This window comes from Trachypithecus francoisi, unplaced genomic scaffold (genome assembly GCF_009764315.1).
Source record: "Trachypithecus francoisi isolate TF-2019V2 unplaced genomic scaffold, Tfra_2.0 Lachesis_group1, whole genome shotgun sequence".
Lineage (NCBI taxonomy): Eukaryota > Metazoa > Chordata > Mammalia > Primates > Cercopithecidae > Trachypithecus > Trachypithecus francoisi.
In genome coordinates, this window is record NW_022681454.1 from 12,545,317 (window position 1) to 12,689,495 (window position 144,179).

The following is a 144,179-nucleotide window of genomic DNA, read 5'->3' on the forward strand; positions in this document are numbered from 1 at the left end:
AAAGAATCTACTATTTCATTAATTCAAAGGCATGCTTTTCTCCCCCTGTATTTTAACAGCTCTGAAGTTAGAATGTGTCTTGAAATTGCTATTGAATGAGTTACAATTATGATATACTTGTCATTGCCATGCCTGATGTTGTTCCTAACTATTCATATATCACTTCAACTGAATTATGTATATCATTGGTTCTAGAGCCTTTGATTTCAAACACCATTTAAAGTTTTTTTAAAAGGTTGGAGTATGACTTGGCATCAAAACAGAGTTACTGTATATTCAGAAGGGCACAGGAACCAAGGACTGAGAAATACATTTTATATCAATGAGGCAAATATTCAGTGTTGGAAAAGAGAAATAACTATGATTCTGTGTTTTCTCAGAAAGCAACAACCAAGTGCTTTCTGTGACTTAAGAAAGGAAGATATCTACAAGTAGGTGATGTTGTTATATTTTGTTCCTGACACATGTGCAAAGAATTGCCTAATACATGACAAATCATACAGCTAAAGGTGGAGAAATCACCAAATTCCTTGTAATTGAGGAGAGACATTTTAAAGCAACAAGCTAATATAACTGATTCATGCATGCCATTAAGAATATCATTAATTTTTGTGTTATGGTGTTTCTCTTTCCTAATAGTATATGAAGTAATGGTGCATGGACATTTTATAGTCAATAGCATTTTAGAATTAATGATTTGTAGTATATGAGTTTTGAGTATAGGTAAATAGAAAAAGGCCTGGAAGAATTACACATCCGACTGTTAATAGTGATATCTGACTTTGGGATTACCAGTGATTTTTTTCCTCTTTATTGTTTATTTTTAATTTTCTACAATAGAAACATTGCTCATATAATAAAGAAAAATTAAGATTTTATAACATTTGTTTTGTTTTGTTTTTTTGAGATGGAGTCTCCCTCTGTCTCCCAGGCTGGAGTACAGTGGAGCAATCTCAGCTCACTGCAACCTCTGCCTCCTGGATTCAAGGAATCCTCCCATCTTAGCCTCCCACGTAGCTGGGATTACAGGCATGCACAACCACGCCCGGCTAATTTTTGTATTTTCAGTAGAAATGGGATTTTTTCATGTTGACCAGGCTGGTCTCGAACTCCTGACCTCAAGTGATCCGCTCGCCTTGGCCTCCCAAAGTACTGGGATTGCAGGTGTGAGCCACCATGCCCGCTGCGATTTTTCTTTTCTTTCTTTTTTTTTTTTTTAAATCAAACATATTCCAAGAGAATGTCAAGGGAAAGCTCTTTCCACTTAGATCTGTTGTGGGCACTAGCTAGGTGAATGAACGTGGAGGAAATCCTTGAACAAGACCTTGGTTCTAATACTAGTTATGCTTCATATGTGTTCTTAAGCAAGTTATGTAATGGCCCTGTGCTTCAATTCTCCCAACTATGAAATTGGGTGTATGATACTCTTTCACAGGGCTATTCTGAAACTCTTAAGGTTTTCAAAGTTTTGTGCTACATCAATTTCCATGGGCGTTAAATTAAGTTTCTGTGTGTGTGGTTTAGGGAAAGAAAGCAGGTACTCTAAAGGTTTAATAATAACCTTGGAAAATTCTAGGTTCAACAAATTAACCTGATTCCTCTCATAATTTCTTAGAATTTTTATTTGTTAATGTGCACAATGAACTTCCAAGAAGGGCTATTGTGTAAGGAAACATCTCTTGGAACTACTGTTTTGTGTAATGCCAAGATATATTGATAGCATTATCTGTATCTTCCTCCAGGAAGTTTCTGAAAGGTTGACTTAGTGGTAAAAATGGCATCCATTATTGTCTCCAGTCGTCCCTGCTCTTCACCTTCCAAAATACTCTCTTTAGGTTCCAACCTTGCTTGAAACTCCATTTTAGACTTTTAAAAATAAACTCCTCCCTTCATCTGCCAGGAATTAGTCCTCTGTCCTGCTTCTCTAAGGAAGGTAGTCTTCTCCCACTTGCTGTTCTGTGACAGTGGCAGTGCAGCCCAGCTGTTTGCTTCATGTGGTTGTGCCCTTGAGACTTGAGCCAACATTTGAGTCCCTAGTGTTGAGCAGAGTAGTAGCTCAGCAAATGTGTCCTTTCCCAGCACAGCAGTTTCAGTGGGAAAAGTGCTGGTTCTAGAACTATTTTCTTCCCCTGAGAACAGTATCTGTCAGTGTATTCTGAAAAGCATCTTGTTCTTGATTTAATCATACAAAGATGGTTACACAGTAATCTTAGTAAATATAAGGTGCTCTTGTACAAATGATGAACAAGACATCCCCCCCCCAAAAAATAATAATAATAATAAATAGAAAAGCAACCTTTTCTAGCATTTCTTCTAGTTAGAACTATCTCCTTCTGACCTCAAATCAGTTAGGTTTTAATCACTGGCAGAGATGTTTGGGGAAAGGCTCTGATATATTCTGGTCCTAAGAGCAGTGAGCCTGCTGTTGAGGTGGAAAGATCAATGCCTCCCTCCCATGGGCTTTCATATAAATAACTCTGGCCTGGGGGTTAGAAGACAAAGTGTTCAGTCTGTGTTGCCACCAGCTCGTCATGAAATCTCATTGGGAAGAGGAGTGTTACCTGATGAACATTCCTAATTGGCGTGGTTATGGTAAACCTGTTAGTAGACTCTAGTATGTAAGTCAAGTCTAGGTGGTAAGGGTCAAGTGGTACCATCCTGAGGAAAGAGGCCTCAAGTAGGCAGGGAAGGATTGTGGTTGTGGATGACCAACTTCAACTGAAGAGGAACTGGCCATCATTTTGAGTCACATCGTCCTCAGTCACAGGGCACTCTGCTGGCTTCACTAAGTCTTGTGTGATCCTCCTAGCCTTGTCTCAGCTCCGGGATGGGAAAGCAGGTGGGCTCTTGTTCGGGTTGCTCATGGAGAAGCAGTGAGGCAGTGGCAGTGGTAAGCAAGCCAAGGCCTGGGAAATGTCACATTTGGAGATGGTCTGCAAGTGCTTCTCAGTGAGTTAGTGGAAGCTACTAGATTTTAGGCTGGATATTTTTTTTGGAGTCAGGGACTGTCCTGTAAATTGCAGTATGTTTTGCATTCCTGACCTCCTTCCTTCTGCTCAATACTAGTAGTAGCAAATCACTGTAATGACTAAGAATTGCTTCCACCTATTTCCAAAGTCTTGTATTAGAACCATTGGAAGGTATGTGGTTTAGCTGACTTCTCCATCATAAAATTTTTCACGTATTTCCACTATTTAGTTCCAGTTTTATCGAGAGGCCGCATTTCTGCACACTCCAACTACCCGGTCCCTATAGGGTCATGCCAACAGCAGCCATTACTAAACTGAATAACATCAGTGTCACAGTTAAGACTGCATTTTCAGAATGTACTGCTGGTGAACCAGTCTAAAACTGACTGGTGCAAAGGCTATGACCAAAAGAATCAGGAACCTTGGAAACTAGTTCAGCTTCTACCCTTTTACTTTTTACATTTTTTACTTGTATTTTGTATTTTAGATTTGGTTTTCTGTTCCTGCGTGCATTTACTTAGAATAATGGCCTGCAGCTGCATCAGCGTTGCTGTAAAGGACATGATTTCGTTCCTTTTTATGGCTACAGAGAATTCCATGGTGTGTATGCTCCACATTTCCTTTATCCAATCCACTGTTGATGGGCACCTAGGTTGATTCCTTGTCTTTGTTATTGTGAGTAGTGCTGTGATAAACATCTAAGTGCAGATGTCTTTTTGGAAGAACAATTTACTTTCCTTTGGGCATATACCTGGTAATGGGATTGCTGGGTCAAATGGTAATTCATTTTAATTTTTTCAGAAATCTCCAAACTGCTTTCCACAAGAACTGAACTAATTTACAGTCCTACCAACAATGTATAAGAGTATAAGAGTTCCCTTTTCTCGCCAACACCTGTTATTTTTTGACTTTTCAATAAAAGCCTTTCTAACTCGTACCTCACTGTGGCTTTGATTTGCATTTCTTACTTTTAAGACAAATCACTTTAGATTTTTGAGCGTTGGTTAAAAGTCATCCACATACATAAAAATGAGAAACTCTCATGTTCCTCGTCTCTAAGGGCCTTTCTGGATCTAAAGTTCAGTTCTTCCAAGTTCAGTTCTACAGAGTTCAGTTCTACCGAGTTCAGTTCTACTGAGAAACGCCATCACTGACTCAAATTTGAATGTGAACATGGAACGATATAGGTAAGACCAGTTATTTAGAGAGAAGAAATCGTTTTCATGCAGACCAATTTTAAAACACACAAATAAAATTCTTACCACTCAAATTTTGGTAAACATTTTATAATTTATATATAAAATCTCAGTAAGAAACCATGTAAAATGACAGAAATATCCACCTGACATTAAGAGTCAAAAAAAAAAAAAAAAAAACCCATACACACTGAATGTAAATTTTAATTATAAAACAAGAATATGAACAAAACATTTAAAAATAATCTCAATTATTTGGCAACTCATCACATCATTGCAAGAGACAAATTTGATCGTAAGAAGTTTAATCTTATGAAAAACTGAAGTTGGACAGTTTGCTCATATGAGAGTTAAAACATGTTTAAAAAAACACCTGGCAATAAAGCCAGTTTCTATACTGAAACAATTGTGTATAAAACAACATAAAATCCTGAAACTGGATAGACAGGAGGGACCTAATCTTGAATGCATTTCTCTTCACTGAAAAAGACAATATGGAAAGAGTATTGGTAGAAGCTTCAGCACAGCACAGAGAAGGGGAATGAAACCAGCAGAGGGGTTTCTGCTGCAGGTGACTGATGCAACTTTACCTGAACCAGAACCTGTTTTATGTCAATGGGGCTGGTAGTACAGTCACAGATGCAAGTATAATCTAAAAACGTTACATTCTTAAAGAACAGCCACAACTGTGAACAGAAAAGCAATGGAGAAACTTTCTTTAGCTACACTACTTTACTTGGATACATGCGAGTTTCTGCCAGATCATATTAAGATAGTTACAGGGCAGGCAGAGTCCTAAAAAATTTTCTACTAATGACTGCATAGCATTTAAAACCCTTTTTTATTTAAAAAAAAATAATAATAAAGTAAAATAAACAGATATATAGTAAAGTTCACAGATAAGTTTTCTCTGTAAAATAAATAGTGTTCATTGATTAGCATCATACATAGAGTAAAATACAACCTATTTTTACATGTTTATATACTATACACAGATTACCAGTAGGCAGCCCGGTGTCTGATGGGCTGGAGGGGTTTGCATTCATGATGTGTCCCATTGGGAAATCCCAATTTTGAATGTTAAAATATACAACTACTTTGTTTTGAGTTCAGATACAAAGTAAACTTATTGTCCTTTATCTGAAATAAATGTACATAATATCTTCTATGAACAATAGTTTATAAAGCTGTTTAAAACATAACAAGAAAAAGCTTGCACCTAGGGACTTACAGCACATGCATATCTTTTTCCTGGTTAAAGAGAAGCCTATGGCCACCGAGGCATGTCTCTTTCCTCTCCACTGTGTTCCTCCATAAGCCTAGGGCAGCAGTGGTCAGGATTATCGCTTCGCTTTTTTCACAGGGGCTTCCTCCACCCTTTGCTGGCCTCTTGTTCGGGCCCCAGGAGGGCTGACTTCTCTCTTGCGCTTGATAGAAGGGGAGAGTTGTGTCTTTGATCTGCATTAAGCAAAGTCAAGGCAATGGTGAGGTTTAAAAGCAGTTGCTTCAAGTAACTTGGGAGTTCCTTAAAAAAATGGAAGAGTTTTGAACTTGAAAGCTAAGAAGAGAAAAACCCAGTAAAATTTATACACGAAAAGGAGCTATTTCGCGAAGAGCTCCAGCTAACTGGTTATTTGCTGTCAACCTCACACACAAACACAGGACACTGGAAGAGAAGTGTGAAGCCTGTGCTCTGGTTCCAGCTCTGCCACACTCTAGGTGCTGATGGTGCTCAAGTCCACTTCCTCCTATGGGCCCTAGTTCTTTCATCTATAAAACAAAGACATCAACAGCAGGTCCCACCAATATACAAACTGTTCTAAGTTCAAACAATTAGCAAGAACACAGCAGGATTTCAACCTAGGTTGGACCAAGTGCAAAATCATACTTCGTAGCACAGGATTACAGAAAATAGCTGTGTTAGAAAAGGCACAGGAATTTCAGAAGAACATTCTAACCAATCTCCCTGTAACCAGCATACCCTGTTGATACAGTCTGTGATTAAAATTATTTGTTGGAAACTCCAATTAATCATGTTACTGTCCGGGAGATGTATGAAGTAGTTCCTCTTGGGTCTCTGATGCTTTCAGGAGAAAATCATCCAGAGCATAGAACACAGAGCCTTTTATAATTCTGCCTTCTACTTGTGCACCATCTGGGACTGTAGTCCTGCACCTTCCACATCACAGAGCAAGATGCCCTATCTTTGGAATCCCCCACAGAGAAATGCGACTTTATTGATATGAAGACTTTAGGTCTTTACCACAGCATTTACCACTGTAATTTATCTGCTGTGTTTCTACAAGTTACAATCAATATTTTGTAACTACAAGTTACAATCAATATTTTAAAACAATATATTAATAGGACACAACAGAAAATACCACTTGTATCACATCTACTAAATTTGACTCATGAAAATTTTGTTTCAGTTACAGTAGCAGGAATGTGAGCACCAGCTGTATTGCAAAACATTCTGATAGTGGGTTGTTGTCAAAAAAGTTTGAAAGTCTTATACACATATATCTCTCCCATTAGACACAATGATTCTCTAGGGCAGCTGCTGAGATTTATTCATTTTTCTAACGCCAGTGCCTAGAGAAATGCCCAAAACATGGCAAGCAGGCAGTAAATGTCCTGTCCATGAATCAAAGGCTTGGAAAACCAAAATTGCAGGAGACGGAGAAACGGGACTCTACTGATATGAAGACACGTCTTTCATTTATTGTTTGACAGCAAAAGTAAATAAACTCAAATTGAGTCAAAAATTGTTGCAGATGATGTGGTTTTGGCATGTGTTGACAATGACTGAAAATGTGTTTGTTGATAATCCATTTCACACCATTTCCATGGAAAGCCACCAGCCACTCAATGAACACCTCTTCAGTAAAGGTGCCGTGTGCAGCATTGTGCTGGGGGCCAAATGGCAGCTAACAGAAGCTCTGAGTCAGGCTGCTTCTCCCCAGCCATGTGAGCTTCGTAGCTTATCCAGGCCCTTCCAGTTCTCCCAGAATGTGGTCTGTGACCAGGGGCACTGGTCACTGAGGAGCTTGTTGGAAATGCCAACTCACAGGCCCCACCCTAGACTTACAGACCCTGGATCTGCATTTTACAAAGAGCCTCAAGTGATTCGACTGCATGTTCAATTTTGAGTAGTATGCATGCAAACCTTCCTGAGATTCTGTCCCTCACACATAAAATAAAAGTAACTGTTACAATTCACTCAATGAGAGTTACATGACAGCATGTATGTGAAAGTGCCTAGCACTATAGTTCGCTTTCGTTTCTAGAACGTGGGGAAAACAGCACATACATGCAAGTATGCTGTGAAGATGAAAATGTGGTAAGAGGTCAAAACGGTTTTTGTGTACAGTGAAGAGTCTTTTACTTTGGAATATGATAATGTATAGAAAATATGACAAGTTCCGGCCGGGCGCGGTGGCTCAAGCCTGTAATCCCAGCACTTTGGGAGGCTGAGACGGGCGGATCACGAGGTCAGGAGATCGAGACCATCCTGGCTAACACGGTGAAACCCCATCTCTACTAAAAATACAAAAACTAGCCGGGCGAGGTGGCGGGCGCCTGTAGTCCCAGCTACTCCGGAGGCTGAGGCAGGAGAATGGCGTAAACCCGGGAGGCGGAGCTTGCAGTGAGCTGAGATCCGGCCACTGCACTCCAGCCTGGGTGACAGAGCAAGACTCCGTCTCAAAAAAAAAAAAAAAAAAAAAAAAGAAAATATGACAAGTTCCTATCTCAAGAAAGAAAGCTAGAGCTCAGAGGGGTAAATAAAAGGAATATACCAAACCAATGCTATGTGGCATCTCAAGTGCCCAGTACTGACCAGAAGCGCAGCAAGAAGAGATGAAAATGGGCTAAAGCAGGATGGAAAGGATCTGACTTATTGGGGGTGCTGGTGCACTCCTCACTAGTTCAAGCAAAGGCAAGAAAGGAAGGCTCAGGACCACCTCTGGGAAGCAGTAAGACTAGTAAGGCTGCAGTGAAAGGTGTAAGCTGGCAGGGGCTGTGCCTAAAAGAGGAAGCTTTATCACCTCATCACCTCTCCAATGTTCTAGCTAACACAGAAATGATTCTGGGCTGTTATATGCTTTACCACACTGCCTTGCTTTTGGTCTTAGCGGATGGGAGAAGGCAGATAAGGCTCATAGGTGTCAAGGACAAGCCTGTGTGGCAGTCCACTGCGGCAAGGCCAGACTGGTGAGGCCACAGAGACACCTTCTGCAGCCCTTCCTATTCTTCTTGGAAACCAATGATCCCCAAAAACAGTTATTTGGTGAGACAAAATCTTAAAGGAAATTAGGAAGAAAGCATTATTGCACCAAAAATAGTCTTAGGGGGTTAAAAATTACTTGAAGTGTAAGCAGGGACTTACCTTCCTAATGGGGGAGAGTTACTAACTTTTTCGCTGGTAGGTAACTTCTCTTTTGCTAATTTGTGGCGATTTCTAGGAGAAACTGTGTCTGGGCTGCCAAGTTTGGATGTTGCACGTGCAGATGGCTTGCTATGTTGCTTTCTGAAACAGATTATAGAAACACTGGGCAATGGTAGCACTGAATACTCCAGTCTCTGGAACTATTTAGGAAGTATGAAGCTCCTTGTGGGCAAGTCAGAACAATAGGAACTAAAATCAGAAAAATGGTTGGTTTTCCTGACCACTGCTGGTAAGTCGATCTTAATGTCATCTACAACTACCTCTGCTTGTGTGACACTATCTTTGCTCTTACTGTGCGTGGTATTTTATTGTGATTTAGAAAAAAGATGTACTGTGAAAAATAGAAAATATATTGGCTGACAAAATAAAGATTACAAAAGAGCTCATCAGGATAGAATAAAGGGCCAAGATTAATGACAGTACAATTCACAAAGCTAAGTGTTAAGGCCTAAGTAGTCAACTGCATAAGAATTTGATAAGAAATTCTGATTAACCAGTAAAAACTCTGAAAAAGGAACTTGTTTAGCTGGTGTGTTTTTCAATTTGAGGCTCAGTAATGAGGATGCACACTGAAGAAAAATATCCAGAAAATAAGGTATAACAGTCCTCTTCTGGATTCATTAGACCACACTTGGTATACAGAGTTTGCTTCTTTCTCTTTCCTTCCTTTCCCTTCATTCATTTCCTTCCTTTTTCTTTCCCTCTCTCTTTCTTTCTTTTGAGAAAGAGCCTCGCTCTGTCACCCAGGCTGGAGTGCAGTGCTACAATCTCTTCTCACTGCAACATCCACCTCCCAGGTTCAAGCAATTCTCCTGCCTTAGCTTCCCAAGTAGCTGGGATTACAGGAGTCTGCCACGACGCTCGGCTATTTTTTGTATTTTTAGTAGAGATGAGGTTTCACCATGTTGGCCAGGCTGGTCTTGAACTCCTGTCCTCAAGTGATCCACCAGCCTTGGACTCCCAAACTGCTGGGATTACAGGTGTGAGCCACAGTGCGTGGCCTCTTTTATTTTTTATTACTTTTTTTTTTAAGAGACAGCATCTTGTTATGTTGCTTAGGCTGGTCTCGAACTCCCAGCCTCAAGCAGTCTTCCTGCCTCAGCCTCCTGAGTAACTGGGATTACCGGCATGAGCCACTGCGCCCAGCTGCACATTTGCTTCTAAAAGAGGATAAAAGTAACTGAGGAGCACAAACAGGGATGATGAAAGGGCTCAAGAAACAAGCAGAGAAGACCTGGAAGCTGCCCTCAAATATGTAAGGGAAAATTAGACAGAAGGTACTGAAAGTAGAACTAGAATCAAGAGTAGAAGCCATAGGGAGGCCGGCTTCTACTGAAGACAAGTCAGAGAACGCTGAGGAGGATGTGGCCACTGAGGTCCATGCATAAGCAGGAAGACCCTTTCAGAGGAGATGCAGGTGCAGTGACTCAGGCATGACTGGCTAGTGGTACTACATGACCACCAAAAGCCCACTCAACCCAGACAATTTGTGAAATAATGAAAACATCAGAGCCCTGGGACTGATCAACCAATGCCAAGGAATCTAAACTAGAGAGAAAAGAACTCATTTGTAAATCAAAAGTTTATATTATAAAGTGCATGAAGAAGAACTTTAATAATCCAGGTGATTACAGAACCAGATACATCAAATAAGATTTTTAAAGAATTTATAAAAGGCAAATCGGAGAGCAATTTCTAGACACTCACTGGACGGCTAGAAGGCCTATGGAACGTTCTCTGAGTTGAGCCCTACTTTCCACAACTGTTTTAGAGGGAAGCAGTAATTCTGGTGGGATGGATGCTATACCCAAATGCATGGGTTTTGGGCTCCAGCACCCTCACCCTCTCCTAGCAGCGGCAATTTGGATTCTGTGACTTCTTTTCTATTTATCTGAGCTGCTCCACCTAAAAAAACAAATATGAGACCACCTTATAACTTTTGCCATGTGAGCTTCTAGAGTCCTCTGGCTCTAAAATCTGATTCTTTGAGAAATCAAACCATGGCACAAATGGCTAATAATGTGTTAAGTTTGGAGGAATTAGAAACAAGCTGATTTTAAGTTTTTTTTTCTGAGATGGAGTCTCACTCTGTCACCCAGGCTGGAGTGCAATGGCGTGATCTCGGCTTACTGCAACCTCCGTCTCCCGAGTTCAACCGATTCTCCTGCCTCAGCCTCCCAAGTAGCTGGAATTACAGGCACATGCCACCACGCCTGGCTAATTTTTTGTATTTTTAGTAGAGACAGGGTTTCACCATATTGACCAGGCTGGTCTCGAACTCCTGACCTCATGATCCGCCGGCCTCAGCCTCCCAAAGTGCTGGGATTACAGGTGTGAGCCACTGTACCCAGCCCCGATTTTAAGTCTTTATGTAAACACAAGATACTATCATATTATGGTGTTAGTGTTATTTTTGAAATAAATCTTCCTGAACTTTTTGATCTTGAATAATGAAATTAAATAAGATGATACCAAGATTAACACCTTATAAATCACATTAATTAAAAATTTAAAAAATATACATTTTTTCAGAGACAGAGTCTCACTGTCACCCAGGCTACAGTGCAGTGGTGTGATCACAGCTCACTGCAGCCTCAACCTCCTGAGCTCAAGTGATCCTCCCATTTCAGCCTCCCAAGCAGCTGGGACTACAGGCGCATGCCACCACACCCAGCTAATTTTCAAGATTTTTTTGTAGAGATGGGGTCTCCCTGTGTTGCCCAGGCTGGTCTCAAACTCCTGGACTCAAGTGATTCTCCCATCTTCGTCTCCCAAAGTGTTGGGATTACAAGCATGAGCTACCATGCTCAGCCTGGAAAATATCCATGTTTGGGAAAGTTATTAACGGTTAGGATGAGACTACACAGTTACGTACCATTTCTCAAATGTGCCATAGGAAAAGGAATACTGGATGATATGAACAGGTATAATGATATAGGTCAACAACAGAAAAGGGGTATCAGCAAATAATGCTTGTTTAAACAAAGTTCAACCAGCTTCTTTCCTTTAGGAGTTTGCCAACTCCCCCCACCCCCTTTTTTTTTTTTTTTTTTGAGATGGAGTCTCGCTCTATCACCAGGCTGGAGTGCAGTGGAGCCATCTCGGCTCACGGCAACCTCCGCCTCCCAGGTTTAAGCGATTCTCCTGCCTCAGCCTCCCGAGTAGCTAGGACTACAGGCGCGAGCCACCATGCCCGGCTAATTTTTTGCTTTTTAGTACAGACAGGGTTTCACTGTGTTGGCCAGGATGGTCTCGATCTCCAGAGCTCATGATTCACCCACCTTGGCCTCCCAAAGTGCTGGGACTACAGGCGTGAGCCACCGCGCCGGGCCCTGGAGTTTGCCAAACCCTCAATGTTTTAATGAACATGTAACTGAGAAGGAGAGAGAATTCACTGACATTCCCAAACTCATCTGACCATGGTACTCTTTTTCTTAAGAGGTTTCTGGCTACGATAGGGCTTGAGAGAACACATTTTGAGAAATACATGAAATTATGTACCTCAAAATTGGTCAAATTTGGGCACTTTCCTATGATCAACCTATTGCATAGCACTGGTGAGATGCATGTGATGACGGTGGTGCATGGGCCTGGTTCCTCCTGCTTTCTGGGTTGAAATAAGTATGCTGAGAGCAGGGATGATGTTTTATGTATGTCCATATTCATGAATGGTGCACAATACAATGTCTGAAGGATGGCAGATGCTCAAAAAATATTTGTAAATAATTGAATGGGTTCCACCAAATAGATGTTTAAAACCTGGTAAAGACTCTGAAGTAATCCCCCAAAATGGTTTAGGACAGAAAATGTGTTCTCCAAGAACTATGTGCCCACTGCTAACAATAAAAATGAAAGGGAAACACTTCCACTGAAGTATGAATGATTCAGTTCAAACAGAATCCCAGGAAACCCAGAGCAGTTTTCAGATGGAGAAGCTGGTGAAGGTCTCTGGCAGCTCTGTGCTGCCCCCATTACCTCTGAGCCTCTGATCTGGTGGTGGATCTTGTGGTGGCTCCTGAAGGCTCGTCCTCTTCCTCTTCTTCCTCTTCCTCATCAGACTCCTGCTCTTTCTTGTCCTCTGCTGGTTCAGAAACTGATTTCTGGCGTTTTCTTTCTGGCTCTGAGGATTCTGTTCAAATAGAAGGGTAACACCTGGATTATACAATTCCCAAAGATCCAAGGGAGAGAGTCATGGAGTTTAGAACTTAGGATATTAGGGACTTGGAGGCAGAGAAGTGGTTTTCCACTTCCTTTTTGTTTCAGCACTTGCGATTCACAACTGTTTAACTTAATCTCAAACACATTTTGGATAGTTTACATATGCAGTTCACAGCCAGCGTTCATAAAAAATTCACATGTATTCAGAAAAGCATCTGGGATGTACCATTTCTGACATGGGATTAGACCTATTTCACACATATTTATGTAATATTAATATTAGCCGTATCACTGGATTTTTCCTCAAAGAAACACTCTTAAAAAAGGTGATTTTGAAACAATAAGACTTATTAAGAATTTGCTAGAAACATACCTGCATCATCTGACACAGTGAGAGAACGTTTGGGTTTTCTTCCTCTTCGACGCACACTTGCTACTGTTTTTTCTTCACCATCATCCTAGAAGCAATAACATTAAAGTTCAAAGGGTGGTCAGTTGAGCATTTAAGTTGATTTGTAAACATATCTTGATAAGAAATTTAACACTTACATTGCTTATACTTCTTTCTTGTAGGTTAGCTGTTTCTTTATTGGATTCATCTTTAAGAAAAGGAAATCTCTGCATTAATATTATATTACTGTAAATTTAAATTTCAAGTCAGTCTGGCTTATCTGTCAGTGTATCAGTATTAATTAATACACTTTTATACACTTCATTATTATTTTGTTATCAGTCAAGCAAAGATAGAATCAGAATATCTAGCAGAGACCACATTGGATTGTGAGTTACAAAACTTAAGTTTTCATTTCAGATTTTATTTTATTTTATTTGCTGACCCTCAGTTTTTTCAGCTGCAAAATAGGAAGTTGGATTAGACTACTTTTTTTTTCTAAGACAGAGTTTCACTCAGTCACTCAGGCTGGAGTGCAGTGGCGTGATCTTGGCTCACTGCAGCCTCCGCCTCCTGGGTTCAAGCAATTCTCTTGCCTCAGCCTCCCGAGTAGCTGGGATTACAGGTGCCAACCACCACGCCCAGCTAGTTTTTTGTATTTTTAGTAGAGACAGGGTTTCACCATGTTGGCCAGGCTAGTCTTGAACTCCTGACCTCGGGTGATCCACTCGCCTCGGCCTCCCAAAATGCTGGGATTACAGGCCTCTGAGCCACCACGCCTGGCTAGGTTAGACTACTTTTATGATCCCTTTCAGTGTTCTGACCCCAAAGAAAGAATTAAAAAGGGGCATATAAGGAGCCCACAATATGTACCAGTAACTGCAAGCTGGAATGATATACAGGCAGAGCATCCCTAATCTGACGATCCAAAATTTAAAATGTTTTAGAGTCCAAAACTTTTTGAGCACCAACATGACCCTCAAAGGAAATGCCACTGGAGCATATTGAATTCTGATTAGGAATGCTCAACTGGGAAATGCAAATATTCCAAAATCTGAATAAATTCAAAATCTGAAACACTTCTGATGTCCTAGGCATTTCGAATAAGGATATATAACTGGTACTTTTATTTTTATGAGACAGGGTCTTGCTCTGTTGTCCAGGCTAGAGTGCAGTGGTGCAATCATAGTTTACTGCAGCCTCCAACTCCTGGGCTCCAGTGATTCTCCTGTGGAGGCCTCGGAAAGTGCTGAGATTACACGTGTCAGCCACCACACCTGTCTAATACGGACTTTTCAATTTCAATGTAGCTCTGCAAGTATTATGATCCTAGCTTATAGTCTGAACAAACCAGGCTTGAGTAACTTGATTTATGTAATTTGTTCAGAGTCACATAAGTAACAAGTAGAGTGACAGGTAGAATTCTTTTGACTCCAAATACATCATGGTAGTTAAAAAAGTACATCTTATGACCTGTTTGTAGGGTGCATACATACATTCTTTATGCATTTGCTTTCTGCAGATGTTACAATATTCTGAGACTGTTTCACAGTAAGAAAAGTAAAGATTAGTTCAATGCACTAGTTGAAGCTGAGATTATGGGGATGTTCATCAGGCACTCAAAAACTCAAAGGTACTTCTTTTTGGTGACTATAGTAGTCGTTGTTTTTTGCAGGTTTAAAATACCAATGAAAATGAAAAAGTTAACCCAAAAGAAAGGTCAACAAAGAGGACTGTCTTAAAATGGTCATCATTTTACCCACATTCAGAAAACATTCTGAATCACACAGCTTTAATTAGCGTCCTTAAAGGGCACTGAAGTTACAAAGATTTCTTCTTGTATGGATTCAGAATACTACAAAATCATTAATACAAACTGGTGAAGAACAAACGTGCAGAATCTCCTCCCTCTTTTAAAAAATGAACAAACCTTAATTTACCAAGACACAAGAAAAAATGAAGTACGGTCACACATAAATGTGGAAAAAATTTTATATTACCTATTTGCTTTATTTGCTGATCAGAATATATACTTTATCGATCTGACCATGCTATTTTTTTTTTTTTGAGGCAGAGTCTCGCTCTGTCGCCCGGACTGGAGTGCAGTGGTCGGATCTCAGCTCACTGCAAGCTCCGCCTCCCGGGTTCACGCCATTCTCCTGCCTCAGCCTCCCGAGTAGCTGGGACTACAGGCGCCCACCACCTCGCCCGGCTAGTTTTTTTGTATTTTTAGTAGAGACGGGGTTTCACTGTGTTAGCCAGGATGGTCTCGATCTCCTGACCTCGTGATCCACCCGTCTCGGCCTCCCAAAATGCTGGGATCACAGGCTTGAGCCACCGCGCCCGGCCCTGACCATGCTATTTATTTGATACAAAATAGCTGTCACATTAACCTTTGTTGTTGATATCAGCACTTCAAAGCTCACTAATGGCTCCTCTTGCTTTTATGTAAAAAATTTTAGACCACAAAATGGATACACACATATTGCCAAAAATATCTGGAAAATGCATGCAATAGTGACAAATAATATGGAATGCTCCCATTATTCCACCCTCCAGAGCTAATCATTATCAACATTTTGGAATATATTTTTCTCCTTGGAATGAGGAGAAAAAGAGTCAAAACAATTTCAATTCTTGAGTCCTGGACTCTGTAAGTCAATAGATAGTCTCTTCCAGATACAAGGACAACTATTTTTACCAAGAGGGCCACCCACTTCAATGAGAAGCAGAATGGAAGTCCCAAACGTTCTCCAAGAGCCAGCCTCTCCTGCCCCTCCCTCAGATCACACACAGAGGAATGCTATAGGTACATACCTGTTGGCATTACTTTCAGTTTGCTGCTAGGTGGAGATTGTTCTACCTATGTTTAAATAAACAACAACAAAAAAATTAAAATCAGCAGTTTATAATCATCACATAGAAATGCAATCAATGATATAAAAGTGGTATAGGATCTTTATTTACATAGGCATATTTGAGACCTATTTTCTATAATTAAGTATACCTACCAAACATGGATGCCTGAGCTTCTAAATACAGACTTTCCAATAAGTAACTTCCCTTTTGCGATGCTAGAGGATGAGAAGTGAGGCAATGCAGCATGGCCACTGTGGTTAATGTTCCCCAAGACAAACCATTTTACATGTTGGTAAATGCATTCACATGTGCTTCTCTCGTTTTGTCTTATAATAATTCTATGAAATAAGTACTGCAGGCATCATACCACTTTACATTCAAGGAAACTGAGTCACCAGAGGGTCCCATGACTGACCCTAAGTCACAGGTCTCGGGGTAAGTGGCAAAGCTGAGGCTTGAATCCCATGTTCTTTTGTTAGGTCAGTGAATACACATCTGTTCTCCTTATAATGCTCTTCTTATAATAATCCATTGAAATGCATGCGATGGAATCCTGATACAATGATTTTGGTGGGTATATACATCAGGGTCAAAGATAAAGAACGTTCAAACATAAAATATCACTGAGGATTTTCCTGCACTGAACTCTGTGTATATTTTAGGTCAAAAAGAATTCCACAGAAAGTAGTAAGATGGCAAGACAACTCACAAGTCTCTATAAAGAAGCCACTATCTCAAAATCATATAAAATAGCTAATTTGTATATTTTAACCATGGGTAGCCACAGGAAGATAAATCCCTAGATAAGTTTTAAATAATCAAACTCATGAGTTAGAATGGAATAAGAATGAAGAACAACTAATATAACTCTGTTTACACAAAGATACTAGTAATCAAAATATTTGAATGGTTACTCAGTATTTTATTTAAGAAACTCTTTCAAAGCTTTTCAAGTACTTAAAAAAATAAAGTTCAAAATACTAGATAGTGCATTATACCCTTTTCAGGTTAAGAGCAAGTATTTGAAATTGTCGTGTTTTGCAATTACTTACAGTGGCAATTCCAGTATCTGTTTTGGAGTCGTCTTCTAAAAAAAAAAAAATTCTCTTAGAAAATCGGTTCGAAAATTTCTTGTGTGTGAACTGAAAACACACCAAGTACCTACTCATTTTTAACGTTGTTTCTACAGGGTATTTGCGAGGTCTTCCTCTTTTCCTTTTAATAATTATTGGCTGATCTTCCTAAGGGGGAAATAAAAAACAACAGCAATTAAAAAAAATTTAATCCTTTATTATACAAAGTTTTCTCAAAAATCAGACTTAGAGTTCCTGTCTAAGAGAGCTCAAATCCTAGCTTTGTCACTTTAAAAATATGTGATGTAGGACTTAGTGTTTTATTTACTTATCTCACTGTAGTTTCTTCAACCTGATAAATATCACTAACTGTCATAAATTAAAGGAGCCGTGAGGATTTTGAGACAATGAAGTAATCAAAGTGTTACCTTTTACTTCTGTAATAAATATGTATGTCCATTTAAATTGGGATTTAGCCCAAGTTAGTTATGACCAAATGGTAACCCTTATAAAAAATAAAGGGGTCCACTGAATATATCATACATACAGAAGTGAGAACAACAACGAAAGATTTAAAATGGGCAAACCTGGCGATGGTTATCTAGATCTGGCTAGTGCACAGGCTGTGTCTCTTGATTTATGGTGCTCAGTCTCAAGCCACTGCAATTCTCTGCTCCACGGGCTCCCTGAAAATCTATGGGTTAGAGTGGGCAGGGCTGGGATGCTGTCTGTGCCTGCAGCCTCCAGGAATCCATGACCTTGCCTCATGAACTAGGTCCCCTCCAGTATTCCCTGCATGCCTTCTGCACACCCTGCTGCTGTTCCCATTTCATCCTAGCTGGACTCCATGGCTCAGACAGCCTCCAATGTCAGGCCAGGAACCTGACATTGACACTGATGTAGAGCACTGAGCTGATCCTATCTGGCTATGACATAAGTGGGTCTCATATAAATGTTTTGAAGAAACAAAGATGAAGACAACAAAATTAATCAAAATGACACTGATAAAATGCACTGTACGAAACGGTGCCCCATTGCACTAAAAACACCCCAAGCTCCTTCAAAGTACTTAAGAAAAACTCAAGGTAACAGTTTTTAATGAATTTAATTTGGTGTTAGTGCTTAAATACTTGTGAACAAATAAATATGAAAAGCACATCTCACCTCCTGAGATTTTATGGTGTCATCATCGTTCTGCTCTGGCTTTTCACCAGTAGTTTCACTGCTGCTATATTCATCTGTAGAAAAGGAAGAGCTTTGTCCACTGCTAGTGACCACAGTCAGCCTTCCCCATCTTTACCCAGGTGACCTACATAGCTGCAGCCACACATGAACACACACTCCATTTTCATGTTTCTACCATCAAAATTAGTAAGCCTGAGTTAGGGTGACTAGGAAACAGCACATTTTGGGTATAGCAGGATCCAAATTAAAAATGATTCCTAATCTTAAGCATGAGGCTCTTTATTATACAGGGAAAGTAAATGAGCAGAATAGATGTTTCGGTTGTTGAGAGATACGATGGCTGCTTTGAAGGCTCAGTCAATTTACCTAAGCAGATGTTTTACTCACCTTTTTCTTCCATGACCCTTGAGGCAGTGCTATTTGTCTCAGAACTGGTTTTAGATAATTCTTCCAAATCTCCGGAGTTCTCTTCCTATAGAGAAGTTGAAAAAGACCAGAAGCTTCTTCAAACTGAAGCCTTCATCCATTCATCCTCCCCACCCAAGTATGCCTTTCTATTTCAAAAAAACTCCCTATCTCTTTTTTAGGATAGTTTTTTGGAAAATGTTTTTGAAATGTAACTATTATTGCTGCTAGTGAGACTATAAAAAAAATAAACATTCTGAGAACAGAAAAGCATGAGATAAGGTTCAAGTATAAAATATCAAGGCCATTTTCTTTCCTGCAAAATAGAAATTGCTCTTCTCCTCCCTCCGCTTGGATTTTGTCTTTTTAAGACAAACTCCAAAGGAAAAATGGACAGATATTGGCAACAGATATTTATCTTTGTGGGGTGATGGAGTGGGGGGATGTGGGGAAGCAATAATTTGGGAGGTGCCAAAGGGAATTTAGGGGTATCCAGATGGGCTGACTTGGAGCAGTGATCTTTCAGCAATTAAATTATCCCCCCATAGTGGCAAGAAAGTTCTCAGCATGAAATGCCAAATCATTTATACTATAATACTTACACAGTATATAAACAAAAATATATAAAGTAGAATAAGATCAAGATGAAATAGGAAACTAAGCATTAATTTTACTTTAATGCCCCATTATAAACAACTGTAAATCCTCATTTCCATTAATTTTAGTTTTACTTATTTTTGAATGGAAACATATTCTCGTGGCTCAAAATTTAAAGGGATCTATAATGAAATGCCCTCACCCCCGACTTCCCTACTTGGAAGACTTCAATGTCATTGGGTTTTGATATAGCCTTTCAGGGACTGGAAGGGGATGGATATAAAAGCAAATCCACATTTCACACAGTCTTCTGAAACACTGTAATTTCTGACCCACTTCATGTCAGATATGATTAGATCTTCATTCTTTTTTACCTAACAATGAAGATGGCACAGAGCTTCTGTTACTTCCTAGTAAAAGAAGTGTCAGTTCAGCCATTTCGCTTGTTATTTGTTTGTATCTGCATTACAAATACTATCTTTACCTTGTGGGGTTTTTTGTTGTGGTTATTTTTGCAGAAATCTCAAACCAGTGTAAGTTTTGGGAGGGTCAGTTCAATTAAAACAAGGTAAACAAGGTAAACAAACTCTGCAAATTCATTTAGTTGAGCATTTGTAAGCTATTGTCATAAAATGCTGAAAGTGAACAAATAAGTGAAGGTCTCAATGTCAAGTCCTCTGTGTTGTGGGACTCCCAGCTTCCCTTAAGGTACTCTGACCGTACTACATAACTAGGTCCAAGACGTGCGATTACAATACAAGACTAACAGGTGATGTCAGAGGAGAGCTCACTTTCAGTGATGGCATCAGGGCCAATCTATACAGTAAATGTTAGTAGAGATTAATTTTTAAGATTTTTAGATAAAAGGCATATATAAATCGTGGTTCTACCATTTCTTCTCACTTCCTGAGGGCTTGTGGTACCTTCGGAGAGTGCTAATTTAGAGGATGGAAGGTCCACTCATTTGGGAAAGCTGAGGAGAAACCTATTTGCTCTGACCTTATGAACACATCAACATTGAGGCTTCACTGAGACCCTCATGCTGCACTGCCATTTTCAGTGCAGGACCTCTTCAAGTGCTGTGTGTGTGTGTGTGTGTGTGTGTGTGTGTGTGTGTGCGCGCGCGCGCGCGTGTGTGTGAGAGACAGAGAATGTGTGTGTGAGAGGGAGCGAGGCAGCACGTGTGTGAGGTGAGAGGGAGAGAGGGAGAGAGGGAGGGAGGGAGGGAGGGAGGGAGGGAGGGAGAGAGAGAGAGAGAGAGTGAGTGTTGGAGCGGGTTTAGGAGCAGGTAGAAGTTTTTGAGGTCTTCTCCCTCATTTCAGCCAGAACATCTACACTTATATCTGTTTCATATAGCGGGGGCTGAAGATGTTCTGCAAAAATCTTCAAACCATTGGATGAACTGCATTTCTGTTTCTGAACTGGCTCTTTCAGAGCCAACACTTGGTCCTGTAAGCACTTCATCAGATCCTGATGACATGCATGCAACTCACTTTCCTGCTTTTATTTTTCCAGTGCCTGGAATTTTTTCACTTACTCAATTTTGGTCTTCTTTTGGTCTTACTATACACATTTCAGAATAATGACTTTATTGCTTTTATAAAATGGTACATATTTACTACACAGAAAACTTTAACAGAAATGATGAAATCACTCCCAATTTATTGTCCAAAAATTACTAATATTAAGATGACATCAAATAAATGCTATTGCAGACAACTTTCCATGTAAGAAAGGATTCTTTTGTAGTAACTGAAAATACCGTGTCTATAAAACTGCTTAATGAAAATAGTTACATTAGATTTTATTTAAATTTAACATTAAAAATCATGAAATTTAAGAGAAAATAAAACAATACCCCTTCAATCTACTTTTTTTCAAATTTAGAAGTATCGTCTCAGGATTTTTGATTTTGGACAGGCATAGCTTAAGAGCCTGTTTCTTCCTTTGGTCACAACCAACTAAAATTCATGACAATATGCCACTTTCCCTCTTAGGTTATTAAATCTTTTCCTACTTTTTATTTAGTTCTTTGGTTACTGGGGGAAAAAAGAGACCAAAGTCTGGTTTTAGAGAACTGGAAGTCAGTTCTCTAAATTCGGGAAAGAGAGAGGAAAAGATGGAACTAGTTTAGACAGACAATGAGAAATTTTAGAGTACTGAGTCTCAGAAATGGAAGAACACCCAAGAGGTATCTAGTAGGGAATGAAAAAATCTGGGCCTACAACAAAAGAGACAGCAGAGCACAAATAAAAATTTGTGAGGAGGTTCTGTGAGTCATAAGATGAAAATAAGACCACAGGAAAAAAGGCAATGGGTGAGTCCAATCCTTAAGAGTACCCAGATTTTAAAGGTAGGAGGTGATATGGTTTGGCTGCGACCCCACTCAAATCTCATTTTGAATTACAGGTCCCATCATCCCCACTTGTAGTGGGAAGGATGTGGTGGGAGGTAATTGAATCAGGGGGGCAGGTTTGTCCTGTGCTGTTCTCCTGACAGTGAATAACTCTCACGAGATCTGATGCTTTTATAAAGAGGAGTTCCCCTGCACATGCCCTCTTGCCTGTCGTTATGTTAAGACGTGACTTTGCTCCTCCTTTGCCTTCCACCATGATTGTGAGGCCTCCCCAGCCATGTGGAACTGTGAGTCAATTAAACCTCTCTCCTTTATAAATTACCCACTTAGGTATGTCTGTATTAGCAGCATGAGAACAGACTAATACAGGAGGTAAGCTAGAGAGTAAAGTACTAATATTTAATATATGTGACTGTATTTCAATATTTTGATGCAAGTATATCTGTGATAAAGCACATTCTACTTTGGAAGAAAACATTTAGACACCTTAAGAAATCAGTACTACTGAACAAAAACCTAAGCAATGTTATATTTAAATTGTAATAATTAAGACAATCTTGCAGTTTAAGAATTATAAAGTGCAACATTTGATTTTGGGGAGGAGACTAAAAATATACACCTTTTATAATAAAGTGATTATTATTAGAGACATATAAAGGGGGATACTAAAATGAAAAAAATATTATAATAAGTATTCACAATGCTGTAATTAGGCCTCCCTACCCCCACCCAAAACTTTAATATGTGGAAAAAATACCTTTGTGTCACGTGGCTCAGTTTCAGAACACTGCCTTTGTGCTGTTTCTATTCTGGAATCCAGGACATCTGGATTATCATCTGTAAATCAGTTTAGACAGAATCACAAATGAACAAAAGCTAAATGAAAAATGAAATACATAGTTCTATTTTAAGACTGTTTGAGCCTTCTTTCTTAGGCCTGTGATACAGAGAAGCCAAAAGTTACTCTATATTTATAATATGTGATATGAGCACTGAACACTTGCCTTTTGCTCTGGCAAAGTAAAAATAAAACAAAATACAAAAATCCCCATATGTTCACATGACACCAATGAAGTAGTGGGTTCTGTGGGAAGGGCTTAGTGTATAGTTTCCAGAGATACTTTAACTTTCTAAATGAGTTACTACCTAAGAGGTATAGTATAGTAATTGAGACCATGGGCTTTCAAATCAGATTTATGTGGTGAAGATAAAGTCGTAATTTTTCAGAATCTTAATCTCTTTATTTATAAGATGATACCACCACCTAACTTATAGGTTTATTGTAAAGATTAAATGGGAATGTATATAATGTACCATAGATAGTACCTGAATACATCAGGAACTCATTAAATTGCTACCAAATAATATAAAATATAAATATTTCATTCTTTCCTCTTCATTCTTTCTCATGTAGTCATTCAATAAGTATTGAACTTCTCCTTTATGTCAAGTATTAAAGGTCAGTGCACTGTTCAACATGATAGTCACTAACCACATGTGGCTACTGAAATATAAAATAATTAAAAAACAATTAAAAATTCAGTCTTTTGTTTCCACTGACCACTCTCAAGTGCTCAACAGTGACATGTGGCTAGTAGCTTCTGTATTAGACAAAATGAATGTACAACACTTCTATTATTGCTGTTCTACTAGAGGGCACCATTACAGACCATGAGAAAATCAACAGTATGAAGCACAGAAGGGGTGTTAGAGGCACTTTGGAACTAAAGTGCTTCACTAGCTCTGTAGGGCATCTGCTTATGATACAAAATACAGACTGCACTGGCACCTGGCTGGGCCCCGGGGTGTGGTTCCAGAGAGAGTCTATCTTTGTCTGAGATCCAGGGGTTGGGTCTTCTGCAGGAAACAATCTAGTTTCTAGACTGAGGTCCAGAAAGGACCCTGGAGGTATCAAGCCAGTCTAGAAACAAATTAGTCTCAAGACTTGTGAAGTAGACAGTTACTATCCTCAAAAATTCTCTATGTTTTTGGCTCACTCTTTTGGATATAAAAATAATACGATTTTCAAAGATGTCTAAAACAGAAACATATATAAATACCCAGTTCATCTTCTGAAGAGAGATAATGCTTTCTTTTTCTTTTAGGCATATGCCTTTCTTCCTCTTCAACCTGGAATTAAGAATGACTAGATCAAAGGCCATAGAATCTTGATTCAAATAAACTGAAATGGGGGCACACTGTATTAGTTTCTAACCTTTGGAATAAGTTGACATACACATTTTAAAAAAATCTAGAACACTTGGCCAGGCGTGGTGGTTCACGCCTGTAATCCCAGCACTTTGGGAGGCTGAGGCAGGTGGATCACGAGGTCAGGAGATGAAGACCATCCTGGCTAACATGGTGAAAACCCATCTCTACTAAAAAGAGAGAAAAAAATTAGCCGGGCATGGTGGTGGGTGCCTGTAGTCCCAGCTACTTGGAGGCTGAGGCAGGAGAATGGTGTGAACCAGGAGACGGAGCTTGCAGTGAGCAGCGTTCATGCCACTGCACTACAGCCTGGGCGACAGAGCAAGACTCCATCTCAAAAAAAAAAAAAAAAAAAAAAATCTAGAACACTTGATATTTAGATTTGGATTAGACTAATTTTGTAAGCTTTAGTCTTTTTTTGGGTTTGAATGTAAATTCATACAAAACATGCTATTTCTAGCTACATACTGTATTTCAATAACTCTAAAACACATGTTTAAAAAATTATTTATCATTTCACCATCTCTGAAGTCAAGCTATGTATATCTTACAACTGATGGCATGTCATAATTAGTAGTATTTTTCTGCTTAGTGGCTGATTAAACATGAACTTCTTATGGTTGATGAAGGTGCATGAAAAACCATTCTGACTGTACAACATGGGCACTTCCAGACAGCCCTGAGAACTGCTATTTGCTTAAACATTGAAAGGGCATATACAGGTAAAAGTGACATGTGGAACTCTTAGTATACCATTAATATTTAATTTATACAAAGAAGTAAAGCCTTTCTAAAGCCCTTCTTTGTGCACAGTGAAAATATTATGTATAAAATATCAAACACTTGAGTTTATTAAAACGCACCTCTTTAGGATCTGCTTCAACACTGTGACTGCTTATGGCTTCTGCATTGTCTTTTCTATCACTGGATATCTCTGAGTAATAAATACAAAAAAGAAAAAAAATCTTAAATATTTTTATATTCCAATACTTATTGTAGGTATGTGTTAGGGGGCTGGGAGAAAACTGAGTGAGTAACTTTACTGAGTATCAGCTATATACAAGGCATTGTGGTAGATAGTTCACAAATGATTTTTGATGGGATCCTCCACACAACTCCGTCAGTTAAGTTCTCTTTCTTCCTCCACTTGTAGATGTGAGGGAACGGGGTTCAAGGAGGTCAGTAACATGTCTGGGGTAACGACGCTGGACTTTACACAGAAGACTTCAAGGCCCTTCCCCCCAGTTTGTGTAGCAACACAGTATTAAGAAGCATCAATGAAAACAATGAATCACTGCACCATAATCATCAGGCTAACAAACATTCTCCAGTCAAACAATACCAAATACGGAGATGGTATGGAGTGACAACTGGTACACTACTTGGGGTCAATTTAGTACATGCAGTAAAGTTGAAGAGGTGCCTATAACTGAGCAATTCCATACCCAGAAATACAAGTACACTACATATACACTGGGAAAGGTAGGAGAACATACACAGTAGCACTCTTTGTAATTGGGAAAAGCTTCAAAACACCTACATGTGCAAAATAATGTACAAATGAGGCAAAAAATACTAACTGTGGTATATTCAAGAGCAATGAAAATAATTAGAGTTAATACAAATCAACAGAACAAAATCTCAGAAAACTGCTAAATGAGCAAATAAGGTGGGGAGGGTTTATGTAATGTGAGACCACATTTTTTTTTTTTTTTTTTTTTTTTTGAGGCGGAGTCTCGCTCTGTCGCCCGGACTGGAGTGCAGTGGCCAGATCTCAGCTCACTGCAAGCTCCGCCTCCCGGTTTACGCCATTCTCCTGCCTCAGCCTCCCGAGTAGCTGGGACTACAGGCGCCCGCCGCCTCGCCCGGCTAGTTTTTGTATTTTTAGTAGAGACGGGGTTTCACCGTGTTCGCCAGGATGGTCTCGATCTCCTGACCTCGTGATCCGCCCGTCTCAGCCTCCCAAAGTGCTGGGATTACAGGCTTGAGCCACCGCGCCCGGCGAGACCACATATTTATCTGAAGAAGGCAACATATGTTACATATTGTTTATGGACCTATATATAACTAATGCATAATAGTGGTTCCTTTTGGAGTGAGATTAAAGGGAAAGAGATTGGGATTGGGAAGGGGTAAATGGGGATTCCACCATAACTAAAATTTTTTAAAAGGTATGTGAAGCAAATATACTGAATTGTAAGATAGGGCAAAACGAGGTTGGGGGCACATGGGTGTTTATTACCGCTTTACTTTTGTTTGAAATATGGTATATGTTATAAAAATAACTGTATAAGTAAATAAGCCTCTTTTCCCACTCTTACAATAGAAAATTAACAAAATTAGTAAGCATCAAGAAAATTCTATGTTCTGTTTGAGAAGGAAATTATCTGTCCAGAGTTGGCAGCCTGCACAGGTTGTTTTGATTTGGATTAGACTAATTTTGTAAGCTTTAGTCTTTTTTTGGGTTTGAATGTAAATTCATACAAAACATGCTATTTCTCACCCCCTCACCCCTGGGAGAAGACCCTCAAAAATGTGACATCCTTGATATGCCACCATCCTAAACTGTCTGTCAGAAGTTAACACATTTCACAGTTGGGTACTTGCAATCCACAGGAGACTATGTGTTTTGTATTCATGTTGGATTGAGTCAACTGTGAGATTAATGGCAAAGTTCTAGTAGCTATTTAAAGTGAGACATCACTTTTAGGCTGTATGGCTTGGAATATAAGTCACCTGGCCTAAGACTCGTTTTCCTCAACTATAGGAGTGATGCTGTTAACTATCACTTTACTGAATTACTATGAATTCAATGAGAGAAAAATATGTAAAATAATTAACACAAGGCCTGGTATACAGACCACACTCAATAAATGGCAACTATAATTAATATTAAAACTATGGCTATGAAATTCATTAACTTACCTCCTTTGTTATAAGATTTGCTATGAATTTCTTCATTTGTTCTGAAGTCTGAATTTTCAACCTAAATATATAATATAAAAGATATTTATGGATAGTCTTACAAAAAATGTAAAGGCTAAAAGACAGAGAGAGGAGAGAAGGTAATTTACATAACCTGGCTATCTGTACAAATGCCAAAAGGAATTGGGGTACATATTCTTTTTAATTTCACCCAGAAGCTCAGAAGCACGCAGCATCTTCTTTTTGAAAAGGTTTCAGTTTAACAAATTATTGTGCTTATTCTTTCTGTCCTTAAAGCAGCCAATGGCAAAAGAGTAAGAATAAATAAGAGAAATATCCTATAATATCCTAAGTCCTGGCCACAGGCTTTTGTACATATTTGGAAAGGACATTTATGCTCGACTGGGGAAAAGACAGCTGTTGGTGGACTCTGGGGACTGAGGTAGGATGGAGAACATGCCACCTGGCTTGGTAAGCTTCAACCCCATTTAAAGTCTTTTTAACTTTTAAAATTTATTTTATTAAAAAAAAATTATTTTTAGAGACAGGGTCTTGCTATGTTGCCCAGGTTGGACCCAAACTCCTGGGCTCAAGTGATCCTCCCACCTCAACTTCCTCAGTAGCTGGGACTATAGGCCATGCCACTGTGCCCAGTCAAAATATTTTTAACTCTTGGATGGCAAACTTGAACCACACCAAGTGGTGCTTTTCTCTTTCTTCTTATTCAGTATATGGTGTATGAGTTTCTAGCTACAAAATAGGGTGGTTGATGAGGAAGTACTCTGATTCCACGGTTCACTGATAGTACCCCAATTCCTCTAGGGGCATTGGAAAGAATGCAGTTGTCTGCACATTTGGAAACATTTTACAAAATGTTCACTCCTGGTACAACACGAGGTTCCTTATAAATACATTAAGACAGAAAGCCCAAAAGAAGACTCTTTCAAGAATGAAAGGGATTATGAGAGCCACATCTGGGAAAAAAAATACAGACACATAGCAGTTACAGGTTAGTATGTTGAGAAAAGTTGTCTAAAAACATAAAGTGAAATTTAATTCTCAAACTAAAATCTATTTTGTCTATAGCACCAGGATGATTTAAGACATCAAAATCCAATTTTCAATCCTGTTATAATAATAAACAATAGAAAGTTCAGAGTTCTTCGTCAGTGGGTATAGGTGAACATGGAAAAGAGCTAGTGAAAGATGCTGTCAGGATGCTGAACTCAAATGAAGAGTACATTACCAAATGCCTCCTGGCTCCTACAGAAATATACACGTAACCCCTCCAGATGGCTCCTCCTCAATAGCTCTCCAAAAAATAAAAAAAAAAATCCAATAACCACAAAAATCAAAATCATTACAGTGACTTACATTTAGTGATTCATTCACCAACAAAGGCTCCTTCTGGAGTTCAGCTGTTCAAAAACAAAAATGAGATGTAAAGAAATTGAGTATTGTTTCTGAAATGTAGAGAAATAAATTTGAAGATTTTCAGGATAGGGAACCTATCCTATGTCACCAAGTGGCTTAGTTGCCTTCATAAATTATAACATTCTGACTACTTATTTCCCACAATCAATCCATGTTGTACTACCAGAAACTACTACCAGAAAAAGACAACAGAAATTAATGTTGACTGCATTTTTATAATAATGGCAGTGGTATATTAAATCACTGTGGTGATTTAACTATGTTGGTGATCTGAAGCTTAGAAAAAAAGTAAAAGACCTTAATGTAGCTGTTAAGCTGCAGTATAACACTGGTTCATTTAAAATAATAGCGTCAAATGAAAAGTTAGATCCTATCCCCTCAAACAGCAATGGTCTGTTTATATTCTTTGGAAACATGAAGTACAAAGTCTACTGTTTCTACTCAACAATGACAGAACACACATTTTTCTTTTAAACAACTTCCTTTTACGTAAGTAGATCTCTTACTGAACTGTACCTAAACACAGTAAAGCTATCTGAAATATAGCTGTGGGAACAATGGACTTCAGAATCCAAAAATGTTAGCTTCTTGACAATTAACAAATGAGACGTTAATTATTTGTAGTATAAACACCCATGCACATTTTAACTAATGTATCTGTCCAAGTTTTGAATAGGTTAGTCATCTTGAGGGTTTTAACATGCCAGCATAAATGACTTACCAAGTCTTGGTGTGGTCTTCCAGGACTGGCTGACACTTCTTACAAGGCTTCGAGACCCTTTCAGATGGTTTTGTGTAAGAAAGTCCTCAACTGCTCCCACTCCCCAAACCTCCCCAGATAAGTCATGGGTGAGATTTATATGCACTATTCACTTAATCTGAATCACTCCACATCTACTGCCCTTCTCTTTGCCTTGTACACCTAATGCATACCTACTGATTACTCAATATTTAGCCCTAAATGAGTAACAAGTACTTATAAAAATTCAAAATGTATACGGGTTGAGCATCCCAAATTCAAAAATGAGAACTCTGAAATGCTCCAAGAATCTGAAATTCTTTGAGTGCCAACATGACTCTCAAAGGAAAGGCTCAATGGAACTTTCAGACTTTGAATTTTTAGATATGGGATGCTCAATGAGGTGTAATGCATATTCCTAAACCCTAAGAAATCTGAAATTCTAAATACTTCTGATCTCAAACCTTTTGGATTAGGGATACTCAACCTGCATATTTTTTGACCCTCCCTCCCTCAATCCAATCTTATGAAAATACCTGGTAAAACACATGTAGTGATATGCATTATGGAAGTTTGTTGCAGCCCTGTAACAGTAGAAACCCTGAGACTACTAAAAGATCTAAAACTGGTATTAGGGACGATTATTTAGCTATTAAAACAAAGAAGTGGATCTGTATATGCTGATAAAGTAATGATGGGTGCCTGCAATATATGGTCGAGTGAAAAAAAATTCTAGAACAATACAAATATAATTTTATTGTACTGAAGGTGGTTACTCATAGGGAGTGGGAAACTTTTCATGCATTTCTGTATATCTTACTTTCTATAATAAAAGGAGAAGGGTGAAGGAAGAGACTGGTTGAGCCAACACAAGTCTTCCCTGAGGTCTTACCTCAGGGAAGCTGACTCCCACAGTCAAGTAAGTATCTTTATTATATACCTTATTTGCAGGTTGATTTCAGTGAATGACTTATTTCCATCTGTCATTTCCATGTTGATTTCCCTAGTACTCACAGGTAGCAGACTTGATGTTTGTCAGGGAAATAATTTAAAGAGCCAATCCAACTACAGTAGACATTACAGTTGCCCTCCTGGCACCTTTCCCAAGAGCCCAGACTGTGGTCTGGAATACCAAGTGGATCCAGGAACAGAGCACCTGACTTAAGTCAACTAGTAAGCTACATTCCTCTGGTCACAGTAATTAGTTTACAACCAAAATCACCCTGACTGTTTATTCCACCTGACTTGCATGGATATTTTAACATTGTGGAAAAAAATGGAGGACCAGCTTAAATTTGGTCACATACTCTATAGTTTCTAGTACTTAAAAAAAATATTGTGGGAATCAGAAGAAAACACACAATCATGTTTGCAATACGAATTAGAAATAATTCCTCACTATCACAGTTCTTCTCATTTCCATTTCCTTAAGCCAGTATGGTCCAGCCTCTCTGGGGAATTCCTGAGGCTTTCCATCAAGGAATCCACAAGGGCCAAACTAACATTATTTGTCTTACAGACTCATGAGTGCTCAATGGAATTTTCCACAGGCCAAGATGTACCCATAATTATTTGCAAAGGCTACTAAAACCCAACCATCGGCCGGGTGCAGTGGCTCACGCCTGTAATCCCAGCACTTTGGGAGGCCAAGGCGGGCGGATCACAAGGTCAGGAGATCGAGACCCATCCTGGCCAATATGGTGAAACCCCGTCTCTGCTAAAAGTACAAAAATTAGCTGGGCATGGTGGTGTGTGCCTGTAATCCCAGCTACTCAGGAGGCTGAGGCAGGAGAACAGCTTGAACCAGAGAGTCGGAGGTTGCAGTGAGCCAAGAATGCGCCACTGTACTCCAACCTGGCAACAGAGTGAGACTCCGTCTCAAACAAAACAAAACTAAACTAAACTAAAACAAAACAAAACAAAAACAAAAACCCAACCATCTATCTGTAATGCTGGATTTTCTTCATTTACTTTAACCAAAACAATAAATAGCAACAGGACTGAATGTGAAAACAGATATGAGAAACAGCTGTTTTTTATTAAGCCAGACTTAAAGGGATTTGCAAAAATGCAAAACAAGGTCACTTTTATCACTTAATTGTGTTGTTTTGGAAAATCTAGCTATTTTTCATGAAAAAAGAGTTAACTTATAGTGAGTTAATTATATTGAATTAATAGTGACTTAATATTTACTCTTCTCAATTTTAATTTCTTATTTGGCAAATGTCAATAGGTATAAGCCATATAACAAAATCTCTTTGGGGTCGTCGGTAATTTTTCAGTAATTTTTGGTCCTTGAGACCAAAACGTTTAAGAGCTCCTGCCTTTATCCTTTCTGATACTGAGGCTCTCCCTTAAAATCTGTAGTCCACAATGAAGAATGTTGCAGAGAGAGACTGAGAAGAGGTTATATAAGCTGAGAGTAGTTTCTGTGCAGCCACTGGGGCAAAAGCCTGAGCAAGAGACAAGAGCAAATGGTGTAAAGTGGGTACTTAGGCTCAGACTAGCCTTTTGGAAGTGAGCTGCAATAGTGTCTGGAGACAGGCAGGGGTATGGAGAAACACTGCTGGGATAGAGCAAGCGTTTGCTCCAAAACAACTTTCGTTTTGCATTATTATTTGGAGGTAATCAGATTTAAACAATTACCCTACGTAATGCTGATTGACATTTCATGAGGAAAAGTGTATGTTAAAAATAAGATAGTAAAGAATTCTCCCTAATCTATTTTAAAAAGTGAGAGGCAAATTAATATAGACTGTATGTTATTATGCATCAACTATTGATTTTTAGAAAGGTAAAACCACATGCAAGGCAAAAACAAAAACAATGTCAACAACCACTCTAAGGAGCTCACCTATTCCACTTGGCTTTCCCCCACACAGACTTTCTGGTGGTGCCAGAATTTCACGATTTTTCTCTTCCTCTGAAGGCACATAAGCCTAAAAAATCCAAAGCACCGTAAATATAAGTTAACCGGGGTTTTTACAAGAAGACTAACCTCAAGTGAATTAAACAAAAAACCCTAGCATCCTGAAACAATATAAAAGCCTACTTTTAAGAGTACACAAAACTTAAAAATAAATACATCAAACTTTAAAAACCAAGCAAGTAAAAAATCAATTTAATTTCGTATTTCATCCATCAATGGGTCTTCTATTGCTTTAAAGGTAAAACCCCCAACTCAGCACACCACACAAGACTCTTCCTGATGGGCTCCCACTGCCTTCCAGGCTTAAGTCTCACCACAGCTCACCGTGAACCACTGCAGTGCCTGAGACACACCACGTGCCCTCCTGTCTCTCTCTAGAACACAACATTCTCTTTGCTTAGAAGGCTCTTTCTCTTCTGGGAAATTTCCATTCTACTTTCAAAATTCTATTTCAGTGTCCTCCTTTCAAGCCCTCCTGTCTACCTTCCCATTGCTCCTGTTGGGCAAGTTGTGTTTCCTCTGTGGTGTTCATAACCCCCATGTTCACTGCCGTCTTGTCACATATACTTGGTTGGTGCCTTGAGATCAGGCTAGAAAGAGGATATGGAGACTAAATTGTGTAAGCACCAAAGCCATGCTTAAAAAAAAAAAAAAGATTTTATTGGCCAGGCGCGGTGGCTCAAGCCTGTAATCCCAGCACTTTGGGAGGCCGAGACGGGCGGATCATGAGGTCAGGAGATCGAGACCCTCCTGGCTAATACAGTGAAACCCCGTCTCTACTAAAAATACAAAAACTAGCCGGGCGAGGTGGCGGGCGCCTGTAGTCCCAGCTACTCGGGAGGCTGAGGCAGGAGAATGGCGTAAACCCGGGAGGCGGAGCTTGCAGTGAGCTGAGATCCGGCCACTGCACTCCAGCCTGGGCGACAGAGCGAGACTCCGCCTCAAAAAAAAAAAAAAAAAAAAAAAAAAAGATTTTATTCTAAGCATGATGGGAAGCCACTAGAAATTTTAAGCAGAGCTATGACAGGGCCTAGGTTATGTTTCTAAAGACTACCTGCAGGGCTGTGTGAATCACACTGGAGGAGGGCTGGAGCGAAATAAGCCTAATGGAGAGGCTACTGAAGTAGTGGCTTAGCCTAAGGTGGTGACTGTAGAAACAGAAATAGATGGACTCATGTTATATTTTGGAAATGGAACCTGTAAGAAATGGCGATAAATAAAACGTGGGATGACGGAGAAACTGATGGTGACTCTTATGTTTCTGGCTTGAGTAAATGGAACTGATGATGGCACTATTTACTAAGATTACTGAGGTTCTTAGCTTTCTCCCCCACAGAATATGACAATAACAACACTAAGTGTCATAAGTACAATGAGAACAGGAGCTACATATCACGTAAGTATAAATATGTGTATATGTGACGAAACAGTATTTAATCACTTACAGTTCAGCACAGCTGAATTATAAGCCATACCTCCATTTTCAAGTTGGCTTTCAGTTCCAATCCTCCCAAAACATTCAATGGAGACTCTTCATTGCCTAATAAAATTCAAGCCATTTAGTACAATTTAAGAATTTGCTTGCAAAATACATCCGGGGTCAAAAGTAATGGAATGTGGTTATCTGACATGCCGTGCCACCTTCCTTTTCTGATTTATTTTGCTGTCAGTAGAAAATGACCAAAAGGAATATGTTGTATAAAAAGAATCTGGATGAAAGGCAGGGATTACTTGCTCATTTTGGGTGAGTGAAATTCTTGTTTGCAGAGTAAGATAACTGCCCAGAAAGAATGACAAAAGTATTATCTGTGGAGACATCTTCATTTCCAAGTAATTTTCTGCAGTGATCTCCATCAAGTTTGTCCTTAAAAATATTCTGAGTCACTAAGGTCTATTCTCAGTAAAGGTGATTTATTAACAGATTCACTTTACTTGCTTCACATTGAACACAGAAATATTGAACACAAAGTTAAACTGTGAGGTAGACAAAAAGAAAATAAAATTTTGTCAGGTGGAGAGATTCAATTCTACTGTGGTCTTGCCTCTTTCCTATATCCTTCTGCAGATTGTGTAGAAGCTTCTGTAGAAACCCTTCTATTTTCACTTCTTCAGGAAAAAAAGAGGGATGAGTAATTGTAGCAATGATTGAGTCATAAAAACTTCTGAAGCATTCAATTTACTCTAGGCTAAATTCAACAGAAACTTGTAAAGTTACTTGTTTCAACCCTTGGAGCATTTCTTAAACTCTCCTAAGTCTCTATAATGAACAAGACTAAATCTATTGGCCTCAGTTTCCTGAGACTGGGTTAGCTGATGGCTAAGGTCTGTTTCAGTTAAAAGTCCAGGATGCTACAATTTATACAGCCAGAGTGGAAAAGAATTCCTCTGCCCCTTCAAGTCCAGCGCATAAGGACCCTTTGGTTCTTACAGCATCCTGCGCTTAATACCATTCTATGCAATTGTCACGCTTTCAAGTGTCACTGTCCACTTAAAGTATCTGAAGTTGGATGGTATAAGGCATGACTGATATAGTATCCTTGAAAGTTATTAACTATTTCTAAAAGACCAGCACTGTCCAAAATCTATCAGCAGGGAAAAATGTTTCCTTTCACTTTCAAATATATTCTAAACTAGAAACTCATTTCACCTGAAAAATAAGCTGTTAAAAAGAATAATGTGCTCCCTTGATTCAAAGGAACCAGCAGACTGAACAAATACATACTGCAAACCTATAATCAGATGAGGGTTGGAATCATGTTTGCCTTTGTATTGTGATCCCATCTAATTATCCCCATTTTATACAAGAAATGGAGGCTCGGAAGCTTTTTATCTTCTAAAAGTCACCCGAGGACCATGAACACTATTTAAATTTTCTGACTGTATTTCCTCATTTGTAAAATGAGGGTGGTAAAAAATGTATATATTGCTTTCATTGGGTTGTGGTAGGGTACTCTTCCTTTTGATTGACAAGAAACCTGTAGGTCAAAGAGGTTTAGTAAGTTGCAGCAGTCATGTAAATAACATGTGGACTTCCCATGCCTCAGCCTCCTGCTTTTTCTCTCCCCACACATGAGAAATGGGCCAGAGGTTTTAAACTTTTAAACAGAAGTACCTTTTAGAGAAGTTTGACCTTCAAGTTTGATGAGTTATTTTGCAACATTATGATATGAGAAAAAAATTTATAGATATTTCATCTTTCTGGAACCAAAACCATCTTTTGGAAGACTGTCCTAAATGCACTCTGTTGTACAATCATCCTTGTAAAATGTTAAAATTTGCAATTAGGTACAGATTCTCACCTATGTCACACACATTTTCTTCAGAAGACACAGTAACCATTACGTCTCCTTCCTCAGGGAATGATTTCCTTGTGCTGTTACCATCTCCTGTTTTCTCAGCAGATGCTTGATCAGTCCATTTGCCACTATAATCACTCTTTACAGTCAAGTCCTGCTCACATTTAGGAGCTAACAGAGCTACACTGTAGGTAGCTGGAAGGATCATTGTGTGGGAAGGAGCAAATTTTGATTCTTGGCCAGTAATACATTTGGTGGTACCAGTTTTCAAGTTGTCTTCAGGCCCCTGCTGCTCAGGAGGAAGAAAGGAATGCTCAGCCACTGTGCCTTGAACAGGTGGCATGTCATCAGCTTTTATAGCACCGGTATTTACTGCTGCCAAATAGCGAACACTGACAGAGGGATCCTTAACTGTCTGCCCAGACATCTGTTCTGGTCCTCTCAAGTGGGCAGGTGAGTTAGCATTCCCCTCTAAGCCCCTTCCTGCTGAATAACTTGCTGTGCTACTGCCCCCTGCTGTCCCTGTCTCTGGGCTCTTATCTTCTTTCTGAAGGGAGTTCAACAATACCTTCTTCTCTTCTGCATTTATGCGGTGTAAAGTGCTCTCTTGCTGTCCTCTTCCTACAAATGGTCCTACTTCGGGGCACTCCTCGCCATACTTCTCTTCCTTTTCTGCACAAACAGCACTTGGATGGCCTTGCCCTGCAGAGGGTTTGTGGACTGATGGCCCGTTGTGCCCCTCCTCACTGCTCACGGTCAACACGGGACCCAGTTCTTTGCCTCCCCTGACTGGCCCAGGACACCGACAGTTATTCTCAGCAATTAGGCTGGACATGGGGACCTTGTGCTTGCTCACTTCTGTGGCTGACAGGTCACCATTCCCTTCTGGGTTGTCTGCAGTCAGCTGGTTCTCTTCATGTCTGTCAATGCTGGCAGAAATTGGCACACATTCTGCTGTGCTGGTGGAGATGATGGCAGCATCGCTCAAGTCTTCCACTCTTGTGATGGTCAGCCGATCTTCATCCTGGAGGACAGCACCAATCATGACTGCTTCACACCCTTCAGAGGTGCTTGTGGAAATCATGGCAGTGTCACTCATCTCCTCTGCTGGTGTGACTGAGGCGTGGCCTTCCTCCTGAGGGACAGCACTGGACACTGGGCCCTCACAGTCTTCCACCGAGCTCGTGGAGATGATGGCACTCCCGTCTTTTTCTTCCATGACTGTACCAGCTCGCTCATTTTCACTTTCAACAACTACACCGGAAACAGAAGCCTCACACTCTTCTGCTATGCTAGTGGAAATGAGAGCACATTCATCCTTCTCCTCCTTGCTGGTTGAGGCAAGAGGACTTTCAGCTTCTGGGGAAGCACTGGGCATAGGCCCCTCAAAGTCAGCGGTGCTTATCAAGACTGGACCTGTAGCCCTTTCTTCCACTGCTGCTGCAACTGGCTGGAGACTTTCAGCACACTTGATGGTTGTTGCACTGGAGATAGGCACTTCAAATTCTTCCCCTATGCTTGTGGAAATCATGGCACACTCATCTTTCTCTTCATTTCTACTGACAGTGAGTTGGCTGTTATCTCCTGAGACTGCACTGGGCATGGGGGCCTCAAATTCTTCTGTGTTTACTCTGGTACCTTCCATGTTTTCTTCAGTTCTCAGAGCATTTGAGTGACCTCCTTCCACATCTGTAATTGCGCTTACCTGAGGGGTGTAATCATTTGTGGTACTGGTGGAAATCATCAAGGCTTTGCTTTGATCTTTACCCCCAGCTAAGCTATTTTGGTTGGTAATATCATCACTGGCTGTAGTTGCCATGAGGCCATCACACTCTTCATTTTCTACAGAGGTGATGATGTCCTCATCTTCTTTTTCACTTGGTGATGTGTGGGCAACTTCACATTCTGGGACTTCACCAGATACAAGAATATCGTAACTACCCCCTACCAGGCCAGTGGAAATAGTGGTATCTTCAACTTTTTCGAGCTGACAGTCACTTTGATCAGATGCAGCACTAGTCATAGGACCCTCACAACCTCCTGGAACTGGTGTCACTTCATCCTTTCCTGAGACTGCACTGGTCACACTGCTTTCTACAATCCCTTTTGCACTGGAGCAGATATCTGTGTCTTTACTTTCTTTCTCTGTGCCACTCATGCTGTCAACATTATTTTCATTTGCATTCATGATGGCAGCTCCAGCCTCAGCTTCCACATGCTCTACCACAGTACCAATCTGACTGTCCCCTTCTGCACTTTCACAAATCAATACCCCTTCACTTTCTTCTCCTAACCCTGTACAAGTTGAAGCATGCCCAATTTCATTTCCTCTTCCAGTACTAGTCACAACACCCTCCCCTTCCTCGTCTTCCTCTTTTGCGCCTGTGCTAGTCACAATGCCTTCATCATCACAAGGACCAGCAGCAACTAACGGTACATTAGTGCCTTCTTTGGCTACTGTGCTGTCCATCGCACTCTCTCCATTTTCTTCCGATTCAGAACTTATAGCAAAACCTTCACTGCTATCTTCTGAACCTGTGCAACTTGCTGGCCCCTCTCCATCTTCTGTTATTCCTGTGCTGGTGACTGCACTCTCACCTTCTGTACCATCATTCACAGAACCATCTCCTTCTTGACTGGCACTTGTTCCTGGTGGTGCATCATTATCTCCCAGGGCAACACCTGCACCTGTAACCATGCGTTCCTCCCGGGGCCCTGCTCTGGTTACTGAGCAGATCACAAAGTTACCACTTCTGCCTTCTGCTCCTGTACATGTCACAGTGCCCTCTGTTTCTTTTTTGGGACCCATTCTCATATTTCCCTGGGAGCCATCCACCTCTTCACTGCTTATAGATCCTGCTCTTATTTCTGTCCCAGCACTTGTAACTGCTCCATCACTTTCAACTTCACTAATAAAAGTAATAGTTCCTTCAACTATTTCTGAGTCTCTACTTGAAGAACCATCACATTTTTCTTCAGAGCCTGCACTGGTTACAGCATCATCCTTTTCCTCTGTCACAACGCTATTTACATTGGCTTCAATTTTAACTGCATGTACAGCCAGCAGGTCTGCTGCTCTGTCCTCAGATTCAGCCACAGCACATTCCCCACTTTCCCCTTCCTTAGTGCTTGTGAGGAAGGTTTCACTTTCAGCAAATCCTTCTGTGACAACAGCCCCGCCTTCTTCAGCTGCAGCAAAAACAGTGCATTCACTGGCTTCTGCACCAACATGAAGAGGATTATTTCTGGAATGTGTTCCTATTATGAGGCCTTCATCTGCCTCAATGCTGGTGCAGGGTAAAGCCACCTCACTCTCTCTTGTTTCTGAAGAAGTAGTTGTGGCAGGCCCAGCCTTCACTGGACTTAAGGTGACATCTTTGTCCTTCCCTTCAGTACTAGTGGCAACAGAAGTCTTTTCTGCTCTCCCAGGCCCAGTTGCCACATCCTCAGTTTGTCCATTTCTTTGGTGCAAAACAGAGGGTGCAGAGCCACTTCCAGCACTGGTGTCTACCTCACTGTTTTCATTCCTTCTGTCAACATCAATTGATATGTCTTTCACTTTACCTGGGCCTCTTTTATGCTTAAGTTTGATAGGTTCAGCATATTTTTCTGTACTCATGCCTACAACGTGATCAACAGCAATGCCATCCTTCTTGCCATTTTCTACTGTTGCTTTAACTGTCTGCTTTAAATTGGGCTCTGCATTTAAGTCACTTTCTTTCTTGGCTATGTCCACTAAACCACCTTCTTTGGTAACATTCTCATTTTCCACAATCATGCCCGTTAACTTGCTTGCAAGAGGCATGATTACCTTTCCTTGTTTACCATCCAATAAAGTAGCCTGGTGACCTTCTGGAATGTGTCTTTTGCTAGTGACGCTTGCTTTTGCTGGTGTATCTACTGTGAAACCTTCACCACCTTCTTTGCTGTCACTTGTCTTAAGGACTTCTGATTCCCTAACAGTCAGACTTTGATTAGAGAGAGCAGAGTGATCTACAGGGGAGGTGCTAGCTGTGCCACCTTCCAAAACAGTTCTTTTGTCAAACACAGGAATTATATCTGGATCATAAGAGTCCCTCAGAGGCACAACAGTCACTAAACTTAAGGATGGAGAGGAGTCTAAATTTGTGGAATGTTCAAGAGCAGCATCTCCTTGAGCAACATGTTCTTCAGCAGCTGTGTTTTTCAAATTCTTCTGTACCCTATCATTTTCTGATGGGGCACTCAGTAACATTCTATGAACAGTTTCAGAATCTATATTCACTTCATTAGTTCCTCTATGAATGGGTTCTTTCTCCCCAGGATTGAGTTTGGACACAGCACTTTGGATATGCATTTTCTTGGTCAGGGTGCTTCTATGGTCGGCATGCTTTTCAGAATTACTATTAACTCCTGTTCCACGGCCTGGCTTATAAGCTGGAGCTGTTGTTTTTGAATCTGCTGTGCAAGTTCTCAATTCGTCCTTTAGAACTGTGGCAGAAGTTTTTTGTTTCATATTTTCAGAGTCAATGTCTTGCTGAGAATTATTATTGCGGCTGTCTTGGGTTTTAGATACTTCAAACACATTTTCAACACCTGGCTCAGAATCAATTTCCATTGGCTCTTGTTCAGGGATCAATGTCGTATCACCACTCTTTTTTGGTCTCTGAAGGGAAGAACCGCTGGGAGTGCTCAAAGTGTTTGCTGCTAGCTTTTCTTCTCCTTTAGTCATTTCTTGTGACAAGCTTCCTCTCCGATTTTCACAAAATCTTCTGCTTAATTTCTTTTCCATGAGTGAACTATTACCTCTGGCCTTTTCATGATTACTGTCAATTTCTTTACCATCCTTGTCATCTGCCTTATTTTCTTCCTTCTTTTTTATGTCTTTACTACTATGTTTCAAGCTTCTGCTTTTGTGGCCATCTGACAACTTTCTCTCAAGCCTAGTGGAAGTGGAGTCTTTATCACTCTTATATTTCTCCTTTGCTATGGGTAACTTGGTTCTGTGACTAGAATCCTTCTGTGTAGTATGTGCCGAAGAAGAAGCAGCCTCTAATACAGGTTCAACACCAGTTTCTTCAAAAGGTTTGTCTTCAACTTTAGACTTTCGCTGTTTTTCTGAGTCATTTTCTTCTGTGTTCTTCTCCTTGTCTGGTTTTGGAGTGGCTGCCTGTTTAGTGACACCTTCTTGTAATTCTGTTTCTCCAACTTTTAACTGTTTGCCTTGACTTTTTGATTTAGACTTCAACACAAGTTTCTCTTCTAACAAGCTCTTTGTTCGTCGTTTCTCCTTGTGCACAAACTCTTCTGGTTTCAAATTACTATCCATGTTAGTGGAGTCCATATCACATTTATCTTCCGAATAACTTTCACTTCTTCTCTGTAATGTGATACCATGTTGCTTGGAACCCAGAGAATCTTTCTGAATTTTAGAATCACTTGACCTTCTTGATTTGTGCTCTGCCTTAGTTTTTTCAGCTGACAAGCGTCTCTCTTTTTTGTTGTTTTCTTTACGAACATTCTCATCTGTTTTTATAATATATTCAGAAACTGGCTTTCCATCTTTGCCTAATACTGATAATTTCCTTTCATTCCTATGTTTACTTTTTCGTTCGGCTTTATCATCTGAAGAAAGCTTTGTTTGTTGACTTTGCTTTTGAATATTTTCCTCTACCTTTAAACCTTTCTCAGAAGAGTGAAGCTCAGTCTCATCACCTGTTTTATGCATACAATCACCTTTATATTTATGTTTCACAGGCAATTTGTCTTCTGATGGAGTTTTCTCTCTTTCAGTCTTCTCCTTGGAGGATTTCACCTCTTTCTTAAGTAGGCTTTTCAAATGTGGTGTTTCAGAATCATCTTTCTTTAGATGTTTTTCATTTTTAAGTGTGCTTTTCTGTTTCTGGGGCTCTTCGGTGCAAACTTCTGCACGTTCTACTTGCCTTTTTGCATCTCTTGTGTCAGTCTCTTCCTGTGCCCCCTCCATGATAACAGGGGTAGATGTCCGTCTTTTATGTTCTCTTTCTACTTTGGATTCATTTTTGTTTTCATCAACTACATGCAAAGACTCTGAAAGTCTCCGGACAGGTTTACTTGGTTCACTTTTTGCATGAACATGCTTCAGCTCTTTTGAAGAAGACATTTTTTCCTTTTCACAATGCTGAAAGAAAACAAAGATTAAAATATGAGAAATACCAAAATCAATCTTTAGATTCAAATGTAACATTTGGGTGCACTAATATGTTGAGTGCTGTCACATATGTAACATCTCACTTAATTCTTGCAAGCAGCCTGTGTAGGTGTCAAAAACTCACCTGATTTTTAAAAATAGATATTATTAACTTGATTTTAAAAAGCTAAATTCCTCAAAGAACTAACAGGAGTTTACAACAACCACATTTCACAATAAAAAAACTAATTCTAAACAATATGAACACAATTTTATGAGATTACTTCTCATAGAGATTTATCACAAAATAAAGTTAAATACTTAAAAATATGCCATTAAACCATCAGGAAATTGAAGCTCAGCATGATTCTATAACTTGACACTCAGGCCTCAAGTAGGTGTGTTAGAAATGAGCTTAGATTATTTCATTCCATGTCTAGTACTCCTTCCAGTATATCACAGGCACTGATTTGTCTATGAATTCTTCAATTCTGAATCACTAGAGCTCACTAATGCCCAGTACTCAATAATAAATACAAGCTAAATAAATGACAGTCCAATGTCCTTTACAGTCAAAAACATAATACATGAAGGCAATTTAAAATTGAAATACACTGAAAGATAGATTTCCTATATTTTGATTTAGAAACCTGAATTATGCATGGAAACCTCATGAATTTAGGCTACTTGTACAACATTCTATACATGAAGCTTCAATGTACACAATAACTCATAGTAACCATATCATATATAACATATGCATATGTTTATGTATTCAAAAAAGATACTGAGACAAGAGCATCTAAACCTTCCTCCTGGCCCTGTGGGTTGGCCCTAAGTAGGTGATTAATATTAATGAGGGGATGTTGACTACATCTACTTCAATAAAGACCCACTGACTACTAGCTATAATTATTCTTATGCAAATAATGGGCCAAAGTTCTCAGACAGACCTTTGTGCCTCTAGGTCAGTGTAACACTGCATCTCCTTAAATGTCAACACAAAGATTAATGTATTTCTACTAATAATAGAGTCCAGGTCATAACAAGACCTTATTAAATAGCTTAAAATTAAATTCCTCAAAGAACTAACAGGAGTTTGCATCAACCTAACTTCACAACAAAAAACTAATTCTAAACAATGTGAATACAATCTTATGAGATAATTTTTTATAGAGAATTATCACAAAGTTAAATCTTTAAAAATATGTCATTAAACCATCACTATATATTTCTAAATACACCTTTAATTTCTGAGTAAATAAATTTATGTTTGCTGATGATAAACAAATAATCACTAAACTATTACTTTTTCCCTCTGGAAATAGTAAGATATTTTAGCTACAGAACTATAGATAATGTGGCTTTGTAAATAAGAATTTTAAACCAGTGCAAGCAAAAGTTTGTCCCACGAAAATAATCCTGAAAGGGGGAAGAAAACATTGTACGTTGGTTTTACTGTTTAAAATGATCAAATCTTGGAAACAACCTAAGCGCTAAAATATAAGGACATACTTAAATAAATTATGGTATCTACATTAAATGTAACACTACACAATCATTAAATAATTAGGAAGCCTAGAAGGTGACATGAAATGAGTAAAATGTTAAAAACAGTTTGCCAGATTACTTGTACTCTAAAAAATTATGTGGACCTGTGGATAAGGAATGAAAGGGAATAAAAAGGATAATTTGTTATAGTGGGGGGATTTTAGATTTTAATTTTAGCCTCCCTTTTTCTTTTTTTTGTCATTACTGGCATTTTTGTTATTGCAATTATAAGAAATGGGAAAAGAGAAGAAAAGTAGCTATTACCTAGATAAAAGACAAATATATAAATCAACTCAACAAAATGGGCAATTTGGGACATAACAAAATGGGGTTTCAAAAATGCTGAATGTAAGTGACATTTTATTTAACTTGAAAAAAGTCAAATGACATGCTAAGTTTTATTCCAAAGGAATAAACAGCCTATATCTAACAAAACAGCATTTGAAATGAGGTTTTATTAAGACATACTTCACTTGTTTTAAAGGTTTCTTTGGAATCTTCTTCAGATTGCTGTTTCTTTTTGGAGTTCTCTTCAACATTCCTAAGGGTGAAAGAGTCAAATATAAAGCATGAATCAAATGTGAAAATTTCTCAGGAAGGTTGAAAACAATAAAAAGCTTTCCTTTACTATAAGTTTTATTTATCTTATTTTATTATTATTTTTTGAGGTGGAGTCTTGCTCTTGTTGCCCAGGCTGGAGTGCAATCGCGCAATCTTGGCTCACTGCAATCTCCACTCCTGAGTTCAAGTAATTCTCCTGCCTCAGCCTTCCAAGTAGCTGGGATTACAGGCATGCGCCACAATGCCTGGCTAATTTTGTATTTTTAGTACAGACAGGGTTTCACCATGTTGGTCAGGCTGGTCTCAAACTCCTGACCTCATGTGATCCACCCGCCCCTGCCTCCCAAAGTGCTGAGATTAAAGGCGTGAGCCACAGCGCCTGGCCGTTTACTACAATTTATACACTTAATCGATAAATGGAGACTTGTTACATTTCAATTTAAATCCTATCAATTATTCGTCAACAAAGGAGAGCACAATCCCAAATATGGCATGAACTGGTTTTGGTGCTAAGGGAAAGTACAGCCGAAACAAAAATTCCTAATTTGTTGCTTAAAGATGAATATTTTATCAGCTATAATTACACTTCAAAATTACTATCTTTTGAGTAAAGAGGGAAGTCTTATTTATTCAGATCAATAAGGATAAGATGTAATAACAGTAAGAAATTTGAGAGCTTACTACTCTTACCAAGTTCTGCAAATTATCAAATCAGTTATCTTGAAGTCTGTGATAAATTTACATAAACGCAACTTGATGGAATAAACAAATTGCAGCCCATGGCTCACATGACTTCATAGCTACCCTCAAGAGTCTCTTTAGCTTTCTAATTCTTAAAAAGTTAACCAAGATAATGCAGTGTTAACAAGGAATCTGGCTCAGATTCTGGGTTGGGGGAGAATCATGGAATACTGGTAAAACTAAAAGCGTGGAAAGACTGGAAATAATAATTGTAAACAAGTGGTTACTGAACGCCAACAGGAGGAATACTTCCAGATAACTTCTAGAGGATCCATAAACTCTGAAACTCTAGGGATAATTGTTAGCTTATGCACGTACATTTTTCAGGGGAGAGGGTCTAAAGCTCTCATCAAATTATCAAAAAGATCTGGGACACGCGAAAAGATTAAGATACACTACTTAGAAATGTTATAGATATTAACATTTTGATACTAAATACGAAATCCTAAGGTCCTTCATAAATATGCAGCAACATACACATCCTAAGTACAACTCTTTAGTGTCACTTCAATGCCTCTCTTCTGAAAGCACCCGGGAGTGTTACAAGGGAAACATGCCCAGATAAAATATGTACCTTGAATCTTTTTTTCTCTTTTTGCTTAAGGCTACCTTTTTTTCTAAAACTTTCCGTTCTTTAAGGACTTCTTTAATTCTGGGGGCTTTAGGTTCCAAACTCTTTGTTGATGATTCCTCTAAGTCCACACTACTCCTGCCTAGAAAAGAAGCAATCAATAAAATGTATTTCAGAAAAGTTTTAGAAACAGTGTAATATTAATTTTTCATTAAGATTTTTCTAATCATTGTTAAAGCCAAAATGGCTTTAATATTCTTAAGCTGTGCTAGAACAGACATAATATTTTGGATGAAGAAGTCTTATCTTTCCTATTTCAAATGATCACATAAGTGTGTGTATGTGTGAATTCACATATTACATAGGATTAGTGACCAGGGGGAATACAATTTTGTTCAATGCAATATTACAGGTAAATGTTTGACATTTTAGTTAACATAAGCATAGATTAATTTCATTAATCATCAGCAAGGGTTGATAACTCATTGTTAACAATCTACTTTCCAGTGATAATCAAATCATTACAGAAAAATAAACTGCTAACAAACGAGTTGCATAAGCTGGTATCTGATAAAATGTTTAATTAAGATTTAGCAATATAATAAAAAAGAAAAATGAATAAACACATGAGATTAAAACGTAAGGAAACCTTCCACATTTGAGAATAGTTCCTTTTATTTTATATCCATGTCTCATAAGTAACATAAGAGTACCTGGAAAATAATGAAATATATAAGATAGTTTAAAATATTAAAAGTTAACATGTATACCTTGACTCTTGGTTTTTGAAGACTTTGTCTTTTCTGCTTTCTGTTTTCGTTTTTCTTCAAGTTTCTCTCTATTAATTTGCCTTCTTAAAAGCCTCTCTTCTTTTTCTTTGGCCTAAAACCACAAAATATCCTAACAGATTATTAGGCAAAGGCAGAAACACACTGAAAAACTGTATTTTTAAAAAGTTTTAGTTTACCCTTCAGATGTTCAAATTAATGGGCTCTGAAAAAATGCACATACACTACATATATATACACACATTTATCTGTATGTGTATACATACATATGTATGTGTATGTTTCAATCTGGAAGTTACCAGAATAAAATAAACAGTTATGAAAATTTGCCATTACTCTTTCAGAATGCCATTAGTTTAAAGAATGGGAAAGGTATTATTTTGGGAAAAAGTGATTAAATAAGCTGGTTGTTTCAATTAAAAAGAGAGCTGTGAAAATATCTATGAACATTAAGTATATATAGGTAGCTGTTTATAACTTTCCAACTATTCTTATAGAAAACAGTTGAAATAAAAATTCAAGTGATAGGCTAGTTCTACAACATATATGACTTGATGGTTATATGCTTGGGACCCAAGGGACTTGGGACTTGCAGCTATTGTCTTTTACAGCAGAAAGAATTCACAATCATTGTGCTACTCTTACTACTCTTTTCTGGCCCGGAGTGCCAAAAATCCTAAGCAGGTGCATAACTTCTAACCAAGAAACCTTTTCAAGAGATAAGCCTGAAGTGAAAGCTAATCACCACTAGCATTTTGGGGCAGTTTCTTCAAATCATTTTCCTATGTAACAATATTTCCTGATTCTGAACTTTTCATATTTTACAACTTTTCATACTTTAATGTTTCTAAAATGGTAAGCTATCTTAAAACTAACATACACATGTAACAATAAGTTAGTAATTTTCTTTAAAAAGCAGTTATTAATTCAGTGGTACATTTTATAATTAGAAATATTTTCGAATCCAAGAAATAGGTGAACAGCATTTCCATCTCAATAGTATGTTAATAGCTGCATATCATATCCTTGCAGGACTGGATCTACACTTGGTTTAAACATTTCCATACTGTAAAGCATTTAGGTTGTTCCAGTTTTACTACTATAGGTTGAGCAACCATCATCTGAAAATCTGAACTCTTTAGCACTGACATGCTGTCACAAGTGGAAAATTCCACACCTGACTTCATGTGAAGGTGGCAATCAAACTGTAGTCAAAACTTTGTTTCATGCACCAAATTATGAAAAACATTGTACAGAATAATCGGCAGGCTATGTGCATAGGTATATAAGACACACAAATGAATTTTATGTTTAGACTTGGGTTCCATCCCTAAGATTTCTCACTATGTATATGCAAATATTCCAAATTGTGAAAAATTCCAAAATTTGCAACACCTCTGGTCCACCCATTTCGGATAAGGGATATTCACTTGTATTAGTAATGATGACACAAACATCTCTGTCACATGTTTACATCTACTCTACCTAGTTAAATGACAAGGTTCCTACAGGCAAATCCTGTATGTCTCTGCTTCACATGCACACCAGTACCTTGCAGATAGACTATTTAAGTTTGTTAACCTGATGTAGTAGGTTAAAATAACAGAACAAAGTGGACTTACAATAGACTGTCGTCGTTGTTCTACAGTAAGCTCATCATCAGAATCACTATAGTACTTTGAGTAAAGATATGGTTTGTGGACATACGCATGCCGTACACTTTTTGTTTTTCCTTCACTAGAATCAGTAGTTTGAGTTTTTGTTTTATTCTGTTTGTTCTTCTCTTCATCTGTAAGAAAGTTAATAGAAAGAGGAGTATGTCTGTGAATTAGCATAAAATCAACATTATGCTGTACAAGCAGCAAAGGCAAGATCAATTGGAGGTCCAAAAGGGGAAATATTAGGATGTGAAAATTTCAGAAATTGACTTTTAAAGGCTATAATTCTTATTTTTATTTCTTATCGGCTTCTCACACATAAATAAGACAAAGAAAAATTAGACATTATAGTTATTTATGCTGTTAAAAGGAAAATTTCAGACAAATTAAATTTAACAGAGTTTTTTGGAGCAAAGAATGATTCATGAATCAGGCATCAGAACGAGGAGAGGTTCTGAGAGCTCTGCTTCGGCAACACAAGCAGTGGGCTTTTATAGGCTGAACACAAAAGCAGACGAAATACATGACTGGATTGGCTACAGCTAGGTGTGTGCCTTATCTGAATGTGATCTGGTGGAAAGTCCCTAGTTAGAAGTTAACTGGAGGTTTCTGATGAGCTAAGTTTAAACTCTGTTTTACTATTTAGACTGAGCTTCAGTTTGCCTTTGTAGGAACCCAAGGCATTGGAGCTATCTCAGCCTAACAGCCTCCATCTGTGCCTCAGTGTTCTCCAGACAAACAATTCTTATTTTTCACTGGACTTGATATTTATGCTTTACCATTGTTAAGTTCAATAAATCCACTGGAAGCTGTACTTTAAAGTAAACTTGAGATTTTAATGACCACCTCTGAATTTCTCATTTAGGGAAGAGGCAAGAATCAATAACTGGATTGAATCAATAACTGGATCAATAACTGGAAGGTAATCTGTTTTGCTTTGACACAGCAAGAAGAAAAAAAAGTAAACAAGGTTTTCATTTCCTACCATATACTCTTAAAATAGCCATCTTCTTACTTTTTAAATTCCATACATATAAAATCTAGTCTTACCAGGAAAAAACTTAAGAAGACTCAAAAACGCATCAAGAATTAATTTTAGTTAGGGTAGAGAAAGTGGAGTGTTCACAGGATAAGGAGCACTCTTCCTATACAGGTAACACAGAGCTGATCTCATGAGGACAGATATGACAATTAGGAAGTGCTGCTGCTGCTTTTTTTAGTTTGTGAAATTGAAGAAAAAAAAAAGGGAGGGACTGAGACATTCATCTATGGTGTTACAAGCTTATACTTTTTCTCCTCTATGATTTTCTCTCTAGGTAGCCTATCTGAAAGCTAGCAACAAATTTTAAGATGCTCTCTACAGGCAATTGCAAATAAAACTCAGTATTTTTATTATTCCTAAACTAATAGTCCTAAACAGAATTTAATCATGTGGTAAGAGCAGCATAAGATATTGGTAAGAAGCAGAGACTCAGGTTTGAAATCTGCACTGGTGCTCACTAGCTACATGACTGGACAAGACATGGTCTCTCTGACTTTGTCTCCTTGCCTATACCTACTTCCTGGCGTTGTTCTGAGGACTACAGGAGTTATTACACGAACGTCCTTAGCACAGCGCCTGGAAGACAGGAAGTGCTCAGGAGGGGTTTTCTGAAAAACAAACTGTATTATAAAGAATTCAGCCTTGCCCAGAGAGGTCTGGCCTTTACCATTAGCTTCTGGGAGGTAATCTCTAAGCCTCTGGAATGCTATGCCTGACTGGAGTATTTCAGAGTGCGAAGGCTCCTGAGTCAAGCTAAACAGTCTAACAATGTGATTTAGGGTTGGAGTGGTGGGTCATGGAGTATGAGTTTGACCTCTAGAGGGGTTAGAGACTGAGATCAGCCATGTGGGCAGCCAACTCTGACTACATGCTAGAGCCTTGGTAAGAACTTTGGATCCCAAGGCTCTGGTGAACTTCCCTGGTTGGCAATATTCTGCATATGTCGTCAGACATCAATGCAGAGGAAGTAATCCAAGGGGGAACAATTGGAAGTTTGAAACTTTCCTGGACTCTACCCTGTGTGCCTCTTCCCTTGGCGGATTTTAATCTGAGTACCTTAACTGTAAACAACCATAGCTGTGAGTATACCACCTTTCAGTAAGTTCTATGAGCCCTTTTAGCAAATTATCAAATCTAAAGGTGGTCTTGGGGAACCCTGAACTTGCAACTGGTGCCATTAATTGAGGGCAGTGTTGTGGACTATGCTGCCCCCAAATGTGAAACACACAAATAAAAAGCATCTTCATATATTTATCTCCTCTACATTTTAAATTAATAATCATACTAGGGGATAGAGTTAAAGAATGAAGAACCAAAGGTTGTTGAGATTTAGTAACTTACCAAGCTTGCCCAGACAGACAACTTTGGAGCTGGGTCTCAGAAACAAATCTTTCAACTACAAAATCCCATGCTCTTGCTATTATACCATACTGTTTTTCAGGATATAGCCATCAGAATATACAAATAATGCTTGACAGGATGCTTCAGAGGCATTATTATGTAAAATGCTTTACCATCTGACGTAATCTCTCCTTCTTCCATGCTATCAGACATTACAACTTCCTCTTCAGTATCTTCTTCAAAAGATGAAAGGTCACTGGTATGAACAGAGCTAACTGTGATGTCTGTAAGTCCATCCACATCAGAATCTATCAAAGATAAATCTTCAAGAGGAAAATAAAACAGAAAAAAAATCATCTCGTTACAAGAACATATTCAGAGCTCAATTACTAAATTACATTTAAAATTTTCTGCTTTAAATACGTGTCAAACTATCAAACAAGGCAGAGTGGTTTACAAAAATACAAAGGCAAAGTAGACTTCTGTAAAAATAACTGAACTATTAATTTACAATGTATGATATAATAAAAAAATGAATTTTAAGTAACTGAAGTATTTACTACCTAATAAAGATTAGGATATCCAACTATGAATTAAGATGCTTAAAATAATGTATGTGAATAAATTATAAGACAAATTATAAATTCATAATTTCTCTGTTAATTTACTCTGTGAACAGATATATTAGTATACAAAAATACAAATATTTGTTTTTTTTCTTAGGCAAAGGGGATTTAAGTTTCCAAAAGTATTAAATAAACTTATTAAAATATGAAGGCAAATTTGATACTTCCCTGATCCCAAAATACTGTTCTTTAAACTTTGTAGATGTTTGCAAGTTTTTATATACCTTCTTTTGTCCCTTCAACAGTTTTAGCTTTATTACTGTTCTTGTCTGAAGGAAGTTTTAAACTCTCTACTTCTTTTTCTTTTGCTTGTTTTTCATCTTTAACTTTCTGTGTATCTTCACTCTTTTTTGAGTGATCAAATTTCTTTTCAGTCTTTTCCTTCTTTTCTTTCTTTCTTTCTCCTTTCTCATTGCTGTCTGGCTTCTTTTCACCTTTGTCTGTTGATTTATTTTTTTGCTCACTGCTTTCCTGTTGAACATCCTTATTTAGCAGAATTAAATTATTATGCTCTTTTGTGTAATTTTTAATTTCTTCAACTGGACAAGGAAGGTCACTAAATTCTTCAGACTTTGGGGCTGTTTCCAGTCCTTCACCTCCACAGTCAGCTGTAGATTTTTCTTTATCAGCCATGTCCTCTGAAGTTCTTTCTTTGTCAGGACCAGTATCAGTGGTTGGCTGAGATGGAAGTTTTTTTGATGCTCTCTCATTGGTCTTGGCATTTGATGTTTCTGTTGAAGCCCTAGCAGCACTGGCTTCTTGGTTAAGAGAAGTTATGGTTTCCAATATCGACATGGCATCATTGGCTACATTAGCACTGGGCCCAGGAGCAGGAACACCTTAAAGAAAAAGAGAAGTTTTAGAATACATTTAATCAGAAGGAAGATACCTCTGCTAAATCAATACCACACATCACTGTCATCTTTATACGATGCATATGCTGTGCAGACCATCTGTATATTCTTTCAGACTTTCAGGTACCAGTACTAGTATATACCATATTCTGAATTATCTATCTCTCTAATATATTATCTTAGGAAGGGCACCATGCAAATCTGAGGAACTGTCTACTTCCTAGAAAAAGACTATATTCTCTAATTATTTTAGTTATTCCTTCTATTATCATATTCACACACCCCATTAATAATATGCTTATTATTTTTATTAATCTAAAAAAGGAAATGTTATGACAATTGAGGAACTTAGGAGATATTTAAAGTAAGTACAATTTCACTGGAATAGCCAAATTAAAAAATGTGTTAAAGAGCCAAGTCTCCCTAACTTGATATTCAGTTCAAGAAGAAAAACAACGGAACTGACCAAGAGTAAAAGCAAAGCACCTTGTGTAATAAGGGAAGAGTCTGGTTTCTCATCATCAGGAGCTGTGTTGCCACTTGCTTCCTCTTTGTGATTCAACGTGGCCAAAAACTCATGCACAGCTTTCTCCACCTGAGGTCTGAATGTGTGGTTGATCTTTGGATCCACAACCTGAGAAATAATTCGGTCAATACCAGACTCCAACATTCCTGATCTGAAACACAAGATAATTTATGGAAACGTGAAAAAATAATATATTATTCACATTAATTACTTTAAAATATCTACCTATCTATCTGTCTATCTATCTATCATCTATCTATCCATCCATCCATCCATCCAACTTAAATTGTCCCAATCCATTTTCTTGGATATAGACTGACAATGGAAACTAAGTTTCATGCTATAGTGGCTTTAGATATACCATACTATAAAAGTCTGTAAACTTTTCTACTACTGTTTCACTAGTGCAAATACTGAAACAGACAAAACAAAACACCCTTAGAACTAGACACAGTACACTACCTAGGGTCCAGTATAGAAGTGATGCTTATCTCACGCCTACTCTGCTCATGGCATATAGGAATAAGCTCATTAAAAAGCGGAGTTCTGGGGATAAAACAAACCTATGATCTCTGTAACTTTTTTTTAACAGAAAAAATGTAAGCTTTTTATAAGCATTAGAGTCCCCAGAAAAATAACAAACAACACACACACAAAATATAATTTCATCAAATTACAAAATAAAAGAAGGAAAACTTTAGAGAAAAAAATTTGGAGAAACAAGACTTCTGGCTTTCTATTATCTTCCTGCTATAAAAACTGGATGATTCATTCATTCAACAATTATGTTATAAGTGTCTTCTATATAATAGGTACTATGCTGGCCACTGACAGCTACAAACTGACCTGGTCCTTGTTCTGGATGGGGATGTACACACAATTAAGACATGAGATGATAGGCACTAGTACACATCATGTACTATAGGAAAAGAGAGGAATAAGAAATTATTTGCTTATTAGAGGAATAAGAAATTATTAGATATATCTAAGATAATTTAGGAGTGCTTCATAAAGGAGAAGACATTTGAGCCAAGTCTTGATTTCTACAGAGGAGAAGGCGAAGAAAGGTACATGGAGTTAAAGAAATATCATATACAAAAGACAAAAGAGAGATGAGGACAACTATCTATGAAATGTGCTTCTGCACAAAGGCATCTGAGTAAAATAAGAGAACATGAATTTATTTTAAGAAACACACTTAAATCTTGTTTCTTCCTAAAAAAGAAGTGGACAAGTCAAGGTACCCGGGATAGGACTGGAAGATCAAAGTGCTAGTCATTTCTAGCTTTTAGCCTCAATTTCTCTCTATGGAATGGATGAGGAGCCATCTTTCCTTACACTTTACAAATGCTATTTTTGAGTGTAGTTCCATCTGGGGTGCAGGATGGATTAGTTTTTCATTTCTGGAGGCACCTTATCGCCTTGTGAAACTATAATTCTACTTATGTGGGCCATAGAGAAAAATGAGCCAATTCGGCACAAAGTAGGTTACCTGCTTTTTAAAGTTCTAAGATTAAAAAAAAAATGCAAATCTTGCAAACATTGTTACATCTTAGAGGTGTATTTAAAATGTAGTAGGTAGAAAAGAAATAAGAAAAAGCAATCTTAAAAAAGGTTTTAGAGTACAAGTAAAAAGGTACAAAAAGGGCCGGGCATGGTGGCTCACACCTGTAATCCCAGCACACTGGGAGGCCGAGGCGGGCAGATCACAAGTTGAAGAGATCCAGACCATTCTGGCCAACGTGGGGAAACCCCATTTCTACTAAAAATACAAAAATTAGCTGGCTGTGCCTGCAATTCCAGCTACTTGGGAGGCTGAGGCAGGAGAATCGCTAGAACCCAGAAGGCAGAGATTGCAGTGAGTCGAGATGGCGCCACTGCACTCCACCCTGGCAACAGAGCGAGACTCTGTCTCAAAAAGAAAAAGAAGAAGAAAAAAAAGTACAAAAAAAAAATTAAAACGATCCACTCCCAAATTTTTGCTTCAGTCTCTTTCTCTGTCTGCCTATGTTCTAGCCTCTTGTCCTGCAAACAAACAAAGCACTTCTACTTTAGTCCTTTCTCACACAGAGGTCAGCTCTGGTATCTTATAGAAAAATGGAGTCCAGTACTAATGATCATACTGCACTTAGCGGCCATAACTGCCTCATCCAAGTGGGCAGAAGCTACAGCCCTCGGTCAAGGGCAAAGCCAAAATGCCAACAGCTGGCGTTTTTCTGGTTAAAGTTACTTCCTTGTCTTCTTTTCAAATTATGTTTATCTAAGATCATTATTCAGTTATCTAGGATTTTCAGATTCTGTTGTACAAATAAAAGCTTAAGTAGAATAAAATTTTCCCTCCTACTGAGTCAGCAGATCAGCTATTAAGTTGAACCATCTGAAATTGCTGATATTAGACCATTTTTGTCTTACAAAAATGGCAAGTGCAGATAGCTCAACCTAATGAAGTCAAGTGAGTATGTATGTCTCAAAGCATACATACGAAAAACTGTTGGAAATTATATTTATTCACAGGGGCTAGTCCAACCCTATACCTTCCGATTGAACACAACTAAATAATCTCTTTAAGGAAGCTTTAAAATGTTATTATCAGTATCATAAAATGTTACTAATGGATATTAAATGAAAATAGTTCATTAAAAAAAAATAAATACAGCGAGAAGAAAATTTACAAATGTCCCAGGAAAAGCAATGCCTAAATTATCCAAGAGAAGGCAGCTGTCTTCCCTCTTTCAAAATGGCTCCAGAAAAAGAGATTCCTCATTACTCATAGGCAAATTGCTCCAGCATTTAATCACTGACACAGCCACAAGAACTCCTTACCTCGCACCAAACATGATTTTGTGATCACAATGTCTTACTGGTACAGCAGTAATTTTAAGTGCTTAATGTCAGGCCTCGGAGCCTAAGCCAAGCCATTGTATCCCCTGTGACTTGCACATATACGCCCAGATGGCCTGAAGTAACTGAAGAATCACAAAAGAAGTGCAAATGCCCTGCCCCGCCTTAACCGATGACATTCCACCACAAAAGAAGTGAAAATGGCTGGTCCTTGCCTTAAGTGATGACATTACCTTGTGAAAGTCCTTTTCCTGGCTCAAAAAGCTCCCCCACTGAGCACCTTGTAACCTCCACTCCTGCCTGCCAGAGAACAACCCCCCTTTGACTGTAATTTTCCTTTACCTACCCAAATCCTATTAAACGGCCCCACCCTTATCAGCTAACTATCTTTTCGGACTTATTGCCCACACAAAGCCTGTTTGGTAGTCTCTTCACACGGATGTGCATGTCACTTAATTTTCACATGTGTAAGACTTAGCTCACTTAAATAAAAGCACAGAATGACTGTTCCCTTACCTTATAGATTTTGTACGCTATAAAAGTAAATGCAATTCTAAGAAGTTTGCCTTCAATCTGAGCGTCAATATATGAAGAAAAAGAATGCCAGACTCCCAAAAAATATGCCTTTAAAGCAATGTGATCATTTGTGAACAGGGAGGTGGCTATGCAAATCATTGAAAGTAATCAGTAGAGCTCTGTATAAATGTCTGTGAAGGGGTGCTCTACCCTACCTCCACTCCCTTATCCCCCAGTTCTAAGTTATTTTGGTCATTGTTCTCTTTGAAGGCCTTTGTGGAAACGACAGGCAGCAGGCCTGTCACCCAACAGATCTCTTTTGTTTCTACTTTTTCTAGAAACAGCTTTGACCTTTTCCTACCAGGTATTATTATGCAGCCTTCTAATGGCATCTTTTGATCTCACCTAGACTCTTTTACAGGTTCCTCTGACATCCTTTAAAATGTAGACAAAAAAGCTATTGTGAATTTCCCTCTTCTCTTATGCACAAGGAGACACTGTCTGAGCCCCCAGGCTCCTGGTTTCTAGTATTACCTGTGGCTAAATAGGTTTGTCTTTTAGTCAGGGTGTGAATTTTGATTTGTGGGACTTCCTGTTGGTTGAAACTATCAGACTAGATAGGCTTTCCAGAGGTTCCTGTGGGACAAAAGGAAATTAACAGGTAGCAGGTATAAAACAGATTGGTTTAACTGTTTAAAAGCTACACTTCATTCTCAAAGATGTACTTGAACATAAATACTTGTCAAGTCAGGGAGACTGGATGCTCTCTAAATAACTCAGTCACCCTTTTTTTGAGGGGTATAGCAGGGGTAGAAGGCTTTCTTGTCTTTGCAAATATTTACATTCAAGAACAAGTAGTGGCCAGGCGAGGTGGCCTATGCCTGTAATCCCAGCACTTTTAGAGGCCAAGGAGACAAGATCCCTTGAGCCTGAGTTGGAGACCAGTCTGGGCAACATAATGAGACACTGTCTCTACAAAAAAACACAACGCGAAGCTGGGCATGGTGGCAGGTGCTCAGGATGATGACGTTAGGAGGTCTGCTTGAGCCCAGGAAATTGAGGCAGAAATAAGCTGTCATCATGCCACCACGTTCCAGCCTGGGGACAGAATGAGACCCTTTTTTGTTTTGTTTCATTTAAAAAAAAAAAAGTAGAAGACTGTAAATCTAGTTTTCTAAGGATGCTCCAAATATTCGAGTTCTTCTAATTCTCATTACCTTCTGTTCACTCAAAATGGCTCTGACAGGTCCAACACTTTGAGGGGAGGTGGGGAGCTATATCATCCATAAGTAGCAGTTAAAAGTCATAGTCAAATGCAAAAGACGGGGGCACTGTATTAAAAGAAGATATGGCCTCAAATCAAGAGAAAATATTTTAATTTCAGTAATCTTTAATGTCTTTATTTGTAAAATAAGAATAATAAAGCCTGCTTGCTCTCTTAGGGTCAAGAAAATAGTTGTGAAGGCAACTGTGTATATCATCTATTAATATTATATCTAGATTTTTTAGAAAGTCATATTGTTATTTCCTTCCTTCAAATATTTCCAAAGGTCTACAGGAACAATCAGACTGTTAAAATGTATAAGAAAATGTGAAGTGATTAGACCCAAATCCAAAATTATGCTAAATCACAGGAAACAGCTACACCAAATCAAGTAAAATTGTTAACATCATTAGGTGAACAAACTTGTATGTAATTTCTCCGCTTTCAGGCAAAGTAGGTTAGGACATTTTAAAACCTGCCCAGAACTCTTATTTCTGACACTTACTTGAGGACTTGTTGTCTAATGTTGTTTCTTAGCTGGTTCTTATTGAGATGGGGACTCCATGTGTGAGTTGCCAAGTGATTTGCAACAAAGTTGTCAACACGCTGTCTCAGATTCTGATAGGCAGGCTAGAGAGAAAAAAAGGAAGGTTGAGTCTTCAATGTTATACAGTATCAATATTCACCTCTCAGAAAATTATTTCTAACATGGGACAACAAAGTTTCACAGTTTCTGACAATTCTGCTTCAAGATAACTTACACTCATTCAAATACTACTGATTTTGTGTAAGACAAGGTGTTTGGAGAGATGAGGAATATAAAGAAGAAAGATACACCTCTTATTTATAGACAGAGGACTGGAAAATAAGACACAAACAAGTGTTATTATTAGATGATTTGGAGTAAAAAAGGGAGAAGATCTGAGGAAGCATGCCTTCATTGAAAATGTGCCATTTGAGCTGGAAAAATCAATTGCACATGGTAGCTGGGAATGGGAATGGCTGGCTTTGCTCATACAGTCAATGTAAACAAAGAGCAAGTGGATGAGAAAACTGGAGGCCAGGAGCATTTAGTGAGCCCCCAGATCGGTGGTCCAATTTGGCTACAGAAGAGAATACAAAAAGCAGAGAATACAAAAAGCAGAGAAATGAGGTTAAGAAAGAGAGGTTGGGGCCAGGTGCTAAAAGGCTTTGGGTACTTGTACAAGAAGTTTGGAATTACGGGGTAGAGAATGGGAGCCCACTGCACATATGGGCAGAGTGATAAAACAGCTAAGCTTTTTGGTTAATCATCCTACAGCGCAAGAGTAAACAGACACAAAATACTTTTAGGAAAGCATGCAATAACTACAGTGAGGAAGGTCTGTACTGGGGTGGCAGAAACCAGCTAATGGCATAGACCCAAGAGAAATTACTGAGGGGCAACTACTTGAACTAGGCATTAAATCTGAGGTAAGACAATGGTTCTCTACCAAGAAGGATTTCAGTCCCACCCCCCAAGGGACACTTGGCAATGTCTGGAGACATTTTAGGTTGTTACAACTGATGAGAGTGCTATTGGCATCTAGTGGGTCAAGGGTAAGGATGCTACTGAATATCCTACAATGCACAGGACAATCCCCTGACAGTAAAATAACTATCCAGTCCCAAATGTCGACAGCGCTGAGTCCGAGAAGAACCCTTGATGTGCTCCCTGAGGCGAGCATGGAGGGGAACACATATTATATCATCTCTACTTGAAGGGGCATTGCCTGGAAGGAATATGTGACCATGCACTCAGGACTGCACTCCATTTCTAGAGGCTGTCCTCCACCACTGATGTTCTTTCTACCTTTCTTCTATACAGCTTTCAATGGGGATGAGTTTGAGTGTCCCTGACTGATACTAAGCAAGCACTGTATAGCCTCATCTTCTGCCATTTGCCTCCTTTTAGCTTCAAAGTTTATACTCCAGTGATAAATTCTCATCTCTGCACTTACCATCCTGCAACTACCATTCCCTCTGGTTGTCCATCTGACAAATTTCTCACCTTCAGAGCTCACCCTAATCTGTGAAATCATCTTGACACTTACGGGCTCTTCATCCCCACTCCTACTGTTTTCTATACATTTTACCATTTGAGCAATTTTTGTACTACATTGTATTTTCAGGAGCAAGGCATATTTATTCTCCATTGAAGTGTAAGCCTCCTCCTCTACCTCTCTTACTCTTCGTTTTCATATAGCGTATCACACTGCTTGGCAAATGAGCAATTAAAATATAGTCCGTTAGCTGAATGGGTAGCCATCTCTAACACAGAATGATAAAGATTTTATCCCTCTGATGCCCTTTCACCAGTTCCAATTTTCCGGCCTTTGCTGATACTTATTTCCTATCCTACAAGGTAGTTTCATGATCATTTCCCACCTGCCTGTCCATTTATCCCAAATCAATATGAACTAAAATTAATTTTTTTTTTTTGGCAGAGTCTTGCTCAGTTGCCCATGCTGTAGTGTAGTGATGTGATCTCGGCTCACTGGAACCTCCACCTTCCGGGTTCAAGTGATTCTAGTGCCTCAGGCTCCCGATTAGCTGGGACTACAGGCATGTGCCACCACACTTGGCTAATTTTTGTATTTTTAGTAGAGACAAGGTCTTGCTATATTGGCCATGTTGGTCTCGAACTCCTAACCTGAAGTGATCCATCTGCCTCGGCCTCCCAAAGTGCTGGGATTACAGATGCCAGCCACCATACCCAGCCCTAAAACTAATTCTTTTTTTTTTTTTTTTTTTTTTTGAGACAGAGTCTCGCTCTGTCGCCCAGGCTGGAGTGCAGTGGCCGGATCTCAGCTCACTGCAAGCTCCGCCTCCCGGGTTTACGCCATTCTCCTGCCTCAGCCTCCCGAGTAGCTGGGACTACAGGGGCCCGCCATCTCGCCCGGCTAATTTTTGTATTTTTTTAGTAGAGACGGGGTTTCACCGTGTTAGCCAGGATGGTCTCGATCTCCTGACCTCGCGATCCGCCCGTCTCGGCCTCCCAAAGTGCTGGGATTACAGGCTTGAGCCACCGCGCCCGGCCTAAAAACTAATTCTTAACTAATTCTTTCTCCCCAATGATTCTAAAGCCTAATTCCTCTTTCCAGTATTCTCAAATCTAACACATATTCATTAGGCTCTAACATCACAATGCATTTGGCATTCTAGTCTAGTCTTCCCGTAACAAGTTCAAATTTGAACTACTCAACAGGTAATTTTCCTTGTTTTCAAGTTCTCCTTTCAGTAAAAAGTTGAGTGACTAGAGAAATATTAAGTATTTATTGAGAAGTATTCTCCTAGGAACATGTATGTACCCACATGTACATATATACATATATATATATACACATACACACACACACATATTACACATATTTATACCCTTTCTTCCTTTTCCAGCGCTTTGGTGAAAAGCCTTAGAGTTATCCTTGAGTCCTCCCTTTGTCTTCTACTTCACTTGCAAACCATTAGCAAATTCTCTCAACATTAGCATGAAAATACTCCCAGAATCTGACCACTTCCCACTAACTATACTGACCCCATTCTGTTCCAAGGCATTCTCATCTCCTGTCTGAATTATAATAACTGCCCTCATGCTTCTATCCTTACCTACAACAAAGTAAGTCTTCTAAAAATAGGGTAACCATGTAATTCACTGACCCATTCAAATCACAACTTAGCATGAAAGGGGAAGCCATTACACATGGCCAACCCATCTGAAATGGAAGTCAGATCATGCCCTTCTTTTGCTCAAAACCTGCTAATGGCTTCTGAGCTCGAGTAAAAGCCAAACTCTTCTGATGGCTCCCAAGACCTGCCGGATCTGTGAAGGCATACCTACCTCACCTCTTGTCACTTTCCCCTTAGCGGGTCTCAGGTCTTCTATACTTGCTATGCTCTCTTCTTGGAATGCTCAAGACCCAGACAGCTGCATTGCTCCTTCAATTCCTTCACAGATGGCTCAGGTATCATCACATTGAAACCTACCCTGAACAGCTTACTCGAAATAAAACAGTAAGCCCATCTATCCTCATCTTGCTTTTTTCCATAGGATCTATCATACATTATTTGTTGTCTATTTTTTTTCCACTAGGATGTAAGCTCCATAACAGTGGGATGTTTGGTTCACTGCTGTATCCCTGGCACCTAAAAAAATGACTGGTACATAAGAGTTGCTGAATGAATGTTTGTTGGGTGAATAAATTGACCAGGGGCCATTTATAACTAAGGAAGTGTCCAAAAAAAATCAGACTTTGTTACTTGACAAGAGAGGTGCCATATTTACCTGGTTGGTGAACTCCCTGAAGGGCCTCTTGATCATCCCTCCTCACACTCTCCAGATGCTAATCAGTGCAAAGGAGACAGAATGGCTTTGTAACCACTAAGCTTGCTCCAGAGATCTGGAAACTGGTAGTCTATAACGGAGTTGTCTTCGCAGTTGTTGGAGCTTAGGGCTGCCCATGGTACCATTTCTTTGGGTGGGAAGGGTTGATTTGGTCTGCTACAGTCAGATCTCTCTCCTGGTTAAGGACTATCAATGACCCTGGACAGTTAGGAGGTGGGTTCTATGGTCTTCTGGAGTAGCAGCAGACTTTGGTACTTCTCATCCTGGTTTAAACACTAAACTGGATGACAGTTTTGCTCTTAGATAGCACCTGGCAGGTAACAAATGTCTTGATTCTTAAATATGTATGTGCCTGACATAATCCACTATAACTCTATATGCTACAAGTTAAGACTTTTTGACAGAAAGCAGGTCAGTCTTTGAGGTTCAAGTGGCAGATGAAACTCAAGGATTCCATTAAAGTGATGGTTCTTTGCATGAATAGGGAATCTTCTACTTTGGCCCACTCATCACATTGATATGAATGCTATGCTCTGATGAAAAAAACTTTGGCTTTTTGGGAAGCAGGGGGGAAATAACTTTTCTTTTTCAAATAAGAAAATGAAGTATAAAATGGCATTCAACGAGAACAAATCTTTCAAATCAAATTAAAATCTACTAATTGCTAACTAAGGGAGTGGAAGAGAAGGAGAGAGTCATGGAGGGAAGGAAGCACCAGAACATAACCTGTAACATAACCAGGAGTAGGTACAGATGTTGGTGGCAAGCGGGGAGAGAGAGAGAGAGAGAGAGAGAGAGAGAGAGAGATTGATTTTGTGGGAAAGTTTAAGCTAGCATCTGAGTGACAACTTCAGCCATAACCGAGTGTTCTTTTTTGTCTGGGAGGGTGTCATTTCAGTTCTAATTTCTCAAAGCAAAGTAAATATTAGACATTTTCATAATTATTAAATGGTATTTGTAATTGTATTGAAAAATTATTGTTGCTTTTTTAAAAACTGTTTTTTTTAGACCAAGTCTTGCTCTGTCTCCCAGGCTGGAGTGCAGTGGCACAATCTTGGCTCAGTGCAACCTCTGTCTCCTGGTTTCAAGCAATTCTCCTGCCTCAGCCTCCCGAGTAGCTGGGATTATAGGCGCCCGCCACCACACATGGCTAATTTTTTTTTTTGTATTTTTAGTAGACACGGGGTTTCACCATTTTGGTCAGGCTGGCCTTGAACTCCTGACCTCAAATGATCCACCTGCCTCGGCCTCCCAAAGTGCTGTGATTACAAGCCTGAGCCACAGCTTTTTAAAGTTCCTAAGTCTGTGGCTGAATATGTCTTATTAATAGAAGAAGCAGGGTTGATCATCAATTCTATTCCTATTTCTAATTGTTATAGTCATGTGCCCTGAGAAAACTTGTTCATATAAACAAGTATTGTGCCTAGGAATGGAAGAGTTTTGTTGTAACAATATCATTCATTTCTTGACCTCAAAAAAGAGGCTAAGAACATTAAAATAGGTTCTTATTCCATGGTTCCTGAGCTCCCTGAAAATGTATACATTATTAGATTGATTCTCATGAAATTGTCTATAGTTAACCATTTTGAAGCAGAAAAACAGCATTTTTTTTTGAGATGGAGTCTCGCTGTCACCCAGGCTGGAGTGCAGTGGCCGGATCTCAGCTCACTGCAAGCTCCGCCTCCCGGGTTCAACGCCGTTCTCCTGCCTCAGCCTCCCGAGTTGCTGGGACCACAGGCGCCTGCCACCTCACTCGGCTAGTTTTTTGTATTTTTTAGTAGAGACGGGGTTTCATCGGGTTAGCCAGGATGGTCTAGGTCTCCTGACCTCGTGATCCGCCCGTCTCAGCCTCCCAAAGTGCTGGGATTACAGGCTTGAGCCACCGCGCCCGGCCTGAAAAACAGCATTTTAATGTGTTACTTGTGCATTTTTCTTGAGAGAAAGTCCTAACTTTCATCAGATGATCAGAGCTACTGTGCTTCTCTCCTTTCCTCCAAAAACGGTTTTTAATCCTTTACTTTGAAGGATCTGGGAGGGATATTACAGACACATACAAATAACATTTTGTGGGAACAGGATAATAAAAAAGTTGAGCCTTAGACATTGCAGCAGTACATTACAATTTTTAGTTTGTATACATAATGATAACACACAGATTCATGGGTTTCTGAGAAGAGCAAAGTAAATATTTTACTTGTTGAATACCTTTACTTGTTGAACTACTTTCATTTGGTAACATTTACCTGACCATGTCTAACCTTTTCCCATTAAATAACAAAAATAATAAAGGCAATAGCATTATTTCTAAAAGGTAGCAGTGCATATTCCTGAAGACAAAAGTAAAAAAACCATACTTCCTAAATAGATGAACACTCCCAAGTGAATTGAATTCTCTGTGGTGCAAAACTTCCAATATCCTGAAAAACCACATTTTACATAGTGGGCCCAGTATGAGTCCTTATAAAGAAAGATGTACCAGGATATTCAAGAGAGTTTCCCCAGAAGAGAGAGTGGAACTGTGTGTAGTTCACCTGAAAGATTTAGAAGAATCTGCGGATGTTGTAAACGTGCATTTCTCAAAGAAACAAGGCTCCTCAGAACAACTAAACATACTATGTATGAGAAAACCCTCGGCCGGCGCGGTGGCTCACGCCTATTGGGCGAATCAGGAGGTCAGGAAATGGAGACCATCCTGGCCAACATGGTGAAACCTCGTTTCTACTGAAAATACAAAAATTAGTGGGGCGTGGTGGCGCGCGTTTGTAATCCCAGCTACGTGGGAGGCTGAGACAGGAGAGTTTCTTGAACCCGGGAGGTGGAGGTTACAGTGAGCCAAGATCGCGCCACTGCATTCCAGTTTGGCGACAAAGCGAGACTTCGTCTCAAAAAAAAAAAAAAAAGAAAAAAGAAAAAGAAAAAAAAAGGAAACCCTCATTTCATCAAAACTCCTATCCAATGGACCCAACCAGATTTAACAAGCAGACAAAAGCAACCCCCACAAACCAGTAAATTTTCCAACATGCTTTCTGTTTCCAGAATTCTAGACTCTACTGTGGGTTTCCCACCACCTCACTGACTGCTCTTTCCTGGTGTCTTTGGCTAATTCTTTGCCAATCCAGCTAAGTTTACTTGTTCCTGCTAATGTCCCTTTCACTCTGACATTTGGTACAAAATCCCTTTCCCTTTCCAGCCTCTCGTTTTGGACAGGGAACCTCGTTGCTGACCTTTCCCTTCTCTACATTACTCTCCTGAATCTGCTCTTTCCTGTCCTTTCTCCACTTCAGTATCTGCTGTCACCTCTCCTGCATCTTTTCTCCACTGCATGACTCGGTTCTCTCTACCCCACCTTCCTGTCCCTTCTTACCTTAGAATGGTGACATGGCCTAAGTTACCTAAATCAGGTAGTCACTGCTAGAAACCATACTAAAGTCCTTTCTCAGGTTTGCCTCCTTATCTTTGCGCTCCCACCCCCACGATGTCCAGCAAAGCACATTGCACATAACTTGATTCAATTACCATTTTGCGATTTCTCCAAAGGATAAAGGTTCATGGCCCTTACCGCCCAGAAACCTTCAAGAAAAAAGGCAAACATAACTTCGATACAAAGTAAAATCATCAGATATGAGAATGAATACAAAACTAGCCACTGTTAGCGCTACTATTTTCAAACCAGTTCCTGTAAGAACAATGCCTTAGTCTTGCTCATCAGACCGGCGTAATCACTGCGCCGAAACCATGACTGGCACGTAGTAGGTACTTAAACACTAGTCGGTAAAACGAACCAATGGACATGCTAACGAATGAACACGCTGTGCTTTACACAGTGTGTGGCACCCAGCTGCAGCTCCAAGAGGAAGCCACTGCAAAAGAAGCGCGCCCTTGGGTCCTCCCCTTCCCTCGCAGACCCCCAAACCCGGCGCGCTCCGAACCTTGGTGTCCACGTCGGCCAGGCAGTCTCTGCGGAACTGGTCGAAGAGCCCCTGGCTCTTGAGGTGGTTCACGATCATGGCCACGAGCTGCGGGTCCCCGGCGCCCGCACCCGCGCCGCCCGCCCCGCCCGCGCCGGGGCCAGCCCCGGGGCCCGGCGGCGGCGGCGGTGGCTGCGGCTGCGGCGGGGGAGGTGGCGGCGCTGGAGGAGGCGGCTGCGGCTGTGGGTTGGTGGCCATCGCGGCCTGTGCCGGGGAGGGCAAGGGCCCTGACCGGCGGGCGCACCTGGGAGGCGGCGGCTGCACTGGTCCCGCTGCCTGAGGGAAGCCAACGGGATGTTGTTACGGAACCAGAGGATCCAGAGCAACCCCGGAAGTAAAAGGGAACGGGGGGAAAGGAGGAAAAGACGGTGACAACATTGACGAAAGTCCGGCGACGGAGGCCGCGAGGAACCAGTTTCGGCCGTCGCCGGGCGCGAGCGCCCTCGCGAGGCCGAGGTGCACCGGAAGTGGCGGCGACTGTGGCGACGGAGACGAGAAGGCTGTGCTGGCCGCGAGTTGTGGGGTTTGGGTCACCGGCTGGGGTCTGGAGTCCCCGGAGGTTAGGGCTTCGACCCGCGCGACACCTGGGGCCTTAGGTCTGAGCGGGAGCAGTGAGGTTCTGGCCCCGCTTCATCCGCGACGGCATTTTAGGCCTGCCTCTCTTGCTCCTGTTTCCTGGAGCAGTGCATGGAGATCCATAGACATGTATAATTCGAACCCTACGTGAATCTGCTCATTCTAAACTCGCCCAACCCTCGTCGTTCTTAGCCTGTGAACCTGCACTATTCTTGTCCCAGCAGGTAGCTCCACGATCCTTCTCTCTTCTGCTTGCACATCCCGTTTTCCCTTGGGAGTCTCTTGTTTCTGGCAGTGTGCCTGTGGATTAGACCGGATCCCTCCAGCCCCTTCTTCCTGGGTGTGAAGACAAACCGACAGGCTTTTGGTTTTAGGCTTTTTGCTATTGATTACTATGATTATAGCCGTTAAAACATCCATAGCACATATTACGTAGCAAGCGTGGCGTTAAGTGCTTTTACACATAGTAACTCATTTAATCTTTGGACAAACAATAAGAGCTCCGATTACTATCCCCAATTTGCAAATCAGGGAACCAAGACCCAGATAAATGAAGTATGTTGAGTAAGGTTACACAGCTAGCAAATCACGTGCTTTAGGACTACATCATCCTTAAAATTATTAGTAGTACCTGGTCAAAGCAACATAAATATTAGAAAATTTCATAATTATTAAATAGTATATGTAATTTTATTGAAAAATGCATATTGTTGCTTTTTAGAGTTCCTACGTCTGTGGCTGAATATGTCTTAGTAGTAGGAGAAAAAGGGTTGAACATCAATTCTATTGCTATTTGTAATTTTTATAGCTGTGTGCCCTGAGAAACCTGCTAATATAAACAAGTACTGTGCCTAAGAATGGAAGAGTTTTGTTGTAGCAATATCATTCAATTCTTGACCTCAAAAAGTTGGTTGACATCAAAAAATATGAGCTGACTTCAATTAGGCCCTCTTTCCATTTTATCAGAAGCAAAGAGCTGAAAACCACCTGACTTGCCAAAGGATTTGTTTACTTAATACTTATTTTTTCACTTTTTCAGATTCTGGGAAATATACCAGATAGGTTTTACCAAGATACCAAATGACTATGAATTAGACCTGATTTTTTCAATGAGATGAACCTTTCACCCGATTTACTGAAAGTTTAGAGAATATCTAAACATTGTTCATTTTCATAAATAGTTTTGGATAAGATTTATTTTTGTTATCAGGTGGTTAAATTATGTTTTTGTCAAAATTTGCAACTGCAGATTTAGCTCATTCAAGTTCAAAATCTTTGTCACTGGGCACAGTGTCTCACGCCTGTAATCCTAGCCCTTTGGGAGGCTGAGGCAGGAGGATTGCTTGAGTCCAGAGTTCAAGACCAGCCTGGGCGACATGGCAAGACCCCACCTCTACAAAAAAAAAAAAAGAAATTAGGCGGTGTAGTGCCGGGCATCTGTAGTCCTGACTACTTGGGAGGATTAGGTGGGAGGATCACCTGAGCCCAGGAAGTCGAGTCTGCAGTGAGCTATGATGGGGCCACTGCACTCCAGGTTGAGCGACAGAGTGAGACCCTTCTCAAAAACAAGAAGAAAAAAAAAAAAAGATTTGCAAGTATGTTAAATGTTTACCTTATAACCTAATAAACAGCCCATTTTCATTGTCAAACTAGACACATCAGATTTACTTTAAATCAGAAACAGTTTGACTTCATTGTTTCAATTCAAAGTATCCTGTGTGTTTTGAGGCGTTTGATGAAGATAGCAGAGAGGAAAAAATCATGGAATGAATCTTAAAAGATTAATTACTATATGCAGTCAAGGCTGGGCATGGCAGCAAACCCCTGTAATCCTAGAGTTTTGTGAGACTGGGGCAGGTGGGTCACTTGAAGCCAGGAGTTCAAGACCAGTAACAAAACAAAACAAAAAGTAACCAGGTGTGATGGTGCAGACCTGTAGTTCTAGCTACTCAAGAAGCTGAGGTGGGAGGATTGCTTGAGCCCAGGAGGTTAAGATGCAGTAAGCTATGGCAGTGCCACTGCACTCCACCCTTGCTAACAGAGTGACACCCTGTCTCCAAAAAAAAAAAAAAAGGAAAAAGCCGTCAAGATTACAGGATTAAAATAGCGTAAAATATACATGTTTTATTCATTTTAAAAATTAGTCATGAAAAGGTGAGACTATAACAATTACCAACAATACAACATATGTTGCTAAATTATAAGTTTATAAGTTATTAAGTGTGTAGTATGATAAAAGGCACGGTATTTCTTTGGTATATTTGGATGTGTTAATCAAATTTATTTAGCTTTTTGGCGATTACTAGTAGAAATCATCCGTTAAAGTTCTGAAAAACTTTACAAACTTAGTTAGGCATAATGTCCAAGTTTAAAAAAATTAATGAGACAATAAGGTATTTACTGCTAAAAATGAATTGGGTCAGTGACTAATAAATGATTTGTGAACAGCATATAGAAAATACTAAATATTTTCTGCAATGCAATAAGATGAGATCTTTATAAAAGTTCACAATCCATTTTCTCAAATGTGCCCTAATTGCCTTATTGAATAACACACACTGAATCTAAAAGATACATCATTTGTATCTCTGAGTTCAGGTTACACTGGGTAGACACATTATACTGGTTACAGTGTAACTTGAACAATTTTGTAGCCTTGAAAAACATTCTAGATACATTGAAAAGAATCTGGGTCACTGATCTGTACTGCCTTGGCTGTTCAAAGGTGATTTTCTTTTCATATGAATACAGGTCTTAGGGAGGAGTATTTTAAATACTCGAAAAACAACAACAAAAAGCATACATTTAATTTTTTTAAAAGACTACTTTAAGCAGTCAGCATTTCCTACCAATGATGTCTTTGCTGTGTTTCCTCCTGATTGTCTCTCTAGAAAAGAGTATATAATTTCTTTTTCTTTTTTTTTTTTGGTAAATCATTTTATTTCTTCCATGATGATTTAGAAGTACAAATCATGATTTAGAAGTACTATATTTAAACCAGTACAAATATTTCATAAATAGTATCTGGCCATTTTCTAAACAATTGAGTAATTTGTTGCACAATAAGCTACCTCACATCTTTCAGCAAGAAATATGTTAAATTTGAATAGTAAAGACATTACATAATGAATTAGGACACAATTAAAATTTGCTTTAAATATTTCTTTAAGGTAGAGGACACCACACTTCTACTCAATGAAGAGAAACTTTTTTTTTTTCTGTGACGGAGTCTCGCTCTGCACCTAGGCTGGAGTGCAGTGGTGTCATCTCGGCTCACTGCAAGCTCTGCCTCCTAGGTTCACACCATTCTGCCTTGGCCTCCTGATTGCTCCATGCCGCCACCATGCCCAGTTAATTTTTTTTTTTTTTTTTTTGTATTTTTAGTAGAGATGGGGTTTCACTGTGTTAGCCAGGATGGTCTCGATCTCCTGACCTCGTGATCTGCCGGCCTGGGCCTCCCAAAGTGTTGGGATTACAGGTGTGAGCCACCCCGCCCAGCCGAAGAGAAACATTTTTACAGTCCAGAGGTCTTTTATTTTTTTAATACTTATTTTGCCATGAATCCATAGGGAATAGATTCCAGCAGCTCAGGCTCCTTCCTGTTGGTTCTCACAAACTGTGCTTCCCTGGGTGGAGCAGGCTGGCACTTCAGTTGAACCCAGGTACCTTTCTCTTTGGCTTCTTTTTCTGGTCATTTTCCTTCACACGTTTTAAGAAGCTATTTTGGTTCTTAGAGAGCTTAATGTGCTCCATACGCACATTAATTCTCTTGGCAAGAATCAGGCCCTTGTTTGTATACAACAATGCCAACAACATGCTGGGTAACATTGTAGACTCTTCTAGTTTTGCCATGGTAACACTTGTGGGGCATTCCTTTTTGAACAGTACCCATTCTCTTGATGTCTACAATATCACTTTTTTTTTTTTTTTTTTTTTGAGACAGGAGACAGAATCTCGCTCTGTCCTCCAGGCCATAGTGCCGTGGCGTGATCTCCACTCACTGCAACCTCCGCCTCCTGGGTTCAAGCAATTCTCCTGCCTCAGCCTCCTGAGTAGCTGGGACTACAGGTGCACGCTGCCATGCCCGGCTAATTTTTTTTTTATTATTAGTAGAGATGGGGTTTCACTGTATTGTCTATGCTGGTTTTGAACTCCTGAGCTCAGGCAATCCACCTACCTCAGCCTCCCAAAGGGCTGGAATTACAGGCGTGAGCCCCCGAGCCCGGCCTCACCTTTCTTCTGGATTGATACATACATGGAACAACTGCATGTTTTCTAAAAGGCCTAGAGGACATCTATTGGGTGCCTCTCCTCTTTCCCTTTGTGTTCGTCAATTTGGCAAATTACTGGAAGATGGCGGTTCCGGCTGAAAGGAAAAGAGTATATTAATTTCTAGCAGTAGTTAGGGCATAGAAGAGGTGAGATCTTCACAAAAGAAATTTCCATCCTTCTCCTGCTCTACTGTATGCCTGTCTGAATTCAGAACATTCCAACAGGGGTCAGATACTTTCTCCCTTAACAGGATTGACTCTCATTCTGTTCCCCAAGTCTGATGTCAAGGTGACAGACTTTACAGTTTGTGAATTAGGGAAGCAACAGTAGGTGATGATGGCCTGCATTACTGGTAGCCATGTGTATGGTTAGGCACCAGATTCCTGACAAATGATTGGCCCCTGGGATTTCTCCTTTGTACAGTCCAGCCTGTCCCCCACCCCTACCCAGTCCTCCAGACTGTTTCTGTGAGCTTGTCCAGTGAAAGTCAAACACTGATCTCCTAACCCCAGGGTTCCCATCTGATTATTCGGCAGAGTTGTTTCCTTATTTTCTTCCCCTTGTACCCCCATGGGATCCCGACTCTTTGGCATCTCCATTCCTGACTAGGCTTTTGATAATCAAAGGGAAATTAATATTTCCTAAATGACTGTTCATCAACCCAAAGCTTAGTAGAAACTTTGAAAGTTCATGTTTCAATGATAACAGAAAACACAGGAGGAGGGGGAGAGGACATATGTTAATATTATTTGTCTTTCCAATGCAAGCAGCATGGTCACACGTATTCTATTTTTGTTGCAGTATAATAGTGCCCTGTTATCCATGGGGGAGATGTTCCAAGACCCCTAGAGGATGCTTGAAACCATGGAGGACCAAACTCTATACCGTGGGCTGGGCGCAGTGGCTCATGCCTGTAATCCCAGCACTTTGGGAGGGTGAGGTGGGTGGATCACCTGAAAGCAGGAGTTCAAGACCAGCCTGGGCAACATGGTGAAACTCCATCTCTACTAAAAATACAAAATTAACTGTGTGTGGTGGCATGTGCCTGTAATCCCAGCTACTTGGGAGGCTACGGCAGGAGAATTGCTTGAACCTGAAAGGCAGAGGTTGCAGTGAGCCAAGATTGTGCCACTGCACTCCAGCCTGGGTGATAGAGTGAGACTCTGTCTCAAAAACAAAAACAACAACAACAAAACCCCCAAAACTCTATACTGTGTGTATTACGTTTTTTTCTGATCTGATAACCAAGATGGCTAGTAAGTGACTAACAGGCAGGTAACATATATAGAGTCCATATGCTGGACAAAGGGATGGCATGGGATGGTGCAAGATTTCAGCATGCTTGTCAGAATGGTGCAACACTTAAAATTTATTCATTGTTCCTGGAATTTTCCATTTAATATTTTCAGACCACGGTTGACCATGAGTAACTGAAACTGCAGAAAGCAAAACCTCAAATAAGGCAGGACTGCCATGACGGTGGGGCTGCAGAATGTTATACAATGTTAATGTGAAAAGCGGCTATTGATTTTTCCCTTGAAAGAATTGTTACTTGCCCTAGGGTCAGGGCATGGAGGTGGAGTGGTACAGGGGAATGGTAAGGCAGAGAGGGAGAAGGGTGATTCTGGGACATTTAGCAGAGAATGGAAACTTCAGCTCCCTGCCAGGCTGGGAGTGTTCTAGGGTAGGGTTGCTTTGGAAATGGTGGCTTTGTGAGAATGCATTACCTTGAGGAGCTGCAGAATTCAAGAGAGTGACCACATCCTAGTTGGTGGGAAAAAGGAAGATGTGTCTGGGGCAGCAAGACAGCAGTAATGTCAACTGAGATGAGGATTGGGATACATCAGCCCCTGGGATATTGGGGTAGGAACTTCAGAAGAGGAGGGAAATAGAGTGGTGAAGGGGGTTTGGTGAAGTTGGACCTATCAATCACATCAGTTATTAATACTTTATGGGATGGGAGAGTCCTCTGTAGGTAATCTGGAAGACTAATAGTGGTTCTCAAATTTTAGCCTGCACCAAAATCTCCTAGAGGACTTGTTAAAATAGAGTGCTAGGTGTGCCATCCTGAGTCCCTGATTTGATAGGTCTGGGACAGAGCCTGAGAGTTTCCATTGTTAACAAATGCATTTAAGAAATGCTGATAGAGCACTGTATGAGAAACACTGGACTAGACAAATCACAGCCCACAGGCCTAATCCAGTCTACCTATTTTTATAAACAAAGTTGTATTGAAACCATACTTTCTAGTTTGAACTTTTTTTTTTCATAAGATGATACTCCTTTTATGCAAGTTCCATTAATTTTTATACATTTCTTTGCTCATAAGGTTTAAACTCCTGGTAGTGATAGCAATCAGATTTATAGAAGTAAGATTTATTATGAAGTTAGGTAGCCTGTGTCTATTAATGCTACTGAATTGCTGGCTATTTTGAAAATTGAGATGTCAATATTACAGAAGACTTGAAATACAAGGTATCTTTTATATGCTTATAAAGATGGAAAGAAGCTTTGCATTTAGCATTTTCCACTTAGTCTTTGTGAAAATTGTTCTTATTTCAAAAATAGCCTTAATATGTGTGTGTGTGTGTGTGTGTGTGTGTATGTGTGTGTGTGTTTCCTGAATATTCTAGATGGTACATGGTATTCTGAAAACTGAAAGTCACACCTCCAGGAATAAAATTAGGAAAAGTAGAAACTGGAGGGACGTCTCTAGAAATGATGTAATATTATCTGAATACCTCAAATCTAATCCAGGTCAACTGGGTAGAAATTCTGGGAAGGATTTATTTAAATATAAATAAAAATTTGTATACCTAAATAAAGATTGTATTCTACATTTGAAGAAAGAGGGTTTTTTTTTTTTTTTTAGAGTAAAAGGTGGTTGGCATGCATCTATGAAAGGAAGGAATTCTTTTTTTTTTTTTTTTTTTTTTTTTGAGGCGGAGTCTCGCTCTGTCTCCCGGACTGGAGTGCAGTGGCCGGATCTCAGCTCACTGCAAGCTCCGCCTCCCGGGTTTACGCCATTCTCCTGCCTCAGCCTCCCGAGTAGCTGGGACTACAGGCGCCCGCCACCTCGCCCAGCTAGTTTTTGTATTTTTAGTAGAGACGGGGTTTCACCGTGTTAGCCAGGATGGTCTCGATCTCCTGACCTCGTGATCCGCCCGTCTCGGCCTCCCAAAGTGCTGGGATTACAGGCTTGAGCCACCGCGCCCGGCCTAAAAGGAAGGAATTCAAAGTGTCTAGAATCTGGAGAGCATGCATTTGCTATTGGGTGCCAGCCATTAAGATGATCTCATTCATTTCTCCTCTGATTCTGTGATTGTTAAGTAATTTTTGGATCATATTTGGCTTCACATTTGGATTTGCCTATAGGAAGAAAAGTGCTGATTAGTAAATAGAGGAAGCTGTCTACTTGGTAGTTACATCTCTCCCCATGAATGATTTTTATGCATAAAACCTTAAGAGCTTGGTGAATTTTTAAACCACGCAGGATTCAGATCTTTTTTTTTTTTTTGTACTGATAGTCACCTCTTACCTTACAAGACTGAAGGCTGGACCCTACACTATGGTCAACAAATTGAAGTGTTGCTCTGGGGGTCCAGTCAGGGTGACCAGCTGACCTATCTTAGGTAACATTTAATTTTATTGGCCATATTTTAAATTTAAGTTGTCATTATTACAACTTAAATTGTAGAGAACGAGCAGAATACTAGTAAACTAGGAAAAGGAAGTCTTTCTTGTAGAAAACTAGGAAAAGACAAAGAAGTCAATTGACAACAGGGAATAGGCTGGAGATGAGGACCTGACCCAAGCTGGACCAATTAGAACCCTTCCTTGGGATTTTTGAAGGCAATTGGTATCCCTCTCTTGGCTATATTGTAAGCAGATGTCGAGTAGGTAATAACCAGATCCTCTGTCTTGTTCATCAAGCCAATCTGCCAAGAAAAAAAGAAATCCACTAATCTACAGAGCGAAGCACAGATGAGGATGGACAACGAACACCCTGCCTGCAGTCCACATATTCCCGAGGACCAGGTATGCTTGTTTGTACCATCATTTGATTATGTGAAACAAATTCACAACTAATAAAAGTCCTATTTTTAATAGGAAATGTGCATTGTTACGGTAATGGAAGGAAACTAACACAGGTAGGGATTGTGAGGAATTGTGCAGTGTGGATAGGCATCTAGTGAATGTCAACATTTACCAGCATCATTTACCCCTTTGTAAGCAAACAGCATTGGCTTGACACACCAGTACTGGCGTGCATCAAAACATCAATAGAAGTCTGATACTCTTCAAGCTAGGTGAGTTGTTCCTTTCATATTGGTGCCTCAGTTGCTCTAGAGAGGTCATGGATTGGATGGGGACAAGTCTTTTAAAACAAGAACTGTCTTGCTAGAAAGATTTGATTCAAGAATGATTTCTATGGAGTTTAACCATATGCCTCAAAAGTTGGAATTAGGCTGTTCATTTTTTAAGATAATAAATAAATAGTAAAAGAAAAGAGAAGATATGCCTATTTCTTGAAAGAAAAGTGAATAAAAATACTCATCAGTGATTATTTTAAATAATGAATATTAAATTGACAATTGTACATTTTTGTATTTAAGTGAAGTGATTGTGGTTAAATGAATCCCTTTTCCTGTGATGAGAATAAGAGACTATGTGGGAGGCCGAGACGGGTGGATCACGAGGTCAGGAGATCGAGACCATCCTGGTCTACACAGTGAAACCCCGTCTCAACTAAAAAAAAAATACAAAAAACTAGCCGGGCGAGATGGCGGGCGCCTGTAGTCCCAGCTACTCGGGAGGCTGAGGCAGGAGAATGGCGTAAACCCGGGAGGCGGAGCTTGCAGTGAGCCGAGATCGCGCCACTGCACTCCAGCCTGAGCGACAGAGCGAGACTCCGTCTCAAAAAAAAAAAAAAAAAAAAAAGAAAGTTGAGATTCAAATAATCATTACAAAAAGACTGAGTGACAGCTATGATTCTTCTTGATTGAGCGTAATTTAAATTTCGACTATTTTAAGTTATTAGAAATGCACTTTGATGTGGCAAATATGTTGAACAAATTATAATGGTGGTTAAACAATTTTTCATTAAAGCATTTCAACAGAGAAGGGAGGAGGAGATGCATTTTGTTTATATATTAACATTTTCTATTAGGCAACTGTACAGGGATTCTTACCATCTTATTGGTGCCCATGTAGATGTGCTTAAGATAGGAAGCCCAGTGGGCATGGACCCCAGTCTCTGGGAGCCAATGTGCTAATTGTAAGCATAAAACATGCTTCTTATATACACAATACATATATAAAATACAACAGGAGTAGCTGGATAAGTAGAAATGAGGGCAAAGTGGTAGAAAATGATGTGCATTTATGTATTAAGTTGGTGCAAAAGTAAAAAAAGTGGTTTTTTGCCATTATTTTCAATGGAAAAAACAGCAATAACTTTAGTACCAACCTAATAGAAGGGTGGCTGAGATGGGCTAAGCTAACCAATGAAACACTCTGGAGAAAGTGGCCTTGAACCAGGAGATGACGGGCTGAAGACAGGAACAAGTCATAAGCAGCTTAATTTTCAAGATCAGTCATAAGAAAATATATATTCAGACATTCATAGGTATATTCAGTTTTCTTAATTTACAGAAAACACTAGATAGCTCTTTGATTAATGAATGGTAGAGGAAATAATTTAAATGAAATCTAGAGCAAAGCCAGACGTGTTTCAATTTCTTAGACTAAATGTGAAATGTATTAGTATAAAACAGGAAGGATGGATGAAGAAGTTTTTTTTTACAGGCATAAGGATGAAGAGGTGAAGCCTGGGGTCTTTGAATTTCAGCTTTGCTATTTTCCAGCTTATGACCATGAGCAAGTTGCTCAACCTCTCTGTGCCATTTTTCTTCTGAAATTGTAAAAATAACAGACCTTGCCATAGGGTTTTAGGTATGGTTGATTGAGATCACTCCTTCATTCACAAATATGTTTTGGGCTCCTATTATGTGCCAGGTGTTGTACTAGGAATGGGAGCAAAACAGACAAAACCCTTTCCCTAATGGTGCTTCCATTCTAGTGGAATTGCTAGTCAGAAAAGAAACGCACAAAGAAAATATCAGATAGAGTTAAGCACTCTGTAGAAGATTAAGTGGAGTGATATGATAAAGGGTGACTGGAAGCAACTTACAGGTTAGGGTAGGCCTTTCTCACCTCCGAACGTCACGTTGAAGTCAGCCGTGAGAAAATAAGGAGGGGCAGCCCTGGCAGGGAGAGTTCTAGCTGGTGCTGAGGTCCTGGGGCAGGAATCAGCTTGATGTATTTGAAGAACATAAATAAGGTCATTGCAGCTGAGGTTAATGGGCAAGAGGCAGAGTGGCAGCGAATGAAATTAGATCATGTAGGTTTTTGAAAAGAAGGATAAGGAAGTGTGTTTTGTACTAAGTGCAGTGCAAAGCCCCTCAAAAATTTTAAAGTGGGTAGTGGCATGACTTCATAGCAGATGTAAAGAGCTCATTTCCAGTCTTGGCACAAGATAAACACCCAAGTGTGTGTATGTTAGCTGTTGCCATTTCATTTAATCCTCACACCAGCCCTATGTGATGGTTACTATGAAAGGAAATTATCTCAAACCTGAGCTGGGGCAGAACTTTGTAGGCTAATATGATTTTCAGCCTCTTTGGAAAGGATCTAGCATTCCTGATAAAGCACTGGAGTATTTTATTGATAGTTGGGTTTTTTTTTTTTTTTTTTTTTTGAGATGAAGTCTTGTACTGGAGTGCAATGGCATGATCTTGGCTCACTACAACCTCCACCTCCCAGGTTCAAGTGATTCTCCTGCCTCAGTCTCCTAAGTAGCTGGGATTACAGGCACCTGCCACCACACCCAGCTAATTTTTTGTATTTTTAGTAGAGAAGGGGGTTCACCATGTTGGCTAGGCTGATCTTGAACTCCTGACCTCGCGATTCGCCCACCTTGGCCTCCCGAAGTGTTGGGATTACAGGTGTTAGCCACCGTACCTGGCCTTTCTGATAGATTTTAATGAAGTTTAGAGTCCTTCTGGGAAGCTAGATTGACACCACTCTGCTATTATATTTTAGATGTGTTCAGTAACCTTTAACCAGACATTTAAGGGCACAACACTCTTTAAGCCTTATGCTATCCTAATAATCTTTAAACCAGATATTCTTCTTTTCAAACTCTAGCTGAATAATATTTATTAAGTCATTTTTTTCCTCTCAAAAGTAAAATTTTGAACTAGTTTTTTTTTGAAATCTTTTCCCTTCCACCAAGCTTGAAATAAAATGTGTGTCAATGTTCCATTGAATTTATCTGAGAAACTGCTTTGACAGTATTATTAATATCACCATTTTACAGACAAGAAAACCATAGCCTGTGCATTTAAGCGCTCCATCGTACCTACACCCAGGAAGAGCAAATTAAGCCAGCGTTCTAGGAAGCAACAAAGCAAATCTGAACCCAAGAGGTCTCAGTCCCCAGTAAAAAAAGAATCACTCATTTCTTTTACTGGAATCCCATTATTATCTGTTTTATTTCATATTGATTTGTAAAGACTGGTAGGTCTTTGATTCATTGGGGCCCTCTTTTTGCCCCCAAGATATATGTGTGCAGTGTACTCTCACTCTGCTTTCTAACTTTGAAAAGTTCTAATTTGCTCTTTCAGTAATTGAACCCAATCTTGACTTGGGTGAAACTTTTCTCCAGTTTATCAAGAGCCATTTCATTGATTTTTATGGTCTAGAGTGTCACTTCCTTGGATCTTCAGCCCATCCAGGCTGGAGCTTTAATTCATTAGTGTATATGGCTTATGCCAATCAACTCAACCAGATTGTGTGGGTCTGCTGAGCTGAAGTAAATTACGCATTGGTTCTGGTGAGAAGAACCTTGAATGAGATCACTGAGGGATGCTAAAACAATCTGGATGCTTTTGGACTGGAGGATGGGGGATCCCTTTTCTAACTAACAAGCATTATATTCTTAGAATGAAATCAATTCCATGGTGTACTGGAGTCAGTTCAATCAACTCCTGTTACATTTTCAGGAAATTTGTGAAATAGTTCATGACAACTTTGTAGCTTTAAAATGGCCCTTGTGGCTGTATTTATGCCACAGAAGCTGGCAAATGCCACAACTCAGGGCTTTCTTTCCCCATAGAGTCTGTTTTTAAACACTTAGCGATGTTACCCAAACAAAACCAGGGTTCATTTTCCTGGCAAGCAATCAACAACTCTCCATAAGAACACAGGTTTTGATCCATAGGAGTTTTATTACTCATCACAAGTGAGGAGAGCGCTGGGAGCATTCTCTAAAGCAGTGTCTCTCTGAGGGAAAGTGACAGGAGAGTTTTATGGGGTGATGGAGGGGGAGAGAATGTGTCATCTCATGCAGGGAAGGGGTCCCAGTGGCGCAGATGCAGTGAGTCATCATGCCAGCACATAGGTCACCTGCTTTATAGCTCCTTCTGGGCGGGAGACATTAGCATGGTAATGAGGAAAGTTCACTTGGGTTCATCTATAAGTTGCTGGGGTCTGTCAGAAACTGATTTCAACTGACTAGGTGACTGCATTCCACACAGGGCTTGAAACAAACAGTCTGTAAGAGAGGGAGCTGTAAAGCAGGTGGTTTGGTAAAGCCCATTGAGCTCCTATAGACTCTGGAGACCTAGCAGTACACCACTGCAAGTGCCTTGCAGGTTCTCCCTGTTTTCTTCCTAGTTATAGGACAAGGAGAAGATAGGGAAAGAGGAGAAACTGCCAATGGGCTTTTGGCTGCTTGCCTGCATTTTTACTGCCATCAGAAACTGCCAGAAGTTCTGTAGTCAAATAGACCCCACACTCCTAGTAACAAATGAGGTTTGCTATCATTTTCCCCCCTAGGGTTGAATACCAGCTCCATAACTACTTACTTTGGGACTTTGGCTGATCAGTTTATTTACATCTCTAGGGCTCAGTTTCATTATCATTACAATGAGAATAATACCACCAACCTCATTGTGTATAGATGTATGTGCGTGTGGGCAGCAGGGTGGGGCATGTTGGGGATGGGATGGGGTGGTAAATGATATGGTTCCCATAAAGTCTTTGCTGAAGGCTTGGTACATTGGCTCTCCATAAATAATAGCTCTAATGATATTATTCAGTAAGTTCTCACACATGCTCAGAGGTAATAAAAGAAAAACTTCATCCGAATTAAATTTAAAGGAGTTTAATTGAGCAATGAATGACTTGTGAATTGGGCAGCCTTCCCAGCCAGAGTAGGCTCGGAGATTCCAGCACAGCCACGTGGTGGAGAAATATTTATGGACGGGAAAAGGAAAGTAATGCCTAGAAAACGGAAGTGAGGTGCAGAAAACAGAAGTGAGTTACAGAATTGGATTGGTTACAGCTTGGTGTTTGGTTTATTTGAACATGGTTTGAACAGTTATACATTTGCTTGACCAGAACTCGTGACTGGCGCAATCATAGGTTATGGTCTGTTTACACCTCCACTTGTTATAGTTCACGATGTACAGAGAAATCCTTAGGCTAAAATTAAAATATGTAAGGAGGCAGCTTTATGCTAAACTTGATTTAACTGAGGGCACTTGTAAACTACGATTTCATAAAGGCCTTTCTGGTAATGTCTGATGCCTCTAAACCAGCCTGACTTGTACCATTTTCCCCATGAGCGCGCTCTCTCCTTCTCAGTATCTCGCTCTTTCTCTGCCTGTGCCCTATGTGGGCTGGGAGCCCCAGTACAGGTGTGATTCCAGTACATTCCAAGTCTCACCAGGCACATATTTTTCCATTCCGTTCAGTGCCTGCCTTCCAGTGGTACCCCTAGTGTATTGAGCTTGACAACTTTTTCAGCTATAAATAAGTGGTGGTTGGGGCGAAGGGGTGGGTGTGAGAAGAGACTTATCTTGAAATATGTTGATTTAGGCTTGATGGCTTTTCATTGACTTGCAGAAGTAGTATTTTGTGTCTCTATGCAAGATTCCCCCTTTATTTACTGCAAGGATGTTTTTATGAGGTTAAGGAGAAAGCTGAGGTTGGAGAAGGTGTGCTTTTCTGTTCCCTTTTATCTGTCAATTTCTCTCCTCATTCTACAGAATCCCCAAGATACCATGTTAGAGTTAAATCAGTATATGATCAGCAATCAGACAGACCTGAATATGACATGTGATTCTGCTACTTATCAGCTGAATGACCTTGTGATGGTCATTTGAATTTCTAATCTTTAGCTTCCTGATCTACAAAATGCCTCTCTCTCTCTCTTTTTCTCTTTGTCTTTCTCTCTCTTTTTATCTGTCTTGGGCTAGCTCTGTACTTCACAACCTGGCTACACATTATATTTACTTGGGGAGCTTTTCAAAAATAGTTAATTCCTGGGCTCTGCTCCAAAAGACTGATTCAACTGGACTAGGTTTCAGCACAAATATCCATCTATTTTGGAAGCTCTCGGTGAAATACTATGTGTAGTGAATGTTAGGAACTGCTGAGCTTCTCTTATTAAGCCTCTCTGGACCCCGTCTGGCCGCCATGCTCATTACCTGGATGTCGCTGGACCACAACAGCTCATGTAAATACAACATACAAAACAATCCATTGCTAACAGTCACTTTGTAACTCCAACCCTCCGCCTGCTCAGATTGGCAGGCAGTGCAGTCATCTGTAAATTCTTGTCTTCAGGAGCCCTTTCATGGAATGTGCAAGAACCCCGTTGGTGCTCTGCAGATGAGAAAAATAGCTACTGAGATCCTTGTTCACTTGCTGAAGCTGGAAGGCCTCGTGGTCTGGAGAAATGCCAACTTTTGTAGTGGTTCATCTGAGAACAGTGGATGCTGGTCTTTCTCTGGGTAATCCTTGGGCAAGAATACTCTCTCCCCAGTTGGCCTGGGTTGCTAGGGAAGAGAGTATTCATCTGAGAAACTGCTTTGAGAGTATCATTAATATCATCATTTTACAGACAAGGAAACAGAACCTTAGAAATGGTAAGTTGATCAATGTCATAAGAGGTAACCTGACCTGACCATAAGACCTGACCTTAAGAGGTCAGGTTTTCCACTTCACCTAAGTGAAGCCAGGCTTCCCAAGGCACAGCTCAGCACCTGGGGAGCCACACTGCAATGAGTTACAGCACCATCCACTTACTGCCTAGAACCACCGTTTTGTTCCAAAAACATAGGTCTGGGTTACCCAGTCCACACTCCATCTTCCTGTTGGTGATTTTCTTTCATTTCTTCCCACCACCTGGCCCCAGGTGGGTACAGTCTTGTCCATCAGATGTGTTCTAATAAATAGTTAAATACCAAACCCTCTTCTTCCAGAAGCATCCTTGGTTCCTTCTACATATGTGTGTAGATTCATATATGTAAATAAAGTATGAAAAAGGATCTTTCATCAGTTTACTTATCAGCTTCTTCTAAACCCATGCTCTTTCCAAGCTGCATATCCAATTTAAAAAAGTCCCTATTCCAAAACCAGTGAGTAGGAATGAAATTACTTTACCCAGATGTAACTCAAAAGAATCACTGAGTGATTATTTCCAGAACAATGGGATGACTTCCTCCAAAGGTAAGTTCAAGTTTTCATCATGAACATATGAAACACCCAGGTTTTCTTAGTTTCAGCCAGTTTTAGGATTCAATCTCCGCTAGTCAAGTCATTATATGTAAATGCGGTTGATATGAATGTCCATCTCACAGGGTTGTTGAGAATAATACATGAGATAAGATGTAGATAGATCAATTTGTAATATTTTATTGCTGACACTGTTACTAATTAGTTAAGGTAATCAGCATCTCATTAGAATTGCCCCTTTGGGCAGTGAACATCCCTCTTCCTGTTCCTCCTGCGCCCTTCCTGTAGTCAGTGTGGTGGCCCTGACCTCTGGTCAGTACAATCCAGTGGATTCTAGATTCTCACCACATCACCACTAAGATTATGGTCATGTTAGCCAGGGTGATGGGGCCTCTGCATTGAAATGCAGGGCTGTGGGATCAGTGATACTTGCTGTCTTGCTGTCTCCTGCTTTGGTTGTGAGAGGAATTCAAGAAAGCAGCTCTTACTCAAGTAGACTTTGGGTTAGTTCCTGAGCTTTGGTTTTCCTCTGGATTGGCCTAAAGGTCTTCAGGGGTTGAGGAGAATACTGGAGAAGGTCTGTTATCATCCATGTTCTCCAACAGAGTAAAGCCAAAACATTAAATACTGGAGTTATTCGGTACTTGCCTTCCCTAAGGGAAGTGTGGTACTTACTGTGTCTTGATTCTCATGGAGCTCCTTGCCTCTGCCCTCTGTTAGTTAGGAATCTGGAAGGGAGGAGGGTTGTACTTAGCATTTCTAAATAGACAGTAGTTCTCCTGATTGAAAGGCTAAAACATTTCTACCCTGGAGTTTTACTGACCACTGATTTTTTTTTTTTTTTTTTTTTTTTTTGAGACAGGGCCTTACTCTGTCACCCAGTGCAGTGGTGGTGCCATCTTGGCTCACTGCAATCTCTGCTTCCTGGGCTCAAGCTATCCTCCTACCTTAGCCTCCTAAGTTGCTGGGACTACAGGCACGTGTCACCACACCCAGCTAATTTTTGTATTTTTCATAGAGACAGGTTTTTGCCAAGTTGCCCAGGCTGGACCATTGACATTTTAAGAAATGTATGCATGTCCCTAAAAGGGGAGGTCAGTTTGGGATCCTCGCTCATGGATGATGTGAGTTTGATTACCTAAGGGGACTGGTTTATCTCTCTCATGGGTGGTCACATAATATTCAGGAGGTGGTACTGACTAGGCTCAATGATTGACTGGGTGAAGCAGGAAGGAAGAGGGGAGCTATCCAGGTAGATAGGTTTTCTCTGGAGCAAGAGTTGGTTGACCTCAGCCAGCAGGTCAAATCTCGCCTGCTGTCAGCATTTACTAACTTTTTATTTTGAAATGATTTCAGACTCAACTGCCACCTGTGTTATAAATAAAGTTTTCTTGGAACATTACAGCTCTTACTTGTTTACATATTGTCTATGGCTGCTTTCATGCTACAGTGACAGAATTGAATAATTGCGATAAGAACTTATTTGTACTCTCTGGCTCTTTATGAAAAAAGTTTCCTGATTCCTGCTCTAGAGTCAAAGATGCTTCTCAATCAAAAATACTCCCCCAAATTGCTGTATGTTTCATAATCCCCCTCACTGTGACCCAAAGGCCACAAAACCCTTGTAGAATCAGAGAACACAGGGTTGGAAGGGGGTATTAGTGGTCATTCAGTGCAATTCCTCATATAAGGCCAGAATCGTCCATTGGTGCCCCTTCAAGCAATCCCCTAGTGATGGAAGCATATCATTGTGTGTAGTAGTCAGCTCAGCTTTCTGAGGGAAGTTCTGGCTGTTGGAAAATGATTTCTTATATTGAGCTAGGCTGCAGTGGATGAGAAAAACTATTAAAGTGTTATTATTTATGACCCCCTCTCCAGCCTTTGAAGGAGGAAGACGTCATCACCAGCAGAATGGGCTGCACCGCCTGTGTTGTGTGGATCAACATGATGGATGGGGAGGAGACCTGAAGATGCTGCAATGGCAAACTTGCTCTACATGGAGATGCTGGACGTCCCTATAAGTAAAGACCCACAAAGGGATGCTGGAAGGGCGTGGCTGGATAGGGGTAGGGTGAAGGAGGAGCTGCAGATGAGGAAGGAGTCAAGGTGTAGAATTTGTCTCAAATTATTCTTCAAAGCTTCTCAGGTAGGATTTGGGCATTTGGGTGCATTTCTAGATGCTTCAGTCAGTTGAGGAAAACTGGGGAAACAAACGTGCCCACATGACGTGGTGCATTTGGGTTGTGTCTGTCACCTTGAGGCTCCCATGCATTGGTCTTCTATTCTCAGTCCAAACAACTTTCAGCCCAAGTAGCACCCTAGCAATTAATTGTCCAAATTCTACCTCGATGTCTTTCTACCTAGCCACAGATTTCCTCCCCTCTCAGCTCCAGTGTTTCTTCAAACCACCATGTGTGGAGGGAGAGAGGTGGAGGAAGGCTATATGCCATCTTTGTGGCCCATGTTGAAGATTTTCCAGGGAACAGGGTAGTGCCACGATCTCTAGATGTGCATTAAGGGCTCTGGCTTCCACATCTGTTTCTACAGTAACTTTCTGTGCAACCTCTTGTCATCATTTCTCTTCTTCATGCTTTAATTTACTTTTCTGTAAAACGAGCTGGAGCTGGAACAGAGTTTCAAACTTTTTTTTTTTTTTTTTTTTGAGACAGAGTCTTGCTCATTCGCCCAGGCTGGAGTACAGTGGTGCAATCTCAGCTCACTGCAACTTCTGCCTCCTGGGTTCAAGTGATTCTCCTGCCTCAGCCTCCCGAGTAGCTGGGACTACAGGCACACACCACCACACCCTTCTAATTTTTTGTATTTTTAGTAGGGACAGGGTTTCACCATGTTGTCCAGGCTGGTCTCGAACTCCTGACCTCAGCTGATCTGCCCACCTTGGCCTCCCAAAGTGCAGGGATTACAGGTGTGATCCACTGTGCCTGGCCTCAAATGCTGCTTACTGAGCCTTGAGCCAAGTGACCTCTGGGGTATTGAGCAAGGTGGGCAGCAATGTAGATGCTAAAAGGCCAGATTTCCAAGCCGCCCTGGGCAGCTTTCTTCAGAGCAGTTATCTATTGGACAGATTGGGATCCATTAAAACCCCGAAGTATTTCCACTGCTAAAAAACAAGCCTAGAATCCGATGAACTATCAGTCTTTATCAGTGTGTGGTGCAGGTCCCACTAGGGAGATACAAGCTTATATATGATGCATGGATGAACATTTTAAGTTTTCATAGTTACGTTTATTTTAAAGTGTATTAGGAAAAAAATATAACTATCACATCAAATGTGTGATTTCATTGATACTGATTAAGATGAAGCTACATGTAATTGAATAAGTGAGCTTACTTGAAGAAAGAGAATAAGTAAGTAATAGCGCAGGTGGTATAGGATTATGGCCAACATGATTAACATTTGGGAAAATGGGCAAAGCGACCTCCACAGGCCCTCCTGGCTGTTTCTCCTCCTCCCCATCTTTTCTCTTGTTTCCTCTCTGTGGTCATGTCCTCCTCAACGGAGACGGCATTACAATGTGTACTTTCAGATTCAAAACAGTGGCCTTGACATGCACGAGGTCTGCGCTCTGTGAGTCCCCTTGGCCCTCCCTAGGAGAGCTTTACTTTGGTCAGGGGACAGCTCTGTTTTCCTACCTTCAGTTTCTGATGAGGTACATGAAACCCACAGGAAGCAAACCAAAATGAAAGCAAGAAAAACAAGGCTTGGCAGAGAGCGGCTATCTGCACTTCACCTGGGATTAGAGAAGGCGCTTTTGGCTCCATTAGCAGAATACCTAATGTGCTTGTGTTTGAAGAAGCAAATCTGCAGAATTAGCCGCCAGTGAATTGTTAGTCTTGCAGGCTGTTGATTCTATCTTGCTCTTTTTTAACCATCAGAACTCACTTAGTTTTATTTATTTTTTGGCATGAAATAATTTCCTATATCCTCTTTTTAACTCACTTCTAATAGGATAGCACATCTATTTCTCTCGTTCTGAATTCTGGATGATTTTATTGTTGAGGGAAGACAGTAGATATTGCATATCTACTTTCTTTTTTCTGTTATTTATTTATTTTTTACAGTTTTATGTAAACACAAAGCAGGCCCATGAGCTGCCTACTCATTTTCTTCACTGCACAGCCGGGCATTGGGGTTGGCGACTCTGATGGCCAGCCAGGTGGCCCTTTCCATGATGGCTTTGCAGTTCTTGGAGGAAACATTGTGATCAATCTCAGCACAGTAAGATTTGTTGCACATCAACAGTACTTTCAGCTCCTTGACGTTGTGAACCAGAAACTTCTGGAAGCCACTGGGCAGCATATGCTTTGTTTTTTTATTGCTCCCATAACCACTGTTGGGCATCAAGATCTGGAGCTTGAACCTTCTATGGACCCTGTTGTCAATACCGCTGGATTTCCGCCAGTCACGCTTAATTTTAATATATCAGTCTGACTGGTGCCCAATGAACTTCTTGGTTCTCTTTTTGACTATTCTGGGCTTCACAAGGGGTATGAAGGCGGCCATGATGCTGAGGAGGACATGGCTGCCACCTCCATAGGCAGTGCCAAGGAAGAGAGAACATACCTACTTTCTAATGTTGGACTTGCACTCTGTGTCCACAGTTGATGAAGTGTGGCATGCCATGGTGGACAGACCTTGGGCATCTGGGGCAGACAAACCTGGATTTAAACTTGGCTTAACCATCTGTCATCTGTGGACAGGCCTTTCTTATTTAAATAAGCTTGATTTTTTTTTAAATTTCTTAACAAGAATTATGCTTTTTTTCCCCCCACAGAATTTTTTGTGTGTGGATTTAAGAGGCAACGTATAAAAAAACTCCAGCTTCAGTGTGTTGTTTAGATGTGAAATAAATATCGGCTCTTTTTTCATTTCTCACAAGCCTGACAAGTGCTAGTACTAGATACTACAGCCAAAGCAAAGATGAATATGACATAGGCCAGGATGGCAAATAAGTTTTCTTTTATGCCCAGCTCCCATGAAGTGGTGAAGCCTCAGGGAGTACTGTGTTGAGCTGGATTTTAAGGGTCAGCAGGGAAGAGTGTTGTAGTGGATTAGCCATATCTTTCAAGGCTCAGGAGGGGGCATTGAGGAACACAAATGTCACAAATTTGCCATCACTGACACAGCTCTGTTTTGGGAAGTCAGAGCTAATGGAGTGTAAAATTTGTGTAGAAGAAGTGAATAGCTATTGAACATAAGGAGAGTGGTAGACACTCTTACATGTGTTATGTCTTGAATGCACTCGGCAAACTGGAGAGGAATGAATTACTCTTTGCAGGACAGTGCTCCAGGTGGCCTTGGAACGAACCAGTTTTTACTCCTTTTCCACTTGTAATTCTCAAGAGTAACTATAGAATGTGCCATGAGTGTAGCATCTGAGATAAAGGGGGAGATGGCTGGAACAGCCTGAGTTCTGTTCCAGTCCTGTCCCGTCCTCCTAAAGAAAAAGGGTGTCCTCCGCATCTTCTCACTCATAAGTGGGAGTTGGAGTTGAACAATGAGAACACATGGACACAGGGAGGAGAACATCACACACCGGGACCTGTAGGGGCTGGGGGACTAGGGGAGGGATAGCATTAGGAGAAATACCTAATGTAAATGATGGGTTGATGGGTACAGCAGATCACCATGGCACGTGTATACCTATGTAACAAACCTGCATGTTCTGTACATGTACCCTAGAACTTAAAAGTATATGAAAAAAGAGAAAGAAACAGGGTGTCCTTCAGTGCTTTAGCCCATCATGTCATGTGACCATAGGGAATACAACCGAGGGTGGGCTGCTTTCCCTGGTTCCTTAGCTGCAGTGCAAGTAGGGCACAGGCAGACGGAGCATCATCTGCCTTAGGAAGCTTTTCTGAGCCTTGGGGACGAGCTTACAATGAATCCAAGTCTTCTGTTATCCTTGCTGCCTATCTGTAAGTAATCTGCTTCATGTAACCCTGTGTGCGAATGTGTTCTGTCTCACTGCACCCAGACAAGTTGGCAACCAGTGCATAGTGATCTGCTTCCCATTATTCTCACGCTGTATGAAAGAAAATGGAATTGTAGACAAGGTAAGTCATTTTCTCAAGATCTTACAAAGTAAGAAGTGGTACGAAGAATCTGAGATTTGGACCCCAGATGCCTGATTCCAGAAGCCTTTTGTTTGTGACTATTTAAACTTGGGTGTTCAAATAGAGTCTTAAAAAAGAAAATACTGAGGTAAAATGTAGGTACTTTAAGGTGTGTCCAAGTGCATTAGTCTTAAGTGCTCAGCTTGATGAACTTTTTTTTTTTGAGATGGAGTTTTGCTCTTGTTGCCCAGGCTCGAGTGCAATGGCATGATCTTGGCTCACTGCAATCTCTGCCTCCTGGGTTCAAGCAATTCTCCTGCCTCCACCTCCCGAGTAGCTGAGACCACAGGCCGGCACCACCACACCCAGCTAATTTTTTTGTATTGTTAGTAGAAATGGAATTTCACTATGTCGGCCAGGCTGGTCTTGAACTCCTAACCTCAGATGATCTACCCACCTTGGCCTCCCAAAGTGCTGGGATTACAGGCGTGAGCCACTACACCTGGTCTAGCTTGATGAATATTTAATTAGTTGTATATACTTGTGTAATCATCACTCAGACCATGACATAGAACTTCCTACCATTCCAGAAGCTTCTCTTGGGTACCTTCCTGGTCAAAAGTGTCTCCAGGAGGTGTGCTACTATTCTGATACTTACCACCATCAATTAATTTTGACTCTTCTTCAATTTCATACAAGTGGAATTGTATAGTATTTTCACTTTTGTGTCTGGTTTCTTTGTTCAACATAATGTCTATGAGATTCACCCATGTTGTCATGTTAGTAGTCTTTTTCTTTTTTTTAATTTACTTTGTAGTACTCCATTTTATGAATATACCATGATTTATCTGTTCTCCTCTTGAGTGACATTTGGGTTGTGCAGTTTTTGATTATTATGAAAAAAGCTTCTATGAACTTGCTCATAATGTCTTTGGGTGGGCATGTGACTGTATTTCTCTTCAGTATATACCTAGTAGTGAAATTGCCATAATTTAGGTGAATATTAAACTTTAGTAGATATGAGCTGCTGTGATCTAAATGATGGTGTCCCACTGAAATTCATGTATTGAAACATAATCATCAGTGTGATAGTATTAAGAGGTGGGGCCTTTGTAAGGTAGTGATGTTCTAAGATAAGGGTGGAGCCCTCACAAATGGGATTAATGCCCTTAGTAAATTGATTTGAGGGAGTCCTTTTGCCCACTCCGCTGTGTGAGGACACATAGAAGGTGCCATCTATAAGGAACGGGCCCTCACCAGACACCAAATCTGCTGGTGCTTTATCTTGGATCTCTCAGCCTCCAGAGCTATGAGCAATACATTTCTATTGTTATAAATTAACAAATCTATGGTATTTTGTCATAACACCAGCAAGAGACTAAGACATAGACATTTGCTTTTTACAGGGAATGCTTCACAAGGTCAGAGACTCAGGTCCTCTTATTCTCTGCTATGTCCCCAGAATCCACAGCCATACCTGGCTCAAAGTCAGTGCTAATAAGTCATTTTTGAGTAAATTAATATGTCTGTATCTTGGGCATCCTGGTTCTTGGCTTTGTATTAGGGCTATTGTTTCAGTGAATAGAGAAGTCAGAACCTCTCTCCCTGCATCCAGAATTCCTCTTTTGAAACAAGTATCTTATAATACCTCCTTAAATGTCTTGAAGTGAAGTTCACAGATAATACAACCTGTTTACACATGTGTTTTATTGTTAATATTGTATCCTAACCATTCTACAAAGGAAAACTATAAAGAAAATAATTTATAATAAGGTAATGAGTGTTTCAATATACAAATAACTGGGGAATACTACACTCAAAGGCCCCATGAAATACACAGACATTTGTGACTGTATCCATAATCAGTACAAATGCAAAGTGAGAGGGGATGATCTGCTAATGCATATCATGTTTTGCACTGTTGTTGGTGATATGATTTACCAAATAGTGACCAACTCCTGGTAAAATTTATCATAAAATAAAGTACAATCTTTCTTCAATTGACCCTGGAAAATTCACTGGATGTTAAATGGTATAATAATGTTTTGTTTTTAGATGTAAAATGGAGCAAGGTTCTAGGTTCACATAACTTTTTCAATTACACAAATATCTTGTGGGATATGTAGGGCATCTACTCACCCTGGTCCTCAACCATGAAATCTATTGAGTGCCCTCTCATCATAGCACCAACTATCCTCACAGTTTTCCAAAATATCCTTGGGTGTGGTGCCACCTCTGCAGAAACCCTGATTCTAACTCAGCTCTCTCATTTTACAGATGAAAGAATCATCCCTTTGGGGAGGGAAGAATTACTTGCTGGAAAACATAGGGATTCAAACATAAAGCCTGGACCAGGACCACAGACTTCTGACTCCTTAGGCTCAATCCCAGTTGTATCCATCACAGCAAGTGAAGCCAAGGATTAGAGTCAGGTAGGCTTGGGATCAAATCCTGGCTCTGACCTTGGGAAAACTGCTCCATCTTTTCAAGCCTCTGTTTCATCATTTGCATAAATGAGATTAAAAATAGCATTTACCTTAAAGAATTGTTATGAGGACTAAGAGAGGTTATGACTTTGAATTCCTGGCACATAGTGAACTCTTAATTAATGGTAGCAATTATCACACCGCTTATTCCCTGCTTTAAAGCTCATTCATTTAAATGCCAACAGAAATTGTCATATCCTGGAGAACTTCTCTACTTGAACTTTTTTCTCTGTAGAGAAACACTTGTTTATCATTTGTTTCCAATACTTCAAATCATTCCTTTCCAGGACAAGGCCTCCTTCTAATCTCCCCATTTTCCTCCAAGATGTTCGGGGCCACACTGAAGGGAAAAATGTCTTAAGCAGGGTAGCTCGGAGCATTCTCGTACCTTGACTCTTACTTAAAGAAAGGAAGAAGAACCTTTGGGGCTTTGATTTGGTTTGAAAAGGCAGAAGGGAGGTGATATCAAGCACGTATTTTGACCACTTATTTTGTACCAAGTGCATTGCAGGTGGTCTATTTTGTTGCATTCTCTCAAGAATAGTCCCTGTGAGGTGGACTGTTAAGGATCACCTCCATCTTACAGATGAGAAAGCAGGCACTCTAAGCTGATAAGACCCTTTCTTGAGGTCATACAGAGCCAAGATTAAAATATAAACAAAAAATAAAATTCTAGAGCCCCTCCAAGCAACTGAATGGACCCCTTCTTGGCCAGGGCACTCCAAAGTTAACCTGAAAAACTGGTTCAGGCCATGACAGGAAGAGGTGTCAGACCTGTCTCATTATACCCTCCTCTCTTTAGGAATTCAGGAAAAGTGACCAGCATTTAACATCAACACAGACCTTAAGTCTGATAAGAAACATTTACATTCTATTCTCTCTGAAGCCTGCTACCTGGAGGCTTCATCTGCATGATAAAACCTTGGTCTCCACAACTTCTTATTGTAACCTAGACATTTCTTTCTATTGATAATAACTCTTTCAACCAATTGTCAAATCAGACAAATTTTAAATCTACCCACAACTGGAAGCAGACCCCCCAGTTTCCCTTAAGATACATTTCCGGACTGAATATGCATCTTAAATGTATTTGATTGAAGTCTCATGTCTCCCTAAAATGTATAAATCTAGGCGAAGCCCCAACCACCTTGGGGTCATGTTCTTAGGATCTCCTGAAGGCTATGTCACGGGCCATTGGTGACTCGTATTTGGCTCAGAATAAATTTCTTTAAATATTTTAGAGTCTGACTCTTTTTGTCAACAAAAATCAGCTCTCTGTCTGACACTGTTGTGATTTGGGTTCTTTCAAAAGCAGATCCTGAGACCAGGGTTTGAGTGCAAGTGGGACTTTGGGAGGTGTATTTATCTTTTAAAAAAAATTTTTTTTATGCCTGTGAGCTCTGAATGGACCCTTTATTAATGTGTATTCTGGGACTAACAAAGGCCTGCCTTGAGCCTGTCTTCTTTAAGTGCGCGCGATGCTAGGCTTCCTCAGTAGAGGGCGCTGGAGGACACCACAGCTGAAGGAGGGTTCTTGCCGTTTGTGCGGGGACAGCGGCTCAGTAGTGTGGGTGAGCAAGGACAGCGGGTGGAACTGGTCCTTCTGTGACTCTGCAGCCCCGGCTTGGTGATAATTTTTGTGCAGCCCTCTTGACATGGAAAGCAGAGCCCCCCAGCACAGAATGAGCGCTCCGAAGGGCTCCTGCTCTTATCGGTACCCGGATTACCTTCCCTTTCCCTGTTTGCTGCTCTTGGGTCCGGAACTCAGCCTCCCTTTACAAGCTTCTGCTCGGCCTGTGTGCAGCTGCACTTAGCTGGCAGGGTCACGCGTTGAGGAGCCGCTGCTTCTGCAGCCTCCAGCAGCCCCCGCCAGCTCCCGGGCTCCAACCCTCACCATCAGTTGCTGACTGGCTCCACCTGCGTGCACTCCGGAGGCTGGCTGCATTCTGGTGGTTCCCAGCAATTCCAGGCCAGCTCCAGGCTGGCCAAAGCAGCTAACTTCTCTGCTGTCTCGTGGGCTGAACCTCACCGTTTCCCAAGAGGTCAGAATCCCTCTCAAGTTCATCTTTTCCTAAGTTCACCCTCTCAGCTCTAGGGTGCTTTGTAGTTTCCTTATGTCCATACTCTTCATAGTAGTTAATGACTCTGTGTTACATTACTGTGTGGTTTCTGTCTCTTGACTGGAGCAAGGCTGTCACAGGAGTCAATCCCAGAAAAATGATAAGAGAGTAGGGACGAGAGAAAAGCCAATAAGCAGTATGTTAATGAGTAGGTCCCATCTGGGGCTCAGTCGCACTGGTGTCTCTCTGAGAGTATGGGCACCACACACTTTGGGATTGCCCCAGCAAGGGGCAAGCAAGGGAGCTGGTTGTTTATTCCCCGACTCATTGCTTGAGGCTTGCTCTTGGGGATGGTAGCTCCCTGGAACTTCTGTCCTGCCCTGCATATGTGGACTGTGCAGGGGATACTTCTGTGGCCAGAAAAAGCCCTTGGGCAGAGAGAAGCAGGATCTTGATGCTGAGATGTCTTCGTGCTTGGGAGTTGACCACTGCAGCTGCAGGTGACCTCTGGGGTGGGCCAAGGGGATGTAGGTGGGCAGTGATGCATCTGCTACAGACATGTTGCAGGATGCGGGGCAGCAGAAGGAAACTGATCAGCTGGATGCCAATGAATGGCCCAGATTGATTCAAGGGTAAATTTGCTGGAGGAAGTCTGTTGCAGAAGATCAGATGCTTTCCTGACTGGTGTAATTTAATTGTATGGTCAGTGTTTGCTATGGATAATTGGTTTTTTCTTTGACCTTCACAATCTTGCTGGCTCAATCACGCTGGAAGACACTTTTCTAGCTCTCTCAAATGCAGTAAGACTAACCTGGCTTCCATCAGGAACTCGCGGGCTTGCCATTTCCAGGAGGTGCCAATGGCTGTGACATGCAACCAGCAAACGGCAGTGGTGTTTGTATTTTCCATTTTGCCCTTTACAAGAATATTTCAGCTGAAGCAAAAGGCTTTTTCCTTTACCCTGGGTTTTTAAATAGAAATCTTGGTTGCATTAAGCACTTTTAATTCTGAGCATTAGACAATAAAGTTCAAAGCTCTGTTCTGCTCTTGAACACAGTGGATACCAAGGCGAGAGAGTCCTATAACAAGGAATGCCAGAAAAAAAATATGGGCAGGAGACAAGTTTATTGCGAAGTGTTGTGAACAGTATTTGTGATTAATGCGGACCAAAAAAGGTTATTTCTACATTAAAATCATTCACATTTGCAATAATTTAAACAACTTATCTGATTTCCCCAAGAGGGGATGTGTTCTTTCCACATATAACATGCTCAGGGAAGGAAGAACAAGGAAGCTTACTCTGCCCTGAAACATATCTGGGAGAGCTTTTCTGCCTTGGAAGGATCACCAAGTTATGTTGTTAAGTGACAAAAACAATGTCCAGAAGAGTATCACATAGCTAATTGTTGTGTAAGAAGGAAAAAAAGACTACCTAGTCACATTTACTTATATTTATATGAAAAACTAATAAAAGTAGCTAGGTATACGTAAGGCAGTCAGAAACAAGACTTTTCAATTTATAACTTTTATATCATTTTAATTTAAAAGTTATGCTAATATATTTCCTGTTAAAGAAACAAATAACAACCTGCCCAGTGGAAAGCATCATCATTGTAATAGTGTCCTAAGATCATTTTTTATGACCTTTGAAGGTAACTTAGGATAGGAAAATGCGTTCCATAAAATTCAGCTACCTGCACATAGCGAATCCTTGGCAAACACTTGGAATAGGGTGAAGGTTTTTGTGTGATCATGGAATTTTTTTTTTGTTTGTTTATATCTCTGCTGCTATTCACCATCCAGGCAGCAGGGGGAGGTGTTTCTCTGTTTTTCTTTGTGCCTCCCGCGCCTTCTCCCCAACTTCATATGCAAAACTGACCAAGAATTCTCTAATTCAAATCTATGCACGGAATGCACCACATTTTCTAGATTCATGTTGTTACTCTCTCATATCCAAAATCTTTGGGAGACTTGGAGCTTCCAGCAGGCTGCTAATGATTATTCAAAAGGAGTTGATTGTTGGGTTTGCTGGTGTAAAGTTTATCTTCCCTCTTCTCTGTGCCTCTCCTTGTCACTCCACTCAGCCTTCATACATCACTCGCCATAATCGAGTCACAGAAAACAAAACTTACATTATGGAAATTCACAATCTTTTTTCCATTTTGCAGATGAGACTCAGGATTTAGAAGGCAAAACAAACAAACACACAAATAGAAAGGGGATTAATTTTGGACCTTCATGAATGGTGCCACAGTGGAAAAAAAAAAAAGGTAAAAGAAGGGACTGAGTGTTGGATGAATGTTTATCTCGGTGCCTGGTACTATACCTGCCTTACACCCTCAGAACGCAAGGAAGGGTGTGTCACTAGAGCCATTTTGCTAAGGAGGAGATTAAAGCTCAGGGGGGCTGAGCAACTTGCCCAAATTTGTGTTGCTGGAAAATGATAGAATTGGAATTGGAAGCCAGACTGTATCTAAAGTAGAGACATTTAAATATTTTCTTCCTATACCACACAAAATAAACAGAAGGCAGTCTCTCTCTCTCTCTCTCTCGTCCCTGTCCGCCCCCCGTCTCTGTACCTGTTTTCTCACAAGGGTGTACCACCTGCTCCCTACTCCATGTTGCGTCTATGAAGAGAGAAAAGGAAAAAAGGAAGTTGCTTCAAGAGCTCCCCAAATGCTCAATGGAAGCTGCTCTTTGTTGTACATGGGCAGTGATTTCTTTAGAAAAAGTAGTGACATAGACCTGCCTGAGGTCAGTGATTCCTAGAGCTGTGGACTTGGGGAAGTGCCAGGGAAGCATTGTGCTGTTTAAGAAATTGTTTTGGAGCATGTGCTTGTGTGTGTGTGTATTTCTGAGCCTATCTGTTTCCTCATAGGAGCTGCCTGGCGATGGTCGCAGGTGAAGGTAATGGTGAAGAAGATGCAGATATTGGCAATTTGGAGCATTCGATGAACTAATGACAACATTAACCTAAATACCAGTGGTGAGAACATTTTACCCAAAGTGAAGTTCTTGAGGGCAATCTTGGGTGGCACCTAGCCTCTGTATTAAATAAGATGGACATCCCTTGGGAGAGAATGTGGCTCTTTTTAATTCTGATTAGGGCCAAAAGAGTCTCCTTGATGCCAGCATGACCTTAGTGCCTTTAAACATATACTGTGCTGCCATTTCCACAGAGAGGGACAAGCAGCAGGCTGGGGTCCTTGGACAGGCAGTGGGGCCCAGCCAAAATTTTCTTAGATTGCCTTATTTTCCTTTAATTATGATTACATTTATAGCAAATGATTACGGTTTTCTATTTGTGGTAATGATAAGGGATGTCTTTTAAATATATGTATTTAAGTAAAAAGGTCAATTTAAAGAAAAAAACAGTTGAGCGAATGATAGTAGTGTGGAGATGTGGCAAAAAGGATAAAAGTGTCACTAAAATAATTGAAAGTTGGGGGGCTGGGTGCAGCAGTTCACACCTGTAGGCCCGGCCCTTTGGAGGCCAAGGTGGGTGGATCACTTGAACCCAAGAGTTCAGGACCAGCCTGGGCAACAAAGTGAGACCTTCTCTGTACAAAACAATAAACAAAATTAGCCTGGTGTAGTGGTGAGCACAAGTAGTCCCAGGCACTTGGGAGACTGAGGTGAGAGGATTGTTTGAGCCCAGGAGGTTTAGGCTTCAGCGAGCCAAGATTGTGACACTGCACTCCAGCCTGGGAGATAGAGTGAGATGCTGTCTCAAAAAATAAGAAATAATTGAAATATGGGGATATAATAGTGGATTAGTTTTCAGCATATCTTCCGTTTCAGACATTTTATAATTCTAATTCCATCATTTGAGAATCATGGGAAAATTAGAATCATGCAATACTAGAAAAGAAAGGGATAACTGAGTCTGCCCTCCTCATTTTACAGCTGATGAAATAGAAGCTTAGAAAGATGTGACCGGCCCAAGGTCACACAGTGTTCTGTTGGCTCACATCCCATTTGTGTGTGTGCACGCGTGTGTGCACACAGATGTGTGTGTGCGTGTGTGTTTATGGGAATGGGGGAAGGAAGCGAGCAGGAGGGTAGCCTGAATATCGAACCGCCTGGGCTTTAATGTAATTCAGGTTGTCTTGGCACCATGGAGGGAAAGAGGGAAGACAGAGGGAACAATCTTTGAACAAAATGAGAACTCCTAGATAACAAGGGGTGGGGGGAATATCCTGAAAATCTAAGTTTCCTGTGCATGCTACAGCAACAAGGGCAAGAGCTGGCTGATTTCCCCCAGTAAATACAGCAGTGGCTTTTTGCTGCGGAATGTGGCATTAAATTCAATAGGTCAGCATTAAGCGTGAACAAAATGTGATGACTGATTAGGAAATGAATGGTAAGTCATGGATGGCAGATCCTGATTGTGATGATGCTTATCAACACCTCCCCACCCCCACACTGGAACAAACAAAGCTGCACAATGTCCTTGCAGGCTGACAAAACTGGACCCACATGTGCTGGTCCTGGGACAATTGAATTCTGGCTATGCCAGTCATCTATCAGGAAATTAGATGTCAAAGGGAGAAAGGACCCAACGACGCTTCAGGGCCTGTGCTTCTGGGGAGGGGGTGCCCCTGCTTCCTCCTCACCATGAGGTCTGCCCTGAGACCTGCTTTCCTATTGAGATTACCAAAGTGGGATGTAATCCAGGATTAAAGCTCCTCTTTTTGGATGGGGCTAGGGACCCAATGCATGGCCCAGAGAGGAAACTTAATATGTTTTTGTGGAATGACCAGAAGCCTGGATAAATCAATGGGTCTCTCACCGTGCTTGATGTAGAGCCAGAATTTGATAAAGGTTCATCTCCTGCTCATCCTCATCCTGTGTGAATAAGTCACTCAATGTTTTCAGTGTCACTATTTCTTCATGCCTAAAATTCAGATAAGAAAGTGTCTCCTACAAATAGGTTCTTGGGATATGGGACAAAATGAGTCTGCTGAGTGTGATAGTTGTCTGTTCATTCACTCATTAAATCGTTCATCCAACCAACTGCTATTTGTTAAATATTTAGTAGGGATGTAACATAGACACCTCCTTATAGAGGTTAAGATCTAGTGGGCAAGTCAGATAGCAATTATGTAAATAAATAGATAACCAAGATAATACTTTTAGAATATCATACATGCTAGAATGAAATAGTAATTAGATAAAAATAGTAACGGTAATAATAATGATAAAAGCTAACATTTATTAAATAGTATAAACCACGCACTGTTTTAAACCTTTACCTGTATTACATGTTTAATCCTTATCAACATCTTATTCTTTCAAGGAGTAATAAAGTTATTATTCCATTTTATAAAGAGCTGGAAAGCAATGGGGAGCAGTTGGCATTTTAGACAGAGTGGCCAAGAAAGACTTCCGTGGGAGGTGACAGATAAGCAGGGCTGGAAGTGTTCATTTCTTGTGTATCTCTAAGATCCATATTCCTCTTTCCACTCACCCCACCCCTGCACCACCATTATTTGGTGAAAACCACCATATTGCTCATTGGCATTGCAACTACCTTCTAACTGGATGCCCTTCTAGCAGCCAGAATGGTGTGAGAGTGACTGGAGGTGCAGATGGGTTGGCTATATGCATTTGGTCCATTTACTTCTCTGCTGACCTTTCTAGGAGGTGGCTTATTGCTATTGCCTGAATTTGAAGACTACATGGCTCAGACTCTGGGATGACATGACAAGGAGTAATGACTCACTACCATGTATTTGCCCATGGGAAATCTGGGAGTTTTTTTTTTTTTTCTTTTAAACATTAAGTCATGCCATTTACTGTGGGAATGGGGCAGAAAATTACCCAGTGGTGGAGGCAGAAGCAAGAATAAGGTCCACAAACGGTAAGTTCCACAGCTTTTCACCTCCAATATCCCACCTGGGTCTCCCAACAACCTTGTAAAACTGATTGCTATGCATGTTGAGTGTTTGGGAAACATCAGAGAAACAAAGGCCGAGATGCTTCATAAGTGTAGCCAGAGCCATACAGCTAGTGCTTGAGCTTTTTCATAAATAAAGAACCTGTTCATTCACCTGACCATAACCGATAGGGATAGTTTCTTTCTTCAAAACAAAGCCAACCACCACCACCACAATTACTACTACTTATTGTTATACGTATTTACCCTGTGCCAGTGTCTTAATTCTGCTTGCTATAACAAAATATTATAGACTGGGTGGCTTTTAAACAATAGAAATTTATTTCTCACAGTTCTGGAGGCTGAGAAATCCAAGATCAAGGTGCTGGTAGATTCAGTGTCTGGTGAGGGCCTGTTCTCTGGTTGACAGATGACACCTTCTCACCATGCCCTCACATGATAGAAGGAGTGAGAGGTCTCTCTGGGGCCTCTTTCATAAGGGCACTAATCCCACTCATAAGGGCTTTAAACCTATCACCTAATCACCTCACAAAGGCTCCATCTTCAAATACCATTACTTGGGAGGCTAGGATTTCAACTTATGAATGCTGGGGAGACATCAACATTCAGTCCATAGCATTCTATTTTGGCTTCCCCCAAAATTCATGTCTTTCCTACATGCAAAATACATCTATTCCATTCCAATAGCTTCAAAAATCTTAATTTGTGCCAGCAATGACTTTAAAGTCTAAGTCCAATGTCTCATCTAAATATGATATTTAGATATCAGATGTGGGTGAGACTCAAGATATGATTCATTCTGAGGCAAATTCCCTTCTAGCTGTGAGACTATGAAGCCAAACAAGTTATATGCTTCCAAACTGCAATGGTGGAACAGGCACAGTAAGACATTAACATTCCAAAAGAGAGAAACAGAAAAGAAAAAACGAGTGATAGGTCCTGGGCTAGTCTAAAATCTCAAGGCTTGAGAATGATTTTCTTTGACTCCAGGCTCTGTCCTCTAGTGTTACTGGGATGGTGACCCTGATCCCATGGCTCTATTGAGCATTGCTATAGTGGGGGCTCTCTGTGGTGGTTGCACCCCATGGCAACTCTCAGCCTGAGTCATGAGTCTGAGGATCTGGGCAGCTCCATCTTCCTAAATCTGGGTGGAGGCAGCCATACACCCATGGTTCATGCACTTTGTTACCGGCAGATATGGTACCCTGTGGATGCTGCCAAAATTTATCATTTGTGTCTTCCAGAGGGGCAGCCACAGTGTCCTGTACCACACCTTGTTGGAGACTGAAAGAGTGAGGGTCGTGATCAACTCAGTATACCACTGGAGGCTATATGAGTAAGCAGCAAACTGTTTCTCATAAATGCAGCATTTTGGCAAATTGACAAACTGCGCATGCCACCCGGAAGGACTGCTGAGGGCAGTCATGACCCAGGTGCAAGTGTTTCTTGTAATTAGGCATAATTTAAGCCTGTTAGTAACAATATGAACCTGTGATCAATTAAGCAGCTGACCCGTCATTACCTCCTCCTCCCTCCTCATTCTACCCAATAAATAAGGAGGGCTGTGGAAGCTCGGGTGGCTGCTTTTGCTCTCTAGAAGCAGGGAGCCCTTTTCCTCTTCTCTTCTTCTCTCTTCTTCTTCCCCATGCTAACCTTTTCTTAAAATACTTACTTTTGTTTTTTGTTATCATTTCTATGTTTGTCCCTTCATTCAGTTGTAATGATAGTCTCAAGCAGTAACAGTAATAACTGCTGTAATGATGGTCTCAAGTAGTAACCATGGCAGTCGTCACACACCTGGCCTCACTGGAGCCACACCTGGGTGGCTGAGAATTGCCACCCAGGAATTGCCACTGGAAAGTAGAGAGTAGAGCCTAAGATAGTGCCAGGCAGCCAGTGCTGAGGGCCCACAGGTGTCTGAGGCTTTTCCTTTAAAATTGTTCTGTCCTGCAGGCTCTGAACTCTGGGCCTGAGAAGGTAAAGGCAGCCTTGATGATCTTTGAAATGCTCTTGGGGTTATTTTTCCCTTGTCTTGGCCAATAGGTCCTGGATAATCCATACTAATCTTCTTATCAAAAGGTTGCTTGGCCACACCCTATTCCGGAATATACTTTCTCATACTTTTAATATGGGTAGGCTGTGAAATATCCTAACCTTTAAATGCTGTTTCCCTTTTGATTAAAAATTCTGTCTTTAAATCATTTTTCTCTTCTTATATTTGACTATAAACATTTAAGAGGAGCCAAGCCATACCTTTAACACTTTGCTTAGATATTTCCTCAGTCAAATATTCTATTCTTTGTGTGCAAATTCTGCCTTTCACAAAACACTAAGACACAGCAATTCAGCCAAGTTCTATGCCACTTTGTAGCAAGGATAACCTTTTCTCGGGTTTCCAATAATATGTTCCTTATTTCTATCTCAAACCTCACCAGGCTGGCCTTTACCATCCATATTTCTACAAACATTCTGTTCATGACCACTTAAATATTTCCTTAGAAGGTTGAGGCTCTTTAAACAGCTTTCTTCTTTCCATCCTGACCCTCACAAGGTTCACCCTTAACAGTCCACCTGGCAATGTAGGCTGTTTTTTAGACTATACCTCAAAACTTCTCTAACTTCTACCTGTGATTCCATTCCAAATCTGCTTCCATATTTTTAGATCTTTGTTATAGCAGTGCCCCCAATTCTTGGTTCCAATCTTCTTTGTGAATTTGAGCTGTTATAACAAAATACTACAAGTTGGATAGCTTTGTAAAGAAGAGAAATCTGTCACCGTTCAGGAGTCTGGGAAGTCCAAGGTGAAGGTGCTGGCAGACTTGATGTCTGGTAAAGGCTTGCTCCCTGGTTCATAGTCCTTTCTTGCTGTGTCTCCACATGGTGGAAGGAGTGAGGGGTCTCTCTCAGGTATCTTTTTTTCATAAGGACATGGACACCAACTCCACTAATGAGGGCTCTGTTCTCATGATCTAATCACCTTACAAAGGCCCCACCACTTAATACCATAACCTTGGGGTTTAAAATTTTAACATATGAAATTTGAGTGGACAAAAACATTCAGACCATAGCAGCCTGATCCTGAATCAAGAGATTTATGTATATTAACCCATTTAATCCTATTGTATGCTGTGTAGAATTTGGCAGTATCTAGCATATAGTAATAGTTTAATTAATGTTAACTTATATGACTCTATTTTTGGATAAGGAAAAACTGAGGCCCAGAAAGGTTAAGTGTCCTGCCCAAAGTTGCACAGTTGGTAAACAATGGGCCTAAGTTTTGAATACAGGCCATGTGGTTATGTGATTGAGCTCTCATCCGTGATGTACTTTGTCCACCTGTGTAATGGTTGGGTTGTCTCAGTGTGTGTTTGTGGGCAGTACATGCTGAGTTTTAGTCTTTTGCAACTTGTTTCTGTCAATACTTAGAGGTTTTTTCTTTTTTATTCAAATTTCTATTTGAAGTCATTTTAGCTTTGGATCTCCAGTTCCTCAGAGACTACTGTGGGTGTGGCCCACACTGATTCCTCCCTAGAACCAATTCATGTCTTTCTCATTTAGGAAGGTCTGAGGATCTGGGATCTTGGAGGAGGAAGATGTTTACTCATGGTGCCTGAGTGATGGATGCTTTTTCAAAGAGTTTGTAGAATTCAATCCTCATGAGCACAATTGGATTTGAAATTTAAGTCATAGGGATTTTCTATTTTGCATTTTGTGAAAATTTCAAATATAAAGCTATTCCCTGAGTAGATAATGTCTTGGCATTCCCTCTTCTCTAGTCCAGGCTGCAACTTTTTGTTCACTTTGCTTTATTCCACAGAGATTTTATCTGTCAGGCTCTGTGCCCAATAACATAGAGAAAGCAAACTGAAGGGGATTCAGACTCTATATTCAACTCTCTGGGATATGTCAGATAATTCCTAATGAAAGTATTCATGAAGGAGGTAAAATTTTACCCATGATTTGAAAGATGCTTGGATTTTGATAGAAGGAGAAGGAAGTATAGCTCAGAAATCCAGAACCATTTGAGCCTAGGGATGGAGGTGAGAAAGGCCAAGATGAGCTGAAGGAGGCAGAGGACATTTCAGATAAGCTTGAGATTTCTGTTTGCAGCAGAGGAAAATGTGACTCTTTAAATTTTTGGATGCTCTTCTCTGATAATAGGGTAGCCTCAGCATGAGCTTTCCACTCAATCTCACCATTGGAAACCTTCACCTGTCACATTTCCCTAGAAGATGAAGAGACCCTTCATGTCTCACAAAGTTAAGAGTAAAAGTCAACCTTTATTGTTCACTGTCTTAGTCCATTCAGGCTGCTATAACAAAAATGCCATGGTCTGCATGGCTTATAAACAACAGAAATTTATTTCTCACAGCTGTGGGGACTGGGAAGACCAAGCTAAAGCACCAGCAGATTTGGAGTCTGAAGAAAGCCCACCTCCTGGTTCACAGATGGTACCATTTTGTATAACCTCATGTGACAGAAAGGACAAGGGAGCTCTCCAGGGCTTTTTGTAAGGGCACTGAGCTCATCCACAAAGGCCTTGCCTCATGACTTAATCACCTCCCAAATGCCCCACCTCCAAATACCATCAGATTGGGGTGAAAAATTCAATGTATGATTTTGGGGACACAAATATTCAGTCTGTAGCACGTACTTTCTGTGTGCTAAGGACAACGGTAAGCACTTTGTATGTGTATTGCCTTTGAGCTAGTCTTGATTATTCCCATTTTGCAGGGGAGAAGCCAGCAGGCTCAGAGAAGTTCCAGGTCACAGGTCAAGTAAGGGGTGAAGTAGGCTTTCAAACCTTCTGCTGTGTTGGACTCTAAACCTTCTGCTTCTTTCACTACACTTTGGTACTAGAAGGAGATTTTCCAGGACTTGGCAGTGGAAAGAACATAGCTGTTGGCCTTAGAAGGCAAGCTTAGAGCTGTGGTGGTCACTTCCCATTGAAGTCTTTAGAGCATATGATTCCAGCCACACAGGCAATTTTAAATTTACTATTAGCCCCATTAAAAAAGGAAGAAGAAACATGTGGAGTTCACTTTAATCATATATTTGATTTAACTCAATATATCTAAAATATCATCATTTAACAGGAATCAATACTAAAAAAGTTATTAGTGGAAATATTTATATTTTTGTAGCAAATCTTTGAAATCCTATGTTCATTTTACACTTAAAGTACATCACAGTTTGGCCTAACCATGTTTTGAGTACTCAGTACACACATGTGAGCATTTGCTGCCTTCCTGAACGTCACAGGTTTAGAGGAAGCTTTAGTCATCATTGCCATGATAACAACAATTGCTAACAGTAATCAAACATTCATTAGGTGTTGGAACCTGTATTAGTTTGCTAGTGCTGCCATAACAAAAGACCACAGAGGAGGTGGTTTAAATAACCGAAATTCATTTGCTCAAAGCTCTAGAGATGACAAAACCAAGCAAAGGTGTTGTCAGGTTTGATTTTTCCTGAGGCTCCTCTCCTTGGCTTACAGATGGCTACTTGAGTCTCACTGTGTCCTCACATAGTCTGCCCTCTGTGTAAGCACATCCCTGGTTTCTTTCTGTGTGTCCGAGTTTCTTTTTGTAAGGATGCCAATCAGATTGGATTAGAGCACAGTCTGACAGCAATGTTTTAACTTAGCTACTTCTTTAAAGGTTGTCTGTAAATACAGTCACATTCTGAGGTATTGGGGCTAAGACATCAACATATGAATTTGATGGAGAGGCACAATCCAGCCTACAAAAGACATCAAGTTATATATTTTATATAATGAGTTTAAACTTTCATAATTTCATGATTAGTACTGTCAGTAAATGTATTTTACAGATATAAAATTTGAGGCAAAAAGAGATCAGGTATCTTCTTTAAGGTCATACAATTCTGGTAATGCAGAGCCAGAATTTATTTATACAGAGTTCTGTCTGATAAGAGTCTTCATTCCTTTGCAAAATTCAGTACAGAAATTTCAAAATGTAATTGGAAGCCTTGATAACAGACTAGACAAAGTGGAAGAACGAATTTCAGATCCTGAAGACTGGTCTTTTGAATCAACCTAGTCAGGCAAAAATAAAGAAAAAAGAATTCAGAAAAATAAACAAAGCCTCTGAGAAATATGGAATTATGCAAAGTGACCAAACTTATGATTCATTGGCTCTCTTTAGAGAGAAGAGAAAGTATGCATCTTGGAAAACATATTTGAAGGTATAATCCAGAAAAGTGTTTCCAATCTCACTAGATGGGTTGACATGCAGATACAGGAAATCCAGAGAACTCCTGAAAGATACTATACAAGGTGATCATTGCAAAGGCTTGTACTCATCAGACTTTCCAAAGTCAACACCAAAGAAAATCTTTAGGACAGCTACAGGAAAAGGCCATATTACCTATAAAAGAAATTCCATCAGACTAACAGTGGACTTCTTAGCAGACACCTTCTAAGCCAGAAGAGATTAGGGGCCTGTTTTTAGCATTTTAAAAGAAAAGGAATTCCAACCAATAATTTCATATTCTGCCAAACCAAACTTCATAAACAAAAGAGAAATTATAGTCTTTCCCAGACAAGCAATCTCTAAGGGAATTTGTCACCACCAGACTGGCTTTACAAGAGATGTTTAAGGGAGTTCTAAACATAAAAACAAAAAAATGATACTTGCCACCACAAAAATACATGTAAGTGCATTACCCACAGACCTCATAAAGCAACTATGCAATCAAGACTACACAACAACTAGCTAACAACACCATGGCAGGAACAAAACTTCACATATCAATATTAACTTTGAGTGTAAGTAGCCTAAATGCTCTACTTAAAAGACATAGAGTGAAAAATTGGATGAAAACCATGACTCAACCATCTGCTATCTTTAAGAGACCCAGCTCACATGTAATGACAGCCATAGGCTCAAAGTCAAGGGATAGAGAAAGGTGTATTATGCAAGCAAAAATCAAAAAAGAGCAGAGGTTGCTGTTCTTGTATCAGACAAAACAGACTTTAAACCAATAACACTAAAGAAGAAAAAAAAGAAGGAAATTTCATAATGATAAAGGGTTCAATTCAACAATGTTTAACCATCCTGAATATATATGCACCAATATTGGAGCACCTGGATTTATAAAGCAATTACTACCAGATCTTAAAAAAAAGAGCCACACGGTAATAGTGGGGGACTTCAATACCCCACGGACAGCATTAGATAGATCATCCACGAAGAGTCTTCATTCTTGCCACCCAAGCTGGCCAAATGAAACATGGCTGCCTTCATGATAGGTATATTTGGGTGCAGCTAAGAGCCTGTTGCACTTTATCAGCAGTTCCTCCTAATTGTGTGTGGAAAAGCAGCACCATCAGGGAAAGGGATCCAGAAGGCTAGAGAAGTTGAGAGCACACACGTGTTTTTATTTTTATTTTTCTGACAGATACTTTGATCTTGGAATGGAGATACAGGTCTGGGAGGAGAAAGGCTGGCTGCATCGATGGGGTTGAACAATAGGATCTGACATCCTGAGCAAAGGAGGAGATGGTGATGGCTTCTTGGGCTGGCTGCATCACTGAAGATGAAGAATACACTTTCCCCCTGAAGTCTAGCTGACCAATCATGCATGGATATGAAATAAACATGGATGGTATTGTAGGAGGAATTGCGTTCTCCAAGATAATATGTTGTAGTCCTAACCCTGGAACCTGTGAATGTGACTTTATTTGGAAATAGGGTCTTCACAGATGTAATTAGTTAAGAAGAGATTATACTGAGTTAATGAAGCTGTAAGTCCAATAACTGGTGTCTTTATAAGAAGGCCATGTAAAAACAGAGACACACAGGGAGAGCACTATATGAAGATGGAGGCAAAAATTGGGGTGATGCCTCTATTAGTTTGGTACAAAAGTAACTGCATTTTTTGCCATTGCTTTCAATGGTAATATATGCCGAGGAACACCAAGGATTACCAGCAAACACCAGAAGCCAGAAGAGAGGCGTGGAACAGATTGTCCCTCAGAGCCTGAAGAAGGAAACAAGCTTGCTGATATCTTGATTTTGTACTTCTGGCTTTCAGAACAGTGAGAGAATACAGTTTTGTAATTTTAAGCCACCAAGTTTGTGGAACTTTGTTACGACAGCCCTAGGAAACTAGTACAGATGGGAAGGAAGAAGCATTCATGGAAATAATTGATTTGGATGATAATAAGTATGACTTAGAGAGAAGAATAGAGATGCAGAATGTGTCTTGGGACTTACAGGAAAGAATAAATTTAGAGGAAGATAGAAATTTTGGTCTTAGAATCTTCACCCAATTTGCTAGGGCATAATATATAAAATAAAGTAATGAGAAAAGGTGGTAGGTGTGATATTTCAAAGTCACCAAAAAGTGGGCTAGAAATTGCTATTTGGTATAAACATAAATGAGAAGAATATACCTATTACATGGGGAGGGAATTTGTGTTAACAACAACAACAAAAGACAGATTTATGAAAATCAGAGGTCCTGAGAGGGGAATCAGGCCAGCAAAGCTTAGGGTGAGGATATAAATAAAAATGAATTGAAGTGATGTTCTTAAAGTTATAGTAAAACGCCATGTGAACATTGAAATGAACTGATGTCTTTGTTTCCTGTGTCACAAGCTGGCTCAAAAGTAAGATTTTGTAGTATTGGAAACTCATGTTAACTGTCCAGATATCTGCTATACATTTTATCTGACTGAAAGTGGGAAAGTGTGACATGATTTTTTTCTTTCTTAACTGATAATTTCATTTCACAAGGGCCAGTGGCAAAAGAAATTTCTACTCTGGACCTAATTATGAGCTGTTAATTGGTTGGTGAAGTGGAGGTGGCAGGAATCTTAAGAGAGCCAGATGGGATTCCCCCTTTTGGAGTATATGACCTTATTGAGTTTTTGAGCACTGATGAGAAGATTAGATAAACTTAGTCAGGGTTGCACCCTAGACTTTGGAAGGAAAGGTTTAAAAAGCTTTCAGATAACATCTTATCTTTACTTCTTATTGATGGATGATGTCAGATTCTATAGGCTTTCTTTTTCTCCCTCCCTTCCTCTCACATGCTTCTACTTTCAAATGAATCATTAAAGAATATTAAATTTTAGCATTTAAAAGTTGAAATTTGCCAGGACTGGCATTTCAGGGAAAATGAAATTGGCACTCAGCCAGAAGTCAGGCAGCCTCATGAAGCGTCTGTGCATGGCTGCATCGAGGTGGCGGCACTCCCACTGGATGAACTCTCAGTTGCTATATATCAAAGGTAGATGGTTGTGCTTGTCACATGCTGCTATCATGCTTGTTAGATATAAATGGCAGCTTGTTTGTTTCATCATTGTTAATTTAGATTGTTGTACCTTGTTAGCAAAATTTTATAGGGGTTTGTTACTTTTATTATGGGAAATGAAAATATTTTTGTCGTTTATATGTTGAAACTAGAGTCCTCCAATAACTATACCTTGTTATATATATTACCATCAATTAGAATGTGAAATAGCAAGCTGCTATGGTTAAAGCCAAGGAATGCATCATCTTAACCATCCTTAAATATTGTACTGTACACATTTTATTGCTAACACTAGAAGCAGATTAACAAGTGTGAATGTTGGTCTCACCTAAGCTGTTTAAACCACACTTCTTTAATCACTAAAATTGGAATAATAGGACCTATTTTAGTGAGGGTTAAATGACATCATACATATACATTGTTTAGAAAATGCTCAATAAATAGCTAATAATTACTACTACTTAAAGAGTGCTTATAATTGGCTAGGCACTATATGAAGTGCACATATTGACTAATCCTCAGAAAGCCACATAAGGTAAGTACTACTATTATCTCTAATGGTAGTTAATAGTTGTAGATAATGGTAGTTTTATAAATAAGAAAAGCCCAAGGTACAGGGCATTTAGGTTAACTCTCAAAATCACAGTTAGTAAGTGGCAGATTGGGTATTTGGACCCAGGAAGCCTGCTTGTACGCATCTTACTGGTAACTAATATGCTGCCTCTGATAATAACAACAACACACCCCTTTCTTTTCCAAAGGCGTCATACAATAACATGACAAGATGGCCAAGTGAATGGTCTCTATTCATTTGCAAACCATTTCTCTCCCTACTTTCTGTGGGCATCTGGAGGGGATGTGTTTTACCCCAGTTTTCAACACTAAGCTCAACCCTTGCTCAATGAATAGCTGTCAATCTTATCCCCTTATTTACCTTTTTGATTATGCTATTTTTGTTGATGATGCTAATAAAGCATTGTTCTTTCTGGGAACACCACCTGGATGGAAGTCTTTTTAGATTTCACTTTGAATCCAATGCTTCTTGCTTGAGGTATACTTTGTTGAAATTCCAGGACATTAGGCTGCCTCTAGAATGGAAGCCATTCAGCTGGGCACCTGGAAAATACCATATTCCACTTGTGTTTATCAGGAGCTCCCTGGTCATAGATTGTAAAAGAAATGTAGGAAGTACAAGTGCAGATTTCACACATGCATGTATTTTGCAGTGGTGAAGTCTGGGCTTTTAGTGGACCCATCACCCAAAGAGTGAACATTGGACCCAATAGGTAATTTTTCAACCTTCACCTTCTTCCCACCCTCTCACATTTTGTAGTCTCCAATGTCTATTATTTCACTCTGTATATCCATATGCACCCATTTTTACTTAGCTTCCACTTATACGTGAGAATGTGCAGTATTTGACTTTCTGTTTCTGAGTCATTTCAGTTAGGATAATAGCCTCCAGTTCCATCCATGTTGCTGCAAAATACATGGATTTATTCTTTTTAATGGCTGAGTAGTATTCCATGGTATGTGTGTATATATGTATGTATATATGAACATGCTATAAATATCCTTATGTATATCCTAAAAAAGATGAATATTTGTTTAGATTTTTCAGCTTTAATTCAAATATATGACATATTAGTAAAGCCCACATTGCAAAATTCATAATATTCTGTTTTTTCTATATGCAAGCTGAAAAGGATATGTGCAGTGTACATGTATATATGTTTATGTACACATATATACACACGTACATATGTGCACACATATATGTACGTACCTTACATATACGCACACATATGTACACACTGTACATATAGAACACAGTACACATGTGCACACATGTACACACATATATACACTGTACATATACACACACATATATGCACATACTGAACTTGCATATACACATATATACTGTATACATACACACACACACCCCCCCATATTTTCTTTAATCCTCATTGATGGAAATTTAGGTTGATTCCATATCTTTGCTATTGTGAATGGTGCTGTGATGAATATACGAGTGCAGGTCTGATCATAGATTTTTAGTCTTGAAATCTTAGTGATAGGCCACAAGAGAAGAAATAGAGATCCAAGATGTGAGGTTACTTTCTGGAACCTACACAGTCAGGGGAAGATTACAGACTAGAAGCCAGGATGCCCAACACTGTATATGTCTTTTTCAATTTACATATAGAAAGAAAACTTGGAATATTATGAACTTTACAAAATGAGCTTTACTAATACATCACAGAATATTTGAATTAAAGCTGAAAAATCTAAACAAATATTCATCTACTGCATTGTTAACAAATGGAAACCTGTAGTTTTAAGAGGGTATTTTAACAATGAACATTTTTAGGGCTTGTATAAGGACATTTATAGAATGCTTATGAGCAATAAAACTGAGACAGTACAATTAAAAGGCACTTAATGGGACCTCAAGTGAAAGTTCTGTACAATTAGCTTTGTTTTGCACATCATAAGTCAAGTAAGTGTTCTATGAAAGATCAAAGGAATTCAAAACATTTAAACTGTATCATTTGTTGAAATCTGCAAGTATCTAAGAACCAAACTAGACAGTGCTTTAGGCAAACTCAAATTATTCCACTAAAGGAAACCATAGAAAAGACAGTTTGAGTCAAGGACTCTGTTTGAATCAGGACCCATTAAAATAATACTTTAACAAATGAGCCATTTGTGAAATTAGATTTCAAGCAAATGACTAGTCCATATTTTAAAATAAGTGGCTTAAGATTTTCCTTAGAAAAGAAGAGATTTGTGAATTTAGGGGAAAGATATCTTCTTAATGAATATATTAATAGTGGTCAAAGATAATAATTGATTAGTTAATCAATGCAAGGCATTTACTAGATATATGACCCAGATACAATCTGTCATTCCTTAGAGCTGCCTCTGTCCTTTGCATATACTTCAGGTATGGCAGTAATCGCACCCTGAAAGTGTATATGGCCAATGAGCAACTTACAGGCAGGGATACTACCTCTTTAATTTTTTGTTTTAACAGGTAAGGTGAGTTATTCATGTCACATATGGAATGTGTGGCAGACCCAGGATTAGGATGCAGATCCTTTGACTCAAAGTTCTGTGGAAATAAATGAAGACCCACCAAATGAGATTAAGCAAAGGCTATTTACTCAGAGCTTGCAATAGCAAGGGAGTCAGCAACCATTATCACTTGTTAAAGACAGACAGAGTAATGAGAAAGTTTAATAGAGGAAAAAAGGGAAGACTTCTGGTATGCCCTGGCTGTAGACTGTTGGCCTGGAAATGCTGGAGGTGGCTAACAAGAAGTGAGCATCCTATGAGATTGGTTAGGGGTATGTATTTGACTTCTTTGGTGGGTCCTAAGTTGGAAGCAGGAACAAAAATTAGAGAAGCTGTCAGTTATTAATCAAGTCCTAGTTGTTTTGGGCCAATTGTTACAGGGGTTATTATTTGGCTTCCAGGACTGGTTGGTGGAGATTATTAGGTTGGTGCAAAAGTAATCACGGTTTTTGCTATTGAAAGTAATGGCAAAAACCGCGATTACTTTTGCACCAACCTAATAACTGTCTGACTTCCTGTAAGTGTGACTCACTGACTTCCTGTTAGTGTGACTCCTGGGCTGGGTACTGAAGACAATGGGTTGATTTCCTGAGCTGGTTGCTGCAGATCATGGGTCAGAATTCATATGGGCTCTTAGGACTCATTTTGTCTAAAGTCTGGCCATTGTTTGTATATTCTGTCAGTTCAGTTCTCTTCCTTCTAGATCAGGAGCCAGCAAACTTTCTGTAAAGAGCCAGATTAAGAAACAATATTTTCAGCTTTGCGAGCCTTATAGTCTCAGCTTCAATTACTCTGTCACTTAAGCACAAAAGTAGCAGCAGACAATAGATAAACAAATGGATTTGGCCATCTTTCAATAAAACTTTATTTTAAAAAACAAGCAGCAGGCTTGATTTGACCCGAGGGCCCCAGTTCACTGACCCCAGTTCTGGACTGAAGAGTTTACACAAAATCAACAAATGTGCAAATAACAACTTTCTCCTCCTAAGTTGTGATTCATTCCCTTTTGGCCTGTCTTAATGCTATTGAAGCTGTGATCGTTGTGGTCTAGTTTCAAAGTGGCATCATATTCAAAAAACATAATTCAACAACCAAAATTTTTAAAAAATATTATTTTTTCCCTCCTCTCAAAATGTATTATATAGCACTAATTTAATTACTAAAACAATACTTCTCACCATAGTTTCCTTCTGTCTCATTGCTCTATAGCCCATACTCCCATTTATAGCCCATACTCCCATTTAAGAACCTCTTAATTGCCAAAACCCCCAAAGAAAGCCTCTGCCATGCACAAAGAATCATCATTGCTTCAACACATCACATGGCAGGCAAAGGTGACATTGTCAAATTGGCAAAGGTGGTCTGTCCATAGCCTTGAACCCTTGTTTGTGCAACAATAGCTGCCACAGTTCCAGGCATCACGAGATAGAATAGTATCCAGAGAAAGTAGAGGCCATTTCTTCCTTCCATCTCCTTTAGAGTGAAGAGCCCTCTCCCAGAAGTTTCCCAGCAGACTCATCCTCATGTCTTATTGACCCGATTGCATTACCTACTCACACCTATGTCAACACTGCCAAGGGCAATGGAAACACCATGATTGGCTTAGATCAAGCAGAAGTCACCCACTGAGGCTGGGAATGCATACTGTCTTCTCTGATGCACATAGTTTTACAGGGGAGAGTAGAGGTGAATGAATTAATTTGAGATTCTTTAGGAAGGTTGAAGAAGAGAGGGTTGATACTGAGAAGCCAACCAGTGGTATCTTCAGCAACAGGCAAAGGGGTAGGGAGAGAAAAGGGAGCAGGAGAAAGCAGAGGATTTATGAAGAATCTGTCTTTAGGTTTTTAAATATTTTTCAAAGTAGAAACAATCAAGAATATCCTTTTTGTGGCAGACAGAAGGCCTGGCTTTGTTGATAAAGAGTTGACTCTCACCTTCCTCTCAACACATTATATGTCATGCAAGAGGAGGTAAGAGCAACATTGTCAAATTGGCAAAGATTGTCTTTCTTCTCTCCAGTCCAAATTTGATGTCTACTTTTACTCTCTCCATAAATCTCACCCTATTGTGCATTGAGTACCTTGCACGCCCCATTGTGAATGTTTTGGGTGGAGGGAGCTCTGGATTTGGAGATGGAAAGGCCATGGGCATGTATCCTGGCTCTGATACTTACTAGGTTATGACCTTGGACAAGTTACTTGACACAATGAATATTAGTTACCCTGAATATACAGAGAAAAGATGTCTGCCTTCCTAGCTCATGCAGTTGTTATGAAGATTAATGAATGAAATCATTTTTCTTAAAGCACCTGGCACATATGCACTAAATAATATTTTCATTTTTCCTTTGGGTTAACCAAAACTGTCTACTCATTGTTTCCTGAACTCACTCATTTTGTGATTTTCTATCTTCACATGTAGCTTATATCATTTTTTTTTCTTTCTACTCTGCGACTCTCTCCACCTGCAATGCCTTTCCCCCTCTTCTCCATCTTGTATCTGAACCAGTTCAGAACACAACACCACAAAACAGGAGTGATGATAAGGCCTGGTGTACTAATTTATGAGTAAAGATTAAAACCAAATGTGATCTGAGCTGTGAACAAAGAACTACAGGCAGGCATCTTAGTCATCTGTAATGTAACTGTTGGAAGTCTGGCTTGATTCCAGATTATTTATAAACCCCCTTTTCCTATTTCATACCAGGAGTATCATTCTCTGAAGGAGCTGCAGGACCTGTGGAATGGAGGACATCATTGGGGAGATCTCATAGTACCATGTATAGCCCCCAAAAGTTAACATTGTACAAAAGATACCAGAGTAGTGCAATCCAGAAGATGTCAGTTTGAGATCAGGGACCACATGAGACAATGGAATAGGAGCTCAGGATAACTAAGTGGAAGAGAGAAATTACAGTGGGAGCTTCTGGCTGCAGTATTGATCCCTGCAAGTGTCATTTTTCTTCATGGGCGACTTATGTGTTATTTGAGCATGAATTTTCTCATCTTCAAAAGGGAGTCCATACCTAACTCTTATTTCTTATCTTCCATGAGAATGTAAACCCCAGAGAGGTAGAGTCAATATTTATTTTATTTATTAATTTACCAGTTACATCTAACTCAGAGTATACTACCTGGCATGTAATAAACACAATAAATACTTGTTGAAAAATGAAAGAATGTAAAATAAGAGAACATAAATGCAAATCTTTGTAAACTTAGGGTATGATACAAATTCAATATATTCTGTTCTGCTCATCTCCAAGAGCTTAGCATAAATCTCTCTATAGAATAGGTATGCAGCTGATGTTCACTGATAGGTCCTATGTCTTGTAAGGAATGTAGAGCATACTGTAAGTTTGTTTTCATAGAAATCTGAAATCTTTTAAAGCAGGAGAAGTCCTGTCCTGTGTAAGAGCATCATCTATATATCTTGCCTTCCAGTTGTTTACTGGCAAATGGCTTCCTCCAAACGCAGGGCAAATATTATTAATTGATTGTGATATGTTCCTTTACATGGCCTTCATGTTATTTTTAAAACTTTTTTTATAGGCAGCTAATACCAATTGTTCAAAATTGGCATTTACTTTGAAGATTATTTGCCATCCATAGTCTTTTTTTTTTTTTGAGGCGGAGTCTCGCTCTGTCGCCCGGACTGGAGTGCAGTGGCCAGATCTCAGCTCACTGCAAGCTCCGCCTCCCGGGTTTACGCCATTCTCCTGCCTCAGCCTCCCGAGTAGCTGGGACTACAGGTGCCCGCCACCTCGCCCGGCTAGTTTTTGTATTTTTAGTGGAGAAGGGGGTTTCACTGTGTTAGCCAGGATGGTCTCGATCTCCTGACCTCGTGATCTGCCCGTCTCGGCCTCCCAAAGTGCTGGGATTACAGGCTTGAGCCACCGCGCCCGGCCATCCATCCATAGTCTTAATTCAAGAGCACTCTTTTTTATTTTGCATGTTTGTTTACTTTCCTGAGGATCTCCATTAATAGAAACTCCACAGTCTTATTTGCTGATTATTTCTTTGTTCCCATTTTTTTGACCATCGGAAAGTTTTAGTAGCCACATATAAGCTCTCTTGCTGTAAAAATGGGGCCCTCCTTGTCCTTCAACTCTAACAAGTATTGCAAAGAAAAATGATTTGCTTTGCTCCTAAGAAACAAGGGAGACATCATTGGGGAAATGAATCAATCCACCTCATTGAGATTACTGAGAAATTTCTGAGAAGCAAGCCCCCATGCATGCAACGGCCACACCTAGAACACCAGATTCACTTTTAAGTGTACTTTTCTGTTTCCATAACCTGCTACTCTTATCCACACTTTTAATCTTGTAAAGCACTTTATAAACATTTACTGATTGATTTATTATTCTGGAACCAGTTCAGAACACAACACACAAGAGTGATGAAAAGACCTGACATACTAATTTATGATGAAAGATTAAGAACTGAATATGATCTGAAATTTGAACAAAGAACTACAAGCAGACATCTTGGCCATCTATAATGACTTAGGAGTCTGTGAACTCCAAAGCAAGAGATAGATTATTTCACTTGGCCATCAGAGGTTTCAACTGAGAAAGTTTATTTATTTCTTAAATGAAGAAAAATTTAGTCAGGCAGATTGATTCATTAGGGCTATGAGCTGTCCCAGGAAGCTACAGATTCAAGGTTGCTGCAGAACCAAGGTTGAGAGCAGAGAATGAAGCTCATTTACATGCAGGAATAAAACCAAAGCCTCTTTCCACTCTGCTCTTCCCATTCTCGCTTCACTGACCCATCTGTTTTTAATATATAATTTTGAGAAACTTTACCATCCTCATGTCTCTGGAAATAAACTGAGAGTACGCAACACTAAACCTAAGAAAGACTACAATTTAATACACTGTTAAGAATACTCCCTGTTGGGGAACATCACACACCGGGGTCTGTTGGAGGGTCGGGGACTAGGGGAGGGATAGCATTAGGAGAAATACCTAATGTAGATGATGTGTTGATGGGTGCAACAAACCACCATGGCACGTGTATACCTATGTAAAAAACCTGCATGTTCTGCACATGTATCCCAGAACTTAAAGTATAATTAAAAAAAAAAAAAGAAACACTCCTTTTCAAAAAGATTGTGTCTGTTGATTTAAACAGGCTTTAAAATGGGCATTTATATGACTACTTCTTCCAGGGTTTTTGTTAGCAACTCTGATCTCAGGTCTACAGAAAATGTGTAATAATAGTATCAACAAAACTAGCTCATAGATTCTTTTTAAATTTTTTATTTTATTATGTTATTTTCAATTGGCAAATCATAATTGTATACATTTCTGGGACACAATATGAAGTTTTGATGTACATATACAATGTGGAATGATTACATCAAGCTAGTTAAGATATATATTACCTCCCTTACCTGTCTTTTTTATGGTGAAGCATTTTAAATTTACTCTTATTCTGAAATATACAATACATTATTATTATTGATCTATTACCCTACTGTGTAATAGGTCTCAAAACATATTCCTTCTGTTTACTTTAAACTTTGTGCTTATTGATCAACAGCTCCTCATTCCCTCCCTCTCTTGTCCTCTAACCCCTGGTAACTCTCATTCTACTCTACTTCTATGAGTTGAACTTCATTACATTTCACATATAAGTGAGATCATGTGATATTTGTCTTTCTCTGCTTGACTTATTTCACTTAGCATACTGTCCTCCACATTCATCCATGATGTTAGAAATGGCAGAATTTCCCCCATCCCCATTTAATGCTAAATAGAATTCCATTCTGTATATATACTGCATTTTAAAAAGTCTGTTCAATCGTTGGACACTTAGGTTTATGCCATATATTGGCTATTGCAAATATTGCTGCAATGAACATGGGAGTGCAGATATGCCTTGAACATATTGATTTCATTTTTTTTGGCTATATACCTAGAAGTAGGATTACTGGAACATAATTTAGTTTTATTTTTAGTTTTTTGAAGAACTTCCATACTGTTTTTCATGATGGCTATATTAATTTACATTTGCACCAATGACATATAATATCACCCTTTTCTTTGTGTCTTCTTAAACACTTATGTTTTATCTTTTTTAAAAAGCCATTCTAACAGATGTAAAGTGACATCTTACTGTGGTTTTAGTTTGCATTTCCCTGATCATTAGTGAAGCTGAGCATTTTTTCATGTACTTATTGGCCACTTGTATGTCTTCTTTTGAGGTATGTCTATTCAAGTCCTTTGTCCATTTTCAGTCAGGTTTTTTTTTTTTCTTGCTATTGAGTTGTTTGAATTCTGTTATGGTTTGGCTGTGTCCCCACCCAAATCTCATCTTGAATTGTAGCTCCCATAATTCCCACATGCTGTGGGAGGGACCTGACAAAAGATAATTGAATCATAGGGGCTGTTCCCCTATATTCTTCTCATGGTAGTAAGTCTCACGAGATCTAATGGTTTTATAAGGGATTTCCACTTTCACTTGGCTCTCATTCTCTCTTTTGCCTGCTGCCATGTAAGACGTGCCTTTTGCCATCTGCCATGATCGTGAGGCATTCCCAGCCACATGAAACTGTGAGTCTATTAAACATCTTTTTCTTTATTAATTAGCCAGTCTTGGGTATGTCTTTATCAGCAGCATGAAAATGAACTAATACAAGTTCCTTACATATTTTAAATATTAACCCCTTATCAGATGTATGGTTGTAAATATTTTCCATGATTCAGTGGGTTGTCTTCACTTTGTTAATTGTTTTCTTTGCTTTCTAGAAGCTTTTTAGTTTGATGCCATAACATTTGTCTATTTTTGCTTTTGCTGCTTGTGCTTTTGGGGTGATACCAAAAAATGCATTGTGCAGAGCAATGCCATGGAGCGTTATTCCTATATTTTCTTCTAGTAATTTTAGAGTTTCAGATTTTATATTTAAGTGTTTAATACATTTTGAATTGATTTTTGTATATGGTGTAAAGGTCAAAAATTGTTTCCTCATTATGTGTTCAAAGGTTCAAAAGAGTGTGCCTGGCCTTTATAAATTTGGAAAAATCAATGTTTTTCCGTCAATTCCAAGGTTATATTTAATTGTAAATTCTTTTTTCCCTAGTTCGTCTAGCAAAGGATTTGTCATTTTTCTTCCTTCAAAAAAACCCATCTTTAGTTTTGTTGACTTTCCTATTTTTTTCTAGTTTCTTAATTTCTGCTCTGATCTTTGTTACTTCCTTTCTTCTGTTAACTTTGGGCTTAATTTATTCTTCCTTTTTTAGTTTCTTAAATGTAATGTTATCTGTAATCTTCTTGTTTGATATAGGCATTTATTACTGCAAATTTCCCTTTTGGGACTGCTTTTGTGGCATGTCACAAGTTTTGGTGTGTTGTGTTTCAATTTTCGTTTAAGGCTTTTTTGTTTTTGTTTTTGTTTTTTAATTTTCTTTTTGCTTTCTTCTCTGGCCTATTGGTTTCAAAAGATTTTGAAAACTTTTTATCATTATTTCCTTAAATGTGCTTTCTAGGCTTCTTTCTTTCTTTTTTTTTTTTACTTCAGAAACTAGTATTGTAAATATTTGTTCACCTGATATTCTATAATTCCCGTAGACTTTTTTCATTCTTTTTTTTTTTTTTTGCTCTTCAGATTGAATAATTTCAAATTGGTTATTTTCAAGCTCACTGATTCTTTCTTCTGCTTGATCAATTCTACTATTGAAGCTTCCAATGAATTTTTAAATTCAGTTATTGTATTCTTTATTTTTAGGATTTCTATTTGTTTTATCATTATTTCTATTTCCTTGTCAAGCTTCTCATGAATAATTTTCCAAATTTTATTTAATTTTCTATCCATATTTTCTTGTCATTTTCTGAACTTCCTTAAAATATTTTTTCTGAATTATTTGTTAATCATTTCCTAGATCTCCATATTCTCTGCAGATTTATGTAACTTCTGATGGTGTTGTATTTCTCTGATTTTTTCATAATCTTTGTGTCCATTCATTGATGTCTGGTCATTTGGAGGGGTGACCACCACTTTTGACCTTTGCAGGTATTATCTGGTGGTAATAGACCTTTACTGTTTAGCCTAGCCTGAAATTCTGGAAGGGCCACTAGTAGCAATCTAATGAGAGCAGATCTTGGTGTCAAGCTCTCTAGCTGGGCTTGGTTGCTTTCTGTTTTCTAAAGTTGAATGGTACTGTTTATTGTGCTCCATGGTCTGGTGAGAACACTGACCAGACTCTATAGTGAGGTGGAACTATTGCCTGGGCTTTGTGATAATCTCTGCTGGGACAGCGTTGCATATTGGGCAAGTTGTCTTCCTGGCTGGGCAGTGCTGTTATTTGGAATCTGTAGTTGGACAGGGCTATGTGCTTCGCTGTAAGGCTGGGTGAGGTCTCTGGGATTGATGCTCAACCACTTAGGGTGGGGAGGGCAAAAGGCTATGCTCCACAGTTATATGTAGACTTGGGCTTGCCTCCCAACCTAGGGTAGGCATAAGAAGAGCACCATGGATTGGTGGTCACTGCTTAGCAACTTGGGTTGGGTGAGAACAGATGCTCCCTCTGTGGGTGATCACTAACCTGTTGTTACCTCCTAGTCTGGGGTAGACTTTGCTTATTAGTTGATACATAATATGGGTACATTTTTATGAGGGTATATGTGATATTTTGATACATGCATACAGTGTGTAATTATCAAACCATAATACTTAGTTTACCTACCCAGCATATCAAACATTTATCATTTTTTTGTGTATTGAGAACATTTCTTCTCTACTAGCTGTTTTGAAATATACAATCTATTATTGTTAATGATAATCACCCTATTTGTGTTTTGAACACTAGAACCTCTTCTTTCTGCCTAACTATGTGCTTGTACTCATTATTGACCTCTTTTATCACCACCCCACATCAGTCTACTCTCTACCTCTATGAGGTAAACATTTTTAGCTCCTACATATGAGTGAAAACTTGGTATTTGTCTTTCAGTGCCTGAATTATTTGACATAGCACAATGAACCCCAGTTCTAACCATGTTGCTGCAAATGACAGAATTTCGTTCTCTTTTATGGCTTAACAGCACTCCATTGTGTATATATATATACCACACATTCTTTATCCATACACTCATTGATAGATACTTAAGTTGATTCCATATCTTGGCTATTGTGAATAGTGCTGCAATAAACATGGGTGTGCAGGTATCCCTTTGTTATACTTATTTTCTTTCTCTTGGATAAATACCCAGTAGTGGGATTGTTGGATCAGGTAGTAGCTCTATTTTCAGTTTTTTGAGGAGCCTCCATATTATTTTCTTTAATGGCTATACTAATTTACATTCCCACCAACAGTGTAGAAGAGTTTCCATTTCTCTGCATTATCACCAGCATTTGTTACTTTTTGTCTTTTTAATAATAGTGATTATTTTTACGTAACCTGTATTTTAAGTTCAGGGTACAGTGCAAGGTTTGTTACAAAGGTAAACTCATGTCATGTGGGTTTGTTTTATATATTATTACTTAACACTTAGATATTAAGCCAGTACTCATTAGTTATTTTTCCTGATTCTCTCCCTCTTCCTACCCTCCACCCTCTAATAGGCCCTAGTGTGTGTTGATCCCCTCTATGTGTCCACATGTTCTCATCATTAAGGTCCCGCTTATAAGTGAGAAAGTGTAGTATTTGCTTTTCTGTTCCTGTGTTAGTTTGCTAAAGATGATGGCCTCCAGCTCCATCCATGTCCCTGCAAAGAACATGAACTTATTCTTTTTTATGGCTGCATATTATTCCATGTTGTGTAAGAATCACATTATCTTTATCCAGTCTATTATTGATGGGATTTTAGGTTGATTCCATGCCTTTGTTATTGCAAATAGTGCTGCAGTGAACTTACATGTTCATGTGTCTTTATAATAGAACACTTTATATTCCTTTGGTTATATACTGAGTAATGGGATTGCTGAGGCGATGGTATTTGTGTCTTTAGATCCTTGCATAATCAGCACACTGTCTTCCACAATGGCAGAACTAACTTAAACTCCAGCCAACAGTGTATAAGCATTCCTTTTTCTTTACAACCTCGCCAGCATCTGTTATTTTCTGACTTTTTAATAATTGGCAGATAATAGCCATTCTAACTGGGGATATCGCATCATGGTTTTGATTTGCATTTCCCTTATGATGAGTGATGTTAAGCATTTAAAAATGTGTGTTGCCCATTTGTATGTCTTCTTTTGAGAAATGTCTATTCAGACCCTTTGCTCACATTTTAATGAGATTATTATTATTTTTTCTTGTTGAGTTGTTGAGTTTCTTTTACATTCCAGAAAGCAGTCCCTTGTCAGATACATAGTTTGCAAATATTTTCTCCTATTCAAAAGTTTATCCCTTTATTCTGTTGATTGATTCCTTTGCTGTGCAGAAGCTTTTTAGTTTAATATAGCCCCATTTGTCTATTTTTGTTTTTTAATTTCTTGTGCTTTTGAGGTCTTAGCCATAAAATTTTTGCCCTGATCCGTGTCCTAGAGCAGCGGCCTCCACCTTTGTGGCACCAGGGACCAGTTTCATGGAAGACAATTTTTCCATGGACCTGCAGTGGCGGGGGTGGGAGGGTGCATTAGATGGTCATAAGGAATGTACAATCTAGATCCCTCACATGCACAGTTCACAATAGGTTTCATGCTCTTAAGAGAACCTAAAGCTAAAGCTGATCTGATGGGAAGTGGACCTCCAGCAGTAAAGCTCCCACCTGGGGTTTGTGACAGGAGAAGGACTGGTATTGATTCATGGCCTAGGGGTTGGGAACTTCTGTCCTAGAGCATTTTTGCTATGCTTTCTTTTAGTAATTTTATAATTTTGAGTCTTATGCTTAAGCCAATAATCAATTTTGAGTTGATTTTTTGTATGTGGTGAGAGATAGGCATCTAATTTCATTCTTTTGCATATGGATATCCAGTTTCCTCAGCAGCATTTACTGAAAAGGATGTCATTTTGCCAATGCATGTTCTTGGTGCCTTTTTTTTTTTTTTTTTTTTTTTTTTTTGAGACGGAGTCTCACTCTGTCGCCCGGGCTGGAGTGCAGTGGCCGGATCTCAGCTCACTACAAGCTCCGCCTCCCGGGTTCCTGCCATTCTCCTGCCTCAGCCTCCCGAGTAGCTGGGACTACAGGCGCCCACCACCTCGCCCGGCTAGTTTTTTGTATTTTTTAGTAGAGACGGGGTTTCACCGTGTTAGCCAGGACTTGGTGCCTTTTTTGAAAATCAGTTGGCTGTACGTCTGTAGATTCATTTCTGGGTTCTCTAGTGTGTTCCATTGGTTTTGTGTCTGTTTTTATGCCTGTGCCATGCTGTTTCTGGTTAGTATAGTTTTGTAGTTTATTTTGAAGGCAGGTAGTGCGATGTCTCCAGCTTTGTTATTTTTGCTTAGGATTGCTTTGACTATTTGGGCTCTTTTATGGTTTGATACACACTTTAGAATTATTATTATTTTAATTCTGTGAATAATGTCATTGCTATCATGATAGGGATTGCATTGAATCTGTTGATTGCTTTTGGTAGTATGCACATTTTAACAATATTAATTCATCTGTGAGCATGGGATGTCTTTCAATTTGTTGGGTCTTCAATTTCATTCAATAGTATTTCATAGTTTTCCTTGTAGAGGTCTTTCACCTCTTTGGTTACCTTTATTCCTAGGTATTTGTTGTTGTTGTTGTTGTTGTTGTTACTGTAAAAGAATTGCTTTTAAAATTTCTTTTTCAGCTAGTTCATTGTGAGTGTATGGAAAGACTACTGAGTTTTTATGTTGATTCTGTATCCTGCAACTTTCCTGAATTCTTTTATCAGTTCTAAGAGATTTTGTGATGGAATTTTTAGATTTCTCTCTCTATAAGATCATGTCATCCACAAATAGGGACATGTTGACTTCTTTTTTTTTCCAATTTATATTTCTTTCTTTTGTCTGATTGTTTTAGCTAGGACTTCTAGTGCAACATTAAATAGGAGTGGTGAAAATGAGTATCTTTGTCTTGTTCCAGTTCTTTGAGGAAAGGCCTTCAACTTTTCCCCATTCAGTATGATGTTACCTGTGGGTTTGTCATACACGGCTTTCATTATATTGAGGTATGTTCCTTTTATACCTAATTTGTCAATAATTTTGTCATGAAAAGATATTGAATTTATAAAATATTTTTCTGCATCTATTGATACCATCTTATTGGTTTTCTACTTCATTCTTTTGATATGATGTATCACATTTATTAACTTACATATGTTCAACCATCCTTTCATTTCTGGGATAAATCCCACTTGATCATGGCCTACTATCTCTTTGATGTATATGGGGTTTGATTTGCTAGTATTTTGCTGAAATTTTAGAACCTATGTTCATCAGAGATATTGGCCTGTAGTTTTCTCTTTTTCTCATGTCCTTGTATGATTTTGGTATCGGGGTAATGCTGGTGTCATAGAATGATTTAGAAAGAATTCCTTCCTCTTCAATTTTTTGGAATAATTTGATAATTGGTGTTAATTCTTCTTTGTAAGTTTGGTAGAATTCAGTAGTAAAGCTATCTTGGACTTTTCTTTTTTGGGAAACATTTTATTCAGTCTCATTATGCATCATTGGGTTGTTCAGGTTTTTGACTTTTTCATGGTTAAATCTTGGTAGTTTGTATATGTCCCATTTCCTCTAGGTTTTCCAATTTGTTAGTATATAGTTGTTTATAGTAGTTATGATGATCCTTTGTATTTCTGTGATATCAGTTGCAATGCATTGTTTTTTCATTTCTGATTTTATTTTGGTCTTCTGTCTTTTCTTTGTTAGTCTAGCTGGCAGTTTATTGATTTTGTTTATCTTTACAAAACATTACTTTTATTTTGTTGATCCTTTGTATCTTTTTAGTATCTATTTTGTTTTGTTCTACTGTGACCTTTATTATTGCTTTCTTTTAAATTTTGAGTTTGACTTGCTCTTTCTTTTCTAGTTCATTGAGGTGCACCATTAGGTTATTTGAAATCTTTCTGCTTTTTTGATGTGGGTGTTTATTGCTTTAAACTTCCATCTCAGTATTGCTTTTGCCATTTCCCATAGGTTTGGTATGCTGTCTTTTAATTTTTTTTTCAAGAAATTTTAAAAATTTCCTTTTTAATTTCTTCACTGACCCAATAGTCATTTAGGAGCAAATTGTTTAATTTCCATGTGTTTATAGAATTTCTAGGTTCTTCTTGTTATTGACTTTTAGTTTTATTTCACTGTGGTCTGAGAAGATAGTTGACATAATTTCAATTTTTAAATTTGTTGAGACTTGTTTTGTGGCCTAACATGTGGTCTACCTTGGAGAATGTTCCATGTGTTGATGAGAAGAATGTGTATTCTGCAGTTGTTGTTTAAAACATTTTGTAAATGTCTGTTAGGTCCATTTGGTCTAAATTGTACTTTAGGCTAGTGTTTCTTTGTTGATCTTCTGTCTAGATAATCTGTCTAATGCTGACAGTGGGGTGTTAAAGTTCCCCAATATTATTGCACTGGACTGTATCTCTCCCTTCAGATCTAATAATGTTTGCTATATATATGTGGTGGTCAAGTGTTGGGTACGTATATATTTAGAATTGTTATATTGTATTGCTTAATTTAACCCTTTATCTTTATAAAATGACCTTCCTTGTCTTTTTTTTTTACTGCTTTTGACTTAATTCAATTTTACCTGATATAAGTATAGCTACTTCTGCTAGCTTTTGGTTTCTACTTGTGTGATATCTTTTTCCATTCCTTTATTGTCAGTCTGTATCTGTCTTTACTGGTGAAGTAAGTTTCTTGTAGGCAACATATACTTGGATAATTTTTTGAATTCATTCAGTTTACATCTCTTAAATGGGATTGTAATTCATTTATATTCAAGGTTATTATTGGTAGGAGATTACTTATTTCTGTCATTTTGTGAATATTTTTCTGGTTGTTTTGATTATCATTTGTTCCTTTCTTTCTCTATTATAATCCACCATCACAGGTTGGTGACTTTCTTGTTTTTTTAATAACCTTTGTTCCTTACCCTTAAAAAAAAAAATATGTTAGTCAGCAGTGACCTCGGCAGTATAAATGTGAAAGATATCCAGCTTGACTTATTCTCTCTTATTATGTTTCATTGCAGTTTTGTGGTTTTCTGTAGTACTAACATTTGGCTCCTTTCTCTTTCTAAATTATGTGTCTGACCTACTAGTGTGTTTTATATTTTCTTTTGTTTTTGTGATGACAGGTTTTATCATTTTTCTTCCAGATGTAGACCTTCCTTAATGAGGAAGACTTAGTGCAAGCACCAGGACTTAATTGGATCACCTCTCCACTGCTAGGATTGGGAAGGGACAGATGCTCCCTTTATGGGTCGTTGCTGACCAGCAGTTGCTTCTTGACAGGGTAAAAGTTAAAAAGAGCACCCCAGGCTTTGTAGGGAAGCTGGCTAAGACAAACCTGGAAGACGTATGGACCATGTTTCTTGCAGCATGATGCTGTTGGTTAGTTTCTCTGGTATGGTACCTTTTTTGGCCAGAATGCAAAACAACTACTAAGGTCTGCATGCTGGTCTTTTGAACCCCACTTCTGTTTTTTGTTTCTAACTGACCCCATGTAATCTGGACCTGCTGGTCCTGGGCATGGTCTGAAGAATGACAGGAGGAAACACTTGGGTATGGAGTTAGAAGTGACAAAGAGGTAGGTGCTGCTCCATGGAGAGCCTTTAACAGCATGTTGGAGTGTGGCCATCATTCTGCAGTCATGGGGAAGCCATTGCAGAATTACATAGGAAGTTCTTTGATCAGAGGATAATTAGAAAGATTACATTGTCAGTGGTATGAAGGATAAAGGTAGAGGGAGATCAGTGGCAGGGGACTAGGTAGAAGTCAGTTGAAATAATCCATGTGAGAAGTAATGAGGGTCCAAACAAAGCCGTTGCATTGAGACTGGAGAAATGGCAGGGACAGGTTTTCATAACTATTTCCTTCACACTCTTGCCTATGTGTGTCACCTTCTGGATGAGTCAAGCTGGATATCTTTCACATTTATATTGTCGAGGTCACTGCTGACTAACATATGAGAATACCTGGAAATGATTTATTTTTAACTTGCTTAGGCACAGAGATTGACAATATGTAGAACAACAGAACCTGGTACATTCTACATCATCTGGTGAAATGACTACCTTATTAATAGTGGGAGGCAGTTCATAATTATTTGCCACATTTCATTTTTTCATTAATATTTTGCTATATTGTCATAAAAAATATATAGATTTATTTATGGATACATACATATATGTTTAACAGAGTTGAGACTATACTGCAAAAACTATTTTGCATTCTATTTTTCCCCTTAAACCTTTTGTTATATTTTTCATTCCACAAAGAATTTTTAGTAATGTAATTTTTAATGATTTCAGGGTTTTTTTGTATTACTGTATACTGTTTTAACTAATCCCTTATTGCTAAATATTCAAGTCATTTCTGGTTTTTAGCTATTATAAATAATATTATAATGCACATTTTTACAGAATTGTTATAGCAGCTTTATTAATAATAGCCCAAACTGGAAAACAGCCTAAATATCCTTCCACAGAAGAATAAACACATTGCTGTAGATTCAGTATTGCTGAATCCTATTCAGCAATATAAAGGAACAAAATACTGATACACAAAACACAGAGGTGAATCTCAAAAACATGATGTTCATGGAAAGATACTAGATAGAAAAAAGGACGTACTATATGATTCCATTTACACATAGTTCTAGAATGGACTAAACAGCGATGGTAGAAGAGATTAGGACAATGGTTGCTTCTTTAGGGTGCGACTGACTGGAATGGGAGAGGTGGAGTTTTCTGGAATGATAAGATGATCTATGCCCTTATTGGAATGGTGGTGACATAGGTATATACATTTGCCAAAGTTCATTGAACTAGACATTTAAAATCCATGTACTTTATTATATGTTAATTTTGCCTTAATTACAAAAATTCACAATAAACACTTCTCCTTTCTCTGGGTTAATGAAGTTGATACAAATTTGGAATAGTAAAAAAAGGTTATGTGGAGCGTATCACACATCTTTTAAGTTGACAAGAATGGATTTTAAGTCATAGACTCTAATAATGTATAATATTACAGGGAAGAAGACACAAGAAAAATATTACAGCAGCCCCAAGACTATATCTAACACAATCTCCTGAGTTTACAGCCCTCCCACAAGATGCCTAATATACAAGATTGCTGTGCAATGCTGTAAAAGGACTTACACCATCTATTCTGAAAAACTGGTACTTCAATAAATAAGATAAGTGGAGGAGCCAGGATATAAGAAAACATATAAAAACTTTTAGAAGGTCAACAAAGCCTGGGGATATAAAACTCAATAGTTCAGGAACAGAAGTGGAATGGAGTTTTCTTTGTTTTAGACAGAAAATTACAAGGTGCTGTTTGAGATTACAGCTGGAGTTGGAGTAGTCCCTTGCAGGAGTGCAATTTAACAAGCATCTAGGAATCTGAACCCATCCACATAAAGGAAATGGAAGGATAACTTTTTGTTGACTTTTCACTGTGATGAGAAATGTTCCACCAGCAAGGGAAATTCTGAGGGGATGAAAAATGTTCTGTCTTGTTTTGGGTGGTAGTTACATGACAGTATACAATTGTCAAAACTCATCCATCTGAACACCTAAGATGAGTGCATATTATTGATATCAGTACCTCAACAAAAATAATATACATAGTAAAAAAGCAAAGAAGAAGAGGAAGATTATTCTTCTCTTTGCCACTATTTCAGTGACAAATTAACATCCACTAGGTAGTGGAGCAGATCAGATCTGGAGTTGTCAAGACCAGACTTATTGCTTGGAGGAATGGCCAAATTCATTTAGTGCAGCTGAGTGGGGGGTGTCCAGGTCATCTCTGAGTAGCAGATAGACTGGCTAGAGTAGAGATATCATTCTATGCCTTTGGCACAAAACCAAGAAAGTCTTTCTGTAAATTTGCAACCCAGTGTGGTGATAACAAATAGGTCTCATCTCTGATTCATGAATCACACAGGAAGCGTTGGGTACATGAAGATGAAAACCTCAACCCATACTCAAATTGAAGAGTCAGCATTGATTAGTGATGTCTGTTAGGGGTGGCAGGTGGATTGGAGACATGTATGCCAAATATTTACTAAGCACTCCTGGCCCAATTTTTTGAAGGAAGGAGGAGGATGGGGGCTGGATGCTCAAGACCACAAGGAAATTTCTTTAGTGACTATGGTGGTGCTGGTCATGTTTAGGTATACCGGATTTGGAGATCGTATTCCATTTCTTCCAGAAGCTTCCAGGAGTGAAGCCAGCTTAAAAGAGCCAAACAGCTTGACCGAAGCATCAGTCTGATGGGGCTTGGCAGAGGTGGAAACCAGGCCTAAGAAAAGATAGCTGAAGCCAGAGAAAATGGGGGCAAAGGAAGTGAGTGTTGGCTAGTGTAGAAGGTGGCCCTGGATTCCCTGACTGGATGGGGTTTAGCTCCAGAGGCTTTGTGGGTGGAGTGCTGCTGTCAGTGTGCACAACTGGATTGGACCACAAATCAAAAGCCATGGATTGCTGAATTCCAGATCCCTTAACTAGTCTTCCTTCCTTGAGAACAGGTCTGGTGCCAGATCCTGGAGTCCAGTGGTCAGATGTGAGAGAAGGTCAGAGAAGGTAGAGATGAAAAGATCCACTGGGAGCCTGAGAAAATGCCCCTTTGTGGTGCCCATCTCCTCCACTGTTGGCCCTCTCATTCCTGCAACTGCTCACCCTTTTAAGGCCCAGGTCCTTTCTTATTTTTAAATGAGGAATATCATACATACCGTAAAGTGAGTAAAGTGCTCTAATCTTTGTTGAGCACTTTTATGCACGATGAATTTGACACATGTATACAGTATGAAAACCACCTCCTAAATCAAATTCTACATTTCTAACCACGCCACTCTCCACCAGAAGCTTCCCCTGTGACCCTTCCCAGTCTCTAACCTCCTCTTCTGGGGAAATCACTAGGGGGGACAATTATCACAGTTTGCCTGAGACAGGAGTTGCCTGGGATTGAGGGGTTTCCTGGAATGTGGGACTTTCAGTGCTAACACTGAGAAAGTTCTGGGCAAAACAGAACCATGGGACCTCACAATTCTGACCTTGATCATCATTGATTAACCTTGCCTAGTTTTGAACTTCATTTAACGGAGTCAGACTTTATGTACTCTTTTGCGTCTGGCTTCTGTTATGTAACACTATTTCTGTGTGTTCAGCCCTACTGTACATATAGCAACAGTATTCTTTTCAATTGCTGAATAATATTTCACTGTATGAATATACTTTGTCTGTTGTCCTGTTGAAAGGCATTTTGGTTCAGCTACCTTCTGATATGAATAATAATCACACTGACCAGCCTGCTAAGTAATACCTCCCTTTATTGTAAGTCTTCTCTAATTTTTAGGAACTAGGTGGAGGGGTAAATTATAAGCATGTTGTCTTAGCCCATTTAAGCTGCCATAACATAAACTGGGTAGATTATAAACAACGAAAATTTGTTACTTACAGTTCTGGAAGCTAAGAAGTCCAAGAGTAGGGTGCCCGTATGGTTGGATTCTGGTGAAAACCCTCTTCTGGATTGCAGACTGCCAACTTCTTGCTGTGTCCTCACATGGTAAAAGGGATAAATGTACTTTCTTGGGCTTATTTTATACGGGCACTAATCTCATTCATGATGGTTCTGCTTTCATGACCTAATCACCTCCCTAAAGGCCACAACTCCTAATACTATCAGGTTGGCAGTTAGGATTTCAATATATGAATTTTGAAGGGACACAAACATTCAGATTATAGCACGTGTCTATAATCAAATAGGTGTTGGTGATTACTCCATTTCCCTAAAACAATTTCAGGGACTAGGCCAGGGACTAGAAAAAGAGCTTAATTATTTGATTTGCTTCTTTTTAACTTTTATTTTAGGTTTGGGGTACATGTACAGGTTTGTTAGATAGGTAAACTTACGTTGTAAGTGTTTGTTGCACAGATTATTTCATCATCCAGGTACTAAGCCAATAGTTATTTTTTCTGATCCTCTCCCTCCTCCTACTCTGGACCCTTAAATAGGTCCCAGTGTCAGTTGTTCCCCTCTTTGTTCCCATGAATACTCATCATTTAGCTCTCACTTACAAGTGAGAACATGTGGTACTTGGTTTTCTGTTTCTGTGCTGGTTTGCTAAGGATAACAGCCTCAAGCTCCATTCATATTCCTGCAAAGGACATGATATCATTCTTTTGATGGGCATTTAGGTTGATTCCATGTCTTTGCTATTGTGAATAGTGCTACAGTGAACTTTCACGTGCATGTATCTTCATGGTAAAATGACTTATCTTCCTTTAGGTTACATACCCAGTAATGAGATTGCTGAGTTGAATGGTAGTTCTGTTTTCAGTTGTTTGAGGAATTGCCACACTGCTTTCCACAATAGTTGAATTAATTTATACTCCCATCAACACTGTATAAGTGTTCCCTTTTTTTCTACAACCTCACCAGCATGTTATTTTTTGGCTTTTGTATAATAGCCATTCTGACTAGTGTGAGATGGTATATCATTGTGATTTTTATCTGCCTTTCTAATACTAGTGATATTGAGCTTTTCTTCATGTGCTTGCTGGCCATCTGTCTTCTTTTGAAAAGTGTCTGTTGATGTTTTTTGTCCACTTTTTAATGGAGTTGTTTTTTGCTTGTAAATTTGCTTGAGTTCTTTGTAGATGCTGGATATTAGACCTTTGTCAGATGCTTAGTTTACAAAAATTTTATCCTGTTCAATAGGTTGTGTATTTACTGTGTTGATAGTATCTTTTGCTATGTAGAAGCTCTTGTTTAATTAAATCCCATTTATCATTTTTTGCTTTTGTTGTGATTGCTTTTGGCATCTTCATCATTATATCTTTTTCTATTTCTATATCTAGAATGGCATTGCTTAGGACAACCTGCAGGGATTTTATAGTTTTGGGTTTTATATTTAAATCTTTATTCATCTTGAGTTAATTTTTGCTTACAGTGTAAGAAAAAGGTCCGGTTTCAATTTTATGCATATGGCTAGCCTGTCGTCTCAGCACCACTTACTGAAAAGGGAGTCCTTTCCCCATTGCTTATTTCGTCAGCTTTGTTGAAGATAGATGGCTGTAGGTGTGTGGTCGTATTTCTGGGCTCTCTATTCTGTTCCATTGGTCTATGTGTCTGTTTCTGTACTAGTACCATGCTGTTTTGGTTACTATATCCCCATACTATTGTTTGAACTTTGGGTGACATGATGCCTCCAGCTTTGTTCGTTTTGCTTAAGATTGCCTTGGCTATTTGGCCACTGTTTTGGTTCCATTTGAATATCAGAATAGATTTTTCTTCTAGTTCTGTGAAGTATGTCATTGGTAGTTTGATAGAAATAGCATTAAATCTGTAAATTATTTTGGACAGTATGGCCATATTAATGATATTGATTTTTCCTGTTCATGAGCATGGAATGTTTTTCCATTTGTTTGTGTCATCTCTGATTTCTTTGAGCAGTGTTTTGTAGTTCTCATTGTAGAGATCTTTCACCTCCCTGCTTAACTGTATTACTAGATATTTTATTCTATTTGTGGCAATTGTAAATGGGATTACATTCCTGATTTGGTTCTCGGCTTGGCTGTTGTTGATGTATAGGAATGCTAGTGATCTTTGTACATTGATTTTGTATCTTGAAACTTTGCTGAAGTTGTTTATTGGCTGAAGGAGCTTTTGGGTTGAGACTGTGGAACTTTCTAGACATAGAGTCATGTTGTTGACAAACAGGGATAGTTTGACTTCGTCTCTTCCTATTTGGATGCTCTTTATTTCTTTCTGTTGCCCAATTGCCTTGCCAGGACTTCCAATACTATGTTGTATAGGAGTGATAAGAGAGTGCATCCTTGTCATGTGCTGGTTTCCCAGGGGAATGCTTCCAGCTTTTGCCCATTTAGCATGGTGTTGGCTGTGGGTCTGTCATAACTGGTGCTTATTATTTTAAGGTATGTTCCTTCGATATCTAGTTTATTGAGGGTTTTCACTATGAAGAGATTAAATTTTATTAAAGGCTTTTCTGCATCTGTTGAGATTATGTGGTTTTCATCTTTAGTTCTGTTTATGTGATGAATCACATTTATTGGTTTGCATATGTTAAAACAAACTTGCATCCCAGGAATGATACCTACTTGATCATGGTGAATTAGCTTTTTGATGTGCTGCTGAATTCAGTTTGCAAGTATTTTGTTGAGGATTCTTACATGAATGTTCATCAAGGATATTGGCCTGAAGTTTTATTTTTGTGTTTGTGTCTCTGCCAGGTTTTGTATCATGATGGGATGATGGTCTCATAAAATGAGTTAGGGAGGAGTCCTTTCTCCTTGATTTTTTGGAATAGTTTCAGAAGGAATGATACCAGCTCTTCTTTGTACATATGGAAGAATTTGGCTAGGATTCTATCTGGCCCTGGGCTTTTTTTGGTTGGTAGGTTATTTATTACTGATTCAATTTTGGAGCTCATTATTGGTCTGTTCAGGGAATCATTTTCTTCCTGGTTCAGTCTTGGAAGGGCATATGTGTCCAGGAATTCATCTATCTCTTCTAGGTTTTCCAGTTCGTGTACATGTTTGTGTATGTAAGTGTCTGATGGTTATTTTTATTTCCAGGGGGTCAGTGGTAATATCACCTTTGCCATTTCTAACTGTGTTTATTTGGATCTTCTCTCTTTTCTTCTTTATCAGTCTCGCTAGTGCCCTGTCCATTTTTATTTTGTTTTCATGATGACCCTATGTAGTACTACCATCACCCCCTATTTAACACATGAGAATATTGAGGCACATAGAAGTTAAATAATTGGTACATGACAGAATCAGAATTTGAACCCAGTGTCATAATTTTAATCTGGCCCCAGAACCTGCTTTCTCTACACTTCACTGAATAAGCAAAATCTTACAACAAAAGGTTGAGGGGATTCAACCTTAAACCTTCCTGGATCTATTACTGAAATTTGCATGGCCCCTGTAAATTTGGAAAATTAATGCAGTACTGCCTGCTGCAAAGTTATATATAATTGTAAACTCTAAAGCAGTCTGTACAAATAAGAAATTGAGAAATTTTTTTTTCAGATACTACAATAGTCCAGTCATTTCATGGCTTCTAACTAACGATCTGCCATACCATGTTCCCTCATTTTGATGGCCTTCTTATTTTCCATGAGGTTCTCTAGGCTTGAAATATCATAATTATCCTAGAATTAAGATATTTACTGTATGTATTCTATGTTTCAAACAGTTGAATGCTGTAAGGGATGTAAGAGAGACAGAATATGGAGATTCTAATTTTATCAGGAGAGTGAAAATTACGGTTTCCCACATTGTGCCTCCAGGAATATTGAGGCCTTGGTAGTCATCAGCTTAGACAAGAGGAAAGTTTTGTCCACAAGTCACTATGTAGTGCCTAGAGGTGTGGAAAGAAGAGACCTCTGAGTGTTTGGTAAACTAGAGTCAATCAGTACCATCTTTAACTGAATTGTTTTCCACATCAACCGAGGGCTAAAGGTGAATTGGGCAGATAACACAAACAATTGCTTTATTTCAAGGGTGAGTCATTTCTGGCCTGGGGCACTTGATCCAGATTTCAGTTTGATTTCATCACATTCTTACAGTCACTCCTGCTTTAGCCTAGAGATTAATTTCTATCCTGGTGGACTTGTATGAAGAAACTATTCCAAAGGATGTCTGAAGGTTTAATAATTAAAGCAGATGAAGATCTGTAACTAATCAAAGGTTCAAAGTACCATGAGTTTTAAACACAGAGCCCTGATGAACAGCATGCAGTCTCTTACAATCAGCATTCACCTCAAAAACTTCTGAGTTCACACCTCTTTTCTTAGCGTTCCCTTTCTTTTCTCTGTTAGAATCCTTCCCATCCCCTCTCCCTTCAAATTTTTTTCCACATTTCTTCCTCTCACTTACATTCTCTAACTGGTCACAGTATATAATGAAAGCACCAAACCCTAGATATTAAGAGCAACCCCTGGGTTTTGCAGATAAGAAAACTGAGGCACAGGCTGGAAAAGGGGTTTGAAGCAGTCAGAATGGAAACTTGGCTCTTCGGATATACCACCCCAATATTTTTATTTAGCATTTACCAAAAGTATTTAAAATATTGATTATTTTTTGTCATATTATAAAATATTTCATGGCCATTGTAAAAGATGTTCAAAAATACAGAGACTGTAAAGAAAAAATAAAAATCACTTACTATGTCTTCACCCAGAGATAACCATTATTAACAATTTGGGTATATTTCCTTTCACTCTCTTTTCCATTCAAATGAGCAGACATTACATTTATTTTAAAGAAATAGGATTCTACTCTAAGGGCACATTTGATCCTGTTTTTTTTTTTTTTTTTTTTTTTTTCTTGTTAGCATTGTCTCATTGATACAGGAATTAAAAAGAAATCGTTGGGCAGATGTGAGGGTATGGAAGTCCTTGGTAAGGCTTTTCTTTTTAATGAAAAGCAGCCCCAAATTATTTTCTAACAAACAGTAGTCTGTAAAGTCGAGCTGCAGACACAAAGAAGCAAGCTGGGAGCTTCCACAAGTGAATGCCAGCAGGAACTAGGGACAGGACATGTTTAAGATGGCAGCTCCATCTTTCTTTGTCTGCAAGCCACGTGAACAGTAAGGGGCAGACAAGATGGGCCGGCCAATGATAATTCATTTGCATAATAAGATTAGGATGGGGCGACCAGCCTTCCCCACACACTATGTAAATGTCATGCGTGATCGAACCAATCTGTGAGCCCTATGTAAATCAGACACCACCTCCTCAAATCGAACTATAAAATCCAGCACATCCGACCAGTCTGTTTTTTTTTTTTTTTTGAGACAGAGTCTCTGCTCTGTCGCCCAGGCTGGGGTGCAGTGATGCTATCTTGGCTCACTGCAAGCTCTGCCTCCCGGGTTCATGCCATTCTCCTGCCTCAACATCCCTAGCAGCTGGGACTACAGGCGCCCACCACCACGCCGGCTAATTTTTAATATTTTTAGTAGAGACAGGGTTTCACTGCGCTAGCCAGGATGGTCTTGATCTCCTGACCTTGTGATCCACCTGCCTTGGCTTCCCAAAGTGCTGGGATTACAGGCGTGAGCGGAACCGTGCCCAGCCCCAGCCAGTCAGTCTTTTCAACTCAGAGACCCTTCTCTCTACTTCTCTCTATAGAGAGAGCTGTTTTTTTTTCTTTTTTTTTTGTCGTTGTTTGTTTGTTTTTCTTCTCTTCTGTCTATTAAACCTCTGCTCCTAAACTCCTCGTGTGTGTCCATGTCCAAAATTTTCCTGGCATGTGATGATGCACTCCAGGGTATATTCCCCAGATAACGTAGGTGCTTCATCATAGCATTAAATATTCTTGAAAATATGACTTTTGATGGAGGCATACTATTTCAATCTGTGGCTGCTACATAATCTGTTTAACTATTTGTGACACTTATTGAATAACGTTTTCTGTTTTTGATTTAAAAGTTAGGTGAGTGAGACATTTCATATGTCCCAAGGGAGAGGGGAAAGAACTCCAACAATTCTGAATGAGTTGCTTTTCCTTCATAGCTTTCAATTGATTTTTCTTCTCATGGTTTACAGACCCTCACAGGGGAGAAAAAGGATGCTTCTGCACTCTGTATTGCTTTCATTACCATCGTTGTCGAGTGACTTCAGTTGCTCTTCTGTTTCCCACACTGAGTACAGAGTCCACTTCATTCTGTGCTTCCTCCCCTTGCAACCAATCTCATCTTAAGGACCAATGGCTGCTCATGCTGCCTGCCCTTATGTGGATCACCCACCTCGCTGGCTCTGTTCAAAATCCTTCTCCTTTTTTGTTTTTAGTTTTGTTAACTTGTTCTGTCCCCCTCCTTTCTCTTTTCCTCACCTCCTTCCCTCCTTGCCTTTTTTTCCTTCCCTTTCTTCTCTCTCTCTCTCTTTTCCCAGCTTTCCTGAGATATAATTGACAAATAAAAATTCTATATTTATGATGTACAATATGATGTTTTGATATCTGTGTATATTGTGAAATGTTTTTACAAACAAGCTAATGAATACATCCATCACCTAACATCGTTATTATTTTTTTGGTGATAAGAACATTTATGATGTACTCTCTCAGCAATTTTCAAGTATGTAATAGATTATTTTGAACTAGAGTGACCATGCTGTGTCAACATCCTCTTGAAGCAGAAAAAGTTCCTCCTGGGCATGTGCCAAGCGTAGAAAGAGAAGGCTAAGGAGAAGTGTGTTTATTGTTGGAGCATGGTGTTTTACAGTTTATAAATCCTCACCTGCTCTGGGAAAGGTAGAGATGTCTCTGAGGTGTTGGAATTACAAATTAGACCCAGTGTTTGGAATTCTTTTCCATTTTGAAGATGAGGCAGTACAGGTAGTGCAGTGGATAAGAAGGCAGACTTTGATGACAAACAGATGTGTGCTTGAATCTCAGCTTTGTCTGAACTTGCTGTGGGACTTTGGTTACATCATTCATGTAAATCATCTGAGCCTCATTCTTCATCTATATTTGGGAATAATAAAGGGCCCTAACTCATAGGCTTTGGCAAGGATTGAAAGATACTATACCTGAAGAGTTCAGCATAGTATCTGGAATGTCAAAATAGTAAACAAATGGTAGCAAGAAACATCATTTATCCTATTTGTCTTGTCCTGGTGTTCTTACATTCAAGGTCAATGTTTTCTCTTTTCAGTGAATAATAGAGAATGAAAATTGAAGTGATAGCCAAAGAATGATCCCTTACATATATACATACACACACACGTGTGTGTGTATGTATGTTTGTGTAAAATAGACTTACTTGGTTTAAATTTAAAATGAGAGTTTTAAATTAAAAAATGAGAGCTTTTGATTATTAGAACTTGTTGAGAAGATGGAGATCAAGTTTAAGAGCGTCTCAATAGACATATTTAAAACAAGGTACTTAATTTTTCACTTTCTCAGCGCTTATAGCCTTGCGAAGCTTTACAGTGGCCAACTTTGAGGGTCTGGGTTCCATGCACTGAACTTCCTGGATAATAGTCTGTTTCTGGGAAGCTGCATAATTGAGCTTCCTGGTTCCAGGCAGGCAGACTGGCTGCCCTCTGGCTTTGGAACTGGATTGGAGCTGTCACATCCACTTACCGGGACCCACATGACCTTTGTTCCACACCTGAGGCTGTTCTCTGTGAGCCAAATATGGATGTACCTGGCGCAGAATAGATGTTCTTTGCTGTGAGAACAATTTGGAGTAATATTTGCTCATAAACGCAGTCGTTTCCTCGGAAAGTAATGCATTAGCAGCTTGGCTGACCGATTCCTGCTGTTCTTTCAGGCTGAACAGCAGCAGTGTCTGAATCACCTTCCGGAAGCACCTTGTGGCAATTCGCTAATTATTTTTATGATGCCAGGTCAGCAATAAAGGTGGCCTTCCTGCTTCGCTCTTTCTCCCAAGCCATGTGACAGAAGAGACTATTTTTCAAACCTGAGTTTGAGTGCCCAGCCTGCCAGGAGAGGAAGGCACTGAATATTCAGGCTGAGTTGCTTTGTACCCTTTTCCCCTTTGCATGTCCTTGTCCTGGTCCTGGTATTTTGTCCCTGGAAAGTGTATTATTTTCTGAGGGCTGCTGTGACAAAGTACCACAAAGGGGGTGACTTAACACAATAGAAATGCCTTCTTTCATAGTTTGGAAGCTAGAGGTCTGAAATCACGGTGTTGGCAGGGCTATGCTCTCTTTGAAGGCTCAAGGGGGCATCTGTTCCATGCTTTCTTTTTTTTCTTTTTTAGCTTCTGGGGTTGCCAGCAATTCTCAGCATTCCTTGGCTTGCAGCTGCTTTGCTTCATTCTCTGCCTCTGTCATCACATGGCATTGAGACGTGTCATTCTCCTGGTTGTCTATCTCTGTCTCTTCTCCTTGTAAAGACATCAGTCGTACTGGATTAAGGGCCCACTACCTCACTTTGACCTAATCTTAACTAATTCCATCTGCAATAAGCCTATTTCCAAATAAGGTCGCATTGCAAGGTACTGGGGGCTGAGGATTTTCACCTCTTTTAGGGGGACATGATTCAAATGATAACAATACATATCCAAGCATACCTTACTTATGAAAGCGGGGGCATTATTCCTAATTATTTTTCAGGTCTGAGACTGGCTGGGAGCTGTTTTGTTTCCTTTGTAGGTAGGAAGAGGGTGGCTGATCTCCAACCCTAAGTTAGTTGTGTACACTCATGTGTTTTCTGAACATGTCCTCTGCAAACTGCAATCGTTTGGGTGAACAAAACTCTTTTCTTATTTTTATGAGATTATAGTGTTCCAACAAATAAAGAAAAAGAAGACTCCTTTCTCCTTGCTGAGTCAAGGCTTGTATCCTAGGACTCTGTCATTCCTGTGACACCTCATCCATGACAAAACTCTTGTTTCCAGCCTGGAGGGAAAAAAAAATTACAGTCATATTAAAAGTACCACAGGAAAGTTAAAACCTTGGAGTCAGTCATTTCAGAAAAGGCTGAACTCATTTAACTGAACAGAGCAGCTTTGAAATGTAATAGAAATCTAGCGAGGTGTACTATAATGTGAAACAGTATTTCTTTCAGTTATTTCATGAAAAGATGAGCATTTCTATGGTGACTTTCATCTGAAGTACCTCAGATGCCACACTAATTTGATAAATTATGCTGTCTATGGGGTTTCTGCATCCTGCCCACTGTTCTTCCCAATTTCCAAATCCTACAGAGGCACAACCACCTCTGGAGTACAGGTTGAGGCTCTGCGTGGTAGCAATTCTACTTAAACAAGGGGTTCTGGGATTTTGAGAATTTTCCATTCTTTATTTGTATTTCAGGGAGATACTTGGCATCATAGAAAGAACTGTGGATTTAAAATTAGCTGTGTGAATCTAGGCCTCAGTTTCCTCAAGTGTAAAATGAAGCATTTGGACTTATGACTTCTGAGGTTCTCTTCCAAGTTTAAATATCCAGGAGTCTATGGTTTGTGAAGACTTTTCTAAATGGCTTCGAAACGTTGACCAGGGAGTTAAGTGTGCCTTTAGGGAACCGTCTGTGACTTGGTATTCTGCTCAGTTCTGCTGACAAAATCTTCTGTTGCATGAAGGATTTCCCTGGTATTTGACCTCCATGTTCTTCAGGCTTGTCAATGTTTATAGCACAGCAGTGACCTTGCAAAGTGAAATAGCCACTTTGTATTTCTTTCTGCCAGTGTGCATGCTCTCCAAAGGCTGCCCCAGAGATTATTGATGAGGCGTATGGCCCAGTGTGATTCCTAGTATTTCTGTAGCTCTTTATAGTTTTCACAATGAATTCATGAACATCCATTTATTGAATCCCCTGATAGTCTGGAGGTAAGCTAGACTGGCACTATTATTCTCATTTGAAGGATGAGGAAGCCAAGGAACATTGAGGCTACATCACCTTAACAAGGTCACAGAGTAACTTAGTGGCAGCGGAAGGAATGGAATACAAATATTCTGGCTTCTAGTTTAAGTTTTCTTTTATTATATTACATTTGAATCAAACTGTCTAGATGGATAAAGAAAACAATGTGACATATATACCTACTATGTGCCAGATATACTAGTCAGGATTCAAGCCACCATGTATTTGATTCTGAGGATGAAATTCTTTACATTGCCCGATATTTCTTCCTTGATGGCTAGAATCAAATGGTAAATACCAAGTGCCATCATATAAAATAGATTAAATTAGTTTGGTTTTATAAGCAACTTGAACACACTCTTTTTTTTTTATTATTATACTTTAAGTTCTAGGGTACATTTGCACAGCGTGCAGATTTGATACATAGGTATACATGTGCCATATTGGTTTGCTGCACCCATCAACTCATCATTTACATTAAGTATTTCTTCTAATGCTATCCCTCCCCCAGACCCCCACCCTCCCACGGGCCCCAGTGTGTGATGTTCCCCGCCCTGTGTCCAAGGGATCTCGTTGTTCAGTTCCCACCTATGAGTGAGAACATATGGGAACACACTCAATTTGATATGTACACATAACAGAACTTCCTTAAGCTATGTGCTTAGGGATGTGAATAGCACCGGGCTGGGATTATTCTCCTAGTGCCTTCCAGGGAGCTTCCATGGGAAGTGAGTGGGGAATGAGGAAAACTGTGTAGGAAATATATTGTTTCTTTGTAAAAGACACCACTAGAAAATGTGAGGAGCCAGGAGTGACATTGCCTTCTCTCTTGAATGGCTGGTGTGATGTTCAGAGATGCCAAAAATTCCTTGTGGATGCTCTTAAGTCTTTTTCCCTGGTAGCTGGGCCTATAGTAATAGCTCTAGAGACTAACCTGGAGAAAGTATTGTCAAATAGCTATAATAGTGCTGCCTTAAATTCCTCATTTTCTGTTGTGAGGACAAATGAGAAAACTTATGTGATTGTATTGTGGAAATACAGCCAACTGGGCATAGTAAGAAACCAACATTGTGTTTCATGAGAGAGTAGACTTGGGGTACAAAAGCTGTTCTGCTACTTGCTAGTTTTGGGTTCTTGAGCAAGTGCCTTATCTTATTGAGCTTCAGTTTTCCCATCTTGCTTTCTAAGGCTTCAATGAAATGATCTCAGTAAAATCTCAGACCTAATACCTGGGTCTTTTCTAGTCTCAGACGAGAAATCCCTCTTTCTTCTCACCTCTTTTGAGGTAGTGGCTTGATTCCCCTTAAAATATTCTGGGATAAACCCATTTCTTTTGTTTTGTTTTTTTGAGACAGTATCTCACTCTGTCACCCAGGCTGGCGTGCTCTGGCGTGATCTCAGCTCACTGCAGCTCCGAATTCCCGGGTTCAAGTGATTCTCATGCTTCAACTTCCCAGGTAGCTGTGGTGTCCTAGGTAGATGTGGTGTGCCACCACATCTGGCTAATTTTTGTATTTTTAGTTTCATCACGTTGGCCAGGCTGGTCTTGAACGCCTGACCCCAAGTGATCCACCCACCTTGGCCTCCCAAAGTGCTGGAATTTCAGGCATGAGCCACCACGCCTAGTCAAAACCCATTTTTTAAAAAAGTAATTTATGCTCTTCAAGAAGACAGGATTAGCAAACATAATAGATTTTTTTAAAACAAGTTTTCAAAATTGTATCCTCACATCAAGCTGTATTAGTTGTTCCATTTTTTGTATAGTCAGCATTCCTTCCTTCTTGGAACTCTCTTACCTCTCATGTATTTCTGGTGGGGTTGAAAATGATGTGGCTCTGCCTTTCTTGCCAAGTGATTGGCTCAAGGATGGACATGTGATCCTAGAGGAGCCAATCACAGTCTTTGAGTTTGCTTTGGTCGCTAGTGGATAAAAAGCAACACTGTTCTCTGAGATTGCTGGCTGTAGGAAAGGTTGAGCCTGGGCTGCAGGTAGCTGTCTTTGATGCCATATTGAAAGAGCCTTTTGAGGATGAAACCCCCATGTAGGAAAACGGAACAAATAAAGTTAGAAAGAGAGATTTTTCGTGACATATTTGAACCTCTGTATCTATCTGACCATCCTTAAAATCAGCTCTGTCTTTGGTCTGACTGATTAGTTTCTTAGGATAAGAACTTCCTTTGTGGTGCAAGCCAGTTTAAATTGGGTTTCTGTCGCTTGTAACTGAAAAAAACCCCTAGTGGGTGCTCGGAGTGGGTGGCGGAGTCAGTTATTCTGGGGTTGTTAGGAGGCATATAGTGTAAGGGGTCTGTGTAGAAAGCAGGCAAAGTGTTAGAGTGGGTCCCTGATGACCAGCTCTGCCAAATCTCCATGGTCAGAATCTGGCTTGCTTTTCAATACAGACTTGCAGAGAGAATTCAGGGCATACAGATTGATTCTTGATGCTCATCCAACACAGCTGGACTATGGACTTTTTGAGGAGTCTGGTTCCAAGCCAAAATCTTATGTGTGATCTTTCAGGCCCAACTAGAGGCAGGTACAAGGCTTTGTCCGGCAGGCCTCGTGGCGGGAAAGCTACCCTCCCTACACCAGACTTGGTGCACTGCCAGTGCATTGCAGTTCTCTGGAGGGAGATACAGTCAAGAACTTAGGCCGGGCGCAGTGCCTCACACCTGTAATCCCAGCATTTTGGGAGGCCGAGGCGGGCGGATCGCGAGGTCAGGAGATCGAGACCATCCTGGCTAAGACGGTGAAACACCGTCTCTACTAAAAATACAAAAAATTAGCCGGGTGTAGTGGCACGCGCCTGTAGTCCCAGCTACTCGGGAGGCTGAGACAGGAGAATCATTTGCATCCGGGAGGCGGAGGTTGCAGTGAGCCGAGATTGCGCCACTGCACTCCAGCCCAGGTGAAAGAGCGAAACTCCGTCTCAAAAAAAAAAAAAAAAAAGAACTTAGCCCCCCTTGGGCCAGCCACGCTCACCTGAATATCTGCATTTCTAGACAGGTATATCCATTCAGAAGCCTCCTTGCTGAAAGCCTTGACTGAGGCACTCTTCTCCACTTTGATTCAGTGTCTTTCTACTCCTAGCCCGTCTTCTCCTAGCTGACATGTTCGTAAGATGAAGGAGGCTTTTGTTCAGCGCTCCTCAGTTGTGAGACAACCGCTCCCATCTGTGCTGTATCCACTCGACTGTTGCCCAGTGCCATTCTGTAGGGAAAAATGGACCACAGGGGAGCCAGCACCTCTTTTTGTATCTTGCTTGCATTGTTGTAGTAAGTGAATAAATGCTTGGTTGTTGCTTTCAATTTGGCTCATTGTCCTAATTGACCACCTGGACACCTGGCAACTAGACAATTTTAAATTCATTCCTCCGGATTCTTCTAAACATTATCATGCATAGTTATCCAGACTGGCAAGGAGCAGAGAAACATGGCCGAGAGTGGAACTCAAATGTCAATGTAGGATTTTCAACCCCAGCTGTCTGTTTAAAAGAAACTGATGCTCATGTCTCATCCCAGACTATTTATATGAAAATTTTTATCGACAGAGCTCAGGCATGAGCTCCAGGTGACCTAAGATGAGCCAAAATTGTGAACATTGCATTAACAGGCATCAGAATCCTAATCCTGGAAATTAGTAGCATAGATTTCTAAGCTCTCTTTGACCTGTTGGATGAGAATAATCTAAGAGTAGGACCTGGGAAACTGGGGAGTTCAGGTAATTTTGACACAGGTGGTGATTAATGTGAGGAAGATTGAAAAATATTGGTCCAGTGTATGAGAGAGAGAGTGTGTGTGTGTGTGTGTGTGTGTGTGTGTGTTTACTTTCTCGATGGAGAGAAAGAGTCACGGAGAAAGGGAAGCAAAACCTCAGAATCCAGGGAATAACATAAAAAAAAAAACTTTATATTCATCCACTTATCCATCTATCTAGGTTGGTGGCAATGTGGCACAGCAGTTAAGAGCATAGAATGGTTCTGTCATGTTGGGAAAATTATGTAACCTCTCTCAACCTCAATTTCATCATCTGAAAAGTGGGAACACGGCCGGGCGTGGTGGCTCAAGCCTGTAATCCCAGCACTTTGGGAGGCCGAGACGAGCAGATCACGAGGTCAGGAGATCGAGACCATCCTGGCTAACACGGTGAAACTCCGTCTCTACTAAAAAAATACAAATACTAGCCAGGCGAGGTGGCGGGCGCCTGTAGTCCCAGCTACTCGGGAGGCTGAGGCAGGAGAATGGCGTAAACCTGGGAGGCGGAGCTTGCAGTGAGCTGAGATCCGGCCACTGCGCTCCAGCCTGGGCCACAGAGCGAGACTCCGTCTCAAAAAAAAAAAAAAAAAAAGTGGGAACACATATAATATCCCCTTGCAGGTTATTATGATGTTTAAATAAATTATGCTTATAAAGTATTTAACATAGCATCTAGAACTGCACTGTCTGATATGGTAGTCACTAGTTGTGTGTGGCTACTGAGCACTTAAAATGTGGCTAGTTTGAATTGGGATGTGCTATAAATATAAAATCCACCCTGAATTTTTGAGTCTTAGGATAAAAGTGCAAAATGTCTTATTAATAATTTTAAAATACTAAAATTATAATTTGACTACACTGTATTGAAATAATATTTTAGGAATATTAGATTAAATAAAATATATTGTCAACATTAGCTTTATCTGTTTCTTTTTACTGTTTTAGAAATGAGGCTACCAAAATATTTGAAAATAACACGTGTGGCTCGCATTTTATTTCTACTGGACAATGTTGACCTAGAACATAGCAAACTCTCAGTGGCTGTTAGCATGTTGTTGTTATTGGTATTATTTAATTCAAAAGCACTTAGTGAACACTTGCTATGAAGGACATAAACATCAGTCATTGATTAGCTAGTGTATTTTCCATTGAGGTAGTTAGAGTCTTGTTAAGGCAAACGAAGTAATCAAGAGTATTTGGGATTTGATTCATCTTAGAACGGTGGGGTGTGCCTGGCATAGCCCACATTTCCACAACAAATGCAAGATGAAATGGTACCATAATTATTAATGAGACATCACAAATTGGGGTGATTGACTCAGGTACCTTAAAGCATATGCGGTGTCTGGTGACAAGAAGGTGTCTCAGAGAGGACACTGGAGCTGAAGAACTTCATCAGACCTATAAAACAGTGTTTGACAAATTAGATTCTAAGACACGTCATGTAGCCCATCATCTCTCCCTTTCCTGTCATTATAAAGAAAGGAATCAACATTTCTTGGAATACTGGGTCAAACAGTGTCCCCCTCAAATTCATGTCTACCTGGAACCTCAAAAATGACCTTACTTGGAAAGAAGGTCTGTGGAGATGTAATAAGTTAATACAAAGTCATATTTGATTAGGATGGGCTCTAATCCTATGATTGGTGTCCTTTTGAGAAGAGAAAACCGAGACAGACATACAAGAGAACATATGTGAAGATGCAGGCAGAGATTGGAGTCGTGCAGCTATAAGCAGATTATTGGCAACCACCAGAAGCTGGAAGAATCAAGGAAGGATTCTTCTCTAGAGCCTTTGGAGGGAGCTTGGCCCTGCTGACATCTTGAATTTGAACTTTTAGCCTCCAGAACTGTAAGAGAATACATTTGTATTATTTCAAGCCACTCAGTTTGTGGCAATTTGTTATAACAGCCCTAGGTTACGAATACACTGAATATTTACTTAAGCCAGGCTTCGCCTTCTTAATTCTTTGGGAGACAAATATTAACTTTTTTTGTTTTCTGGGATTAATTCATGGTTCTAGGGAGAACCTGGGTCCAGGGAGACCTGATGATCTTGGTAGAAACAGAGTCTGAGAGAAACCAAGGCATGTCAAAACTATGTAGGCAGATGGAGTCTCCAAAAT

At 39.7% G+C, this 144,179-nt stretch overlaps 1 protein-coding gene, 2 long non-coding RNA genes and 1 pseudogene across 10 annotated transcripts; 2 read left to right on the forward strand and 2 right to left on the reverse strand.

Annotated features, from left to right (window-relative positions):
* Positions 1-4,239: 4,239 nt before the first annotated feature.
* On the reverse strand, positions 4,240-64,875 carry BOD1L1 (biorientation of chromosomes in cell division 1 like 1). Of its 6 annotated transcripts, none has more exons than XM_033213769.1 (27): positions 64,488-64,875; positions 56,704-56,828; positions 51,538-51,728; positions 50,422-51,036; positions 49,745-49,894; positions 47,153-47,319; positions 45,513-45,624; positions 44,746-44,884; positions 43,338-43,410; positions 35,174-41,309; positions 33,350-33,414; positions 31,800-31,884; positions 28,147-28,190; positions 26,773-26,833; positions 24,711-24,781; positions 23,700-23,769; positions 22,397-22,476; positions 18,669-18,753; positions 18,261-18,334; positions 17,189-17,264; positions 17,076-17,107; positions 15,982-16,027; positions 13,323-13,372; positions 13,147-13,231; positions 12,591-12,744; positions 8,556-8,696; positions 4,240-5,623 (listed from the first exon to the last, which is right to left on the reverse strand). In XM_033213769.1, exons 1-27 carry the CDS (start codon positions 64,722-64,724, stop codon positions 5,506-5,508), a joined length of 9,282 nt encoding a protein of 3,093 aa, XP_033069660.1. In that variant the 5' UTR covers positions 64,725-64,875; the 3' UTR covers positions 4,240-5,505. The 6 variants fall into 6 exon arrangements, with proteins under 6 accessions (XP_033069660.1, XP_033069659.1, XP_033069662.1 ...); XM_033213768.1 differs by having other exon boundaries at positions 17,076-17,110; XM_033213771.1 differs by lacking the exon at positions 8,556-8,696.
* A 4-nt stretch (positions 64,876-64,879) lies between these two features.
* Positions 64,880-81,780, forward strand: LOC117085154. Its single transcript, XR_004437820.1, has 3 exons — positions 64,880-65,326; positions 73,308-73,412; positions 80,070-81,780. It is a non-coding gene; the product is annotated as an uncharacterized LOC117085154 (long non-coding RNA).
* A 3,268-nt stretch (positions 81,781-85,048) lies between these two features.
* On the reverse strand, positions 85,049-85,482 carry LOC117086295 (annotated as a pseudogene).
* A 1,145-nt stretch (positions 85,483-86,627) lies between these two features.
* Positions 86,628-106,048, forward strand: LOC117085155. 3 transcript variants are annotated; one of them, XR_004437822.1, is made up of 5 exons: positions 86,628-87,035; positions 89,313-89,467; positions 93,750-93,851; positions 94,460-94,567; positions 101,039-101,153. It is a non-coding gene; the product is annotated as an uncharacterized LOC117085155 (long non-coding RNA). The 3 variants fall into 3 exon arrangements; XR_004437823.1 differs by lacking the exons at positions 86,628-87,035; positions 101,039-101,153 and adding an exon at positions 104,903-106,048 and having other exon boundaries at positions 87,509-89,467; XR_004437821.1 differs by lacking the exon at positions 86,628-87,035 and having other exon boundaries at positions 87,509-89,467.
* The last annotated feature ends 38,131 nt before the right edge of the window (positions 106,049-144,179 follow it).

What these genes read in the sequence shown, in the direction of transcription:
- BOD1L1 (XM_033213768.1), bottom strand. Translation starts at nt 64,724, where the DNA reads ATGGCCACCAACCCACAGCCGCAGCCGCCTCCTCCAGCGCCGCCACCT. An exon ending in ATTAGACAACAAGTCCTCAA is followed by an intron (nt 51,729 to 56,703) that starts GTAAGTGTCAGA and finishes CTTGTGTTTCAG; the next exon opens with ATCAGGAATGTTGGAGTCTG. An exon ending in GGGAAAGCCAAGTGGAATAG is followed by an intron (nt 28,191 to 31,799) that starts GTGAGCTCCTTA and finishes GTTTTTGAACAG; the next exon opens with CTGAACTCCAGAAGGAGCCT.